We start from the raw sequence: 107,452 nt of genomic DNA on the forward strand, positions 1-107,452 counted from the left end.
TTTTTCTTTTATTTAAAAGATCATGCACAAAAAATATCATTTTTTTCATATATTATGAAGCAATATGTAAAATGTTGGGAACCCATATATCAAACGTGAAGCTACCTATGACACCATCAATAATTTAGGGTGGTTTTCCATGTTCTGTGTTCCATGTTCACAAACTCCAGCACTCCAAAGATCAGGTTCATTATGATATCTGTTGGATGTATGTTCTTCTGGGTTAATAGATAAATGGGATTCACTTACGGGACAACAAAAGGCCACACAGTGTGCTAAAAAGCACACTTTTTAATTGTCGTTTGCCTGCTGAACAGAACCCGAGCGGAGAGTACATGAATAAACAAACCTTGAAACCTTGAGTAGTCAAGAACTGTGTGTGAGCCTTCAAAGGGAACTGGCCCCTGAAAGAATGACACTGGATGTGCTCCTTGATGTCTTTACATGCAAGTTGTGCCATATCTTGCTGTATATTTAACCACCTGATCATGGCTGCAGAGTCCCGAGTGCCTTTCAAATCAAATCTCTCCACTATATCCAAAATCCCCAAACATATAAAATGTGTATTTATAATATAAATGTGTTTACTATATACTTATGTAAATAATATATAAACGAAACATATGTGTAGGCACAGATTTATCTGAGACCATTACAAGCAGTTTGGACAAAGTTAGTTGATGAGAGCTGATGGTACAATATTGTTCTAATGAACCAGTGGTGTTTCTGGTCTTCAGAAACTCAAGACAGCAACGTTTGCACGTACCTTCAGAAAATCTATTTCAAGCTCCTTTTTTTAGATGGAACAACTGCCATAAACAGAAAGCAAATTGTTCAAAGCAGAAAGCTGGTACGAGGCAGGTGTTAAACTACAGATCAGCTGGAGGGTTTGTTTTTAAAACCAAAGTCAGTGATGTGTGGACAAGTGGAAGAGAAGACAAAAGGAAATCCATGGAATGTTAGGAATGGAAGCTGCTGTGCCTACTTTCCACAAAGTCCGGCCTTGCTAAGGTTCCTCCTGCCCAGATTTTTCCTCCCGAGGCCTGGCTCCACCAAATATGGCTGAATTTGGATTGGCGACTTGGTTGAGGGGAGCAGCTACTGTGCGCGGCTTCAGTTGTAGCCTGGGTCTTTGTGCCCTCTCCTCTGTAAAACATAAGATGAAAAGGAAACCAAATTTCTTTCATGCCAAGCACAAAATATGGGAAATAAATTGAGTGGTTGCTAATAAACCTGGTGGCAGGAAAAAACTCTGCCATATTTGCAAAATTTATCTCACCAATTTACCCACATCAGAGAAGTTTTCCTGTAAATGGAAACAATACAATCAACTGGACAAATGACATTTCTGATCAGGACCCTTCCTCAGACTGATTGGAGTACTGGGGAGGGAAATGGTAAAGAGAGAGAAATGATGTCAGGACAAAGCCTGGTACACGAATGCAAATATACGTGAGAGGAGTGGGGAAGGTGGATGGATTGGCTGATGCTGAGGTAAATGACAAAGACTCGAGGTGAAAGGGAGACAAAAGGATTCCAGATCAGAAGAGAATACGAGGAGTTAAACGTAAAGCCAAAGGGAGGGTTATGGGTAGAAAGGGACGGGGCAGGAGGAGGGTGGAGGTGGCGAAAGAGGGATAGATGGAGTTAAATGTAAAGCCATAGGGAGGGTTATGGGTAGAAGGGGATGGGGTGGGGGGTGTGAAAGAGGGGGTATTAAGGGGATTGAGGGGGTTTCTGGGATGGGAGATGAACATATGAAGGAGGGGAAAGAAGCAGGGTGTCTGGGATGGTGAGAAAAATGTGTGCACAGCAGGGTGGAGGTGTGGCAGGGGAAAGAGAGTGGGTATGGAGGGGACTATGTCTTGCTCCAATTATATAGAGCCCTAGGGTGACTGCATCTAGAATGGTGTTCAGAGATCTAGCCCAGATAAAGAATGACACATTTGCAGTTGAGGGAATGTTCACTTGGTTGATTCCTATGAGGGCAGCTTTGGGTAGAGATTAAACAGATTGGGCCTTTACTCCACTGAGTTCAGAAAACTTAGAAGCAACTTCATTGGCACGCACAACTTAAGTGGCTTGGCAGGAGCTATGGAGCTGATGTTTCCTGTGCTCGGATGTCTAGAAATGTTGTTATCTAGAAATCTATTAATTCCAAGACAGGTGTGTTAAAACAGTGCGGTGCGGTCATTTCAGAAACCTCTTGCTGTAGAATTGAGTTTTAAATCGTTGCCTTTTATGGCAACAGGCAGAGCGCTCCAAAAAATGCAAATTTGTGCATCTATACTTAAAATGATCTGTGCAACACATATACTCACTACTGCTGTAAATTGTAAATTATTATAAGAGCTATAGCTGTGCAAAGACGGCTGACAATTAGATCAGTAGCATTGGAGTTGGATGATTAATCTCCAACTTTTTTCTTTGGTGCTCCATATTACTTCAATCATTGGTGCGTTTCCCCTCTGATCCCCACTGACCATTTTCACCAGGGTGTTCTGATGCCACACTTCGTCATGTACTACCTTGATGTTAAGGGCAGTAATTCTCAACTCTTCTCTGGAATCCAACTTTTAGAAATAGGTCGTGATGATGACTGGATCTGAATACACACATTGGGTATTGGGAAACAAGCTTCTGGAAATTGGCACTCGTGGTGCTGTCCGCAATACCTTCCATCACTTCGCTGACGTTTAAGAATTGACTTATTGGGTAGCAATTAGGCAGATGAGATTTATCCTGGTGTTTGTGACCTGGACAAAGCTGGGCAATGTTCCAGAATGCTGCGAAGATGCCTTTGTTGTAACGGTACAGATTGACCAGAGGTGTAGCTGACTCTTGAGTGCAGATCTTCAACGCATTCTGCACGTTGTCTGGACCCAAAGACTGCCCTTTCTAATGGTCTCAGCTGTTTCTTAAAACAAGAATGGTTTCTGTGACATCAGGAATCTCAGAGGAAGCTCAGCGTCATTGACAATTCATTGCCTTGTCTTTCGCACTTACACATTAAGTTATCAAGAGGAATGAAGATGTTCCTTAGAGCCCCTGTCTCCTTCTGTTTAACTGCCCACCACCATTCATGAGTAGATTTGGTGGTCTGCAGAGCTGTGATCTGATCTGTTGGTTATGATATAGCTTAGCTCTTACATACAATTGAAACTGGGGATACTTTCAATAGAACAGAGATTAAAAGATGTGTGAAATGATTTTTTTTTTAATATGATTTTTAAAAATACTGACTTCTGATGACAGGGCAAATAAAGTTCATTAGGCTTTGACCTTTCTGCACCCAAGTAGGGAAGGGGCAGCCACCGGCAAAACTAAAAAGGGTGAGGCAAAGGAAATCTTGGTTGGGATTTGGAGATGATGGCTTTGTGGGTGGAAATTGGATGATAATTTGTGAACATATACATTTATTTGTATAGGTTGGTTAAAAATCATTCTTCACAGGCATATTTAGATTATTTCTGAATACCGGGCGAATAGGAAACAAAATGTAAATATAGATCATTTATCAAATACACGAAAACAAATAATAATTTGTACCTTCTGTTGCCTCTCTGAACTCCATACCAGAACCACGAGGAGGCCCATCTCTGAAGCGACCTCCACCTCCTTGCCTATCCGCAGGGCGACCACCTCTGACTTTGGTTCCTCCAAATCCACCCATCGAGCGATCACTGTAGTCCTCATCTTTGAAACCTAGTTACAAAACAACACACCAAATCAATCAAGGGTTTTCAAACAAGACCTTTAACAACAACATCTCAGCGCAGTCACATATTCCGATAGGCAGAATTGACTTTACTGTCCATGAACCTTTGATTCAAAACCCTGGGACAGTGTTTATGAGGAATTTGTTGGAGGTAATACTGTTTTAAGGGTCAATTCAATTATTATAAATACTTATCAATGTGATATTTTTCTCAAAAATCCCAGGCTTGCGCATACCAATCAGCCAGGTGCTTTTTTACAGAACAAAAATTTCTCATTGCAAAGAGATTTTATAGCCATGATGTTTTTTGACTTCCTACATTGTTTCAATGAAGCAAAACATAAAGTCATGGAGCAGAACCTTGTATTCCACCTCAGCCTCAACAAATTCAATAATTCCAGATAGTCCATAATTATAAATTTGATATGGCACATTTCCAGTATTCCCATTTTCATGTAATTTTAGATTATTCATTTTGTATTTATACTTCTTTCAGGCTCACATTTTGAAATTTACTAATGTCTTTATCACTCATTTAATACCATTCTCGTTGCCAATCTTGCTATTTAATCTTACCTATTTTATACCCAAACACACATTATGCATCCTCCCTGCCCCTTCCATCTTTCTCTGCACCTTAAAACTTGTTTCAATTTCAATTTTCCCCAGCTCTGATACCAGCATGTGTAGGCTAGTGGGCCACTTGAGCCTGGTTAGGTCTGTCATTCAATAAAATGGTGACTGTTGTAATTGTTGCCGCAACACAACTTTCCCACTCTCTTCCCTTCCCTTTGATTCCCTTGTTATTCAAATACGTATCTGTCAATCTCTTCCTTCAATATATTCAATGACTCTGCCTCCACATCTTTCTGAGATAATGAATTACAATGTCATAATCCTCTTAAAGATGAAATTCTTCAGCACCTCTGTCTTAAATGACTGCTCCTACATACTGAAAATGTGTCTCCTCATTCTAGATAACCCCAAATAGGAGGAAAATCCATCAGGTCAACCCCCCATGGAAACGTATCTGTTTCAAAAAGTCAAGTTTCATTCTCTTAGCTCCAGTGAACATAAGCCCTGCTTGCTCAATCTTCATCCATCCACTCCATCATCCCAAGAATCAAACCAGTGAATCTTCTTTGCATTTTCTTCAATGCAAGTACTTTCATTCTTAAAAATGGAGACCAGAACTGGACACCATCTAGTGCACCACTAGATGCAATGTACGGTTGCATTAAAACTCTGCTGTTATACTCTAAATCTCTTGAAATAAGGAACAATGTTCCATTATTGCTATTGATTGCTTGGGGGAGTCCAGAACAAGGGGCCACAGTTTAAGAATAAGGGGTAGGCCATTTAGAACGGAGATGAGGAAGAACTTTTTCAGTCAGAGAGTGGTGAAGGTGTGGAATTCTCTGCCTCAGAAGGCAGTGGAGGCCAGTTCGTTGGATGCTTTCAAGAGAGAGCTGGATAGAGCTCTTAAGGATAGCGGAGTGAGGGGGTATGGGGAGAAGGCAGGAACGGGGTACTGATTGAGAGTGATCAGCCATGATCGCATTGAATGGCGGTGCTGGCTCGAAGGGCTGAATGGCCTACTCCTGCACCTATTGTCTATTGTCTATTGTCTATTGTCTATTGATATTGGGTCTAATAGTCGAGAGTTATTGATCAGTTTCTATCTCCACAAATACTCTGTCTCTGGTTTCTTGCTCTTGAACTGTTGATCAGTGCACATTCAGGAAAATCTTAAAGGATTCAATCTTGGAGAGCTTGAACAGCACTGCATTGCAGTACATTGCACTTCCGCAGCTATTGAAACTCTCCTTGACTCACGATTTGTGTGTGGGTTTATCTGGTATACAATGCGCCATTGAAGAGATTTAAGTCGAGACACATAAACATGGTTATGGGTTTTCTTGAGGCATGGAAATTGGATATTTAAACTACAAACGATCATGATCGAACAATAAAAGAAATCCTTAAATGCTGGAAATACTGTGAAGTATGGTGGAGTACATGCACAAATCAGCATGTTGCTGTATCATAAGTTAGTGGGGAGTCTGGATCTTTCAACTTACCTCATGGCTGACACTTGACTTTTTCTCTATTATTGTATTCCTACAAATCTGTAAAACCATATTCTGTATTTTTCTCTTTACACTACCTGTTGCACCTGTATATGGCTTGTTTGTACTCATAGAGAGTATGTTCTGATTTAATTGGATATCACACAATACCACATCTATCCGGGAACCTTCCAGGTGAAACAGAGGATCTTTACCAACCTTGTCTATTGCATTTGGTGCTCCCAATATGGCCTCCTCTATATTAGTGAGACCAAGTGTAGATTGGATGAACAACTGAGCTTTGTCCACCAGAGCCTGTTTGAGTTCTCGGATGATCACCATATTAACTCCCCTTCCCATTCTCATATGGAACTTTGTGTCCTTAGCCTCCAGCACTGCCAGAGTGAGGCCACACGCAAACTACAAAAACAGCACATCATATTCCGCTTAGGTAGCTGATAACCAAATGGTATGAACATTGAATTTTCCAATTTCAAGGAATAATCCCCCACACTCCCACAGTACGCACACATTTCACTCACCATTCTCACTACCCTGTTCCTTTCCCTTCCTCATATCCCATCCTCAACCAGGGTAAATTCTCCATTACCCTTTTATCCCCCTCTTTCCCCTCCTGCTGACTCTTCTATCCATATTCTTCCCTCCAGCTTTATATTTCACTCCTCTTTTTTCCATATCCCTTCAGTGTTCATCTCGTCGACACTTCGTCTCACCAATGTAGACTAGGCCACATTGGAAGCACTGAACGCAATAGAAAAGGTTGGAAGAGATGCACGTGAACCTCTATCTCCTTTTCACCTCCAACCTTTGTCATTATCTCCACCTATCTGCCAATCACCCTTCCTCCCTTGTACCTTGCTATTGCTTGCCAGACTTTGCCCCACCCCTACCTTTCCTTTCCAGCTTTCTCCCCACCCCCCCATCTTCCCTATCAGTCTGAAGAAAGGCCGCGACCCAAAATGTCATTTATTCATTTCCGCCAGAGATGTTGCCTGATCCGCTGAATTCCGCCAGCACCTTTAATTTCTGCACAGTACTTGTCCCATTTGTTTGGTCCATAACATGGGGAATAACTTGAATATTTTAAAATCGAGTAATCCCATTGGCGAGATGGCATATTTTGGTATCAATCATCAATGCTGCTCCTGTTAAAGCTGAGCACTGATTGTTCACATTTTGTGAATATGACACAAATATTGACACTGTTAATATGGCAACATAATTATGTTAATAATGTAATATAGTTTCATTACAAGTATAAGGAACCTTAGAATTTATTAATATGCGGGAGGGAACAAATTCTCACCTCCTTTCTCTTCTGATCTCCTGAAGCCAAATCCACTCTTCTCCTGTTTTCTGCCTTCTGCGATATCAACCCGAAGAGATCGATCGCCAAGAAGCTGTGGGAACAGAGTCCATAGGTTTTATCTGTGGCATCTATCTTTTCCTTTTGAACAATTTATTTAGTTTAATAGTAGGTCACAGTACTAGATGTGCCTTAAAGCTTACGTGATCTCACCGACAACATGTTCTTCCTGACATGTTATACTCATTTGTCCAACAGCTCAAACTTTTATCCATCATGATAGATAGTAACATTTTGTTACAATATAATTTCTTTTAGATGTGCTACTTAGTCCAGCAAACCAACATCTTTGAAAAATGCTTGGATTTTTCAGTGGAATTCTATTTATCTACCTCATGCCCTGGGGCTGTGAATCTAGATGCACTGATGGAATTCTTAGAGGATGACAACATATAGTCTGTTGACAATAGCGCACAAAATGATTCACAAAAACACCTTGAATGAGATGTTAGAAAAAGAGATGACTACATAGAAAACATCCCTCTTTATATAGATCAGCTCACAGGAGTTTCTTAAATGAATAGGCGGTTTCTTATGCAAAGAATGATGACCATTTCACATATTGTCAATATAGAATAACTGTAGTAGATGATAACCCAGAAGCATTAAGCAATCATTCAAAATTCTCTGTATTCTGAAAGGATCCCAGTGGATGAGGAGATTGCAAGTGATGCATCACAGTGAACAATAGGCCAGTCTGTCTAACATCTGTCATCTGGAGAAATGGCTGGAGTATGTTATGAAGGAAGTCATAAGAAGATATTTAGAAAATCACAACATGAGAGGCAGAATCAATATAGTTTTGGAAAAAGGAAATTGCATTTGACAACTTTGCTTTATGCTCTTTGAGGATGCACTTAGCAGGTTGAATAACGGAACTCAATAGATGAAAGTATCACAAAAAGCTGGACTAACTCAGCGGGTCAGGCAGTATCTCGGGAGAGAAGGAATGGATGACGTTTCGGGTCGAGACCCTTCTTCAGACTTATATAGATCAATAGATGAAATGTGCCAAAAAGCAATTGATATTGGTATTCATTTATTATTGTTGCATGTGCCAAGATTTAGTGGAAAGCTTTGTTTGACTGCTATCCAGTCAAATCATGCCATACATCAGTACAATTTAGCCATTACACAGGAATAGCAGGAAGTGCAAAAGTGTAAGCTCCACAATAAAGTCAGTTTTGAAGATTGGGACTACACCCGCAGGTTATGAGAGAGCTTTTTAGTAGTCTGATAACAGCGGGGAAGCAGTTCCCTGAATCATTATCCATGACCACAATTTTCATACCAATTTACACCATACTCATCAATAAATTATCAATCTCCTCATTTGTGATTTATTGCCTATTCAAGCACATAATTATTAGGTTACTTAAAAATATCTCTTCGACAATAATGTTATGCAGCATGTAGTACATTATGCCCAGTTTTTGTGAACATGTACATAAGTGTGACATATTTGAGCACACCGCATGTGTGCAAATAATGTTAGTGCTACTAAAACATTTACCAAATCTTTGCTGGGAGATTTTGCATTGCAATGTCATGAGAGTTATTTGAGCAGGTGAACCATTTCTTTAAGTAATCTTCATGCTAGGATATGTTCAAAGCCTCATTTCTTCATTATATAACCTATCTTTAACCTCTCCTTACTCCATTCTGAGGTTCCCAACTGCTTTAAGACCGCTATTATCCAAAGAAAAGCAAGGTAGTGTGCCTGAATGACTATCGGCCAGTGGCTCTGACATCCACATTCATGATGTGCTTCGAGAGACTCATCGTGGTGCACATTAATTCCAGCCTCCCAGAAAGCCTTGGTCCACTGCAGTTTGTCTACTGTCACAACTGGTCCATGGCAGATGTCATCTCCCTGCTGCACCATTCATCACTGGAACATCTGGATAACAAGGACATCTATGTCAGACTCCTACTTATTGACTACAACTCCACATTCATCACCATAATCCCAACAAAACTCATCTCCAAATTCTTGGAACTAGGAGTCAGCAACCCTTCTGCAAACTGGATCTGTGACTTTCTTACATGCTACTAGTGATACTTGCTTCTTCCCCACTGTTATCAGATGACTGAATGGGCCTTTCATGAACAAAGACTGCAGTCTGATCTCCCAATCTACCTTATTGCAGCCCGTGCTCTTTTTTGTTAATCTGCACTTTCCCTGTAGTTGAAATGCTATAATGCTGTAACACTATATTCTGCACTCTAGTATTTTTCTCAAACCTGCTGCACCTATGTAATTACTTGATTGTACTCAGGTACTGTATATTATAGTTTGACTGCATAGCATGCATTTTCACTGTATCCCACTACATGTTACAATGATAAATTAATACCAATAAATCAAAGGTAATTTCACCACATTCAGAATGTTTGTACTTTATTTAACTCAAGGTTTCAGTTGGTGGATGCCTACTTTCCATAAAAAAAGACATTCAACTTCTACATCCTTATGTCAGTAACAGTTTTAATCAATTCAAGACGTTAAACAAATAGTGAATCACAAATTCAAGACGTTAAACAATAGTGAATCACAAAATGACCTATCTTGACATATCTCAGAAGAAATGTATGATTTAAACTTGTATGCTGACAATATTTTGACTGCTGTTGACAGTAATCTTGATTTTTCTCCTGGATTCCAGGAGTTAATCCTGGCAAAGTACAATTTATGATGCTCAGTGATGCATATTTTCATGAGGGTTTCTTCTCCATGAGGTTCAGGATTCTGTTAATAATGATGGCCACTGTGCTCAGGATCAAAGTGCATCTATTTCACATCTTCAACATATTTTGTTGCTTGACATCTGTCTCTCCAAAATGTTCACCAACGTAATAGTTCTTGGTGCCTATGCTATTGTATGGGTTGGGCGGCACTTTACAAAGTTCCAGCTTTTCCCACGTCAGATTTCTTTCTTTCTGCTGCTTTATTTCCAGTTAATATCACTTGTACAATTTGAGCAGGATTGCAAGCATATGCAAACCTGTACTTTGACATATAATTAGTCATGATTAGAGGAAATAAAAGCATTTTGCTGGGTCTTTCCATGAATGTGGCGTTAAGCCTGTTTAGACTCAGGTGGAATTCAAGGAAAATGTGCAAAGAAGTTGGAATTCTTTGTTCATGCTACAAGTAGACATCAATGCATATTCACAACAAGGAAAATCTTTCATTCATGTAACTCCTCCATGGGTATGTCCCGGACCTTCATTCTGCCGATTGCAAACCAGTTCAATTTCCGTTGAAGTAGAAAACGAAGGATTAATGAATTGTCAACCTTTAGTACCTTCTGATGGATTTGATGCAATCAATGTTCAATTGATATTGTGGGGAGAGGCTGTGAAGAACCTCACTCGTGAGGGATATTTTATTTAGTTTTAAGATTTGAAGGGTTGGTGCAGTAACAAAGTGGAAAAATATCAGGAGACACCCCTAATTCTCTCATTTAGGGAGTCTCTGTTTTTTATTAGTTAAGGCAAGACAGAAAAATTAGTTTTGCAGCATGTTTGCTCACTGAAGCCGCCAGCAATTTGTTGGTCAGCCCTAACTGAATGAGAAGGTGGGAAAGTAGAGTAAGAATGCTCAGGAAGCAGAAAAATGTTCTTGCCTGACATTTTCTGCATATCAGATCTTTCCTAAAACAAAATAAGCAGTGTTAAAAGTTCTGCCCGAGGGTGAGGAAATTGTTAAGAAGTGGAAATACTTGATCTGAGGCATCACTTTTATACTGGCCCTCACCACCATTCCTCCCATACTTCTGCACTTTCATGCTAGCAATGAACTGTTGGGTAATTTGCAGCAGAGCAGTGAAGCTGAGCTCCCAAGCTTTTTTGATTATTACGTCTAAGTGTTATTTATTGTAAACGGGTCCTTGAAGGCCTGCATTTACTCGTGTGATTAGCATTTTTGACACCAGTGGTATTTTTTCAATCTCAAATGTTTGCAACATTTGTGCTCAAGTATTCACCCTGCAGAACTCCTAATATCTCAGTAAATGAAAATCAAAATCCATCCCAACACTGAACTTTCATTAACATAACTAATATAAAATTAAGATCATGTGTATGTTGGTAGAATTCCAATTATGACAACATTTGAAGTGGGTGAGATGTTGTGTTTAATAACATTACTAGCTTAGCCCCAATCAAATGTTCTTTCTGCTTCCACAAGAGCAGTAGATCCCCTTGCAATTGTCACCTTCTTGGATGTACTGAACAGAACATCTTTATTTCATCCGAAAGTACCCTTAGAAAGCCCCTTTCTTAACATCTCTCAGTGCCAAGCAATTAATACTAAAATGCACTCACATTTTCCCTTTAGACTTTGGATTTTAGAGATACAGCGTGGAAACAGGCACTTCAACCCACCGAGCCCATGTCGACTAGCGACCCCCCTGTACATTAGCACTATCCACTAGGGACAGTTTACAAAAGTCAATTAACCTACAAACCTGAATGTCTTTGGAGTGTGGAAGGAAACCGGAGCACCCGGAGAAAACCCACGCGGTCACAGGGAGAACGTACAAACTCTGTACGGAAAGCACCTCTAGTCAGGACTAACCCTGGGTCTCAGGCATTGTAAGGACAGCAACGCTACTGCTGCACCACTGTGCCACCCCTTTTATTCCAGCCAGAAAAAAAAGTTTCCTTTTCTCATTCTAATCATATTTATTTCCCTGCTTCATACTTCATACCAGCTGTAGGTCTCTGGATCCTGAGTCAAGTTAAACGACTTGTCGTCATTACAACTTCTTACATGGTGTCAGAAGTGGGATGACGACAAGTCGTTTAACTTCATATAAAGTTCTTTATTAGCCATAAGCATTGGAGACTGCAGAGAAAGAGTATCTTCCACTGCAAATCAGATTGTGACCACTTCTATGTACTATCATTTGAAATTTCTCAAAATCATCTTTGTCCTTCCTCAAAGTAAATCTCTTACTCCTGGTTACTACCTTTTAAATCCCCAAAGCAACAAAGTTGCTGTAATTATGAATATGTTCGTAGTTCAGAGATTCCTGTATTTGTGCATAATTAGTGTTGTGATGTTAATTTCACCCACGACTCTCCCTTCCTCCCCACCGGTTCTACCTCTTACTTCTGATTCTTTTACCAGAATTGACAGGGTTATGGCAAAATTATATGAAGCAAACTCAAATCTCCTGTTCATTCTCAATTGTTTGAATATGTTGTGTGAGTTTCAGACCAGATTGTGCACTAAAATTTCATGTAATCTGTATGTGAATTAGGACATAAATTCAAATCTGCGTAATTGGCTGGGTACACTGTGCATATTTTCCCTAATAGAAAATCCAGGCCAAAAGTTTAAAGCATCTAAACACCGAAGGAAAGAACAGCTGACTAATGATTTCATCATCATCATATAAATTGATAAGCTTTAATTTAGATGTTTAACAAACATGCAAAAGAAATGTTATTGTGTTGCAGAAATATTAGTCCAATTGTGCTAGTAAGTGCAACAGCTCCCGCCTTACCTGATCAATGCCTGTCTTAGCATGTAGGCTGAGCTCTGCCAGTGATTTCCTCACTATATCCCACCCCTGGTCACCACGTGGAATCCAATTATGCTGAGATTCTTGACATTTATGCAAGGAAATCTGTTCTCAGACCCTATGCCAGAATAAATATGGGGCTGCAAAGGGGAAAGCTAAGAATTGATTGGTTTTGAAATTATCTCGGCTTATTTTCATGTTTTTAAAATTATTTAAAACAGTGTACTAAACAATTAATTTTTTCTTGTTTGTAAAAATCTTTGGATTGTTTCATTATTGGAAAGATTTGAATGGCCATAAAGCAGGGAAAGTGATTTTGCTCCCTGCAAGGATACCTGTGTGAGGGTTCTTCGTCCATTATGAGAGGCCTCACTACTCAGCTCTGGGATCATCTCAGCCTGTAGGTCCAGGGCAAGTTAAGTTCAAGTCATGGAGAATGGTAATTGTAGGCAGCAGGCTCCAACTAAGTAAATTTGAGCGGTTAAGAAATACATTCATAAACCTAAACCTAACCAGATTGCACTTTAATGGAACTTCCTTGTCATTCTAGGAGCCAATACTGAGCTCTAATTATATATTTAAAGTCTGGTACTTTTTATCAATTTAAATTATATCTACTGCATAGACAGTATGCAGTGTAGTGATTTAAAAAAATTGTTACAAGAAAAAATAATTGCAATAGTATTTTTCATTGGACATCCAAATGACAAAACATAAAATAGATACTCACAGCACCGTCATACGTCAAGGCTTCTTTAAGACATTCCAGGTCATGAAATTCTACATAGCAAAAGCCTAAAAAATATTTGAATTAAATTTTACACATTTAACTGATCACATTTAACTGATCACATTTGCTTGTAAACACAGCAAATTAACAGGTTTTAATTCAAATGCAATGGAACCACTGGAAAAAGTCATTAAAAATTATTTTTAAAATGACTTTTTGGCTGACTCAATAGACCATTCAACCACTGGAGGCTTAGTGCCCAATGTTTACAGGTGCACTTCGCAGACGAAGTCACGTAATAGAAACTAGAATTGGGAGTTGTTAGAGCTAGCCAATCCAATCTACTTCTCCTGTTCTTTCCCTGTGCCCCTGCTTATTTCCAAGACAGATTCCCAGAGACAATCGGATATCACCCTCCGCACTACCTCCAAGAAGACTAACACGTTGGTAACATTTAAAAGCCATTTGGGCATGTAGTTAGATGGGAAAGGTTTAGAGGGGTTTGGGCCAAATGTGGGCAGGTGGGACTAGCATAGATGGGGCATCATGGTCAGCATGGGTACGTTGGACCGAACGACCTGTTTCCGTGCTTTATGTCTCTATGACTCTATGATTGACCACATTTTCTTCAAGATAAACATGCTGGAGGATATTCACTTCCAAAGGAGCCCATTTCCTGCTTATACAGCAGCCTTCCTCGAGGATTCATTTCAGCTCTCCAGGGGTATCTGCATTTGCTAACTCCCCTGCCAGATGACATTGTAGAGGTTTGTTTACTCTTCAAATATTTAAACCAACCATGACTACTTTTGAATGTATTGGTACTTACAGAGGATCCATTATCCCTCTCACTTTTACTCAAGCCTTGCCATAATGATCTAGATTGCTCCCGGATTGTCAAACTCAGAAGCACATGCCATTGATTCTGATCCTCCAACATGCTTTTCCTTTTTCCATTCCCTTCATAATAAAATCTCTGCCATCCTTAACATTCAATCTTTAATCTCAAAATGTTGTTTTCTACCTTTCAAGTGCCTCTTTACCTTTTTAATACAATATGATGATCAGAACTGCATGTAGTACGCCAAATGCTGTCTAACCAAAGTTTCTTACAAATCACCACACAGATCCATTGACCTGGATTTCATCTTCACTTCACTTTGTGTTTTCATGAAGTTTGCAGGTTCTTCCCATGATGTGAGATTTTCCTCCAGGTGCTGGTTTCCTCCAACATCCCAAAGATGTGCTACTGGGTTAACTGCCAACTATAAACTACCTTTAGTGCAGGAGGGTGGCAGGAGAATTGGGGTAAGTTGACAACAAGGTATGGGACTGATGGGATTTCTCTGAGTGCTGGCATAAAATTGAGGGTCTACTTGGCTCCTATTTTATAACTATGAGAAATATGATATAAGTTGCTGACAACAGCTGCTGACGACATTCTACCGCTGCACCATAGAGAGCATCCTAACACATGGCATCCCTGTGTGGTATCTCAGCTGCACGGAGGCAGAGAGGAAAGCTCTTCAGCGGGTAGTCCATAGAGCTCAGAGGACCATCGGAACACAGCTACCAGCCTTGGAGGGCATCTACAACACACGATACCTCAGAAAAGCCACCAGCATCCACAAAGACTCTTCACACCCCTGCAACAGTCTGTTCGAACTTCTACCATCGGGCAGACGATACAAGGCCTTCTACGCCCGCACCTCTAGACTCAGGAACAGCTTCATCCCCAGGGCCATAGCTGCTATGAACCGGTCCTGCTGAGCCGGATGGTCACATTGCACAGTGAACCGCCACAGATCTACTGCACTTTATTCTGTTTAAAACTGTTCTAATTTGTTTCATTGGGTTGTATAAATTAATACTGACTAGCTAATTAATTTATTGCATCGTATGGGAGGCGCATTCCCAATCTCGTTGTAGAAACATAGAAAATAGGTGCAGGGGTAGGCCATTTGGCCCTTCGAGCCTGCACCGCCATTCAATATGATCATGGCTGATCATCCAGCTCAGTAGCCTGTACCTGCCTTCTCTCCATACCCCCTGATCCCTTTAGCAAAAAGGGCCACATCTAACTCCCTCTTAAATATAGCCAATGAACTGGCCTCAACTACCTTCTGTGGCAGAGAATTCCACAGACTCACCACTCTCTGTGTGAAGAAATGTTTTCTCATCTCGGTCCTAAAAGACTTCCCCCTTATCCTTAAGCTGTGACCCCTGGTTCTGGACTCCCCCAACATCGGGAACAATCTTCCCGCATCTAGCCTCTCCAACCCCTTAAGAATTTTTATATGTTTCTATAAGATCCCCCCTCAGTCTTCTAAATTCCAGCGAGTACAAGCCCAGTCTATCCAGTCTTTCCTCATATGAAAGTCCCGCCATCCCAGGGATCAATCTGGTGAACCTTCTCTGTACTCCCTCTAAGACAAGAACGTCTTTCCTCAGGTTAGGAGACCAAAACTGCACACAATACTCCAGGTGCGGTCTCACCAAGGCCCTGTACAACTGCAGCAGAACCTCTCACCTCCTAAACTCAAATCCTCTTGCTATGAATGTCAACATACCATTCGCTTTCTTCATTGCCTGCTGCACCTGCATGCTTGCTTTCAATGACTGGTGCACCATGACACCCAGGTCACGTTGCATCTCCCCTTCTCCCAATCGGTCACCATTCAGGTAATACTCTGCTTTCCTGTTCTTGCCGCCAAAGTGGATAACCTCACATTTATCCACATTATATTGCATCTGCCATGCATTTGCCCACTCGCCTAATCTATCCAAGTCACTCTGCAGCCTCCTAGCATCCTCCTCGCAGCTAACACTGCCACCCAGCTTCGTGTCATCCGCAAACTTAGAGATGTTGCATTCAATTCCCTCTTCCAAATCATTAATATACACTGTAAATAACTGGGGTCCCAGCACTGAGCCTTGCGGTACCCCACTAGTCACTGCCTGCCATTCCGAAAAGGACCCGTTTATTCCTACTCTTTGTTTCCTGTCCGCCAACCAATTTTCTATCCACCTCAACGCTGAACCCTCAATACCGTGTGCTTTAATTTTGTACACCAATCTCCTATGTGGGACCTTGTCGAAGGCCTTCTGAAAGTCCAGATATAACACATCGACTGGTTCTCCCTTATCCACTCTACTAGTTACATCCTCGAAAAATTCTATAAGATTCGTCAGACGTGATTTGCCTTTGGTAAATCCATGCTGACTTTGTCCGATGATTTCACCACTTTCCAAATGTGATGCTATCACATCTTTAATAACTGACTCCAGCATTTTCCCCACTACCGATGTTAGGCTAACTGGTCTATAATTCCCCGTTTTCTCTCTCCCTCCCTTTTTAAAAAGTGGGGTTACATTAGCTACCCTCCAGTCCTCAGGAACTACTCCAGAATCTAAAGAGTTTTGAAAAATTATCACTAATGCATCCACTATTTCTCAGGCTACTTCCTTAAGCACTCTGGGATGCAGCCTATCTGGCCCTGGGGATTTATCTGCCTTTAATCCATTTAATTTACCTAACACCACTTCCCGACTAACCTGGATTTCCCTCAGTTCCTCCATCTCATTAGACCCCCGGTCCCCCGCTATTTCCGGCAGACGGTTTATGTCTTCCTTAGTGAAGACACAACCAAAGTATTTGTTCAATTGGTCTGCCATCTCCTTGTTCCCTATGATCAATTCACCTGTTTCCGACTGCAAGGGACCTACATTTGTCTTAACTAATCTTTTTCTCTTGACATATCTATAAAAGCTTTTGCAGTCAGTTTTTATGTTCCTTGCCAGTTTTCCCTCATAATCTATTTTCCCTTTCCTAATTAAGCTCTTTGTCCTCCTCTGCTGGACTCTGAATTTCTCCCAGTCCTCTGGTATGCTACTTTTTCTGGCTAATCTGTATGCTTCATCTTTTGTTTTAATACTATCCTTGATTTCCCTTGTTAGCCACGGATGCACTACCTTTCCTGGTTTGTTCTTTTGCCAAAGTGGGATGAACACTTGTTGTAGTTCATCCATGCGACCTTTAAATGCCTTCCATTGCATGTCCACCATCAACCCTTTCAGCATCAATCGCCAGTCTATCTTGGACAATTCACGCCTCATACCCTCAAAGCTACCTTTCTTTAAGTTCAGAACACTTGTTTCTGTATCGACTTTGTCACTCTCCATCCTAATGAAGAACTCTACCATATTATGATCACTCTTGCCCAAGGGGCCTCGCACAACAAGACTGCTAACTAACCCTTCCTCATTACTCAATACCCAGTCTAGAATGGCCTGTTCTCTCGTTGGTTCCTCGACATGTTGGTTTAGAAAACCGTCTCTCAAACATTCCAAGAAATCCTTTTCCTCAGCACCCCTGCCAGTTTGGTTCACCCAATCTATATGTAGATTGAAGTCACCCATTATAACTGCTGCACCTTTAGTGCACGCATTTCTAATTTCCTGCTTGATGCCATCCCCAACCTCACTACTGCTGTTAGGTGGCCTGTACACAGCTCCCACTAGCGTTTTCTGCCCCTTAGTTGTACCCCTGTACAATGACAATAAAGATATATTGTATTGTATTGTTTAGTAAAACCATTTAAAAATTCTGTGCTCTGGAGATAAATTCTAGTACTAATCTTGCTTTTATTTTTACATGGCCAGATTGGCCTACATCATTATGTTTGAAGTCTTAGAGTTGTACAGCACAGAAATGGACCCTTCAGACCTCATCAACTAACCTGATTTGCCCATTTACACTCACTGGATTTGTCCGCATTAGGACTGTAAACCTTTGGGAAAACCTGGACTTATTAGGGGCAGTTAGCATGACTTTGTGCAGGGCGGGGCCAGTCTCACAAACTTGATTAAGTTTGTTGAAGAGGTGACAAGACAATCAATGAAGTTAGGGCAGTGGAAGTTGACTCTTTACCCTTCTCCCTTGCTCTACACTTTATATGTACATACTTTCTTAACCCCAAGATTTTTTTTGTGTCCTAATGGTGAGTAATGTGTCAAACCTTGCTGGGACAGGCCCACCATCTGGAATCACAGCCATATACCCAAACCTATGTGGTCCTGATGCAGAGAGCCTGTATCTGACAAAACGCATTGATGACAATGGAGCTGGGGAGCCCGAGCATTAACGTAACACAGGATCCCGGACCCCAATGCCTCAGCAAGATTGAGCTCCACTTCTGAATTCAATGGGCAGTTCAGCAGTGGACACCAATGATATATTGTTATGTTCAGAACTTGGGCAATGACCCAGGTCTTCTGGTATTTTGAATAGGTTATTGCCACTGATCAATTTGGCATTCACCAGCAAAATCCAAGCTATTATGACCTCTAAAACTATTTTGACATTCAATTTAAATTATCCGAAATCAAGGTTTAAAAAGTTAATGTGAAAACTTCAAAATTATTGTTAAATGCACAGAAATCTATTGAAAATCACTTGGATACTTTGAGATAGGAAGCAAGTGTAAGCATTGAAAATGGTATTATTTCTGAAGTTTAAATGAATTTGGTTTTAAACAGAGGGCAGCTAAATCACGTATTTAAAACTTACAATGTTTCATTTAAAATTAAAACCAAAGTTTTTTGTACTATACCTTTAAATTTGTCTGTCTCTTTGTCTCTGACTAGTCGAACACTCCTCACATTCAATTCTTTAAAAATGGCATCAATATCTCCTTGCACAGTATTGAAAGGTAGATTTCCTATATAAGCTGTATATGGGGGTTCTGTTGGTAATTCCTTCTGTTTTCTGGGACCACTAATTCGAGATCTAATGAAATAAAAAATCAGATCAAGCTTCAGGCTGGCCAGGTGATATTTATTCTGTACTCAAGTTCATCTTTCTATTTTTTAAGCAATTTAAAAAATGTGGAAAAGCCACCTTCAGTTTTATCAAATCTCCCAGAATCTTACAAAACAATTTACTTCTAATCACTCACATTTAGTTGACTATCTACCCAAAATTATACTCCATTATTAAAATTTGCTTTTAAGTCAACTATGAAATGTCTCTTATAGATATCTAAATATATATATTAAAGCAAAGAATTTGTGGGAAATCTAATTGTGGTCTTAGCTTCTTAGGGCAGTTATGCAGTGTCAGTGCTAAACCCTATGGGTTGCTTTGGGCAACATGACAATTTAAAGGTCTCACCAGTTGGTACTACACTGCCAAGCTATAAATACTTAACACAAATCTCTAGTTTACAATTTGCACTAACTTGAATTCAAAGGGAGGGTGCAATTCCAATATAAAGAAGGCAAAGAGAAGAGTGTTGTAGTAATTTTGGCTATTGTATTTATTTTAGTGGAAGCAAAGTATTATGGAGGATTTTTTCACCATTGCATCATGATTATTTATACATTTGGTTTCTGGAATATGGGCACAGTTGGCAAGTGCAGCAATTATTACTCATCCCAAATGAGTCATAGAGTCATACAACACAGTAACAGGCGCTGCGGCCCAGACTTTTGGTATTTGATGGTTCACGTCGACTTCTAAGTACCCAAATAAGTACACCATTTATCAGTATTTATTTTGTTGCCTTCTGTGTTTCGGATACAAGAGCTTGCCCAGATACATCAATGTAGTGAGAGGCATTTAGCTTTGTTTAGAGATATAACATGGAAACAGGTCCTTCAGCCACCAAGTCCAAGCCGACCGATCACCTGATCATGCTAGTTCTGTTATCCCACTTTTGCATTAACTCCTTACAAACTTGGGGCAATTTACAAGAGGCCAATTAACCTACAAACCCGCAAGTTTTTGGGATGTGGGAAGAAACCGAACACCTGGTGGAAACTCATACGGTCACAATGTGCAAACTACCCCCAGACAGCACCCAAGGTCAGGATTGAACCTGGATTTCTGGTGGTGTGAGGCAACAGCAGTACCAGCAACATCACTGTGCCGCTCTAGTACTTGTCTCCATCACCTACTCAGGCTGTGATTCTAACCATCCTCTCTGGTGAAAAAAATACTTCCGTAAATCCCTTCCAAATCTCTTATTGAAAACCTATTTAAGACGTGTCTGTTAAGTGCAAATGTTTCTTTCTGTCTATTCTATCTATGTCCCCCACAATTTTGTATGCATCTAAGCTTCCTCTGCACCATGATAAACAAGCTCCAGTCACTCCTCTTACCTTTACAACTCCATCCAGGCAATATCATGGTGAATCTCCCCTGCACCCACTCCAGTGCAGTAATGTCCTTCCTGTAGTGTGACAACCAAAACAATGCACATCTGTGGCCTAACCAATATTTGATACATTTGTGGCATAACCTCCCTACTCTTTAATGCAAGGCACCCATATGCCTTCTACATTTTATTTACATATACTGCCACCTTCAGATATTTTTGAACAATAACACTGAGGTTCCTCTGGTCCTCAATAGTCCCTTAGGTTTATATACCATCCTCTGTGTATAGACTATCCTTATTAGTCCTCCTAAAGTGTATCACCGTACACATATCAGGATTAAATTCTACCATTGCTTCATGCTCTACTTTTGTGGAAGAACTAGCAGGATAATATTACGATGTCACTGAGTAGGTGATGGAGACAAGTGGGCAAAATTAGAGCACGTGGTATTGGGGGTAGAGTATTGGCATGGATAGAGAATTGGTTGGCAAACAGGAAACAAAGAGTAGGAATAAACGGGTCCCTGTCAGAATAGCAGGCAGTGGCAAGTGGAGTGCCGCAAGGCTTGGTGCTGGGGCCGCAACTATTTACAATATATATTAATGATTTAGATGATGGAATTAAAAGTAACACTAATAAATTTGCAGATGACACAAAGCTGGGTGGCAGCGTGAACTGCGAAGAGGTTGCAAGAAGGTTGCAGGGAAGCCAATTCACTGGATGAATTTAAAAGAGAGTTAGATAGAGCTCTTGGGGATAGCGGAATCAAGGGGTATGGGGAGAAGGCAGGCACGGGTTACTGATTGTGGATGATCAGCCATGATCACAATGAATGGTGGTGCTGGCTCGAAGGGCCGAATGGCCTCCTCCTGCACCTATTTTCCATGTTTCTATGTTAATTATTTTACCCACTTAGAAAGATTTTTTTTAAAAACTAGAGCTTCTTCTTATGACTGATTCCGTTGAATAAAATTTATTCTTACAGGATTCATAGAAGCAGGATTGTAAAAATACAACTGTAATTTTTAATCCATGCACTTGGCTCAAGGGAATTTAGTTCTCCCAAAACCTTTTGACCAATTCTAAAATGAAAGATGCAGCAGCAAACATCGTAGCTGCACAATGTTCTATGCATCCCAGGTGGTTATTAGTCCAACTGCAGAACCTGAGTCTAGCAACAAATCTTGCTGCCAAAACCTGAACAAAACATAATTTAATTGTGATAGTTATATGTACAGCTTTTTCTATCCCAGAGTTCTGCAATGGAGAAGATACTAAGCACTATCGTATAGATTCAGTGACACTATGCAAAGTAATTATGTGAAACACTTCAAAGTCCATATGGTATTCATATTAATTCTGTTCTGTACTGGCGTTTATAGTTGCAACATCCAATGTGTAGATTAGGATGATAATTTCCTGACTTTTTATGAGCACCAATTTCCTGATGATATGAAGTTCCAAATAGCAGTACACCACAGAATAGATGAAACAATAAATATCATTACATGGATTGAGCGAAGAATTTATTTTGAAAGATCTCCATTTGGAGATTAATTTGTTGCATCTTTTATGAATTTGTTGTTGGTAGAAGCTCGGTCAGTAGTAAATCAGGTGCTGAAAGCCAAACAGAAAACATGTTCCTTTGGCGTAATAATTAGTCCTTCTTGGCATTTTGCGGACTGTTGTGGGAGTAGTCTGGATGATAAATTGCCATGTGTTTTGTAGATGGTACACACTATTATGCCTTACCGGGCTGGTGCAAAGGAGGGTTCAGAGTGGCAAATGTGATGTCAATCAAGTAAGCTACTTTCTCCTTATACAATGAGTTTCTTGAGCATTTATGAAGCTGTACACATCCAGGAAGATGCAGAGAATTTTATTGTACTCACGATGAGCACCTTGTGATGGATGATCAGGTGAATCACTTGCTGCAGGGTACCCAGTCTTTAACCTACTCTCATAACCTCCATATATATTTTGGTTGACCAGTTAATTGATAACGAATGGTGGCTTCTAAAATGTTGACAGTGGTTATTGGTAATGCCATTGAATGTCAAGAGTAAATGCTTAGTTTTTCTCTTGTTGGAGATCCGGCGATTTTTGGCATGAATGCTGCTGTCATTTATCAGTGTGTAACGCATGATGACTTGGTCTTGTTTACTGGTGCAGACAGCTTCATTTGTTGAGGAGATTTGAATGGAATAAAACATTGTGCAGTCATTATGCAGAAACAAGAAACTGCAGATGCTGGTTTACCAAAAAGGGCACAAAGTGCAAGAGTAACTTAGCGAGTCAGGAAGCATTGGGACCCTTCTACAGACTGAATATAGGGGGGGGGGGTGGGGGGTGGGGGGAAGAAAGCTGGAAGCAAGGAGATGCAGGACAAAGCATGACCAAGGCAAGGGGAGGGTCTAAGATGCAGATGGTTGGAACGAAGGCCAGAGATAAAAGCAGAAGATGTGAGACAGGATTGAAGAGTTGTGAATTGTGAAGCCAGAAGGGTGAAAGTAGGGGGAGTGAGAGGAGAGAAATAGGTGGTAGTCCAGGTAGAGCACAGGGGAGGAGATGGAGGGTGGGAGGGGGGTTGTTAGAGATTACCTAAAATTGGAGAATTCAATGCTCATACTGTTGGGTTATAAGCTGCCCAAGAAAATGATTTCATCCAATTTGCTGTGGCCTCACTCTGGCAATGAAGGAGGCTCAGGACAGAAATGTCTATGGGAATGGGAAGGGGAGTTAAAATGATTAGCTACTGGGAGATCCAGTAGGCCTTGGTGGACCGAGGGTAAATGTTCAGCGAAACGGTCAATCATATTGTCACGCTCGAAAGGATTCAGAAAAGATTTACAAGGATGTTGCCAGGACTAGAGGGTGTGAGCTATACGGAGAGGTTAAGTAGGCTGGGTCTCTATTCCATGGAGCGTAGGAGGATGAGGGGAGATCTTATAGAAGTATCCAAAATCATGAGAGGAATAGATCGGGTAGATGCACAGAGTCTTTTCCCAGAGTAGGGGAATCGAGGACCAGTGGACATAGGTTCAAAGTGAAAGGGAAAAGATTTAATAGGAATCCGAGGGGTAACTTTTTTACACTGAGGGTGGTGGATGCATGGAACAAGCTGCCAGAGGAGGTAGTTGAGGCTGCGACTATCCCATTGTTTAAGAAACAGTTGGACAGGTACATGGATAGGACAGGTTTGGAGGGTTATGGACCAAGCGCAGGCAAGTAGGACTAGGGTAGCTGCGACATTGTTGGTCGGTGTGGGTGAGCTAGGCCGACGGATATGTTTCCACACTGTATCATCTATGACTCTATTATTAACATTCCAATTTCTGACCCAATGATGGAAGGTCATTGAAGTAGCTGAAAATGGTTGGGCCTAAGATTTTGCCATGAGAAAATCCTACTGTGGTGTCCTAAAATGGAATAATTAATTTCCAACAACCACAACCATCTTCTTCCTGCATACCATAGGAGTGCTTTCCCCTTAATGCTCAATGACTTTAGTTTTACTAGCGGTTCTCTAGAACACATTCAATCAAATGCTGCTTTGATGCAGTCGCTTTTACCTCACCTGCAGAATAAAACTTCATTTCCATGTTCAGCCCAAAGTTGTCACAAGATCCCAGAGCCAAGTTGTTCCAGTCAAATGTCTACTTGGTATTCATAAGCCGGTTATTATTGATTAAATACTGTTGGATGGAACTATTGATGATGTCTTCCATTATTTTGCCGATTATTGAGAGTAGATTGCAGGGGAGAGGACAAACTACCAACGGAGGACAGTGTAAAGTCTCAGGTGCAACCCCACCAGGTTCAGGAACAGCACCATTCCTACAATCACCAGGTTCTTGAATCGACCTACACAATCCGTTGTGTCTAATTGTGTTTTTTCCGTAAGTTCATATTTTGCAGTCTCATAGAATTTATGTTTTTTTGTGATACCTGAGTCGACGTGGTCATGAGGCTGCTGCAAACCAGTTTTTAATTGTACCTGTGCCTCACAGTACATGTGCAGGTGAAAATAAACTCAATTTGTATGCCAGTACAATGACTGGTATAATTCACATTGTATAATTATCAGTCACAAAGCAATCACAACACAGAATGCAGTATTTATCTTTATTTTCTGACCATTATAGAAGACACCATCCTTAGATTATATTCCATTATTTAATTGACAGTAAGTTCATTAGTTAAATATGTAAATTGAGACATGTTAATAAAGCAAACCAAAGTAAAAAAGTATTTAGCAGATTAACTTATTCTGTCAGTAATTGATTGCTTATTGAAATAAACAGGAAAGCTGATTTTCCAAGATATACATAATTATTGCTGTACACGGGCTACAGTCTCGCAATAATGAAGAGTGGAACTTCTTATTTCACAATATTTGTGAACTATATTTCTTCGATTCATATACGTTTATACCACCTGACTGTCAAAAAAATTATTCAATGATAACTAACCATGATTTGCTATAGAAAGTCAATACCAAGCAAATTTTATGTGGAAAAATTAATTAAAAATGCAATATGTAGTTGAATCTGCATTTTTTAAATTTTCTCCTTAGATATATTTGATGGATAAATACAATTTTCAATTTATTTAATTGCTAATTAATATTTACAGGGCAAGGTAAGATTAAAATACAAATCAACTTTGATTTAATATTAAAACAGATTAACAGTTTAAAAGACATTCAAATCAACAATTTCACAAACGTGGGAGAATTACTTAAAAACGTTTTAATATTATAAATTTGAAGAAATGTACTTTCAAAATTCGTTCACCATATTTCATGAGGTGCTTTCTTACAAAGTTTCTTTTTGAGAGCACCAATGTAAAAACAAAGAGCAACTTGTAATGTTTAGAAAGTACAGTAAAACTCTGACAATTCGGCATTCGATTGTTCAGATATCCTGATGGTCTAGTGTCTGGCTCACTCCTTAGTTCAGATTATGAATGGGATACCGGAGAGTAAGGCCAGAGCTGGGCATCTAGGGGGTGACCCCAGCGAGAGCTGGACTGTACGCTGAGTCACATTGGGGTCCACAGCATCACGGGACGGGACCGTGGGTCGGTTTGCAGTTGGGATCGAGAGTGCTTGTACATTCTCTGCTCCTTTTATTTATTGCTCCCTAAAATTTGTTACACTAGCATGTAAAATCTTTACAAAATAAAAAGAAAGTATGTTTGGATATTATTTGGAATAATATCCAATAATGTAACACTTTGCTGGTCTGGGACCCCAAAATCAAACAATGCCAGATTGTCAGAGTTTTACTGTACTTGCATGTACACCATAATCATACACAGGTGAACGAAATCTTAAGGATCACGACATTAGTAACCATTAATGTTTATTATAACAATTGTCCATATCTTTAAACACAAAAATACTCAAAAGGATAGAAATAGTGGTAGGATACCTTACTTGTCCCATGTTTCTATCCAAATTTGCTCTGCGTTGCTAGTTTATTTATTGGCTGCCTGCACAAACACTGTAAATGTCAATAATTTGTGTCACAGTATAACACTTCGTTTTTGCACCATGTTCATCAAGATCAATAATTTTGATTTAATCCACATGTGGTCGTTGAATCTAATTTTTTATTGCAGATGAGTAGTCCTTCAGTTTTCTCCAATGGAGTTCCCCACCTTAAGGTGTGCCAACTGAATTCAAATGTTGCAGGAATTCAAAATTCTGATTATAGGCAATATGGTTCAAACATAAAATTGGATTTTGCAGGTAAATCATTTAACGAACAATATGCAGAGGAAAATAAAAATCAATTGGTTTAAGATCCACCTGCAATTTAAGAAAGACTAAGTCCCATCTCAACAGAGATGCTGCCTGTCCTGCTGAGTTACTCCAGCATTTTGTGCCTACATTCTATTTAAACCAGTACCTGCAGTTTTTTTCCTACTCAACAGAGATGCTTATTGTTTAACTGTTTACAATTATTGCATTTTTTTCTACTTTAGAATAGCTCCTCACCTGTTTCTAACAAATATTGAAAATGTGCCCAGGTCATGCAACTGCTAAATTATTTCTTTCCAAATGATTTTCCTTAGATTTTTTAAAATTCACAATATAAAGTTATAATTGGAATATATTACTCGAATATACCTCACATCACTTGAATCTGATTGAGGGGTTCAAACTACATAATGTTAGTGTAAAGCAAACTAAATAATTTAATCTTTTAAACACTCAGCAGGTTTTGGCATTTCTTTGGATTCGAGAACATGGTTTTGCAGAAAGATTTGTTTTTCAATTATCTGCTAGACAATCTCTCCTTCTCATCACTCCAAAAAACATTGATCAAGTCCAGATGATTCATGATAAAAAAAAGGGGATAACAAAATGCATCTCACTGCTTATAATGAGATAAAATCCTTTTGATGTAATAATGCTGGCAATTCTGCAGAAAATGACATGAGAAAGCACTCTTCCTAGAAGATAATATATCCCAGCTGGTCCTGAGGAACTAATATGTCAGCAGATGCATACCGAAGCATTTAATCCTGCATAGTAATCTATTTAATTTAATTCTGATCTGTTCTTTATTAATTTGCAAAATGTTTAACATAACTAATTAATAAAGAACAGACTTTGCTCTTAAAATCTCAATTCCAATCTATCACTGCTGATTCTCATTCACGTTTAGTATTAGATGTTGGTCACTCAAGACTTCCTGAACAATTTATATGAACAAAGATCATACAATAGGCAGATAGCCCAGACAGCAACTAAAGCTTTTCCAAAAAATGAAACCATCAATACATAGAATTGATTTCATAAATTCACAACTTTCTGGGTGAAAATGTTCCTTCTCACCTCAGTTTTAATACACTTAACTATCTGTTTCTAGTCCTTACATTTGAAAGGGTACTCCTTGATAGTGGTGTGAGAAAAGCAGGAGAGAGTTATTAGAATATCCTCAAAAGCTGAAACAATAATATCTTCCAGAAACGAGCACACACAGGAACCACAAAAAATGAATGATGCTTATTCATATATCTAGTCTTAATCATTTTTACAATAAAGATTAAAAAATACAGAATATGCCACAACAAAATAGGGAAGGAAGAAGAAAATCTGGATTAGATTCTACTTCTGAAACATTCTGTTGTCCATACATTTCTTTTCATATTTATTTCATGTGGTGAGTATCGTGGCTCAAAAATACTTCCCCTATTCAATGTTTAGCAAAAACATTTGTGAGCAGAATCCTACTGATACTAATACACTCACAGCGGCAGATTTGACTAAAATTAACAAAAATAAAAATACTCCATGCATGATTCCCTTTCGAAGTGAGAAAAGAAACTGTCAGCAAGCTTGTTTTCAGTTGTTGTAAATCCTTGTTAGAAATAGTACCAATTAATGTGATTCCTAAAATAAGGTGTTCTAGGACAGAATTGATAAACTCTCGAGTGCTTCGTGTTCGAATCAGATCCACAAAAATAATTTCTGGCAAAGATATGAGACATTGCTGAGAGTAAAGTATATTTTGGAAGAAACATGGCAGCCCAATTATCAAGCCTAACGTTTTAAAATGTGACAATTTTAGTATAATTGGATGTTTCAATAAGAATAATAGGCATTTTTATCTTAAATTTCAACACCATTTTTAAACTGCTGTATAACAACTATGAAGAACTCCCAATGCTATCTATAATTCACTGTATCCATTCAAAGTAATTCTCTCAATATAATAAATATTATTCACTTTGGTGACCAGCAAAGAATAGTAACTGGAGATCTATTAAAAAGATGTCATAATTTAGAGCCTCTATACACACCAGGTGCACCAAGCACCAACACCCTAAATCCCATACCCAATTACTCTTTATAACGGCATTCTCAGTCATTCGCTCTGAAGGATAGTGAAGTAAGGGTAAATGGGTAAGTGAAAAATGTGATGTGCTTTAATACCCTTTAAATCAGCAACCACAGAAACATTGTAGAACTTGCAAAAGTTAACTCTTTTGAGGTCATGTTGATACTGCAATGGAGAAAATAAGCATGCTCCACTGAGTGTAAAGCACAATTTTATTCGGAAATAAATATTTTCCTCACTTAAGGAGGGATGTATATCACAATCTGAGGAACACTCAGCCAGAAATTGTAGATTTCCTTAAATTTAAAATTGTAATCCTTAATGTTTCAACTTGAAAAATGAGCTCTCAAATGAATGTCATTAAACTGGGCTTCAGCAAGAACAGAAGTGAAAATCGCCATCCATTTACAAAGCTATGTATTCTGTTTGTTTGGGCAGGCAAGGAACATTATAGAGATTGACAAAGTGACAGAAAGTGCTGGAGTAACTCAGCAGGTCAGGCAGCATCTCTGGAGAACATGGATAGGCGGCGTTTCGGGTCGACTCCAGTCTGAAGACGGGTCCCGATCCGAAACGTTGCCTATCCATGTTCTCCAGAGATGCTGCCTGTCCTGCTGAGTTACTCCAACACTTTGTGTCCTTTTGTGTATTAACCATCATCTGCAGATCTTTATTTCTATATTACAGAGCCGAGAGTCAAACCTAAAATAATGCTGCAAAGCAGCATACAAGAGCAAACAAAGTCTAATCCTGCGATGGACACAAAATGCTGGAGTAACTCAGCAGGACAGGCAGCATCTCTGGAGAGAAGGAATGGGGGACGTTTCGGGTCGAGACCCTTCTTCAGATATTGGTGGGGGGTGAAGGATGTATTTAGTGTCTGGGGTTGTTGAGTGAGATGTGGACAGACCTGACAGATGATGAAAGAATGGGTCGACTGGGACTGGAATTTAGAAGGATGAGAGGGGATCTGATAGAAACATATAAAACTCTTAAAGGATTGGACAGGCAAGATGCAGGAAAAATGTTCCTGATGTTGGGGTGAGTCCAGAACCAGGGGTCACAGTTTAAGAATAAGGGGTAGACCATTTAGGACTGAGATTAGGAAAAACTTCTTCACCCAGAGAGTTGTGAATCTGTGGAATTCTCTGCCTCAGAAGGCAATTCTCTGCCTCAGAAGGCAGTGGAGGCCAATTCACTGGATGTTTTCAAGAGGGAGTTAGATTTTGCTCTTTGGGCTAAAGGAATCAAGGGATAGGCGGGGGACCAGCATTCTGGCAGGCAGGTTTGCCACTGCTACACGGGTGGGTTTAAACTAAATAGTGGGGTGGGGGGGGAGACAAATTGGAAAACAAGGATGAAGTTAAAGGGAAAGAGAGTATAGGAAAAGTTAAGAAAGACGCCAGAATTAACGGAACAGAAAGCTCACGAAGGGATTGGAGAGTATGGCCAAGTGAAATAGGAATCGACGTGAAAGATGAGGTGAGTAATGGATGTAAAGTATTATATATAAATGCATGAAGTATAAGAAGTAAAGTTGGTGAGCTTGAGGCTCAGTTGGAGATTGGTAGATATGACTGTGGGGATTACAGAGACATGGCTGCAGGAGGATCGGGACTGGGAACTGAATATTCAGGGTTATATGTCCTATAGAAAGGACAGGCAGGTGGGCAGAGGAGGTGGAGTAGCTCTGTTGGTGAGGGATGAAATTCAGTCCCTTGCGAAGGGTGACAGAAGGACTGACAATGTAGAGTCCCTGTGGATAGAATTGAGAAATTGTAAAGGTAAGAAGACACTAATGGGAGTTATCTACAGGCCCCCAAACAGTAGCCTGAATATAGGGTGCAAGTTGCAGCAGGAGTTAAAATTGGCATGCAACAGTAATGCCACTGTGGTTATGGGAGATTTCAATATGCAGGTAGACTGGGAAAATCAGGTTGGTTCTGGACCCCAAGAAAGAGAGTGCCTCCATGATGGATTCTTAGAGCAGCTTGATTTCTGGATTTAGTGTTGTCTAATGAACCAGATTTAATAAGGGAACCCAAGGTAAAGGAACCGCTAGGAGGTAGTGACCATAAGATGATGTTTTAATCTACAATTTGAGAGGGAGAAGGTTAAATCAGGTGTCAGTGTTGCAGTTGATCAAAGGGGACTATGAAGGCATAAGAGACGAGCTACCAAGGTCAACTGGAAAAGGATCTTAGCGGGAATGACGGTGGAACATCAATGGCAGGAATTTCTGGGCATAATCCAGAAGATGCAGGATCATTTCATTCCAAAGAGGAAGAAAGATTCCAAGGGGAATAAGAGGCAAATGTGGCTGACAAGGGAAGTTAGGGATGGAATAAAACTAAAAAAGGTGTATAACATAGCAAAGAGTAGCGGGAAGCCAGAGGATTGGGAAACTTTCAAAGGACAACAGAAGGTAACAAAAGGGCAATACGGGGTGAAAAGATAAAGTACGAGGGTAAGCTGGCCAAGAATATAAAGATAGTAAAAGCTTCTTTAGGTATGTTAAGAGAAAAAGATTAGTACAGACAAATGCGGATCCCTTGAAGGTAGAAACAAGTAAAATTATTACGGGGAACAAGAAAATGACAGAAGAGTTGAACAGGTACTTTGTTTGTGTCTGCCTGAGTGAAGACAGAACCAATCTCCCAGATGTACTAGAGGACAGAGGATCTAGGGAGACAGAGGAACTGAAAGAAATTTGCATTAGGCGAGAAATAGTATTGGGTAGACTGATGGGACTGAAGGCTGAAAAAATCCCCAAGGCCTGATGGTCTGCATCCCAGGGTGCTCAAGGAGGTGGCTCTAGAAATCGTGGACGCATTGCTGATCATTTTCCAATGTTCTATAGATTCAGGATCAGTTCCTGTGGATTGGAGGGTAGCTAAATTGTTATCCCACTTTCCAAGAAAGGAGCGAGAGAGAAAACGGGCAGTTATAGACCAGTTGGCCTGACATCGGTGGTGGGGAAGATGCTGGAGTCAATTATTAAAGAATAACGGTGCATTTGGATAGCAGTAAAATAATTTCACCCAGAGAGTTGTGAATTTGTGGAATTCTCTGCCACAGAAGGCAGTAGAGGCCACTTCACTGGATGAATTTAAAAGAGAGTTGGATAGAGTTGGGGATAGCGGAATCAATGGATATGGGGAGGGAGAAGGCAGGCACGGGTTACTGATAGTGGGTGATCAGCCATGATCACAATGAATGGCGGTGCTGGCTCGAAGGGCCGAATGACCTCCTCCTGCACCTTTTTCCCACTATGTTATGTGAGTTGCACGTTTAAGCCCATCCAGCTTCAGCGCGAGTCCTGTGCGACCCTCGGCTCTGGGGCCGCGACCCCACTGCTGAGCCTTCGCCCCTCGCCCCGGCCATGAACCCAGCGAACCGACCGACGGCCGCCTCAGATGGGACCCGCCGCCCTCCGTGAACCTTTTCCCACCGGAGCTGGCCCCCGTACCTACCCCCGGCCTCCCCCGAAGCTGCTGTATTGTTGCTGCCGCTCATCGTAACTGTCGAAATCCGCCATGTCCTGCTGCTCAGACAGACAAGACCCCGGCGCCATGGCAACCGGGCTGCCCCGCACCGCCTCCGTCAGGCCGGCATCCCCCCAGGTTCATCCACGCAGGTGACCTCCTTCCCACGGAATAGTCTCTGCTCAGTGCCCCCCACCCCCTCCAGGACTACAACGTGTTTTAGATTTAAAACCTATTTTAGTGCTTTCAATCCATTTCATTCTTCATGACATTTCACTGTACAGTTAGCATGTAGCTTGAAATCGATATTGCAATAATTTTGCACAGTAATATAGACTTAGAGAGAAAAAAAAAGATTCCTGCTAGTGGCAATTGTGCTGAAAATCAAAACGTGGCAGAGGTTGGTTGGAAATTTTAAAATAAAACGGGGAACGCTCAGGTTTAGTGGAAAAGGAAACCACTCAGCTGGACAGGCAGCTTTAGTGGAAAGTAAATAGAGTTAAAGTTTGAGGGTCGGGACCCTTCATCAGAAGATGCTGATCTACCACCAGAAGACCGGTGTTCCGTCCTCTCATGTTCCCTGGACCAGGGTAGAAGCAGATTGACTGGTCGGGTTTGCCACAAATTGCTGCATGATGTGTTGTGTAAATTGGCAGGCAGGCAGGCAGGCGGGATTTTTACACACAGTGTGACTACGGCAAATAGACATTTATCAGAATCAAAATCCCGTGCAAATCTATACAAACATTATTAGAGTTTGTTTTGTAAACTTTGGTGAAGCAGAGATCAGGCGGTTTTCCGGGCAGCGCTCGGGTGGTGACCTCTCTCGAGGACCCGGTGGCAGCATGTTGGTGGAGCAGAGGCCGAGCATGGCTCCGGCACCGACACCGGCTCCGGCTCCGGCTCGCACAAAGCTCACCCACTCCGGGGGAGTTCTGCAGAAAAACCGAGAGTTCCTCGACTTCTTCTGGGACATCGCCAAGCCCGAGCAGGAAATACGTCTAATGGCGATCAGCGGGCTGCTCGAGTACCTGAGGAGCAGCGAGGTGAGTGCGGCTTTGCCTTGGGACTAGGGGGAGGACTGGGTGGGCACGGGGAATGTCTGAAAGGTGATCACCCGGCTGCTCGAGTACCTGAAGTCAAAGAGCAGCGACTTTGGGCAGGTGGAGGGACTGGACATGGGGCTGGCTTCCTGCCCGGGAGAAGTGTGCGAGTCTGGCTTGGATCGACCGTGTGATGGAAGTGATCAGGGCCCAGAGAGTATGCAGCAGCGAGTGCTATACTTCATCGTCATGGCGTAGCTGATATAACTAACCCAAGTGTAACTGATAATTTATTGTATTTGTTGTGTTGCGTTAATCTGCTTGTAAAGTTGTACCAAGCAAAAATTCAATTGTTCCATTCCAATGTCAATGACAATTGAATGATCTTGACTTTTGACCTCGGGTCAACCCTCCAGAACTGGTCACCAGTTCTCTGCCCCCCCCCCCCCCCCCCCCCTCCCCTGATCTAGATACTGGCCATCTTCTATGTGTCCCCAAACTCTAACTTCGCTGATTCAGACTTGAGGCTTTGCCTCATTGCATCCACCTACAGAGTTGGATCTTCCTGTCTGGCTACAGACTCCGCAAACCTGATTCAGCCTCTCCATCCCATATCAGATATTATACATTTGAGTCAAGTTTCTGCTTCAGGGCTGAGATTTGAGGGGAGATGGCTGGTTTAAAGAGATGAGAGGGAGTGGATGGAGAATAGGTTGAACCATGTGGGGGGGAGGGTGAAGATGAAGAGAGAGAGAGGGTGGAAGGTGATGCGGAGATAACAAAAGACTGTAGATCATGGAATCTGATAAGATTTGATCCTCCCACCCAGACCTGGCTCCATCTACCCATTACTCCCCCCTCATCTGGAGCCACTTCTCACTTGCCTGTTCCTGCCTCACCCTTCCCTGGCACCTCTTCATACTGGCTCTCCCTTCTACATTCTTAGTCCTGATGTAGGGTCTCAACCTGATATGCTGACCAGTCATGTCTCCCCTTAGCTTACTTCTCTCCCTGTTGTATCTCTCAATCCTCAGTATCTGGACCATCTCTTCTTTCTCCTCCTGCTTCCAGACTCGAATCTTGTGGGATCCTGACACGTATATGGAATGCTTATTCTGCTATTTCTCAGAATCCAGCCGTTTCATCCTTGGATTGAGTCTATCGCCTACCAAGATATGGACAATTGCCCACAACCTCACTTGACCGTTTGATTTGTTTTTCTGCATCAATCATTTATACATCTACATTTTATTTTTCCTTCGTGAATCAGTCTTTACATTCATCCAATTCTTGTGTAATTGTCAGGTGCATTTAATAATGATCTTTGGACACCTTAAGCTATGGACTATTTGTTGACCCAAGGACAACACGGTGGCGTAAAGGTAGAGCCATTGTCTAGCAGCGCCAGAGACCCGGGTTCGATCCTGACTGGGTGCTTGTCTGTACGGAGTTTGCACGTTCCCCCTGTGACCTGCGTGGGTTTTTCCTGAGATCTTCTGTTTCCTCCCACACTTCAAAGACGTACAGCTTTGTAGGTTAATTGGCTTGGTATAAATGTAAAATTGTCACGTGTATGTGTAGGGTAGTGTTGATGTGTGGGGATTGCTGGTAGGTACGGACTCGGGTGGGCTGAAGGGCCTATTTCCGTGCTGTGTCTATAAACTAAACCAAACTAAACTACTAATTTGGAATAATACTTGGCTCTTTTTGCAGGGTGACGACCTTGAATATACTATCCAACGACTTATTGAGGGCCTGGCAGCAACTCGTGAAACAGCTCGTCCTGGCTTCAGTTTGGCCCTGGCACAGGTTAGACACTGCTTGATGCAGGGAATGGGCAGAGGATAACACTAAGCCGAACTGGATTTTGATCAGTCTTATCCTATGTGCATGCGATGCTGCTGAGAACACAATTTTCAGTGTACATGTACCTCGCCATACTTGTGCATATAATAATCAACTGCACTTGACTTGATTCTGCTCTTAGAGGTTGGAGACTAAATTACAGTACAATAAATTCTCATTAAGGTCCTTCCTGTATTTTATTTCTCACTTATTTTCAAAGTTAACAGCATTGAGATGGGAAAATTTGTAATGAGGAATAAGGATATGACAGATTCATTACACTATTATTAGGCATATTTCTTCAGAGAAGAACATACACAAAACCAGCTAGATATACAAGAATCAGATGTTTAATGGGAATGAAGGAATTAGTCAAAAAATAGTATTGGAGAAGTTGGTGAGCTTGAAACCTAATCAATCCAGAACCTGGTGATCTACATCCCAGAGTTTGAAACTCTGGAGGTTTGGAGATAGTGGGTGCACCGGTTATCATCTTTGAAAAGATTGAGCAGAATCAACGTGCCTGAAAGGAAAATCTGCTGTAGTTATTTGAGAATGTAACAAGTGGAAAAGATGAAGAGGGACCAATGGGTATAGTGTATTTGGATGTGGTGTGTTTGGATTTTGGGAAAGCCTTTGATAAGGTCAACAAGCAAAGAGTGGGAATACAGTGATCCTTTTGTTAAATCGTGAGTCCACTGCGCCGTATAAATGTTCAAAAGGACATAGGTGTGCTTGTTCACAGGTTATTGAAGGCCAACATCAGGTGCAGCAAATAATTAGGAATGGAAATTAGTAAGTGTTTATTACAGAGAATTTGAATATTTTCTCAGATTTCATATACTATAAGAGGCATTCAGCCCATCACACCTGCAGAGGCTCCCTGAGCAATTCTATCAGTTTTTCCCCCTACCAATTTTACTATCCTCTCGTGTGTGCCATCCTATGCCACTGTGTATATGGATTGACACAGTAAAGCCACTGCCTCACAGTACCAATTGCATGGGTTCAATACCTCCCTCAGGTGTTGTCTGCATGAAGTTTGCAGTTCTCTCTGACTTCATGGGTTTCCCCACAGGTGCTCCAGTTTTCTCCTACATCACAAAAGTGTGCTCGTTGGTACGTTGATTGTCGACTATAAGTTGCCTCTGGTGTTTCGGTGTGTCGGTGAGTGGTGGAATCAAGAGGGAGTTGATGAGAATGTGGGGAAATAAAATAAATAGGGATTAATGTAGGAGTAGTTTAAAATGGGTAATTGATGGTCAGTGCAGACTCTGAACAAAAGGACTGGTTTCCATTCTGTATGATTCTCCTACCACCACCTACATTAGACAAGTTTCACTGGCCACTTATCAATCAGCATTTCATTGCCCGACATTAGACGGGTTTCACAGGCCACTTATCAATCAACATTTCATTGGGATGCAGGGGAAAACAGAAACAACTGAGGAAACCCAGGGAGAATATGCCAATTCCACATGGATAATGTCCGAGATTAAGAACAAACCCAGTTTGAAGGAGTTGCGAGCGGTAGCACTCCCTGCAGCACCACTGTACTGTTCTGGGGATAGGGAAGTCTTATTGCAATTGTCTGCACCTGGAGTTTGGTCTCCTTACCACGTGCAGGCAGAGCAGATTAGTTTAACTTGGCATGGACATTGGGGGTCGAATGGCCTGTTCCTCTGCTTTGCTGTTCTAAGTTTTGTGTAAGGGTGTACTTGCCATGAAGTGCAGTGCTGACTGACTGGATTTAGGGATGAAGAGTTTGTATAATGAAGAGAAATTGAGATGATTAGGTTTATTTTTCCCAACGTTTAGAAGAATGAGAACTCCTTGAAATTAACAACACTCTTTCAGGACATGGCAAGCCAGAAATGGGCAAGTTGCTTCCCTTGACTAATGTGTCAAGGAGCAGGGTGCAGTCTCAGAAAGAAAGGGTGCCCTATTTAGGGCTGAATTGAGGGAAAATTCTTCACTCAGAGGGTGGAGCATCTTTGGGATTTTCAATCCTCAAGGATTGCTGAGCTTCTGGGGATGGATGATTTACTGTGCAATAACAGAATCAATGGATGGTGCGGAATGACACCGAGGTAGAAGATCAGCCATGATCTTAACAAATGGTGGAGCAGGCCTGAAGGGCTGCATGGTCAACTCCTGCTCCTATCTCTTCTGTTATGGCTGAGTAGTTAGATCTGCTGCTACTCAACTGATTCATCAGCAGAGCACAGCTTGAACTGTCCCTTTTTTTGATGCCTCAACCTCTATTTTGTTCTTGTTAAGCTCTCCTTAAACCTGCATCTTTGGCTTGAGCTTTTATTTGCCTGATTTAATTTCCACCTTTCTAGCTTCTTGTCAATGATGTGTTTATATAGAACACTTAAGGCATTTAATCCTATGGAAAGCTAAATCAGTAATGATTGCAGGAAGAAGCTGTAATGACTTTGGGGACATTCTTAGCATTCGGTTAATAGCCCATCCTGGGATTGGGTTAGGATTTAAGATAGACACAAAATGCTGAAGCAACCCAGCGGGACAGACAGCATCTCTGAAGCGAAAGAATGGGTGATGTTTTGGGTCAAGACCCTTCTTCAGACTCCTGGTTGAAATAGTTAATTACCAGTAGTATACCTGGTAGAACAAGGTATGCTGCAGCTCAGTAGAAATAACTCTGTTGAAATGGTGGTTGTTGCCCACTATTTGCATTCTTCTGCCATTGATGCCCTATATGAAACCTGATTGGTTTTTTTAACATTCTGATTTATCTTTAACAGGTCCTGCAATGCATTGAGACGATCCCTCTACGGACTATTCTGGAGCAGATCAAAAAGAAACATAATCTAACGATAACCAAGAAGGTGTGTGGTTGAAGAGAATAGAGCACAATTTTAAGTATTGTGACAGTTAATTGAGTATAGAAGTCTTCATGTAATGTGTAATTTCTGCTACATTTAAAACAGTGTAAAACTTGGGTGTTATCATTTTCTCTGCAATCAAGTATAAGAAAGCAGAGATCATTGTCACATTATTAGGCAGACAGATATTAGATATGTAAAGTAGGATATCTTTTAGGAGAAGTAAAAGAAGGGTAATTTTAAAGCGGTGATTGGTAGGTTCTTGTTTAGTAAGGGTGTTACTAAGGTTATGGTAAGAAAGCAGGGGAATGGGCTTGATAGGGAAAAATAGATCAGCCATGATCGAGTGGTTGAGCAGGCACGAAATGCCGAATGGCTTAATTCTATTCTTTATGGTCTAAGAACTTGTGGATTGATCCCAAATAAATATCATTGAATAATGAATCATGAGGATTCAGACTGCAGTAAAACATTGAAAATCTTTTTCCAACATTTGTCATCTGGCTGACTCACTAAGTTCTCATCACCTGGAAACCATCTATCTGCTAACATGTAAGGTCAATCTACTACAGGGACAGTGAGTCGGGTGTGTTACCAGAGTTGGAAAAACTGAGCTTTTGGAATATGGGTAGGTTTCAGGCAGAACTGGGATCTAGAGTGCTTGTATTTTTCAGTTTGTTGAATGAAACTCACCGGGTTCTGTTTCCTGGGATCCCTTTAGGCTTGGAGGTGCTCAGTTTCCTACTCCCTTTAAACTCGCCTGGTTCATTTAAAAAAATATTATACTACTGCAATAATATGTTTTAAATACAGATGAAATATGTGTATCAAGGATACTATCAAAAATATCCTTGGTCCAAAAAATCCACTAGTCCACACCAAAGCCTTGAGGGTACCTGATTTTCAGAATTTTACTGTAACACATCTTTCAATGAGGGAGGACAGTGGTAAAGCTGCGGAATGGCTGGGAGGTAGGGAGAGCCATCTTGAGTACTGTGTGCAGTTTTGGTCTCCAAATTTGAGGAAGGACATTCTTGCTATTGAGGGTGTGCAGCGTAGGTTCACTGGGTTAATTCCCGGAATTGCGGGACTGTCATTGTTGAAAGACTGGAGTGGCTAGGCTTGTATACACTGGAATTTAGAAGGATGAGAGGGGATCTTATCAAAACATATAAGATTATTAAGGGGTTGGACACGTTAGAGGCAGGATACATGTTCCCAATGTTGGGGGAGTCCAGAACCAGGGGCCACAGTTTAAGAATAAGGGGTAGACCATTTAGAACGGAGATGAGGAAAAACTTTTTCAGTCAGAGAGTTGTAAATCTGTGGAATTCATTGCCTCAGAAAGCAGTGGAGGCCAATTCTCTGAATGCATTCAAGAGAGAGCTAGATAGAGCTCTTAAGGATGGTGGAGTCAGGGGGTATGGGGAGAAGGCAGGAACGGGGTACTGATTGAGAATGATCAGCCATGATCATATTGAATGGTGATGCTGGCTTGAAGGGCCTACTCCTGCACCTATTGTCTATTGTCTGTTGATCTATTCAATGATTCAATGGACTGTTAGTGGAATGCAATGTCCAATGCAATGTCCAATTTGACTTGCCTTGCTTGGGGAAGGTATAAACATTCAGAGCGACAATGAGAGGCTATAATAGAAAGCATATTTGAGAGAAATTGGACCTTTCATTGTGGCTGAACAGTGAGCTTATCTAGTAAAAGTTATCAGAAATTGTAGGACTTTGGTATGTTGAATCCTGAAAATATTTCTGGCCAGTGAGCTGATGATTAGAGGAGAATATTTATTTAGGTTTGGGTTTAAAGTTTATTATTGTCAATTAATACAATGGAGTATTTATAAATAAGCGTTTCCATCATCAACAACTTTCATTAATATTAGTGAAATGTTTTAGCCATGACGAGGAAGGGTAGACAGTGAGAAACATTTTATCTTCGGAGGGGTGTATAGAACAGGAGGGCATAGTTTTAAGCCTATAGGTTGGAGATTTTGAGAAAGCTAAAAACATTAAGGAGTGAAATAAGTATTTGAAAAGTCATACAAAGGTGGCTATGGACCGATTGATCCAAAATGGGTCTTCTATAGCTAGACACCCGATGGCCAGCAAATATACTATTTCTTGTTATCGTGTCTGCTGATAAAACAATTGAATACCAGCAGTGAATGCAGAATGTAAAGTGAAGCAGATAAATAAAACTCCATGCATGCTAAAGGAAGGGAATTGAGCAGGTAACTCCTCCAGGGAACTGGTACAGATCAGATGGCTGCTGTGCCCTCTTCCAGTGTCGCAACATAATGTGGTTGTAAGTTTGGGTTGCAGTTGTTACATTTGTAAAACCTTCTTTGCTCCATCAACAGAACATTGTAACAGATCCTTTGAGAAGTGCCCAATGCAATTCCAGCAATTTTGCAGAGAACTACTGCAGTGTTAAGCTTCCAACCGTTATCTGTCCTTGGTAGACAGCAAGTGAAGGGAGCAGAAAGGGAAATATACAAAACACAATTTACCCTGAACTAAACAACATGCCATTACACCACTGGGTTAACTCAAATGTGTTTTCTTATTCTAGAAATTCATCAGAAACGCTGTGTTTGGAAACTTCTTTGGTGTCTTGGCACTTTCACAATCTGGAAGACTAATAAAGGTAACTACAACCTCTAAATGCATCTGGAAAAAAAAAGAATATCAGTTGGTTTATGTATGAATGATACAGCTTGAGGGAGGTAGCACAACGATCTTTGGGAAAATATAAGGTGGAAAAAAACTAGAGCATTAATAGTGGAAGATATCACTTACCCAAATAATAATCCGATTCAATCAGTGTAATATGTTGTCGAGGGCACAGAAATCGTAAAGTGCATTCAGGAGATCTTTGGGCAATATCTAGCAAGCTCAAACTGATTAAATGGGTTGTGAAGGGAGTAGTGCAATTCTGTATTTAGATTTGGGAAACAGCTGAGCAGGTAGTAGGAATGTTATTGCAACGTGTACCTAGATAAAATATAAAGCTTTGTTTGCGTGCTATTCAATTAAAGTATACTATGCATGAGTACAAGTAAAAGAATGGAATGGTTGTAAGTTTACCCTCTTCTGGAACAGCAAGCAGACCATCGCCACAGTTCAGCCTATCCTCGACTTAAATGCATATTTCTCTTTCGTAGACTTCTGACTTACTCAAGTTTTGCATACTTTCACCAAACAACTTCCCAAACAAGTGTTTATAAAAATTTATGGTGAAGTGGTGTCCAATTATGGCAGTCTGGTTAAATGAGTGATGTTGCTTTTATTTGGGGATTATTAAGATATATGTTAGTTTTTTGTATTTAATTCGTTTGTGGAAAACAATATTTTTTATAAATTGTTGCCAGGAGCCAGACATTCTTTTGGAGTCAATCCAACTGCTGCAAAGCCTTAATAAATACAGGCAATACCTCCGGGATCTGCCAGCAAAATCTATTGTGGACATCCTATCAGAGGTAAGGTTTTGGATTAGACTAGTTAAATGTGTTTCTAAATTCCATATCTGTTAAATATTTTTGGTACACATGGCCTCATAAGTTAGTCAGAGAGCCATACAGAGCACTGGTTTCATCATAATTAAGTTGAATGAATATTTGGAGAAATTTACTGGCTTAATAGATTGGCAAAAGGGCTTGGAATTTGTCTGTATGAAATTGTAGAAGCAATGTACTGAGGATATTTAAGAGATCATTGGCGAGAATAAAACAATGCAGAATTGAAGTTTTACTTTTATGATATGTGTTGGGAGATGTGAGACTGAGAGACCGCTATCATTTGGGAGTGTGACAAGTGGTATTCTCCAAACATGCTATTGTGACTGCAAGGTTCGTTAATATTGTCCATAATCTTTTAAAAATTCACACTATGTCACTTGTAATGTCCTTGAAAGTGATAATGAGCCTCCTCAAACCACGGCAATCCTACTGGTGAAGGTACACCAATGGTACTGTTGAGTCGAGAATTCTAGGTTGTCAAACCAGTGACATAGAATGGACAATTCCATGCCGTTATTTTGTGGGACTTGGAATAGACCTCGTAGGTAGCAGTGTTTACTGTTGACCTCCAGATGTTGCAGGTGCTCTTGAGAGACCCTTTGGGGAGTTGGGGAGTTACTGTGTTATGGTACATACTGTAACCTTGATGTTGAAGAGATTAAATATTTACCAGCATCTGCAGTTATTTTCTTATACTATATAAATATTTAAAGTGTTGGATGGGTGCCAATCATGTATACTATTTTGTCGGGGATGGTTTGAAAGATCTTGAATGTTGTTGGATCTCACTCATCCAGGCAAGTACATTTCTGATAGTTTTGTTGAGAGTCAGACAATAGACAATAGATGCAGGAGTAGGCCATTCAGCCCTCCGAGCCAGCGCAGCCATTCAATGTGATCACGGCTGATCATCCACAATCAGTACCCTGCTCCTGCCCTCTCCCCATTCCCCCTGACTCCGCTATCATTAAGAGCTCTATCTAACTCTCTCTTGAAAGCATCCAGAGAATTGGCCTCCACTGCCTTCTGAGGCAGAGAATTCCACAGATTTACAACTCTCTGAGTGAAAAAGTTTTTCCTTATCTAAATGGCGTACCCCTTATTCTTAAATTGTGGCCCCTGGTTCTGGACTCCCCCAACATTGGGAACATGTTTCCTGCCTCTAGCGTGTCCAATTCCTTAATAATCTTATATGTTTCAATAAGGTCCCCTCTCATCCTTCTAAATTCCAGTGTAAACAAGCCCAGTCGCTCCAGTCTTGCAACATACGATAGTCCCGCCATTCCGGGAATTAACCTAGTGAACCTATGCTGCACTCCCTCAATAGCAAGAATGTCCTTCCTCAAATTTGAAGACCAAAACTGCACACAGTACTCCAGGTGTGGTCTCACTGAGGCCCTGTACAACAGCAGAAGGACCTCTTTGCTTCTATACTCAACTCCTCTTGTCATGAAGGCCAACATGCCATTAACTTTCTTCACTGCCTGCTGTACCTGCATGTTTACTTTCAGTGACTGATGAGTTCGGAGGTGAGTCACCGTAAAGTCATCTTCTGACCTGCTCTACCATAAGCATTGATTTTTATGGTCTAATTAGCTTGTTGATCAATGCTGTTCTGTCTCCTCCATGTTTACGATGGGCTGATCAGTGAGGGGAAGAGAAGGCTGAACATCGAGGGTAGTTGGTTAGATTCCCATGTTGAGAACGTCATTGCCAAGCATTTATGTAGTGCTGATCTTACTCATCATTGAACAGCCTGCGCCTCATTGTTGTTGCTTCATTATCTGGAAAGGTGAGAACAGAATGCAACGCATTGCAATCATCAGCATATGTTTGCATAATGATGGAGTGAAGGACATTGTTCATGGACTAGAACACTCCCCTGGGTAGTGACATTTCAAATGGATGATATGCTTCTCCATAGGCAGGCGCAAAAAACTGGAGTAACTCAGAAGCATCTCTGGAGAAAAGGAATAGAGTTACTCCAGCCTTTTGTGTCTGTCTTCAGTTTAAGCCAGCATCTGCAGTTCTTCCCTACACATGTGTTTCTCCATGTTCACAATACACTGACTGAAGCATAGTTTAGACATTTGAACTATAAGAGAGACTGGAGTAACTCAGCGGGTCAGGCAGCATCCCCGGAGAACATGGATAGATGACGTTTCAAGTCGGGATCCTTTCTCAGACTATAAGAGAACAACTATAAGAGAGTTGATTGATGTGGGGAGAGAGCAAGAAAGTGGTGTTAAGAATCAGAATGGTTCACCAGTGATCTGATTGAATGACGAAGCAGGCTGAAGGGGCCAATTGCTTACTGTTCTGGTTCTGTTCTTTATGAACAGGAGGCAAAGTAATTTATGGCAGTGAGATCTAGAAATGTAAAATAAAAATGGGCACAGCTTAAGTCATTGAGATTAACAGCAGCAAATGAGGTTTAATGCGAGATCGGCAACTTTTGATTTGAGGAAAACAATAACATTTTCTTAAAGGTCCAGGATTTGGAGTTAAGAATGAATAATGATATTTGGGAATACAACATGCAGAGAAGCATTGAGAATTGTATGGGGCTTCATGAAGGCTATTGCAATGATGGCCTTTATTTTTCGTGGTGTGCATGTATTCATTTTGGGAACCTAGAAAAAGATTTATTGGCCTCAGCAACTAGACTGTGCACATTTACAGGGCTCAAAAGATTAAATTTGTTTTGTTACTGCTTGGAATTCAGAATGATGAGTGATATAATTGTAATATTCAAAATGATAAAGACTGTAGGAAGTCTGCCTCTATCCCTTGTGGATAATAAGGGTTTGGTGTAAATTTACTGCAATTAAGGTAATGGAGAGCAACTATCAAGCAATTGATATCTTGAGGAACTGCAGTGCTGACAAGAACATACTGTGCAGGGTAGTTTGTAATCTGTCTTCTTTAATTTCTGCTTTACGTTGCCACAGACCCCAGAGAATGTCTTTAAGAAGATCTTGTTTGAAGCTTTACAGGAGGACATGTCCTCTGCTTTCAGCACCCCAGCACAGCTACATTTGCTCTTGGTGGCTCTCCAACGCTTTCCAAAAATTCTGAAGCCTAAGAATCTGAAAAAGTTGCTTGGATCCTCTGCTATTTTGTCATCGGAAAATGTTCCCAAGTGAGTCCTTCATATATTTTAATAATAATGAAAGATAAAGGGAATGAAAATTTGGGGCAGATATGGGAAAGGGCGGGAGGGAGCTGAAGTAATCAGTTATCATCTTTCACATTCTTGCCAATTCAATTCCCAAGGCATTTGCTGATGGATTACGGTCAGGCCACAATACATTACATGACATTTATGGGCCACTCAATTCAGCTGGGTAGCACTGTAATTAATATTCCTTGCAGGGAATCCTTACTCATAATTAGTATAATTTTATAATTTGCTTTTGTAGTGTGGTCCCCTTGCAGTGTAGGAAATCTTACCGACCATTTATGTATAGCTAACACCCATAAGCAGCAATGTTGTAATCACCAGATTATCTGTTTTTATTTTTTATTGAAAAATAAATAATGCCCTACCTAACCTTGGTAAGAGTGTCATGATAGGAATCAAGAGTGGATGCAAGCCAATGTGTCCCTCTAGCCTGCTTCACCATTCAATATCATGGCTCTCCAATTTCGGGATGTTTCACCCTACCTTCAGTTTCCTTATTCCTTTAGTCCCTCAGAAATCTGTCGATTAGAATTGGATGTACTTGTATTGAAATCATCCACAACTTTCTGAATAGAAAAATTACATCTCCAGTCAAAAGTCATAAATCATTTAACCAGAGACTGTTATTCCTGTCCAATGGACTCTCAGTATCTACCCTGTTAAGCCCTCCCAAAATTAATATTTCATTGAAATGTGGTTAGTTTATGTATTTTTCATTTATTCCAACTCTGTTTTCCACACGAGAGCCAGTTTTCAATCGCGTCAACACGTTTCTTCCAATGCCTTCAGCTCTAAATATATGCACCAGCCTCTTACATGGCAGCCCTCAAATGCCTTTTGAAAATGTTAATACATATACAAGTTACTGTTTAGATTCGTTTAGTTTATCGTCGTATACATGAGGATGCAGTGAAATTCTTTGTCCACATGAAGCTCGCAGAGTAAACCGTTAACATACAGTCATGATAAATGCGACAATAAATATAATGACAAGTGCAAAACAGCAGAACGGTGCAATATTGTAGTGGAAAAGAATATTTAAATATAAGAATGGAATAACCAAATGAGTAAAGTTTTGAATAAATATATGAGAATGCATTCTACTATGTCCTCTTGCCATATACGCGAAGGGTTCACACAAATCTACAACACGTTTACCGTTTACAAAGCATTTTGATGAGGTTTGATGATATTTAGCTTCCTAAATGATTAGCTGTTTCCTCTGATTCTTGTCTCCAGCATCTTGCCAATAACAGTTATCAAACCAACTGGTCTGTAGTTCCTTGCCTTATTCCTCCCTCTCGAACAAGGGAGTCACATTGGCTGTTTTCCAATTTACTGATACTCTTCCACAATTCAGCACGTTCTGTGAAATTTTAACCGATGGTTCCATTCTCACTGTGGACATTTCCTTTAAAACCTTTGGGTGTGGACTATTTGTCTTGCCATTAGCTCAGCTATTTGTCCATCTTTATCCCTGTGAGTTTTTCCCTCTAGTTTATCCCTTGCGATCTAAAAACTTTTTACAAGTTCCTCCCTGATATTTTATATTAGAATGTCTTATTTTGTGGAAATATTGCAGTGTCCTCCACCGTGCAGACTGATGGAAAAAATTGAGTTAATGGAGAACAAAGAGATGGCAGATAAGTTCTAATTCACTGGCCATACTCTCTTATAGTCTCGCAACTACCTTAGCCATTGCCTTCCTTTTTATTTATCTTTTTTTTGTTGTTTTTATTTCAATCAATTTTCTCCCTCCTGGGTTTTTATAAATTTTTGCTTTTTTTTGCTGTATTTTAAACCTTCCCTTCATCCTCACTGTTCCATGGAAAGCAAAGACATTACAGCTTGTCTCTACACCAAGCCCCCAGTCCTATTTTCTGTGAGTCTCTTAAGATCTTTGCACCTGTCCATCCGAAGGTGTGCTTCTCAAAACTATTGGCAATAATGCTCAAATCAGTCTGCGTAGGTTCCATATTTTACACCAACCTTTTCTTTTGGTGCAGGTTAATTGAGTTGCTGAAAGTTGCTGCTAGGTCTGTGAAGAAAGATCAAACTCTGCCACCACTTGCCCTGGATCTGGTGCGGGTTACCTTGCAGGAGGGGACGTTTGAAATGTTCTGGAAGGACGTGGTGGAAAATGGCTTGCTCAAAGAGCCCTCTGGGCCCACCAGGTATGTTATATTAATGTCATAGCATTGATGTGCAGCCAAAATGGCTGTAGCTGCCAAAGGAGATGTTTGCATTTACCTTGCACCTGTTGTGAGCTCCACTTCTCGACGGTTTTAGGCATTTAAATACTTTTGAAGTCCAATCAATGTTGTAATGTGGGAAAGGCAAGATAATTTCCACACTGTTGGCTCCATTATCACCATCTTTTGTCTGACACCATAAATCTCTCCTGCCTTTCACCCTACCTGAGACATTTCCTTTTTTTTTTCCTTCTACGTAGAGGTAGTCATAGAGTCATACAGCATGGAAACATGCCCTGCGGCCCAACTTATCTAGGCTAAACAAGGTACCTTCCTGAGCTTGTCTCATTTGCCTGCATTTGGTCCATATTACTCTAAATCTTTTCTATCCATGAACTTGTCCAAATGTCTCTTAAACTTTGCACTTGCCTCCACTTACTTCACCGAGCAGCTTGTTGCATATTACCCACAGTCTTCTGTGCAAAAAGCTTGCCGTTCAGGTCTCTATTAAATCTTTCCCCTTTCACTTTAACTTTGTGTTCACTAGTTTTAGACTCCCCTTTAGCGACTGTTTAAAAATGAAGTTTTCTAACATCATTTTTCCAATTTAGTTTAATGTACTTTTGTGTAAAAGTTCCCATATGCCAGACTGTATACAGTTGATGCAAAACGCACAGGTTTGTAGATCACAGAAGCTGCAGAGGGCCTCTCAGTTCTCCATTTAACCACTCACTTTTCGGGGACCTAAACAGAACCAATTCTTATGGGTCAACGGTCAGTGTATTGCCTCAAATGGCACAGAGGCATTTGTGCTAGGTTCAATTCCTAGCAGGCTCTGTAAATTGCAATATTGTATTTTCAATGAATGGCACAAGATATTCATCACAAAAGCAAAGATTTGCACCTCGTAACACTGCTTTACAGCACATCCATGAGGTTTCCACTTTCAAACTCGACTATTCCAGCTCTCACCTAACTAGTACATTTCCTCCCAATAGCAATATACTTGAACTTTTTAGCCTACATGCCAAAGTGCATGAAGTCCTGTCATCTATTGCCCTGTACTCATTGAGCAAAGCTCGCTGACAATCTGGCAACAGCTCAATATGTAAATTCTTACCCTTTCTGTTTAGTTCCCTTGGTCTCACATCACCCATGTCTGTAACCCATTCCATTCTCATAATCTTGTAGCCATCTGGAGACATGAAGAACTGCAGATGTTGGAATCTTGCGCAATGCGCAAACTGCTGGAGTAACTCAGCGGGTCAGGCAGCATCTGGAGGGAATGGATCTTTTGCCATCTGTTTGCTTCTTGAATAATGGCCTGTTGCACACCCGGTTTTAACTACTCCTGCATCAGTTGGTCTTTCTCCAGCTATCGAGGCTCTCTGTATTGATTATCTGCTTTAACAGTGTAATTTACAGCTGCTGTTAAATGTCAGTTCTTTGTCGATTTCCATTGAACATAAACTATTTTGTTTTGTGGTTCAGTCCTGCTGTTGAATGGATTTGTTAGATCTCAATGTAACTAAGCTATGTTCTTTTTGTAATCTCTTATATTCTCTTTTATTCAGCTACTTTTGTTTCCGTTTACTTGGTGGCTCGTTGCCGTTGCTAAGTCTGTCGCAGCTCAACCTTATTCTCACAGGAGAAGTGATGAGGCACTATGGAGACCATGTGGTGATAGCTCAGGTATAGTCTTCTCTGTTATGATGTTTGGCATCAGAATTTTTGATTTTCTGCAGCATTTCCATTTCTAGACTAATATTGTGGATGCAATTGAATATTGTAATAAATAAGAAGAGTGTCTCCTCTTGAACAGCATTATGTAATGGCAGGGAGGTGATCCTGCTATTTCAGGCACTTTGGATATTTTCGGTCCACTCAGGTTTAAAAACAGAGACATGTAGAGATATTTGATACTTTCAGAGTAGCTGTAGACAGTCGGGAGTTCAGGTAGGTCCTGGCAGACTGAGCGAAGGTTTATTCACAAAATGCTGGAGTAACTCAGCAGGTCAGGCAGCATCTCGGGAGAGAAGGAATGGGTGACGTTTCGGGTCGAGACCCATTCTTCAGTCTGAAGAAGGGTCTCGACCCGAAACGTCACCCATTCCTTCTCTCCCGAGATGCTGCCTGACCTGCTGAGTTACTCCAGCATTTTTGTGAATAAATCGATTTGTACCAGCATCTGCAGTTATTTTCTTAGACTGAGCGAAGGTGTTCAGCAAATCGATCGGCGAGACCAACCGTAGACTGGGCGATCGTTTCGCATCCCTCTCCCCACCCAAGTCGCACCAGCTTCTCGTTCTCACTTAACAAACAGTTAACAATGGCCTATTTCCTTTATCATCGTTACTTTTTTGCAGATCTTTCATTCATTCTATATCTGTCTACATTACCTTTTCTACACTTCTCATTTTCTTTTTCCCTGACTCTAGTCTGAAGGTCTAGATCCGAAATGTCACCCATCCCTTCTCTCCAGAGGTGCTGCCTGTCCCCCCGCTGAGTTACTCCAGCATTTTGTATTTGTCACCTATTCATGTTCTCCAGAGATGTTGCCACATTTGTTGAGTTACTCCAGCACTTTGTGTCTTTTATTAATACAAACCAGCATCTGCAGTTCCTTGTTTCCAAATTAAGTTTGGGAGTGGGGATACTTTTAATATTGTATTTAATATAATTTAATATAATGTAATATTGTTACAGACTGGACAAATGAGTTGGGTAGTGTAGGAGGTAAGTGGACAAAAGGCTTATTGCATTATAAAATAGGATTTATTTGTAATTTCATTGTAAAGAGTAGGCTCTGGGAAAGGGTGATTATAATATATAATTTAAAGTGTTATTGAGTTTAAGAGTGACATACTGAGTTTGAAACCTGGTTTTTAAACTTAAAACCCGTTAATGAGATCTGAATAATAACTAAATGTATTTGGGAAGCTAGACTCAAAAGATGACAATAATTGAGTGATAAAGTCTATTTAAGAAATATTTGAAAATTATCAACAAAGTTGCATTAGGTTGAGAAATAAAAGTTTTGTCAGGTGTGTTCCATCCAAAATAATTTAAGGGTTAAAAGAGTTGTGGGGAAGTATGGTTATCCTCAGGATGTGGTAGTTGGGAAATAAAAACAGGAATGGATAACCCAGAAATTGGTAAAAGGAAATATAGTATGGTGAATAATGAGTAAACTAGCAAAAAAATGAACAAACGGAGCTTCATAATTCATGAAAAATATGGGGGGTTTTTGTAGCTGATATAGGAAATTATGTGATGGGGAACAAGTAAATGGCCAAAGATAGACACAAAAAGCTGGAGTAACTCAATGGATCAGGAGCATCTCTGGAGAAAAGGAATAAGTGACATTTCGGGTCTAGACCCTTCTTCAGACGGAGAGTCTGGGGAAATGGAAACGAGAGATATCAACGGTAATGTATGGAGATTTAGTACAAATGAATGAAAGATATGCAAAAAAGACTGACTCAGTGTGAAGAAGGGTCTCGACCCGAAACGTCACCTATTCCTTTTCTCCATAGAGGCTGTCTGGCCCGCTGAGTTACTCCAGCTTTGTGTGTCCATCTTCAGTTAAAAACAGCCTCTGCAATTCCTTCCTGTACAAGTAAATGGCCAAGATGTTTCCTTTTAATGGGCACAGAAAATTCCAGATAACAGAACTAAGAACCCAATGATGTTTTATTGTGCAATAAAAAAGCCAATAAAATACATACGTTTGAAGCTAAAATATAAACTTTTGAAATATAGAGCACATAAAATGGTTTATTTTTAAGTATTAATGTTATTACAGTTCATATGCATAAAATTACATTTTTAGGGTTAGTGTTTTATGATGGTACATCCAAATAATCCTTGAATCTTTCTGACTTGGTGGCACAAAGAATGGTCAGTACATCATCTCTTCGACCTGTACTATAACTGGGCACATCTCAAACCACCTTCAACCTGGACAGGGTCACTCTCCTTAAATCATTGGGGCCTTTGCAGGGCAGCACATGCTAAATAGGCAGTGCAAATTAAAATTTCTCTCCAACCTCCTGTGCCAAAGTGCGTAATCTTCAAGGTATTTTCCAAAGAGAACACTTAGTAACCACCTGAAATTGTTGGCAGGTTTCCTTATTTCCAACTGCTAGGCTGGTGAAGTTTGGAAAGCAGAGCACCATGTGAAGGGTTTTGGACAGTGTGGGGATTTTTCAGAATAGTTGTCAGTTTTATTCTGTTGCGATGGCAAATCCTGACTGTTAGATCCTTGCTTACAGCCTTAAAATCAAAGGCAATTAATAAAGTGAAGCATTATACTAGTGAAAGTCCAATGGTTCCACAGAGGCACAAAAAATGCTTTTAATGTTCATTCAGGTTTTGCTTTGTGGTAGTTATGGCTCATCTTTGGCTGCACACCCATGATGTAAGTTGGATTTTGTTCCAAGCAGAATGAGGATCGTTTGATCACTTAGTGGCTGCACATTGTGGCACAACTGTTGGCTTGGTTAATCTGTGTGTTGTACTTAACTGCCCACGTGGGCTGTTGTTGATCTGATTAGCGTGATCAGAACCAACTGATCTTTACTCAGACACAACCCCAGGAGGCTATCATGCTTCAGCATGGCAGCAGCTTGTATTAACAGCTTATGACTCTTGTACTGATTGTGTGAGCTGCGTTGAATCTTCAACCACTGCTCCTTAAAATCTACTTCTTTCGCCAAGCTTTTAAGCACCAGTCCGGTGTTGCTGATATGAAATACCCTGGGGCATTGCCTGAAAGGGAATTGATTTAAAGATTTTAAAAATGCTTGTGATTTTTAGATTTTGTAGCTTTTGATTTGATGATGTAGACCAGTTCTAGTTCAGTGATGGTGGATTCACTTTGGCTGCTGTGGGAGAAGGGTGTTTATTATAATAATAATAATAATATATTTATTTTATATAGCGCCTTAACACATGCACAAAGCGCTTTACAAATACAATTAACATAGAAACAAACAGACAAACTATCCTGACGGAAAAGCGGCGAATAATCAACGCCAGCGTCCTCTCACGTCAGGGTCCGGCAGTAGACATTAAAGAACACAAGACACACAGATACAATTTTTTACACAAAACAGCCATCACAGTGATTGCTCTAGGCATACCCTCACTGTGATGGAAGGCAAAGTCTTATCTCCTCCTCGTTCTTCTCCCGTGGCGCCACGAGGCGATCGAGGCTCCCAACCCCTTGAAGCCCCCACCGGGCGATGGAAAGTCCCAGGGTCGAGCCGAGCAGGCCGATGAAAGTCCTGAGCCCCCACCGGGCGATGGAAAATGCCGCGGCTGAGCCACACAGGGCGATGAGAGTCCTGAGCCCCCACCGGGCGATGTAAAGTGCTGCGGCCGAGCCACGCAGGGCGATGAAGGGCCTGCGGGCGGGTTGATCGTGCCTCGTGCTTCGGGGCGGTTGAAGCTGCTACGGCTGGAGCTCCCAAAAGCCGGTCGCCAGCCAGGGACCTGCGAGCTCCCGATGTTGCGGTCTGCAGGGCCCACGGCCGAAGCCTCCGAGATGGTAAGTCCAGGCCCTGCGACCGGAGTCTTCGAGGTCGATCCCAGCTGGAGGCCGCCGACTCCACGGTGTTAGGCCGTTGCGCGAACGGAGATACGACACGGTAAAGGTCGCATCTCCGTTGAGGAGGAGATTTAAAAAAAGGTTTCCCCCAACCCCCCCACCACCCCCCTACATACACAGAATTAAAAATAAAACAAAACGTACATTTAACATCAACAATGACAAAAAAACACAACAAAAAAAACGGAGAGACTGCCGGTGAGCCGCAGCTGCAGAACACAGCTGATTATGGGGACTTGTTCACCAACTCAAGATGATTTAACATATTTTTCAGCTCCCAAAGAGGTTCAGATTTGGACCTGAAATGACGAAGTTGGTTGATTCATTCCTTGAAAACACCCAGGATGAGGCAAAACAATTCATGGTGATAAAGGGTTTCTCAAGCCTCACTAACTATGGTCACCCCGTTATCCCCAGCTACTGGAAAGTAGTCTGTCGTTTGCAGTCCTCAGTTTTGTTGAAATACGTCGATTGGTTGAAAAACATGTTCATCAGCCCAGATTTCACCATTTGCACAGAATTCTGCACCAAGCGGCAGAAAGAGAATAAGCAGGCAATTGACAGGTGAGTTGCTTAAAAAAAATTCAGCGAACTGCATTGTCATGCCACTATGACGCTGAAGATGGCATGAGATGGGCAGGGAACACCATCTGAATGCACGTGATCCATGAATAAGAAAACACTTTTCAGATTTTATTTTGCAGTTTGTACATTGTCTAATAGGGAGTAAGATCCAATGACAGATATCTGAAGACGTTATGAATTTTTACAGTGTACTATGTTTACATATTCTGTTGTGCTGCAGCAAGTAAGAATTTCATTGATTCTATCTGGGACACTCTTGACTCTCTGGGACACTTTGAGCCTCTTTAGAAACTTAAAATCCTTAAAACATTAAGGACATTGGTTTGAGGTTTTTAAAAAATAATCCATGTTAGGACTAAGACTAGGAACATAAAGATCCCATTTGAAGGCTCCAAGCTGTATTTTACCTCGCCTCTATCACATTCTAATTGAAACATCTGAAAGTTTTTGTGCATTTGTAACTGACCAAGGGATTTTTTTTTGCTTTTCAGAAACAAACAATTTCAATGTGTCGATTTAACGTGAAAGTTTAGTTACTCTATCAGAATGCCCCATATCCAATGGCTAGTTTTGATAGCCTTAAGATGTCACTGGACGTTGAAGATAGTTTACGTATAGATAGACGATATTGCCATGTCAGTTTCCAAAGCAAATCTCACTCTGAAGCAGTAGTTGTGTTCCTAACAGACAGCAGTGTCCGTTTGACTACAGTGGGGAGGTTACATGTAAACGGTTTTTGTTTTGATGTCTGACTTGTCTTTTGAATTAACTGGCAGCTACCCTTATTCAATAACTCCAGAAGATGTTTGTATTTCTGCAACTAGCTTTTCTATCTTGAAAAAATATTTTAAACATTTCTGGGAGAATTTCGGAAAAGTTGGATTTCGACAAGTTGGGTCTTCCATAACCTGGGGAGCTCCTGTAATGGGATTACATGTTCTATTTGGATGCATGTTGACTTGCACGTTTCCAGCAACTCCTGTTTGACAAGATAGGCATAGTGATTGTGTTGTGAAGGCTATAAAGGAAGACAGACCACTGGGTGAGTTTTGGAAGTGCAGAGCATGATAATCTTTGAGCAAATGGGTGAAATTTGACTTGAATGAAAGAGCAGAAAGACAGTGAGCATCCTGTTTACTGCAGTTTTCTTTTTTCCACTGGTTTCAACCTGAAAGAGAGATTTACTAAATGTGGTTATTTGCACCACCAAGATCTAATTTTGTAATTCTGGTGGCTAGATTAGAATTTATCAGAGAAAAAGTAAATGAAAGTGTTAATCTGGGATGGGTAGAGTTTGGGATGGGTAGAAAGGGATGGCAGAGTTGGGAGATGCCTTGACTGTCCACTATCATGTTGTTTGGTGTTCTATGAGGTTACTCCCAGAATGCCAACAAGTACAGAATCGGTCTATCTTTAGGCAATTGGGGAAGAGTTTTGTAATGAAGAACCATGTTCACCCTGTTCACACTGGCTTTGTACATGGCGTTTTGCAGAGCTCAACACTCAGTGACACGACTGAGGTCATGGATTGTCGCCCGTCTGATCTCGATTGTAGACGATTGTCTAGTGAAGAAAGAGGAGGATCTGGTGATGGATATTGCCAGGTGAGTAAGGCTATATTGAGGAGAGATTGTGCCGTAAAGAAAACTATGACCTGCGCTGAAAATTTGAAATAAGGCAGAGAATGCTGGAGACGATCAGCAGATTGGGCAACATCTGTAAAGAGAGAGAAACAGAGTTAAAGTTTCAGATCTTTCATCTTTCATCAGAGCTAAAAAATAAAAAGGTAAAACAAATGTTAAGATGATCTTTCTCTGCAAGTCAACTTAACTAGTTAAACCCACACTTCTGGAGAAGCAAGGAGATATCTCTGGAGAAGTGTAGGACCTGCTGGGCTAATGCAAGACTTTTTTCTTATACGATCATAGGTAATCATGAAACCATCCAATTGTCGTTAAAGATCTGATACGTGACTATCCTTCTAGGAAGAAAGTCTGTTCACTATTCATCTTTGCCTAACAGCACCCCCCAATTTTTGACCCCACATCCCTCCCAACCCCTGCCCTGCTCTATTTCCTGCCTCGTCCCAGTTGTTTTTCCCACTACCTTCCCAAAACCAGCTCTCTTCCCTCGCTCGCTTCTCCCATCGAGCTCATACCTCCACCTCTGCCTAACTTCACACTGGCATTCCAGCTCTGTTTGCCTACCTGCCACTGAATGGTTCTCCTTCTCTCACATCCCCTCTCACCCCTACAACACACTCCTCACTCTCCTATCTCCCACTCTTCTTTCTTTCTCTCATTCCCATGTGTTTTCTCCCCCTCCTTCCCAAACTGGATAACTGTTCACATTCATACTCCTAACTGAGCAATTTTGTTTTGGATCTAGGTTTATTTTCTTCCATGCTTTCTTTGGAGCTAAACGTTATACATCTGACATTCCCGAGACTGAAGTCAAGCTGACCATTCCTCTGGATGAAAAGACACGGGATATGATGGAAAGCTCCTTCTTTTGGTAAATGTTGGGATATTAATGTTGTATATTGAGTTTGGTTTGCCACAGTGTTGCATGTTTTAAAAAGTACAGTTTTTATCACCAATATTTTGATTTCTGTTTAAATTTTTCCTAAAATAGGATTAAATTGCCTTTATTCACAAAATGCTGGAGTAACTCAGCAGGTGAGGCAGCATCTCAGGAGAGAAGGAATGGGTGACGTTTCGGGTCGATACCCTTCTTCAGTCTGAAGAAGGGTCTCGACCCGAAACGTCGTCAGTCTGCAGATAATAACTGCAGAAAATAACTGCAGATGCTGGTACAAATCAAAGGTATTTATTCACAAAATGCTGGAGTAACTCAGCAGGTCAGGCAGCATCTCAGGAGAGAAGGAATGGGTGACGTTTCGGGTCGAGACCCTTCTTCAGACTGATGACGTTTCGGGTCGAGACCCTTCTTCAGACTGAAGAAGGGTCTCGACCTGAAACGTCACCCATTCCTTCTCTCCTGAGATGCTGCCTGACCTGCTGAGTTACTCCAGCATTTTGTGAATAAATACCTTCGATTTGTACCAGCATCTGAAGTTATTTTCTTACATTAACTTGCCTTTCATCATCTGCTGAAATCACTGATGATAGATGAAAGTGTTTTGCTAACCCTGTGGCATATTGTTTAATCAGTGTGTTTTTCTTCTTAATGTTCCTAGTCTATTGAACCACCTGAATTCTCTGCCTCCATTGGGCAACTCTGCAGAATTGGGGGACAGGAATGAGAAGCGCGTGTTTGGTGTTACAGCGGATGGGAATCTGTGGATCTACTGTTTGGTTCAATATGCAAGTGTCCTGCTGTCACAGGAAAGGTCTGTCCAAGCTGTTAAACCCTTCACGCAAATCCAGAGAAAAGCCTGGGCCCGGTATGTAACACAAATTTAATTAAACTGGTCAGCAGGAAGCCATTTATCTGAGCTTTGCCATGCCTTTATACAATTATTTCTGGATACTGTCCTTGACTATCACTACTGGATGAATATGTTTTTATTCAGTATTACTTTGTCAATAATATTTGCTCTGCTGCCTGCATTATTCACTCATTCATGTTGCCTTATTCATTGCTTAGATCAGGTTATTTATTTCGGTGTTTGTGAAAACCTGCAGTCTACAACTTTGTACCCACAATTACTGCAAATAATATTTCAAAATATTTAACTGTGAAGTAAATTATTGTACCCTGCCTTGACAAAAGGTGCAATATAAATGTAATGCTTTAGTTTTTGGAGCTACACTAAAACAGGCTCACCGAGTCCACATCGACCAGTGACACTAGCACTATCTTACACACTAGAGACAATTTTCCAATTTTACCAAAGCCAATAAACCGACAAACCTGTACCCGTAGAGAAAACACACAGTCACAGGGAGAACAAACAAATTCTGTATAGACAGCACCTGTAGTCAGGATCGAGATAAGAGAATAAGACAATAGAGATAAGCCAGAAAACTACACACCAGTCAGCCTTGCATCATGATGGGGATATTAATGGCAAAAATTCTAAGGATTTATTTTCATTTGGAAAGACAGGAACTGATTAGGAGGGGTCAACGTGGTTTTGTTCAGGGAAAATCCTGTCTCAAGCCTGAATATTTTATAGATGTAATTAAGAAAGTTGATGAAGGCAGGGCCATAGACATAATATATATGGACTTGAGCAAGGCATTTGATAAGATTCTAAATGCTAGGCAAAATCAGAAGGTTAAAGTACATGGGATCTTTACATCTTTTGTTTTCCTAATACTCAGGATTACCTTCCTTTCATAGCTGTTTATAATAGCGGCATTCCCACTAAAATGAAATAAGTGTCCTATTAATGGTATAATCACTTACATTGGTCGTCCAATTTCATCGGACCAGACTTTCTGGAATCAAGTGGCCCAGACTTTCTGGGCCAAGTCATGAGGCTCCATTGTTGGCAAACTAGTTTGAAAATTGGCTTGGTGATAGGAGGCGGAAGGTAATGGTAAAGGGTTGTTTTTCAGACTGGAAGTTTATAGCCAGTGGTACACTGCAGAGACAGGTGCTGGGACATTTATTGATCATGTACATAAATGACCATTGAGAATTTGGGTGGTCTGATCAATAAGTTTGCAATGACAGGAAGTTGTAAAAAGTGATCTAAGTATACAACGGAACATGAATTGGCTGGAATATTGGGGGGGGAGTGGTGGCAGATGGAATTTAATACCGTATGTGTGAGGTAATGCACTTTGATATCAAATACTGGCTGGACATAAATGGCAGAGACCTTATGAGTGTAGATGTAAAGAGACCTTGTAAAGAGACATTGGTGGATAGGGTAGTGAAGAAGGCATTTGGCAGGTTTGTCTTTAAAGGCAATGAGAAAATATGGTGCCCACATTGACAAATTTCACACCTGTTGGAGCTGTTAAATCTATGTACTGCTAACTGATTCATTCTCTGCAAACATTCTGTAAACAGCCAGTGCAACTGAGCTATGATTGTTCATATCAGCAAGCATTTCTTTCCTATCTAGGACATTTTCTCTGTGCTTTTCAGGTTTGAAGTGTGTGAAAATTGTCCATATTTTGGATACCTGTACTAAGTAGATGTCCACTTTACCCATGTTTGGTTATAATTTACCATTATTGCTCACAAGTCACTTTTTCAATCCTAGAATGCTTCAGTCTGTGGAAGATCTACAAAAAAAATCAAAAACTGCTCAGAAACAAGAGGCCTCGGCTTTCCAGCTGCTCTTCCTGCTTGTTGGCATACAGCTCTTCAAGGTGTGTGGAGTACATGCATGGATGTGACTGAGCTCTGTAATTCCCTGATCTTATTGTGATCCAAAAGAGAGTTTGCCACTGGTTTGGTTTTTTTTGTAATGCAAAGCTGCACCATCTATGCGTGTATCAAGAAATGATGGTTTAAAAAAAAATTGTGACTATATACTTTTTTTAATCATAAATGTTGTTAGCGTAAATCTTATTCTGGATCTCAGATTTTTGATTTGAGAATTCTGTAAGGATGATTTTCCATTGCCTGAACTACTATAACGTAGACATTGCTGGGTTTACCAGTTTTTGAAAAATATAGCAGGCAATTACTTGATTCTGTTCAGACTCAATTCGTTTCTGAAACCTGATTCCGGTTTTGTTCAGGCCTGAGATCATCTGAAAGCCACCTGAAATTGAGACCAGGCAACTTTGCATTTGCTATTTCTTCCTTTGCTGAAGCATGAAATTAATTTCAATCACTGCTCTTGGGCACCAATCTTCATGGATGACCCCAACCAGTTCGTCATTTGTTGGCTTTGATGATTGATTGAAAGATACACCATGGAAAGAGGCCCTGCAGACCACAGAGTCCACGGCGACCACCTGTCCACATTAGTTCCATGTTCTATAAAAATGAGAAATTCATTTCATCATGACAGTGAGCATTTTCCTATTGCTGCATTCTAATTCCATTGATTTTGCTGATTAATTCCATTCATTAAATGCTTGTCTTTCATGTGATGAATTTAATAATGTGTCTGAGCTACTTTGGCAATCTCTAAGGGCAAGCAATAAAAATAACTATTATAAACCATAAGAATTCAGTTAAATGGAAACCCTGGCAGTAGTGCTCTTGAGTCCTCCTGACCCTGCTGCCTTCATCTTTCTGTTTTTCTCTCTCTAGGTTGGAGAGGATTCTCTGGCACTATTAAGCGACCTGCACAAGTGTGTGGAGGAATGGGAGCAGAAGAAAATCAAAAAGCATTCAAAGCACGTAACAAGTCAGTACAGCTCATTGCAACAGCAATTGACATCTTTTATTATTGTGGTCTTTAATATTCTAGTGATAGTGCTGAATCCTCAACTACAACAGTGAAATGAAAACTAGCAAAACTGTCCTTTTGAAAACTCTTTATGTGGGAATGGTCAGATTTGCTTCCATGTGGAGTGTTAGAAGCATATAGCATTGATGCTTTCAGCAAGAACCATGACCTGCACAAAAGAAACAGGCATGTGGATTTTCCACGTTTTTAAAATCCATTTACCGCGCTTTTTGCTTGATTTCCACGTTTTTCACTTTGCCAAAATCGGGTTTACCAACGGAGAAATCGGATCGAAAAAAAAGAAAGGAAAAAAAGAAGAAAATAAACGATGTATAGCAGCGTTTCTCAATCGAGGTTCCCCGGAACACTAGGGTTCTGCTAGAGGTCGCTGGGGTTCCTCGAGAAATAGCCGCTAATCATTGAAATCCGTACAAAATTACGAGAGCCCATTTGAAATCCCCCGCCCTGGAAGTCTCCCCCGAAAATGTGGCAACTAGGCTGGGCAAGGCAGCCAATCTCGACCTCATCAGGACTCCATGGCCGATCAGTGGGTTGAATTTGCAACCTGCCGCCGGGGCTCTGGAACTCCAGCCCAGCTGGAGCCAGCACATCTATCCCCATAGCCGACTTCCTTGGCCGGCTGGATAAACCAACAAGGCTCTGGAACCAAGAGTGCCAGGAAGTCAGTGGTGGAACTGTAATGAGTAAATATTAAATTTAAGTGCAAGATTATATAATTAAATTAATTAAAATAATTTAAATGTTATTAGTAAACTGTGACATATTCATATTATTTTGTAATGTTCGTTTTTACTTTGAAATGCACTAAAAGAGGCTTGAAACTGGTAATTTTGTGTAAATCTTCAAAATGTTTCCAATTTCCAATGTTCGCCTCGCGCAAGTGCCCTGCTCTTTTCCTTTTTTTTTTACCTCACTCACATGCCTGAAGAAAGGAATTGAGTGGGAGTTAGGAAATTTGGAGGAAATGCAGAGAATGTTCACTAGGTTGAATTGAAGATAGTGCAGCGTGGGTTCACCAAGTTCATTCCAAGGATGAAGGGATTTTTTGTGTAAAGAAAAATTGAGCGACTCCTGACCTGCACCCATTGGAGAATGAAAGAATGAGAAATTATCTCATTGATATTTTTAAGGTTCTTCCCATCCCCCCTGTTAATCCTCCTGAGGATTTTCCCCTCAGAGGAGCAATCCAGAACTAGGGGACATTTCAGAAATGAAAAGGAATTTCTTCTCTGAGGGTGCACCTTTGGAATTTTAGGCTCTAGAAAGCTGTGGGGATGGTGGCATTGAATATACTCAAGCTGGACATTGACAGCCTTTTGAAATACAAGGGAATTGAAGGGTATGGGGCGAGAGCAGGAAAGTGGTAATGAGACCAAGCTTAAGTCATTCATAAACCTGTTGAATGATAAGTAAACGGAAAGAGAGGCAGCAACAACATCTGACATCTGGAATTACCTGCCCTGAATGCCGAAGAACTTTCAAAGCCAGGATTGGACTCATAAGCCACATGAGAGTTCATAAAAACAACTGAACATAGACCATCATCCTCGACCTCGAGGGATAGCCACGACGACGAACAATAGAACAGGCTGGAGGGGCTGATGACTATCTTTGCGAATGTTCTTAGCTCGTCCAAGTGCTGAACTATTGGGTTGAATAGGCCTTGCCTTTACTGTAGGACTTTGGGCTGTGTAGTGCCTATTTACCACCACTGGATGCCACCAGAGCACTTGTATTAAATGTAATGACATCTTTCGCACTATTTGAGACGCAAATGTCTGGACACTTCTGTGTTGTAAATGTTTGTGGTAAATGGAGTTTTTGAAATCTAAAGCCAATTCCCTATCAACAGTGATTTTTTTACTTCTGATTAGAGACTTCTGGGCATGATATTACCGCTGCGACAAAGAAATCTTGAAACACAGGTCCCTTGTTCTATCGACCTTCTTGATGCAATGATTCAGTACTTTGGTGTAATACATGGCATGAGACCCTGACCCCCAAAATGTTTTAATCATAGAAGTAAATTCTGTTGATGTCCTTACATTAATTTAGTTCAGATCTGCATTAATTCCATCTGATTTGCTTCCATGTCCCTCATAGGTTTTTCTTAGGTAAGACTATCACTTTTCAAATTATCTCTTGGCCTCAATGGATCTTTACAGGTTAAATTTCCAGATTTCTATTCTCTGTCTAAAGAAGTGCTTCCTCATATTAGTTCAATGTTCAGACAAGCCCAATGTGCAATTTTCAAGTCATGCCTACCCCCAGCCTGTGTTCAGAGCTTCCACTGCAAACAAAATAATAAGCATACTATTTTATTCACCTGGATTAGATCACAGTGTAATCTGCTATGCTTGAGAATGCAAGACTCTGCAACCTGTCCTCATTATTTAACTTTTTTAAGCTTGGAGAATCAGCAGTGCACTTCCTCCAATACCAGCGTATGCTTCCCGAAATGTGGAACTGAAGAAAGTACTCCAGACAGGGTCAATGCAGAACACTGTACAACTGTAACCCCACATGCAACTCTTTGTATTCTATCCTTTGTGGCACCAGGCAAAAGCCCAGAATAGAGCACTATGCTGAAATAATATTGGATATCTTATCTGATAGGCTTGCAATTTCAGGGCTTCCTTTTGCAATCAGAATCAAGATTTGTTTTGCAGTGGTGGGCATCGGGTGAAGTGCTATCCAAAGGGGAATGACCATGTTCTGGAACCAGGACTAGATCTGCTAGTAGGGCTCTGGGTGGTAGAGCTGCTGGGCAAAGCTGGGATAGCCAGATCGCTGTCCGGGCACAGTAGAAGGGAACTGCAGGTGCTGAGATATTCCGAAGATAGACACAAATTGTTGGTTAAACTCAGCAGGTCAGGCAGCATCGCTAGAGAAAAAGGATGGGTGACGTTTCAGTTCGGGTTCCTTATTCAGTGACTGCATGGCTTCCTAAATGCAATCCTACCAAGTGACAATGGAGATGAGAAATTACTTCCTTATATAAAGAGAGCACTTGATAATAATGTGTTTGTTTTCGCATATGGTAGGATTGTGTTGTTGTACATTTTTTTAACTGTATTTTATGTTTAGGAAAGGAAGAACCAGATTGGGTTGAAGTGATGGTCGAAATCTTGCTCTCCTTTCTCTCTCAACCAAATCGTTTGATGCGGCAAGTCTCAAAAATGGTGTTTACGCGAATCTGTCCCCACGTGACTAAGGAAGCACTGCAACTCATCCTAGATGTGAGTAATGTCCAATAATTCTCATTATCCATGTCTTTTTTCTTCCTTTCCTTTTTCAGCTTGGTGGTATCACTCTCCTCCAAGTCGGAAAGTTGTGGGTTCAAGTTCCATTGCAGAGATTTGAGCATCTTATCCAATTTGGTGCAACGTTAAAACAATGAACCCTCTGGCAGTTCAGGCCAATAATATGTGCCCTAGAGTAGGGGACGTTTGGAAAAAATTCAATTGATGCATTCGACCAAATTTAAATTGACCACTTTATTTATCGGCTATGAAATGGTTTAAGAAGTAGGAAATTGTCCCAGTCACTGGGTATTGGGATTTGAAGAGTCAGGATGTTTCTTTTAAACAGTCCTTTAACTTTTTTTTTAAAGCAAAGTAAAATGAGTGTGAATGTAGTATCAATGGTCTGAAATATTACACAAAACCATTGGCCTAAACATCCTGCATTGCACTAAGCTGGTATGGCTTTTGGTGTTTATTGATACATCACTGAGGATGCGTCCCGGTGCATCCAGAAGATGTATCTTGCACATTGAAGTCTGGCTCAGCCACTGACACCTAGGAATAGACTGGGTGACAACCAAGACTGGGTGACAACCAAGAATAGTTTGGTGACTACTGGAGAGACAGTTGACGGCACATTTAGACGGCTCCGGGACAGGATGGGTTAGAGAAAGAAACCCAATTAAGCTTCGGAAAGGCCTTATGAAACGTACCCCCAGGAGAGCCCGAGAGGGGGGAGGAAGAGATCTCCAATAGAACGGACCAAAGGTTATTGACCCACGCAAACGACCTGACTACGAGTATAAGATGCATTTGCAGAAAGCTGTGCAAGAACCACTGTGGCCTTTAAATCCATCAGGCCAGAATGAAATGCTCGGAGAAGGAGAAAGAGGTGCAGCGCACAGGCCTTGAACCTGGTGAGACGTTGGAGGAGCCCGGCCAGGACTCACCCCACAGAGCCCAGTCCCTCCACGCACCAGAGTCTCCCAACCCCTGCAGAGTAGTTCCACAGCAACGGATTAAGTGGCCCCCAGCCAGCAACCGGAATGAGTGGCTGCAGTTTGACAAAGATGTGACCAACATCATTCAAGCCACAGCCAAAGGAGATGCAGATCGCCGACTCCAAACAATGACTGCCATCATTGTCAGTTATGCCCCTGAAAGATTTGGCCATGGTGAGAAAGGTAACACCAAGCCTACCACCTACACCATGAACCGCAGGGCCACCAAAATACATCAACTGCGGTAGGAGCTTCGAACCCTCAAAAACCAGTACAAGACATCTACCGAAGAGGAGAAGCAAGCCTTGGCCGACCTACGAAACGTCCTTAGGAAAAGGCTTATGACCCTCCGCAGAGCAGAGTTGCACAGGAGAAGAGGAAGAGAGAGAGCCAGGAAGCGAGCTGCATTCATTGCCAATCCCTTTGGCTTTACCAGACAATTACTTGGGGACAAGCGCAGTGGCCGCCTCATGTGCTCAACAGATGAAGTCAATCGCTTCCTCCATGACACCCCGAGCGATCCGATGAGGGAACAGGAGCTTGAACCCAACAAAGCTGTCATCAGCCCAGCCCACCCAATAACAGAGTTCAATCTGAGGGAGCCGAGTCTGAAGGAGGTTGAGGAGCCTCTGCTCCAGGCCCTAGTGGTGTACCATACATTGTGTACAAGCGCTGCCCAGAGCTCTTTCGACACCTATGGAAGATCTTGAAGGTGGTATGGCGAAGGGGGAGAGTTGCTGACCAGTGGAAGTACGCTGAGGGAGTTTCGAGGGAACATCAATCAGTTTCGGTCAATCTCGCTGCTGAGCGCCATAGGGAAGGTGTTTTTCAGCATTGTCTCCCGAAGATTAACTGAGTTTCTCCTCAAAAACAGCTACATCGACCCCTCAGTGCAGAAGGGTGGGATTCCTGAAGTTCCCGGCTGCTTGGAGCACACTGGAGTAGTCACGCAGCTCATCAGAGAAGTCCATGAAAACAGAGGCGACCTAGTTGTTCTGTGGTTGGACCTGGCCAATGCCTATGGGTCCATGCCGCACAGACTGGTTGAGCTTGCACTACACCGCCACCATGTTCCCAGTAAAATCAAGGTCCTGATCCTGGATTATTACCATAATTTCAGAGCGGGCTTGGGATACTTCCCTAAGACACAGGTTGGCAAGGCCCAGGGCAAGGAGAGACACCATCTCATCCAGGAAGAGGTCTGAGCAGATGTGGAGGAAGAGCGTGTGAGCAGGACGGTGGGGCTCAGGCAGCAGGGAGCGTGGACAAGGTGGGAGAGCATACCGCAGCGCAGGATTACCTGGTCAAACATCATGCAGGCAGACTTCCAGCGTGTCCGGTTCCTTGTCCAAGCTGTCTTCGATGCCCTACCACGCCCAGCAAACCTCCACGTCTGGGGCAAGAGCATGACACCTTCCTGCCCACTTTGCTCTGGAAGAGGATCATTAGAACATCTCCTCAGCAGCTGCCCAAAGTCCCTTGGGGAAGGTCGCTATCGGTGGCGCCATGACCAGGTGCTCAAGGTGGTTGCTGGGAGCATAGCCACTGCCATCAGTAGCAGCAAACACCACCATGCCCCAAAGAAATCAATCACTTTTGTCAAAGCTGGAGAGAAGCCTCGTCCACAACCAAAAACAAGGGCGGGCCTCCTCTACACGGCCACTGACTGGCAGCCGCACGTCGATCTGGGCAAACAGCTGAAATTTCCGCAGCACATCCCAGCAACATCACTCCGGCCAGTCATGATCATCACCTCCGAAGTGACAAAACAGCTGATCATTCTGGAGCTGACAGTGCCCTGGGTGGAGCGTATGGAAGAAGCAAATGAGAGGAAACGCGCAAAGTACCAGGAACAGGTGGAGATGTGCCGGGACAGAGGCTGGAAGACATGCTATGAACCCATAGAGGTGGGCTGTAGAGGCTTTGCAGGACGCTCACTCTGCAAAGTCCTCAACCAGTTGGGCATTAAGGGGCTGGCAAAGAAGAGGGCCATTCAATCCGCAAGCGAAGCCGCAGAGAAAGCCACTAGATGGCTTTGGATTAAGAGGGCTGATCCGTGGGCGGTTGCTGCTGGGACGCATGTCGTGGCCTGATCAACCCCGGCTGAGTCGCCTGGGCGAGGGTGTCTGATGTTGTGAGACCCGAAACGCCCGATGACCCCAGGTCACATCACTGAGGATGTGTCCCAGTGCATCCAGAAGATGTATCCTGCACATAGATCTGTTGAAAACTTATAGTGAGAGGCTCATTGCAAGTATTTTTGGTATTAGTTTATTGTCACGTGTACTGAGATTCAGTGAAAAGCTTTGATTGTGTGCTGTCCAGTCAAATCATACTCTACATCAGTAAAATCAAGCCTTACATATATGTACAACAGGTAGTGCGAAGAGAAAATGACCAGAGTACAGAATATAATGTTACAGCATTATAGTATTACTGCTGTAGAGAAATTGTTGCTAAAAAGAAAGTGCAAGGGGTACATTTAGGTAGGTCGGGAGATCGGGGCTATACCCTTAACGTATTTGAGGACTATTCAGTAGTCATGGGGGAAGAAGCTATCTCCAAGTATGTGTTGGTATAGTCTTGCTGGTCGAGATGCCTCAAGGTGAAACGAAAGGAGCACTGGTCATTCATCTGAATTGGTACTAAAATCACTTTCCCTTGGACAGGTTTTCAACCCAGAATCTGAAGAAGGTGAAGAGAGTGCCTTGATAGTAACTGAAGACTTTGAGAAATCGCAAACAAAAGTCGACTGGTCGCATGACGATGAGGTTAGATCCTCGATAGAATTACTATGTACTATTTTTAAAGCAGTAATCTGTGCTGCAGTTTTTTTGGGCAAATGGTCATGACTTGTGCCAAGTACATTTTAACTTCCATTAGATCTTGCATCTTTTAAGAATTGCTTTTGATATCGACATTAGTTTTGACCCTGTTCATCAGTATTTTAACTTCTACTGTTACCCATTCGTTACAGCTGTAGGCTGTATATGGGTCAATAGTGACTCTCTCCAACGCTTCCTGGTAAAATATAGATGTTCCCAAGCCACTCGTCATAACAGAGTAAGGCGCTGAGATCTAGCTTCAATACCTTTCAAATAAAATTGTACAAGTATTTCCAAAGTTTTAAGTATTGCTTATTGTACATGTTAGTTTAAAAATATGACATTAGATTTTTTAATAGAATTTATGATTTTTTAACGTTTTTTTTAATCCTGAATCTGTCCGGTTTATTTTAATCCGCGTCTCTCTGAAGTTCAGAGAGTGCTCAGTTTTTGCATGTTCGTTGGCTTATCCTAGATGGAGGACGAGAGCGAAAATGATGAGTCAGAGGAGGAGGAGGATAATGACAATGATGATGGTGCTGATGACAGTGATGAGGACAAAAGTGAGGAGGATGCTGAGGAGGAGGAAGAGGAGGAGGCTGTAGATGAGAAATTCCGCATGGAATTGATGAAAGTCCTGCAGACACCCAACATTATCGTAAGTTTTGATGTTGGGAAGTTGACAAGTGACAATTTGACTTTGTAGATTGGACTCTCAAACGGAAATCGGATATTAAATACACAATTGTTTTAGCAATGTTAATTTTGGGATGAATGCTTGCCAAAGGCGTTGAAATTCACCCACTTTGTTAATGTGCCAGTATAGGCTTTTGCTGTTCGAGGAAAAAGATGTTTGTAGATCATGTTCTCAAACCCAGTGCTGAGCTCATGGTCTACCAGGCAACAGTGATTCCTGCCCTCCTGTGGGACATGGACTACCGATGGTAGGCATATCAAAATATTGGAATGGTGCCACTTGCACTGAGTCTGTAAAATCCTCCAAATGAACTGGAAGGATAAGCAAAGCAACATCAATGTTCCCACCCCAGCTATCATTCCCAGCTTCAAGGGACAAATTATATCAGCCACCTCGGATGGCCAACCACATTATTCACGTGCCTATCACTACATTCCTCAAATGGTCATTCTTTTCTGAACTTTATCATGACAAGAGATTGCCAGATGAACCGAGGAAATGCTTTAAGGATGTTTCTTGGGAAAGGTTTAATCTCTTTCCAGACCTATGGGGAAAATCTGGCTGGAAATAGAGGAGCACTTAGGGCGGCAGGCAGAAACCCAGCACAACAACTGAAGGAGCACAACAATTCCAAAACTACCCACCTATCTAGTGCATCAAGCATCTCCTGCCCCATCTGTGCCAGATCCACACATTGGCTGCCCTGGAAACCATGGAATGGGAGGTGAACCAAACAATGACTGAAGCAGAAACACTTGCTATTCATTGGGGAAGAATGTCTGACTCTGGTTCAAGTTATTCAACCACTTTAAAGGTAGGCAGGTACTTGGTTAACCATTCCTCCTGACGATGTCATCTCAGAGAATGCAGCATTCCCTCAATATAGGTTGAATATATCACCTGGATTATGGGCTCAAATTGTGGAGCATGATTTGGACTCCCAATCTTGATGACTTTATATAAAGGGAGAATACCACCAATGCCTTACCCAGACTGCATATCTGATGCTGCCTGCTGTATTTTTACTTTGCAGAAATTGAGTAATCTCACAACTTGTCCGATTACAAAAGTGGAGCTGCTTTTGGTGGGAGTTGGTCTTGGAATAGTTGGCGCCCTAGCTCCTCAGTTCCATCTCAAAGTAACCTTTTGAAATAAAACCGCGGCTTTGTTCATTGCAACTGCCTTTTATGTTCTTTCGCAGTCGAAGGAGGGTGAGAGCAGCAGTGACGAAGATGCAGATGATGAAACAATGATGGCTTTGGACAAGAATATCGCTGCCCTGTTCTCTGAACGCAAGAAACGAATTCAGGCCGCAAAAGACGAGAAGGAAAAAATGATGAAAGAGAAGGCACTAAGGAAAAATTTTAAAATAAAGGTATATGGGCAAAAAGATTTAAAAGGGGTTGAGCAGGAGTATAGGGGGCAAAGTCGTTGTGAGGCAGATGAGATGATTGAGGGTAATGTAGTAGTTAGGGACAGTAATTTCAGTACATTGGTTAAGCAGGAGCGTGGCAGGGAGCAGAGGAAGCCTGGTGAATTAAATTTCATTTATTTCAATGCAAGAGGCTGATGGGAAAGGCAGACGAGAGAGCACAGATGGGAACATGGAACTGGGATATTGTAGCTAACACAGAAATGTGGCTGAAGAAGAGGCAGGACTGGTAGGTACCTCACTGCCCTAGGAGTGAAAGAGACGGAGGTAGGAGAGGAAGGGTAGTTGCAGTCTTGATTAGGGAGAACATCAAAGTGGTACTCGGATATTCCTGGGCGAATCGTCCAGTGATGTTATAAGGGTAGAACTAAGAAATAAGGAGCCAGCAAGTTCCTGTTAGAGTAAAGGCAAGGCTGGTAAAAGAAGGGAACTATGAATATCAAGAGATGTTGAGACTCCAGTCAAGAAAAAAAAGACATATGTCAGGACTATGGGGGGAGGGGAGGGGGGGGTGTAGGAGTGTATTTCAGAGGAAAATCAGGATTTTTAGATATTCATTAGCTTTACTAGCCACCACCATCTTGGGAACAGTTATGAATGACAAACTCCATTTAGTAGTTGGCTGCTCAGTTGAGAGGTTAACTGATAGTGAAGTATGCATTCTGTCGACTAGGATGATGCCTATTTTGCCTCGCCGTTCAACAACACTCAGACAGAGTTACAGGCTTCCATTGGAACTTCCTGGGCCAGAATGACCATTCCAAATCATCTTGGTGATGCACTACCTTTGAACCTGTGCTGTTTTCAACTGTAACTGCACAGGCCAAGCGATAGTGCGAAAGAAATTGCTTGTTATAACTGGGGATTTTCAGCTCTCCCAACTGAAGAGCTCTTTTAAGAACAAGTCACATACCATGCTCTTAAGAAAATGGGCTTTCCTACCAGTGTGGCATTTATATGACTCTTGGACCACAAGGTTTGGTTTACCTTAACTTTCCTCTGAAATTACCATACAGTGCATGATATTCAAGAGATGGGTAATAAATGGTTATCTTGTTGGTGATGCCCACATGCTGTAAATGAACTTCAATTAGTTATGACTCGGTGCTCTTCATGCTGAGGCTCGGTATTCCCAATCTCCTTTGGTTTCTTTGGCATTTTCTAATAGATTTTCTTCTGGTTTCCTTCAGGTCTTGGACCTCATTGAAGTCTTCCTTGCGAAGCAACCCGAGAATCCACTAATCTTTGATATCATTGAGCCTTTGATTGCAATCATTGAAGAAAACCTGAGCTCCCATTCAAATCAGCAGGAGCAAGACTATCTTCGCAAGGCCGCAGACATCTTCAAGTTCGTGATTACATCTCCTTAACCAATTTAGAGATCAGTTTGTTTTTATATTTTATTCGATTCTATTTCCAGCAATTGTTCTGCCGTGAAATAGCCTCCGAACCTGTGGTCTTGGCCCAGATAAGTGTGTAAAAGAAGGGAATTGAGATTTATGCTGCTCCTATGCTGTTGATATGCTATTTAACGCACAGACTCTAGCACCTCAGCAAGCTTTCTGAAATATAGACCAAAACTTGAGGCACCAGCGACTGAAGATGTTGGAATCTTGAGCAAAAAACAGTGCTAGGCAAACTCAGCGGGTCAGGCAGCATCTGCGGAAGGACCACCACGTTTTGGGTCAGGACCGTACTTCTGTCTAGTCCTAAACTCATTTAACTCTGTTCCTTTATGGTGAATTGATGAGCGGTTGAAGAAGTGGTCAACTCTCCCACTGCCGAAACATGTTACTTTGATGAACATGTCCTGGTCTTTGGAAGCAATTTAAGCATAGAAAACATAGAATATAGAAAATAGGTGCAGGAGTAGGCCATTCGGCCCTTCGAGCTAGCACCACCATTCAATCTGATCATGACTGATCATCCAAAATCAGTACCCCGTTCCTGCTTTCTCCCCCCAATCCCATGATTCTGTTAATCCTCAGAGCTACATCTAACTCTCTCTTGAATATATCCATTGAATTGGCCTCCACTGCCTTTTGTGGCAGAGAATTCCACAGATTCACAATTCTCAGGGAGAAAAAGTTTTTCCTCATCTCAGTCCTAAATGGCCCACCCCTTATTCTTAAACTGTGACCCCTGGTTCTGGACTCCCCCAACATCAGGAAGCAGAAACCTGGTGTGCCAAGTGTTGTTGGTCACAATGGTCTGATGTTGCAGAGTAATTGTTTTCTCTTGCAATTGATACGATGAATTTATTGGTGTTGCAACAAACTTCCCCCTTGTATAAAACACTGAAATTTGGTGTTGTTATACTCGTGCATAATCTTTTTTATAACACAGATTATAGAAAATCATTGGAAAGCTGAATCTTTTATTTAAAATATTCATTTTTTGAGATATATTGTAGGCATTAGTGGCGAAGCCAGCATTAGCTGCTCATTCCTAACTCTTCCTGAGGTGACGGTGGCTAATAAAGCTTGAGGCAATCTCAAATGTTATTGGAACCAATGAGAAAAAAGCTGGAGAGTGAGGCGAATTGGACTGTTCTTAAAATGCAAAAGACACTTGTTGTCCAAAACAGCTGCTTTATATGTACCCATGTTATTAGTGGTTGCCCTCCACAGCCCCTGATGCCATAGAGTCAAAGTTACAAAGCTGTACAGCATGGAAACAGGTCTTTTGGCCCAATCCATCCATGCTGACCAAGCTAGGCCCATTTTCCTGTGTTTAGCCATATCCCATTCAACCAATTAAATGGGAAAGAATATGGAGTAGTTACCTGAAATTGTTAAATTTAAAACATTTTTCCCAAGGGCTGCAATGTGTCCTTGGAGAAGATGAGGTGCTGTTTCGCGAGCTGATTTTGGGCATCGTTGGAGCAATTTCAGAAGCTAAAGACAGAGGTCAGAATGGAAGTGTGGCAGTAAATTAGCGACAGCTAACTGAAAGCTCTTTCGGTTGATGGTGGCATAAGTTCATAAGTGATAGGAGCAGAATTAGGCCATTTGGCCCATCAATCCCTCTTAACCCCATTCTCATGCCTTTTTCCCAGAAGCCCTGGCACCCACAGTTACTGCTGCTGCCTCAGACTCCAGGAACCCAGAGTTGATCCTGACCTTGGGTAATCCATTGCTGGAGGTTATATATTTTCCTATGACCATGTAGGTTTCCCTTTGGTGCAGTGGTTTCTTATCATATCTCAAGTATATTACTTGATAAAGGGAAGTAGAAAAGAAATCGAGGGTAATTAATGGGCATATAACGAAGAATAAGTTAAGAGTATAGAAATATGACAAAGGGGTATGGGACCGATCATTTGCTTTGCTCTAAGTCAACATGAACCCAGTAGGATGAATGACCTCCTGTGTCAGGATAATTAATTGAAAGGATCGTGTGGGTCCGGAGCTGATTAAATTGCCCATCTCTGCTATATTTAACTTGATCGTGTACATTTTGTCATGTCTCCCTGTCATCTGTAAATTTCCTACAATTTAGTTAAACATCTTCACGTAGACATCTGTTGATCTGCAGGAATCAGCTCTGCAAAGCCAAGACCTACTGCCAAAACATCTCAGAGATGAAGGAAGATTTGCACAAGTTGATGGAGCATTTGGTGACTCGAGCCTCCAAGCAATCAGACTCTTCAGTATCACTTTACTGTTTCAGGTACCGTGTGTTACACAACAGGGATCACAGGCTGGGTGGTGGAGGCTGCAGGGTGGCGTGGACAGGTGGTTTCAAAGGCTGAAAGATGGGACTGAACTGCTTGTTTAGGATTTGGTTTGTATGCAAACATCTTTTCAAAAGGAAAAGTAACAAATGTTATTTTGAAACTAGAATGACTTGTATTTACATAACACCTGCCAGTATTTCATGACATTCCAAAGTACTTCAGATTGAGCAATGTGTTCTTTTAAGTGTAGTTCCTGCTACGATGTAGAAAGCTTGCAGCTTATTTGCCGTCAGTAATATCACAGAAATTAGTAAATGTCCAAAAATCCATTTTGTGACTTTACTTGAGGGATATAGATTGGCTCAAGAAGGATTTCAATTTCCCTGCTCTTTAAAATCTTTTGTACCCATCCAGTTGAAGAAATCCTCAGTGCAGAAATAGAGCCCAGAAATGCTGCTTTGGGGTGGAATTACACAAGTATCTGGGTAGTTCTTGAACCCACAATCTTCTGACTAGTTGCTGCTTCGTGATTTACGGTTTATGATTAGAATAAAATCGACATCTGTCTTTACCAGAGTCAAAATTTTCTAAAAGCCCTTGAATGATTTTGTGTTGGAGCTTAGCTTTATTTTTTAGCAGATTTAACTTGAGAAAGGAACCATTTTTAATCCAATTTCCTGTCCATTGTTTGAGAACTGAGCATTGTCTACGTGCAGAAACATTTCAGACCCCAATGGGTCTTCCTCTCATGAAGCTCTCCTTTGGATGCCCAACCTGTTGATCCACTCAAAGTCCTCAAAAGATGGCAAATGGATACCTGAGGTAGGTGCCTCTTACAACAGATCTTAACCAGCAGGTCGATGTGATATGTTCCATGGTTTGGGACTTTGAGCCAGCAAGCCTCTTATATTCATGGAGCAGGGTGTCTTGTTTTCCTTGGTATCTGTGGATTCCGTAGAAGGTTATCCGTTGGTTCGGGAGATGACAGACCCAGTCGGATCAGTGATGATGCATTGGGTATGTCCTGCTGTACTTGCCATCTAGGTAGTGGGTTAGTACTCGCAGCATGGGTGGTAGCTACTAGTTCCCCAGTAGGCAGTGCAACTTTTGCATTGGTGCGATGTGGGCTTGCCGGGTCTTTGTGAACTTGGAGACTGGCATTGTGCCTAATCTTTTTCCCCTTGCACAGGATCCTGCTGAATGGCAGGTGAATAACGTGGGCCTACGCATGGTGGCAATAGTCACAGTCCATGTGAGAGCATTTAGCTGCACATCTATGATCTGCATAGTTGCACATCTATGTTCTGTGTAGCTGCAAGGCTCTGAGGCCATGCACTGCACAAGAAACATCTGTTCCTGTGTTCCTGTGCAGTGTTCTGGTTATGCTTTCTGATGCCAAATTTCCAGACCAGTCCCACACTTTTTTCTGCTTTTTGGTTGATTTGAATTAAACGAAAGATTATGCGATACCTCTCCAAGATGGCAGTTTCTGGGAGCTATTACCTGCGGCCAGCTTGTGTTTGCCAATTTACTAGCTTGTGTTCTCAAAAATGTGATCAGTGATCTCTCAGCTGATCACTGCCTGAAAAGTGAATCTCTACCATAGATTACTGTGGGCCACATTCACATCCTGCCCCTGAAATACTTTCATTCTTTGTGAAATGTGTGAACCCATCACCTGGTTTCACCCTTTTAACCTCCATGTCAGCTGTGGCTCGGTGACATCATGCTCTCGGGAATGAAGGTTTTATGGGTTGAAGTCCCACTTGAAAGTGCAAATCTCCAGGCTGGCAATCCAGTGTAGTTCTGAAGAAATGTTGTTGTACCTGAGGGTGCTTTCTTTTGAATGAAACGGTAAATACAGCCACTGTCCGCTCTTTCAGATGAAAGTAAAGGGCCACACATCGGGAAAAACATAGCAAGAAGTCTCTCTGCTCAACATTTATCCTACAACAAACATCATTCCAAAAAAAACTTTCTCGGGCTATTTTCAAATTGCTGTTCACAGGAGCTTGAGTTGCAACGGTGCATACACTTCAAAGATACTCCATTGGGTTGAAGGTTTTTGGAGCCATTCGGCGGTTGTGAAAGGCAGTGCATTAATGCAAGTGTTTACTGTACATTTTCTATCGACAATTATGTAAGTTGAATTTCCAATAGCCAAAAGTTGGTTTGTTATGTTGTGATTAGAGAGTAGCGTTGAGGTGATTTTGCGTGGGCTGATTATTCCTAACAATCTTATTATTTGTGCTTGGCAGTGGAGCCCTTTATCTCTTCAGAGTTCTGAAAGGAAAAGCGATCAACCCAGCAATAACTGACAAGACTGAAAAGGGGGGAAAAGCTGAAACTGGGCAGGTACGTGAATAAAATTTGTATTGCCAATCAGCTACTAGTGATACTTGTAATGTTTGGTTGAAGTGTTCATCAGATTGGCACCATTCATGCTACCAACTGCCAGTAACAATCCACTAAGAGCTGTAATGATTTATGCAAAACATGCAAGCATACTTGCTCATATTTAGAAATTGATACCTCTTTAGGTAAGAAATGAGAAGTGTGGGGGAAAGAATTTTCCTATCTCTAGCACCCAAAAATACATTAGAAAACCATAAGTCAGCCATTGCACAATTGAAAGAAGGCTTTCTGACCTAACGGCGCATTAATTCAAAAGCCAGGAACAATTTCTACTTCCCGTGAACAATTTCTTTTTTCCAACTGCTGCCATTTGGCTGCCTTGTCGCTCTAAGTAAACTCATGGACTCAATTGCATTGAGTATGTAACGGACGATAAAGCACCTTGGAACATTGTGAAAGGAGCCTCAAAGGCAAGACTCATCAAGGAGTTGATGAGACCATTGCATTCTCTTCCTTTATGCAGTTGATTCACATGAAGGGGGGAGGGGGGGTTGAGGAGAGAGGGGGGGGGTTGAGGAGAGGGGGTGGGGGAGGACAGGGTGCTGCACCAATGCAGGAGAGGTTTGGGCCCAACAGGTCCACTTTGTCTAGTAGAACATAAAAATAGGTGCAGGAGTAGGTCACTGCCAATCCTACCATTCAATATGATCTGGAGTGCTCCTTTCCTGCACTATTCCCTTTCGCCCTTAATTCCTTTACTATCATTGTCTTGAATGTACTCTGCAGCTGAGCCTCCACAGTCTCTTGAGTGGAGATTTCCAAAATTCATTACACTCTGAAGAATATTCTTCTCTTCCCTGGATGGAGCTAATAATTATTCCCTCTCACTTTCCCCACCCCCACCACAACCTCTTTCAGGCACCCTAGCCACAGGAAAGATCAGCTTCATATCTGCCTTGTCAAGCCCTGCCCGCAGTGCTTCTCAGTAACGAAGTAATGGGCATTGTCCTGAAGTTTAATCGTGCATTCCACATCTAGTTCTCAATTTCATCTCTGAAATTATATATACATGCCTTACCTCGTAATTTCCAACATAACACCAGTGCAGAAATTTGATGGAGCCTGTAATTTTCCTTTCACAGCTGCTTGCCTGTGCAGATGTGTTTTGTGTGTCTCAAACACAAAAATCTTCCCCCTTTTCTTGTCTTGAACATGCACAAGAGAGATTTTTCTCATACCTCAGTGAGCATGGGTGATGTCCGACAGCCTGAATCTGCGATGCTCTCTGTTTTTTTGTTTTTTGCAAAATGATTCTTGTGGATTTGGGATTTGATGGTGCAGTGTTTCATTGCACATTTCCAAGAGGACAATTATTTACTGATTGTCCTTCAATCCTGGTGTTTATTCACAGCGTCTACTTCCTTCCAATTCAGGAAATTTCCATTTGGGATGGTAAGGTATTAGATAATCTTGCACAGAGCGATTGATTCAAAACCTCGCCATGCAGATCCCAATAACTGTGATTAGTTCCTCAGTGTAAATGAACAGTAACTGGCCATTGTAGATAAACACCATGCTGTACCCTTAAATCTAAAGGGAAATTATTTTTCTTTTGAGCAAACACACCGATTGAAGTGTTAATTGTTCCCATCAGCACCTTACTGAATATTGAATGGAAAAAAATACTTTCGCTTATATAGTGTCTTTCGTATCCATTCCAGAATGTTCCCAGCTACTGAATTGCCCTTTTGACATGCACTCCGTTATAATGGAGGAAAAATGGCTGTCAATTCACACTCAGCAAAATTCCACAATGGATAATGCCTGGCCTGCTGAGCTACTCCAGCATTTTGTGATACCTTCTTTTTAGTAATGTTAGATGAGAGAGAAAGTTTAGCCAAGGAAACAAGCCTTTTTGTGGACAAAAAAGCTTTTGGCACTTTGGCCTTCAGAGTATTGAGTATAGAAGCTGGGAGGTCATGTTGCAGTTGTATAAGACATTGGTGAGACCGCATTTAGAATATTGTGTTCAGTTCTGGGCACCATGTTTTTCGGAAAGATATTGTCAAGCTTGAAAGGCTCCAGAAAAAATTTACGAGGATGTTGCCAGGACCAGAGGGTGTGAGCAAAAGGGAGAGGTTGAATAGGTTGGGTCTCTATTCCATGGAGCGCAGGAGGATGAGGGGGGGGTCTTATAGAGGTGTACAAAATCATGAGAGGAATAGATCGGGTAGATGCACAGAGTCTATTGCCCAGAGTAAGGGAATCATGGACCAGAGGACATAGGTTCAAGGTGAAGGGAAAAAGATTTAATAGGAATCCGAGGGGCAACTTTTTCACACAAAGGGTGGTGGGTGTATGGAACAAGCTGCCAGAGGAGGTAGTTGAGGCTGGGATTATCCCATTGTTTAAGAAACAGACAGGTACATGGATAGGACAGGTTTGGGGATATGGATCAAGTGCAGGCAAGTGGGACTAGTGTAGCTGGGCCATTGTTGGTCGTTGTGGGCAAGTTGGGCCGAAGCTCCTGTTTCCACACTGACTCTAATGCAGCAGATGGGGTTTAACATCTCGTTCAAAAAAGAGCTTCTGGCAGTCTGACAGTATGGTACAGAAGAATATCTCGTACTATACTGGAGTGTTGAAGTCTGGGTTGGGACTTGAACCTGAACCTTTTGACTCGGAGGCCACTATCACACTGTTTTGGTGAAAGCAAGCTCGGTTTTCAAAATGTGTCTGTTATACTTGGTGCTGCCGGCTTGCCTTTAATAAAGAGTCTGCTCCAAGAAAGGCTCTGCGAACTCTACTGATTTGGTCTTTCTTGCACAAGTGAAGGTTGTCACATACACGAGTCGCCATAATCTGGTGCCATTTACAAAAAGTCCAAGGTTCGGTCCATGCGCTCGATGTATTGGATCGGCTGCCGATCCTGGTTAGCCCCAGACTGCTGCCGAGCCTCCTCTGTCGCCCTCTACCGGCTCGGCCAGCGAACCGACATCCCTCTCCTCGCCGGCTTTATCTCCTTGTTCTCCCGGTAATGCCTGAAGAAGAGTCCTGATCCAAAATGTCTCTTATCCATGTTCTCCAGAGATGCTGCCTGAGCCGCTGAGTAACTCCAGCACTTTGTGTCTTGCACGTTACGGTTAGGACAAATTAAGATACACTTGTGACTGAATCTGTAAAAAGGAATTTGCCAACCATTCCCAGATCTTGCTTGCGTTAGCAAGCTGGTCTCCAAAGATCTGTAGCTCACGTTTGCTGTTTCAAACAGCTTGCACGCTGCAGAGTGTGGAATACCCAAGTGTGTTACACACATGAGTGGCCAGGTTTCCTTACTGGCTGCGCTTCACAGTCTTTTCTCCAAATAAATGTGTAATGGATGATGAGCAATTAACTGCATGTAATTGTCATTGTCATGTAATTGTTAGTTAAAGCCCAGTTGTAAATCTTCATTGGATAATGTGGTACAACGTGCTCACCTGTAACCCTAGCCTCACCATCTGTCTCAGTACAAGTGGAGGTGAGGGTAGACATGCTGAGCAGGGTCTCATTTACTGTAGGAAGATGGAAAGCCAGCTCACTCTGTGGGGGAGGGGTCACTGCAGTACTGAGAGGGCAAGGATATTGACAGTGTCAGTCAACTAAATGCAAAGGGCGGCACAGTGGCACACCAGTAAGGTTGCTGCCTTACCGCACCAGCGACCCGGGTTCGATCCTGACTGGGAGATGTCTAGGTAGTTTGTACGATCTCCGTGTGACCACGTGGGTTTCCTCCGGGTGCTCCGGTTTCCTCCCACATTCCAAAGTCATGCAAATTTGTAGGTTAATTGGCTTCTGTAAAGTGTGTAGGATAGAACTAGTGATCGGTGATCGGTGCAGACTCGGTGAGCCGAGGGGCCTGTTTCCCTACTGTATCTCTAAACTAAAGAAGCCAATTGGCTTGGGAAGGGGAGCGGATGGGAAGGGGATGAGGCAGGAGAACTACCTCATCCATTAATACATCAATTGATGTTGGGAAAAATGTAACTTGTTTTGTCAAAAATCAATGTAAAAAGGATTCATTTTGATTTGCATTTTTCCTGGTTCTATTAGTGGCCAATCTAGTGCGATCAGATTTAACCTGATGAAAGTTTATTGCAGGTTGATTCATTCGGAAACATGGACATGAACAAAGTGACTGAACTTTATCAGGGGGCCCTGACGCTGTTTATGACCAGGCGGAAGTGTTCCCTAACTGGATCCATGTTCGTTAATCTCTTCAGTCGTTTCCCGGTAAGTGAAAAGGAGCTTGAATTTTAAGTAAAGGTGAACTACAAACTATATTGTGCTTAGAAAAATGGGCCTTTTGTGTCCTCTGCTCCCTGCCAATTCCTCCCTCTAAAATTATCGATGTTTATGTTGGGTAAATGTTCGCATGTCTTGCTGCCTATTCATTCAATTAGCTTTGTGTGTGTGTGTGTCCTCGTTACTACCCATCTCAATCTTGGCAGAGCTCAATCAGAATGTTTACAAAGGTTGATCATGGTCAGGACCAGGGACACTAACTAATGTTCTTTTCTTTCTCTCCTTATTCCCTGGGCACTGATGCCAGTTTTACTGACCAAAACTGTGACCAGCCAATTGAACACAGATTCAGTTTTCAGGCTTTGTTTTGGTCAGCCTGACCAGGTGATTTGTTGTGCCTGAAAAGCACACTGTTTAATATGGAAGTAGACTGATAATTATAATATATCCATGGGAAAGCCCGCATTGTCTAATCCCATCCTAGTCTGGACCGACATGCTTTGTACCTCTGCAAGTCCCAATTAATGGAGATTGGGGCAAAAATTAGCCTGTCATCTGATTCAGGATGGGTTTCACTGAACCGAACTTGGATCTTTCTGCTTGATTACTTTGTAATTGGTGCCTTTATTGACTGTTGCACCAAACTGAGCCTGCTCATGATCAAGCAGGGGAAGATATTCATAATGCATGCGCTCCATTTTATGATGCAAAAATCCATTTGATCCCAACAGTTCAAGAATGTGTCCCTTCCCCATATCAATACATAGATTTTTCAATGGTTCAATTGTCCTTTATTGTCATGTGTACAGAGGTACAGTGAAATTTGATTTACCATACAGTCATACCCAAAAAAGCAACAAGATACAAAACGACATAAAGATTAAGCATAAACAGCCACCACAGCGGCGTGTGAGAATCCCTAGGGCACACAGCATAAGCAGAGATCCACAGTCCAATGTCCGGGCCACACACATGCTCCTTCACCGAGATGTGACCAGAGTCGTACCGACCGCTGTCACTCTCTCTGCAGTCCCTGTCCGCCCGAACAGTCAGAAAGCCGTCCACACTTGCACCAGACTCTCTGATGTCCCCATGGCGCGATGTCCCTGCAAACACCAAGATCACTGCACTCACGGCAATCCCTCCGAGTCCCCACCAGCGCAGGCAGCAAGTCCATCTTGCTTTTCGGCGACCGCGCATTCCCCACTGTGATGGAAGACAAATAACTTTTACCTTCTTCCTCCTTTTCTCCCGCGGTCGGGACGATCGAAACATCCGCAGTCGGGGCAATCGAAGCTTCCGCAGTCGGCGATCAAAGCCGCCGCAACGGGGCGATCGGAGCTCCCCCGATCGGGGCGGTTGAAGCTCCTGCGGTTGGAGCTCCCGCAGTCGATCCCGAACAAAGGGACCGCCAGCACCACGATGTCAAGGCCGCAGTGCAGACGGAGATACGATATGGAAAAAGTCGCATCTCCGTCAAGGGAAGAGATGAAAAAAGTTTCCCCCAACCACACCCCCCCCCCCCCCCCCCTCCCCTTAAATACCAGTCTTCTTGGCTGTGTAAATATTCCATGTGATATCTGAAGTGCAAGGGCATCCCGTTGTGAATCTGACTCTCACCATGCTGTCCATCTGTGCCCAGACTGACTGTGAACATACTGTGGAGCAGATAATTTGCAGTAAATTTAGATGAACATCTTGTCAGTGGAAATTCAGTTTGTGAAGATAAGCTTGATCAGTTTGTGTAAGATGCATGGAGGACATAGTGGAAGTGTGATTGTTGCTTTCTACAAAAATATTCTGACTCCCAATATGCAACATTTTAATCCAATAAGACTAAGTTTTCCATTCTCCTGTTTTTTGGAGATCCTGATGGTTTAGGGTCTGGCTTCCTTGATTTTGTTTCCTGGGTACCCTTTGAAATCACGAGTGTCCTAGTTCTGCACTCCTAAGCTCACAAAGGACCCCATTCCATACTTTTAAGTTTGCTAATGTGTGGTATCCTGAGCCCTTTTAATTGTCCGGCACCTTTTCCCGTCCTTTTCAACTCCACTGGAGCAATGATTCCCATGCTCTCTCTAACCTTATCTTGGTTCACTGAAATTGTTATTATATAGTCAATGACTAGTAAGGAGCAGATTCCGTTTTTATGCAGTCATTGATTTTGTCTGTGATGGAAAATACACAAAAATCACATGATGTGGTAATCACACCTTCACAGTATTGTAGTGAATGGCATCAAAAACGAGTAAAACTGATAAGAATGAACAATTACTAAAAGTGGAGAGAGAGAGAGAGAGAGAGAGAGGAAACTAGTTCTGCTTTTTGTAGGAATGAATGTATGTATATATGTTGGACTTTTGAATTTAACATTATGGGAACTGGTTCGTACATAGGTGTGTCACTGGTATTCAGTAGACCAGGAGCCAGTGATCTCCCTTTACCCAAGATGCAGTACATTAATGTTAAAATGCACAATATGTCTTTAATGTTTAAATTTTGAGAATTAATAGAGATGTATAAGATCATGACTGGTTTAGTGGGGTCACATCAGCAGATACATGAAGAACCAAATAGAACACATTGTATAATGTTGGCCCAAAGATATGATGGAGTTAGACTAGTGTGAGAATTTTTTTCTTTCTCGGGATAATCGTGACTCGCTGCATGCACGGGTGGTGTTAGTACAAACAGTCAGGACTTTCAAAACGGAATTGGTTTAAAACTTTGCAGACTTTTGGGGGAAGAGCAAGGAAATGGGATGTAGTGGATTGTACTACTAAAAGTCTGTGTAGGTGGGAAGGGCCACCTTCAGTGTTGCAACAATCCCATGACTGAAGCATTTTACTGAGAGCGAGCAATATTTCCCATGAGCCCATCCAGAACTGCAATTTCCTTCATGGTACATTGTCAGGCAGGTTCATTGCATGTTGTACGTTTCCAGTACAAGATCTACTTGCAACATCCTGTCTTTAGTGTATTTATTAACATGGATTGTTCTGCCCATCTATTTCAGGTCATGTGTGAACGGCTGTTGCCACTTGCCATTGTGTCCATCACTGATGGAATCCGAGAACACCAGCGGGTAAGAAACGATACACTTGGGCCTCTCACTGTGTTGAACCTTAGCAGATTTTATTCTAATGAAGCCTTAAGCAGATTTGCTCCCTGGTCAAATGATAGGAGGACAACTATTTCTCACAGATTGGGAACAGTTATAGTTTCAGAATCTTTCAATGTGGAAGGTGCTAATTTACCATTGTGCCCATTCCATCTCTCTAATTTTGTCTACTTGTCTTCACTTTCCTGGTACGCTTTCAATTTTTTCTCGTGTTTCCATCATACTATCAATTTACTAAGTAAAATAGTAAAATATCTGCGTTGGCAGCTTGCCACTCTTCCCATACTGTCAAAGTCCCTTTAACACTTTTATTAATTTTCTCCTTGATGACTGATCTAAAGTGAGCGATCCCAGTTTTTCTAGACGCAACTAATTTTCCCCATCATCCTTTCTCCCTTGGTCTAGTCTCTTCTCATTTACATTGGTGACCCTTCGGATGATGTGACCTCTGCCACGTGGACAGTTCTCACATCTATCCTCGCCATTCATTTGCACCATGGATTTATAATTCTTCTACATCAAACTCATTTCCTCATCTTTTTCCTCTGCTTTTAATGTATGTTGCCCACGGTACTTGATTTGAGACCGAGACTAATCAAGTGACTTATAATGGTTTATGTTTCTTTTTTTTTTGTGTTTTGGCATTACTGGCAGGGCCAGTATTATCTATCCCTAAGCACCCTTAAGATGAGGGTGAACTGACACCTTAAACCACTTCAGTCCTTCTAGTAAAAGTATGCACATTGTGCCATTGGAGAAGAGGTTCCAAGCTCTTGACCCAATGACATATTTCCAAGTAAGGATAGTGTGCAACTTGGCAAAGCTACAGATGGTATTGCCAAGCACCCGTTCCCCTTGTCCTAAAGTGTGCTTTGTATTTGGTCACTGCGGCTACAGTGTGCAACTGATGGAGGGAATTAGGATGGTGAATTTGGAGTTGGCCTTGGAAAACGTAGAATATTATTGAAGCTTCACTCATCGAGGTAGATGAAGGGTTTTATATTTGCACTCCAGATGTGGTTTGGATGATGGAGAGACTTTGAGGGTGAGAGAAAGCTCACTTGCCAGACTGTACCCAGTCTGACACACTCTTGTGAGCACAGGATTTATGTGGCTGCTGTAGTTGTCTCCATTCAAGGATGGTGAGGAGTTGACGATGGTTAAAGTAATTCTTTACGGAGGATAGGCATTTGGTGTCACTCTTGTTGGAGATGGTTATTGCTTGGGTACCTTGTGACATGAATATTATTACGTATTAGCCCATGCCCAAATATTGGCTCAGTCTAGCTGCTTACTTTGTTGAGCCACAGCAAATTCTTTTGAACGTTGTGCGATTATTAACAATTTTATGATGGGAATAAGGTTATTGATTTAGCAACTGATGATGGTTGAGCCCAGGACATTGCCCTGAGGAGCTCCTGCATTGATGATCTGTGGCTGGGATGATTGAACTGTACCAACCACAGCCAATTTGTGTTGTGCAAGGTTTGATTCCATTAAAAATGTTTTCATCCAATGCCATTGTTTTACCAGGGCTTCTTAATATCATATTGCGTCAAATGATATCTTGATGTCAAAGGCAGAGTCAAGTTCACCTCGCCTCTAGAATTCAGTTCCTTGGTCTTCTAATAAAGCATAGGATCCTATATAGAATTAACATAAATGCTAGATGAGCAAGTGAGGAATATTTGGTTGAATTTGCCACCTTGCACATTCTTGTGGTGGTAACAACTGCGGCCTGGCAATCTTCAGCTGCTGATGCTTCATTTCTTGGCTGGTCCTCCTGAATGTTTGTCAATTGCCATCTGGGTTCCTGGAAGCCTGTGCTTATTGGAATAAGGCATTGAGCTGCTTAATACCTGGGATACCAGGCCTGATCAGCATGAAACCTATTTCCCCAAGGGATATCTCAGTCTGAGGAAAGGTCTCAAGCCGAAACGTCACCTGTTCCTTTTCTCCAGAGATGCTGCCTGACCTGTTGAGTTACTCCCAACATTTTGTGTCTATCCCAGGGGATATGATCCAGGATGCTTGGACTCTGGGTGTCAGAGCAGGGTGACCTGCTTCATCACTCCAACCTGTGCTTCTTGTAAATCGTACTGGTTCAACAAGCCGAGCAGTTTCAAGTTATTGAGCTCTCTTGGACTTCCATGGTGTACGTAATTATTGCTACAGTCAAAAGAGAGAGGCTTCATTGGTACATGTTCCTGAATGTCAACTGCATTACCATAAATAGCAATCATTATTGGGAGTGTTTCATTTCTTCAAAGAGGGAACCTACCTATCAAAGCATTGTAAACATAAGAAATAGTTCATCTCATGACTAAACAAATACATCTCTTAGTAAACATTGTATTTTACAATTTCAGGCAACCAGTCTTTCCAGTTACTTTTCATGGCTCTGCATCTTTCATTTCTAATTTTAGTCCTAGTTCTAATGAAAGGCCAAAGACGTAAAACTTTCATTACTTTTATCACCACAGCAGCTTCGTAACCAGCTAAGCATTTGGAGCAATTTTTATTTGGAGTCACATTAGTAGTATTGTGTTCAGTTTTGGTCACCCTACTGTAACTGTACGAAAGATGATGTTGAGCTTGAAAGATTGCAAAGATTTACAAGGACATTGCTGCGACTTTAGGTTCTGAGCTATAGGGGGAGGTTGGGCAAGATAGGACTTTATTCCTTGGAGCACAGGAGGAATGAAGAGTGATCTTATAAAGGTGTATTGGATCATAAGGGGAATAGATAGGGTATATGCAGTCTTTTATCCAGAGCATGGGAATCTAGAACCAGAGGACATCAATTTAAGATAAAAAGGGGAAAGATTTTATAGGAACCAAAAGTGGCAATCGAGCTGCCAGAGGGGGTAGTTGAGGCAGACACCATAATAACATTTAAAAGACATTTGGATAGGTGTATGGATGGGAATTGGTTAGAAAGGTACGGGCCAAACAACTGCCACTAGTGGAGATGGGTATCTTTGTCGGCTTGGGCAAGTTGGGCCGAAGGGCCTGATTCCATGCTGTACGACTCCATGAATGAATGAGCATTGATTGAGTGCAAAAAGACTGGTACTTCCTTGGTACAACTGAAGAGCCTTTTTTATTTTTGATGCAATGAATGATCTCAAATGTATTTAAAGCATTGACTGTATTTGCTTGTAGTATGATGTAAAATTAAACCCTGCCCTTTGAAATGTGTAACTCTCGCCTTTACGCATTTACCTTTTTGTCTTCTCAATTGGCAGCCATGTCATTGCCTGTCTACACCCTAAGCTTCCTAAACCCCTTCCTTTCCTTTAACCTTCTGCTTCATATCAATTTCTCTTCCTTATTTTTCTCACTTGACCTACTATCTCCATATTGGTCCAGTCACAGTTTACATCAAATTTCTGTCAAGCACCTTATGAAACTATTGACAATGCTCAAAGAGCTAAATATAAGTCTATTGTAAGTGATTACACGTCTGCAATTAACCCAACTTCTTCCACTCTCCACCTTCTTGAATACATATATGTGTATGTAGCCACACCCCACTCCCAAACTCCCTGACTAAATCTAAAGATGGACCCCAAAAGAAAATGGAACAAAACAATGTTTACAATTATTAGCAGTTGAACTCTTAGATATGCTCGGAGAACTATCTTCAATAACATTTGTGAAATATTCTGCTGTTCTTCCTTCAGTGGGTCGCTATCTACTTGTAGACCTAAATTGTGTTTCTCACCCGTAACCACTCTATGATGCTGTTGTTTGCCAGGTTTGTGGCTTCATTTGACAGTGTAATCGTTTCTGTGCTTAATTAATTCATGCTGAGGTTGCATAACCCAAGAGCATGCTGAGCACAGAGAACAAGAATACGGCTTTTTGCATGTTTGTTGTCACAATGTCTGACTAAATAGCCACATTTTCCTAGGTCACCACTGTTTCCAACTCTGGTGTCTCGTGGGTTTTTAAATGATAATCCTGGATGACAATGTGATGGTTCTGCATTAATAGTGTTCAGTTAGTGTTCAGATGTCCTTCATCCTGCTGCTGTGACATACAGCAACGGTACACCACAGGAGGCGTGTATTGGTGGTGTTTGTTTTTAACAGCTTTTTGATAATGGCGCATCTTGTCGGTTCCTTCTGCCACAGTAAAGCTGAGAAGGTTGTCTCTGGGTCTGTGCAATTTTTTAATATTGCATTCACCTGGTACTAATCCATCACTGCATGTCTGCTGGTGATGTGGGATGTTTACCAGCACCCGATTGTTCCCTACTGCTGAGAATTCCACTTTACATATGGGGCTGTAGTTCCCAGGGTAAGATTGAAGTCTCAAACCCACTGACTAATCATTTGTAATCTGATAGACATTCCTCCCTATCATTCCTGCCCAGTTTTAAGATGACTCTACTACCTACTTTCTTCCACTAATGGACTTTGATGCGATTAATAAGAGGGATTATGCTTAAATTCCTGTCGCGGCAACTAATCAGACTATGTTATAATTAGTTAACCTTGTAAACTATCAAGAGACATCAGTGCTTTAATATGTAATCATGTTGTGCCACTGTTGTACTGCAAATATATTTGCAATTGTACATCACTTGTCCACTAGGAGGAAGCCAGGTATTCTGTATCCTACAGCATGCTTTCGCTTAAATTATATTGTCGAACCAGCCATTCAATTGAACCTGGTGATGTACAACTTGATGCTTCTGTACCGCCTGCTCGATCATAGCAACGAGAAGAGGGCCAGGATGGTGAGGTTCCTTGTTGATAGATGCAACAGCCTTGATGCAGAGACTTGTGTAGATGTTTTCAATGGTGGGGAGGCTGTGTCTGCCTTGGACAGGGCTGTCCAATGCTCTTTGCAGCCTCTTGCATTCTTGTGTGTTGGAATTGCCTTACCAGACCATGATGTAGCCAGCCAGGATACTCTACAGGATATCTACAGGAGTATTTGGAGATATACTGAATCTCTTTAAACTTCTAAAAGTGGAGTCACTAGCACGCCTCCTTCATGATTATACTTTTGTACTCTACCCAGGACAGGCCATATGCAACATTAGTGCCCAGGAATTTGAAGCTGCAAACTCACTCCACTGCCAACCCACCAGTGAAAAATGGCTTATGGTCTGTTGCTTTCCTCCTTCTAAAATCGATGATTAGATTTTTGGGCGGAATTGTTGTTGCGACTGCACTCAACCAGATGTTCAATCTCTCATCTGTACGCTGACTCATCATCACCTGTGATTTGACCAACAGCAATGGTGTCATTGGCAAATTTATAGATGGAATTGGAGTGTTACTTAGCCACGTGGTTGTAGGTGTAAAGAGAGTAGAGCTGGCGGGTTAAGCACGCAGCCTTTAGGAGCACCTGTGTTGATGGTCAGTGAGGAGGAGATGTTACTGATCCACACTGATTGAGCTCCTCCGATGAGGCCATCCCTCTTTCTACTGTCTCTCCCAACATTGTGACCCTGCAGACTTAGTCACTCACTTCCAATTAGTCTGTCAAATCAATATTTGGCAGATACTTAGATCAGGTAAATTATCATTTGTATTCACCTTATACATATGTGCATGACTGTACCTTTTGTAGCCAAACTCTGATGACATAAAGCTAGACACAAAATGCTGGAGTAGCTCAGCGGGGCAGGCAGCATCTCTGGAGAGAAGGAAAGGGTGACGTTTCGGGTCGAGACTCTTCTTCAGAGTCAGAGTCCATCATCACAGTTACCTAATAATTATTAACGTAAGGGAAAAAGCTCAGTCAGATTTGCTAATTACGTGCTTGGCATCCTTCCACTCCAACACGGGCGTGTGAATCTGTGCTGTCATGCTACATAATTCCTGGCTTCGTACCTATGCGTGGCAGTAAGGTATGCAAAAAGAACATGTGCAGTTATTTGGGTGCATGAGTAACCAGGTGTTAACCTGGCTAAATTGGAAACATTCCTAAAATGTATGTAAGATGAGCTCATGAGTAATTTAGTACTTACTACCTTGTCTGTAATTTGAACATAGATCAAAGGCACAGGTTTCTTTTAACTTAACCCTTCAGTTCCTTCTGGTACCTTGCTATATTGGAGACTGTAGTCCAGGCAAACACTTTAATGCAGTACCCAAGGCAATTTATATTGCTTTGCCTGCCATCAGATGAATATCCCGGTGGCGCAGCAGTAGAGTTGCTGCCTTACAGCACAGCACATGTAGCACCAGAGACCCGGGTTCGATCCCGACTACGGGATCCCAAACTCTGTACAGAGTTTGTATGTTCTCCCCGTGACCACTTGGGTTTTCTCAGAGATCCTCGGTTTCCTCCCACACTCCAAAGACGTACATGTTTGTAGGTTAATTGACTTGGTATAAGTGTAAATTGTTCCTAGTGTGTGTGGGGTAGTGTTAATGTGCGGTAATCGCTGGTCAGCGTGGACTGGGTGGGCTGAGGGGCCTGTTTCTGCACTGTATTTCTAAACTAAACAAAAAAAGTCCCATATCATCAACTGCATTTATCTTGGATCCAAAACCAGAAGAGAAAGTTCTCAGCTTATATCATATGAGGATTGACGCGTTTGAGCTATTTTTCAGGGAAAGTGTTCTTTTTAAATTACTGTAAAATTTAAGAGCTGCTTTTAAACTTTGAGCAGATTGACTTATTTCAGTGCTGTCACAGACTTATTTTTGCCATTTGTTGTATATGCAAAGATAGGAGTCGTGCACTAGTTCTCATATTTGACAGGATTTATCTTTAATTCATTCACTTAGTTTTATAGTCATGGAGAGATACAGCATGGAAACAGGTAGTCCGGGCCAAAAATCAGTCATCATTTACAACAATCCCCCTTTTAATTCTCCCCGTGTTCCCATCACCATCCCCAAGATTCTACCACTTATTTACAACAGACAATTAACCTATCGATCCAAGCATCTTTGGGATGTGGGAGGTAGCCAGAGCACTTGGAAAAAAACTTGCACAGTCACGGGAAGAGCGTGCAAACTCCACATGACAGCACCCGAACGCAGGATTGAACTCTGGGTCACTGACATTGTGCACCATTTGCTCTACCAGCTGCGTCTATTTTGTATTTTCAATTGAAGATCGATAATGTTTATCGATGATATTATTGAGAATGATAATGTTCATCCTTCCCTGATATCTTGTATGGTCATCCTGAGGGTGTGGTTTGACTGTCAGATGTCTCTTTTATTGCTTGGTCCCAGCAATAGTCTGGTTATAAAATGTGCTGCAGAGGGAGCTAGCTGTACACTGGAAGAAACGAAGAAGTCAATAATTCACCTCTGACTGCACTGTCAATTTTAGTGCGTTGTTATTCAGATTTAACTCCAAAATAACACAAAGAAATGTGATACCTTTCTCGGGGGAGTGGAATTGTCTAATGCAGTATCTTCTCAGCCATTCAGAAATGTGACTGCCAGTTGCATGAATATGCTGTTTGCGTGAGAATTGCTCAAAGAACATCACCTTTCATTGTACGCTGGTATTCCACGCATAAACATTCAAGTAGATTGCTGCACTAAATGTCTTTAGCCTTTTAAATGTTTTACACTGCAATTGTATTGTGTAAGGCTAAACAATACAACCAAAATAAATCAAATGAATGGCTCGACCCACTGTTATATGAAGTGCCAAACCTCAGAGGATGTTGCTACCAATCAGCCAACAACGGGCTGTTTGTAAAAAAAACTTAAACTAAAAATACATTTTCACAATTATTTTGTGAACACTTAAAATCAACCTCACCTTTTCAATTTATTTTCAAAAAAAACTATTTATGCAGGTTGCCTGTGATCTCTGGGTGCATGAAAAGCAGACAAGCAATTTTACTGTGTTTTGGATTTAGTTGTGGGGTGGCTGGAGTTTGTTAGTAACTTTTAATGGGAATTCCACTTTAATTCAGTTGCATTTGTGGATTCTCGTGATCTCAGATTAGGAAGTTCATCAGTGAATTACTTGTATAAAATTCTCCCGGTCGTTATTACGATTTTCCCTCGAGGAGAACCAGTAAGGAATTGAACTGTGCAGTTTGCTTAAAGTCCAGCAAATGCGTTTTGAAATGCAAGTATTCCAACAATTAGCTGAATGGAAATTTGGGACTCCAGAGCACAGTCTGAAGTACAGTAGAGCTGTAGCCCTGTAATACCTACAGTCAGTTACTGGGCAGCCACTGAAGTCCAACAGGACTCTGGATACCCCAACTTTCAGCCATCTAGTGCCACTGACAGATGCAGTGTTACCTGTTTAGGAAGATAACTGCAGATGCTGGTTCAAATCAAAGGTAGACACAAAATGCTGGAGTAACTCAGCGGGTCAGGCAGCATCTCAGGAGAGAAGGAATGGGTGACGTTTTGGTTCAAGAAGTCTGAAGAAGGGTCTCGACCCGAAACGACACCCATTCCTTCTCTCCTGAGATGCTGCCTGACCCGTTGAGTTACTCCAGCATTTTGTGTCTACCTTCAGTGTTGCCTGTTGTTCAGTGACTTGGTGATTTCCACGTTTCACAACGCATGTGAAGGTACAGACTTGCAGTCTTTTAAATTGCTAAATGCCAGAACTTCTCTTTGGAACCATCTGCATTTGTAATGAGATCCACCCCAATTTATCTTCAATGTTCTTCACTTTTTTCATGAAGACTTAATTCATTGACTGTTACTGATGCTTTAGGAAGCCAGTTATCACTTTCAATCTATGTAGCTAAAATACCCAAAAAGCTGAGAATCAATTATTTTCCGATAACTGAACGACGCAGCTGTTATGATGTAGTGAAAGCAAGTTGAAGTTGAATAAGATTCCACGTATTGCTGGACATTTTCATCAGGGTGCAAAGAAAATTTGTTGTATCACTTTGAAGGGGTGAATTGAGTCCTGAATGGGAAGATGACATTAACCGAGACTTACTTTTTCTTTCTTTAATTGTGCCGTGCGATTTCAAGAAAAATAAAATTACAATAAAGACATAAAATCAGAACATTTGCATCATAGATGGCTCCAGTCTTCATCTCCATACCTCTGCACTTTTTGATCTCCACGATCAGTTTGGGGATAGCTATTAGTTTTGGTGGCATGGGGAAGTGCAAAAACAGAACAGGAATGAACGGGTTAATTTTGGGTTAGAAGGCTGTGGGCACTGCTGGGCTGCAGGGATCATCACTGGATCCCCAGCTATTCCATTTTGCAGGTATTGCTGGATTTACTCTTGATGTGTCAGAAACCCACACACGTATATAATTGCAAATGGGACATGAACTATGTCTTTAATTAAAGTCCATCATATCACAGTTGGGCATCAGTGCAAGGTTTGTTGTTTCTAACAGACTTTGGCAGCAAATTTGGAAATCCTGTATAATGCTGAACCCACCCACATCTTTTAACCATTAAAAGAGGTGGGGTTTAATTGTTAAAATAGTTCTCAGGAGTGCCTGGAGGTGTACAAGCAATTACAGGTTGTCACCAGACTATTGAGAGACATGTCAAAAGATGGTGTTTACATTTTTTTTTGTTTCTGTAGGACATTGACTTAAAAATAAATTGGAATTCCATCCATTCCAGTGAGATCCTTGTTGCTGAATCTGGAAGAGCACTCATTATTAGACATGTCTGTTGACTTGCTAATGGCGATGGCCAGTTAATGCAATCAAGAAGTTATTAAACAAAATTATTGTGCACAGTTTTGGGGATAGTGTACGTTATACAAAGTGGCATGTCAAATTTTATTTGTATCCTGATGAAAGTCCCCACAATGTAGGGTATATTATTTCAACTTCCAGTTACTTTCACTTCATCATGTACAAATAATAAGCATTTATTTTATATAGCGCTTTATCAGGTGCTCAAAGCGCTTTACAAAAACAGTCATAACATAAAAACAAACACAAACTATCCTGATGGAGAAGCGGCGAACAAACAGTGCCAGCGTCCTCTCACGTCAGGGTCCGGCAGTAGACAACAAAAAGCACAGGACACACAGATACAATTTTAACACAAACAGCCATCACAGTGATTGCTCCAAGCACACCCTCACTGTGATGGAAGGCAAAGAAAAGTCATTATCTCCTCCTCATTCTTCTCCCGTGGCGCCACGAGGCACGCATGCATTATAATTGCCAGAAAAAAAAATGTTTTGCAGCTGGTTGGGTATTGTAGTTAGTTATGCTGCCTAACCTGCTTAGTGTTTCCATCCCTTTATTTGATAGCATTTGGGAGTGACCTTTCTTCAAGCCATTGTTTCTGTATAGTTTAAGTCCATCTGAGAAGGCAGGTGCAGCCTCACTTAAGTGTCTTGATAGCACTTCAGACATTGCAAAACTTTCTCAGTATAGTTATCAAATGGTACCTGTATCCTGTGCCTACCTTAGAATGGGGCTTGTCTTCAGCCTTCTGAGGTCAGTAGAGCACCACTGATCTGGAAATACTTGCCATTTTCTATTTACATTTTGAATTGGTAGCCACTGCACTAGTTGGCTTTTACTGTGCCAAGACCAAATTGTAAATAGCAACAAAGCTGGACACAAATCGCTGGAGAAACTCAGCGGGGCGGACAGGCAGCATTCTGGAGAAAAAAATGGGTGATGTTTCAGGTCAGTGCTCTTCTAGAAGGGTCCTGACCCGAAACGTCACCTGTCCTTTTTCTCCAGAGATGCTGCCTAACCCGCTGAATTACTTTAGCACTTTGTGTCTTTGGTATAAACCAGTATTTGCAGTTCTTTGTTTCTACTTGTTTGGTAAATAGCAACATATGTTGATACTGTGGCGCGTCGGCAGAGGCCCGTAATAAAGGCAAGGAGCCAGGTATTTTGGGGGCGTTATGGTTTTAATACACGGTTATCAGATGGGTCGAGTGCCGGAATGGTTTTGCGCCCAAGTGTCAATGTCAATTGACCGCCTGAAGCTGGCCCACTTAGACATTGACCAACCGGTGCGGGTTGCCCAGCCTCGGCCACGAGGTCGCCCACCTTTGCGGGTCCCACCACCTGTCCCTCCAACTGTGCCTCCGCCGGCCCCTCTGTCGACCGATTACCGTACGCGGTCCGGTCGGGTTGTGCGACCACCGGTGCGCTTCGTGCCTCCGGTTCTGGGGGGGGGGGTGGTCCTGTGGCGGCTCCCAAGGGTCGGGCCATACCACTACCGACCCCTCGGCACGGAAATGGACCAGTCCAGGAGGGCGGTCCGGACTACATATATAAGGACAAGGTTTTGGGCGCGAAACCATTCCGGCAGACTCGACCCGTCTGATAACCGTGTATTAAAACCATAACGCCCCCAAAATACCTGGCTCCTTGCCTTTATTTCGGGCCTCTACCGACGCGCCACAATACAATGTTACCTCTCACTCAAAGCTGTGTTACCACTATCATTTGATAACACTCATTTCAGAGAAATTTCCCTCTTGCAGTGGGATATTGGTTTCCATCAAATAATCTGTGGCTTTCTTGAACTGTGGTTCGACTGCTATGTGTGGCATGAGTGAGAAGGCCGATACATTCTAAAGGGCACCATAGACTCGGTGGTTCATTCACAAAGTTAGTAAATAATTGCCTAGCTTTGTCCTGCCCCCACCTCTTTTTTCATCCCCTGGCTGAGTCTGAAGAAAGGTCTCCTATCCAAGTCTTCCAGAAATGCTGCCTGACCTGCTGAGTTATTTTAGCGCTTTGTGTTTTGCACAAGATACCAACCAGGATCTGCCGTTCTTTGTGTCTCTAGTATATATCTCATTGTCCAATTATTCTGCCCAGGGTGAAGAGCAAGAATGTATTTACTAGGAGGCTAATTATATAGCAACAGAAACCTACAGCTGCAAACCTGATGGAATAATCATGTGATGAGCAAAGATCAAATTGTTTCATGTTTAAATAGCTGCTTCAGATTGCATTCCTTATACTGCACAGTAGCTGCCAGTCTGTAGCTGCAGTTTGCATTTTCCCAGAATAAGCGAGTTCGGTATCTCGACCGCGCAAGCGCAGGTCGTAGGTCACTTGTGCTAAACATTCTCGCTGGCTGAGCTGCTGCGTGTATACAGACCTGCTGCGTGTATACAGACCTGCTTTTCATCCGTATTTTCCAGTTTTGTTTCTTCGAGATAACAAAATACTGCTTTCAGAGATACAGTACGGAAAAGTCGCATCTCTGTCCAGGATAGAGATAAAAAGTTCCCCCCACACCCACATAATACAAAACTAAAGATACACTAAAACGTACATTTAACAACAGACTAAAAACAACATAAGTAGAAAAGGACGAGACAGACCGTTGGCGAGGCCGCCATTGTACGGTGCCGCCTGCTGATCCTGTACTCAAGTACCCTTGAGGAAGGGATGTGTGGAATTGTTTCTTTTGATGAGAGCTTTTGTGGTGGTCGCTGCATTTGATCAATCTTTACCAATTTTGCAGGGTCAGGCCTGCTGTCTCGTCCTGCAGGCTCTCCAATCCCAGGATGTGAGGCGATCTTTCCCAGGCGACAAGTGGAACGAGCTCATCACTGAAGTTATTAGTCAAGTCAAACAGGTAATTGAATTCCTCAAACTTTTGATTAAGCAAATAACCGAAACCAAGATGTACTCGGGTACGGTACTCCAGAATTTACTGTTGTAGCAAGAGTGAATCTCATGATTTATTTGTAAATTGGCTTGCAATCTGCAGTTAAATGAAAATCAAGAGTTAATATCAGGACATGCTGTTCTCCCTGAGGCGAAGAACATTGTCATTTGACATCAGCATTACGCCCGAAGATGATGTTGAAAATTAAATACTACACCACAAAATGAGGGGGTCATTAACCTGCCTGCCTCTCCATAGATCTCCATAGATCTGCTGAATGTATCCAGGATTTTCTGGGGGTTTTTTTTTTTGCTTTTCAATCGCTGCACTATGAAGTCATTCCTTCAAATGTAATTATCATGGATTTTAAAAAAATTATAAGATATTTTACTCTTCTTTTCAGTTCAGTCTTTGCCTCTCTTGGACATTTGTAAATGAGTTTGAATTCATTACCCTTTACTTCCTCATCAGACTGTTAACTTCTCATTAGCGATTTGATATGTTTGGTTAATAGGAAAAGCTTTACCAAAAGATATGCCCTGAGTGCACCATTTCAAGATGCCTTGATGAAGCTGCCAGGCTATTTAGGTCTTGCTTCCAGCAACATGTAATTTTTATTACAAATAACAGAGAAAATTAAATGGGATATTGTATAAGATTAAGATTATTAAGGGGTTGGACACGTTAGAGGCAGGAAACATGTTCCCAATGTTGGGGGAGTCCAGAACCAGGGACCACAGTTTAAGAATAAGGGGTAGGCCATTTAGAACGGAGATGAGGAAAAACTTTTTCAGTCAGAGAGTTGTGAATCCGTGGAATTCTCTGCCTCAGAAGGCAGTGGGGGCCAATTCTCTGAATGCATTCAAGAGAACGCTAGATAGAGCTCTTAAGGATAGTGGAGTCAAGAGGTATGGGGAGAAGGCAGGAACGGGGTACTGATTGAGAATGATCAGCCATGATCACATTGAATGGCGGTGCTGGCTCAAAGGGCCGAACGGCCTACTCCTGCACCTATTGTCTATTGTATGTTTCCTGTAAAGCAGTTTTGTTCATTCACTGAAATGCAGCAATTCTGACCCTTTGTTTCAACTCAAGATCTTGCTATCGTTTATCTGTGGTTGAAGCTATGCTATCTCTGATTGGAAACGAGAAAACCGAGAACAGAAGTCAGGGTGCAACCTTGTATTCTATACACAGCAGAAGAAATCAAATAGACTGTCAAATCCATTATCCAAAAAAGAATTTACATTTTGCCTTCTCACGATTCAACCCAAATTCTTCCATCTCCGGAGGAAACGCTGGACAATACAGGATTTCTTGCTTCCCCGCAAAATAAGTTGGGAAGACCGCAAAATATTTATCTAAGTCTGCTTTGTTCCCAAATATTTATCCAAACTGTTTTTGCTATTGTCAAGCAGCCTTTCATTACTGGTAAGGTGCATTGTTCAAGGTTGTTTATAGCAGCAGAATGAGGCATACAGACGGCTACTGATTTAACGTACTTGGCACACTGCCAGTTTTGGCATTGGCCAGTTAATGTGCACTGTCCAGACGGTCTTCTCATCTACAACACATGGTCACTGAAGTCTGAGAATGTGCTGTTTTATCCTGCCACATCACCTAATCTGTCTTGAAACAGCAGGGTCAAATTGCAGTGTTTTATCATACAGTTGCAACACTGGTGGAAGAAAGTCTGGGGCAAAAACAAAGGTCGAAATGTTTTCAATGCCCTGCTTCCTGATTACCTCTTTAGCACTTGTTAGGAACGCTAACCAGAGGCCTCTGTTGGACACTGTACTTGTGTGACTCTTATCTTGTCTGCCACAGTTAAATAGTTTACGCGTGGACTTTGAATATCGTAGTCCAGTTGGTCAAGGCAACAGATGGTAGACAACATCATTGAGAGCACACTTGACACTGGTAGAGTCAGGAATGCCAGTACCTTGGCTTCGCTATCCACTATCAGTGATTGTGTTTAGATAATGTTGCAGAATGTCTGACAAAACCTGAAACAGAACCCAAAAAATAGTTGAGGGTAAGCGACAGAAACTTGGTCAGATTTATAGAGCTCAATATCCAGAAAATGAGCAGATTAGGAGATTTGCAAGAGAACTAATTGGGTTCTAGAATGTGATAGAGATGCAAGGCCATGCAAAGTTTGAACTAGGATAAGAATGTGCAAATCCAGACAATGCCCTCAAGGAGCAGAATAAGAGGTAGCATAGGGGTGATGAGATGCCTCGGCAGTGTACGAGGGCCAAGCATTTGTGTATAATACACAATATTATGTTGTGTTTCTTGATGAATGCCTTACTTTGTTTTCATTCCTCTGCTACAGTGTTTGAAGACTGTGACTGCTGTCAAACTAAAGGTGGAGCAGGAGGAGGTTAGAAAATGCTTGGAGCTGATTCAGTTCCTTATCAAGACTGTGACTCAACAGGTAAAGGGGAAGAATAAGAAATCATGATAATATTTCTGATCTTTGATTCCTGATCTTTGTTGAAATCTCTTTCCTATTGGCGAAATTGTTAGAAAACAGATACATTAGAAATTATTGCATGGACACCTGAAACTGCCCTACCCACATGTCCTAATTAGTCTGCATGTGGCTCATCTGGTTTACTGTAGGAACAGAAGAATAACGGCGACACATTAGCCATTTATTGGAGAGTCCCTTGAGTTAATCAGAGGACCGAGTCCATAAATCACTTGAGCTTGTTCCAATTTGTAGTTTGCGTTGTTGTCAGTAAATAAGTTGGCCTATTTTAAGTTTTGATGAGTGGAGATTGTTTATAGATTTTCAGACTTGGAGGACAGTCTCCTTCAGTTAGATACTGTGTGTTCAAGGCCATCTGCAGAGATTTGGGCATATCATTTTGTTGTAATGCTGGGAGTGCTACTGACTGGGGTGGTATCTTCAGGAGTTTAGGGTCCTGACACTACTGGACACTGAAAGGCTGGGTCTTGTATGACAGCCTCTCAAATACCATGCATATATGGTTTAAGACAAAAACATTAGTGGCATTGGGCATTATAAGAGAACACATTGGATTGATTATACTATGGGTATAGAGAAGGAAGGGTCCTGTAATATATTGCCAATGCTTTGGGGGGGGGGGGGGGAAGAATCTGTAAAAGCTCCAATATCTTGAGTAGAAGGATTGGTGTCCTGGTCAATAGTTAGTTATCCCTTGCTTGGATTATTATAGCAATGACCATATTATTGCATTATTGGTTGTAAAGTTCTGGGAAATCATGTAATTAAGGACAGTCTTTAAATTCAGCTCTTCAATTTGTCACCGTGCTACAATTTCACAATGAGGACAGGTAGATTGCAGCTTTTCCTTTTACCTTAAATTGGGCAACACTAAGCCAGTGTTACAATGATGATTTTATTTTTAGAAGTTTCATAAGCTTGCAAGTTTTGCCACGTAATAAATGCAAATTAAATGCCTAGTCAGCCTGCTTTGTGTCTCATGGGCTCCCAATAGATCAGTAATGAACACCTAAACCACTAGAATGGGTGGATAAGGCTTGGGGTTGCTGCTCCAGATCTATCACATGGGCTGTTCTGGTAACACATTAGAGTGAGAGCTCAGAATATGTGTGCTTCTTGGAATTAAATTCTATCATGCATTGACTGGATCCAAGAACACCACACTATAACAGTTAATGTTTTGGAAGTATTTCAGAAATCGTAAAGTGGCCTGAGGTACTTTGAACTTTTGGTATATAAGTGATCGATCTGATGGTTTTTATTTCACAAAATGCTGGAGTAACTCAGCAGGTCAGGCAACATCTCAGGAGAGAAGAAACGGGCGACGTTTCGGGTCGAGATTCGGGTCGGATCTGATGGTTTTTACTATTAAGTGGACTCATTTATTATACCAGGGTTTTTTGGTCCCCCCTGTATTCCCTTTTCATATTCAGTTAGCATTTCAGTTAAGTATTGATGTGTTTTGTACTGCAGAGTCTTGATATCTCGTTAGCCGAGCTGACTTCTGTCCTGCAATCGCTGGAGGAGCTGAAAGATCTCGGCAAGATCTCTGATATATATTGGCACGTAATGAAGCTACTTGGATTCAAGTAAGAATCTCATCTGATTGCCATTCTGGTTGGTTTCTAAAGCTCCACAGCAGAGGGACTGTGTGCGATATTGCTTGGAATCAGATATAATGGGGACGACTGGAAATGAGGCTTCAGAAAAATTGGGTCTTGAAATAAAGATTATTAAATATTTAGAAGAGATGGTGACGTATAACGGGGAGGTAGAATAGGTGTACTTATTAGTGATGTGGCAGTGGTAATATTAAACATGACACAGGCCACAGTGAGACTGAAATGAGATTCAATGTGCATAGAGGCACATGAAAAAATGTTTAAGACAGCAACATTCAGAACAAGAAATAGTGGAAGAGTATTGAGGAAAGAACGATGCAAACAAATTAAAGTAAGGGCTTTTTGTTTAGCAATCTTATAGGATTTCACCTACCCTAACATTAACTAGACAGTTGTGGTAAGAAGGAATGAAGTTCTTATGGTATCTCTGGGAATAACATTGTGCATAAGAAGCACAACATGGTGGCTTTGCCACTGTGCCTAACAATGGAAACTTAAATTGGGGCATGCAAGAAAAATAAAATAAGGGAGACGATCATTAGTGATCAGTGTAATAGTGTGAAAACAAAATGTTTTCAAGGGGCTGAAAATTAAATTTGGATAAAAATGAATTCACGTCTATATCAGAAAATGAGAAAAGCACTGGAAACATTTAGCATAGTGTTGAACGGGGAAAAAATAGGTACCAAATATTCCAAGGACACACGACAAGGTTGGAATAGAAATCAGATCACAAGGGAAGGACAGGACAATATCAAGGGCAGTAACTACTCTGATTCAGTACTCTCCAGGGAGACAGGTTTGGTGGAAATTATGTTGGAAATTATGTAATCAGATTTGAAATAAAAAGAGGAGAAATAACAACTAGACTGATTAAACGAGAGCTTTAAAGCCCTTAGTCCACACAGATGACATCCATTTTAAGGAAATCTTGGGAAGAGATCCCAAATGCAGTGTTAGAGCACGGTGTATATTTAGGAAAGGAAATGGAAGGTATCTAGAAACAAGTCAGAGGAAATAGAAAATCGCTCTGTAAACAATGTGAACAGGAAAATGGTGCTAAGGTACATCATCAGGCATGCTCTTGTTGAATGATGGAGTAGATACAGGCTGGGTTCAGTATGTATCTCAAAATCAAGGTTTTGTTTGGCCAATCTGGTTGATTTCTGGAATATTGTGTGCATAGCTGCTCCATAATATAAAAAGAAGCATTGAGGAAAAATGAACTTCTGTGCATCCAAGATTATAGCTGCTGGGAGACACTGAATTGGGCAGGGACTCCTGACAAAAGAGAAAGCTGGGAAGTAGTCTGTTGACGTCATTGAGCGCGGGAAGGTTTTGTTGGATTGTATTTCTGCTTGCTTAAACTAACCTACGGTCAAGATTCAACTCTTTACAACTGTGGCCTGAAGCACTGCTGGAAACTACCAGCATTTTGCCATTTCGAAGAGCTCTGGACTTGCACTGTGAGTTCGGGACCCACTCGCAGTTCTGAAATATCTAACCCTTATTAGATTCAGCAAGATTCGGCCCAGAAAACCAGAGAGTGGTAGCTGGCAGCTTTAATGTTCAGTCTTTAGAGGAGTGATGGAAATTAGGAGAGGAAGAAGAATAAAATTATTAATAAAGCTCAGCTTCATCAATGAAAATAAGATTTCATTAAAGGTGAGGAAGCAGAAATGCAATCTGTAGAATTAAAGATTAGCAAAAGGTGTAAAATTGTAATAGCTATCTACAGATTAATAGTTTAAATGAATGGGCATGGAATTAGAAGTAACCTTGTAATATACGTCGGTAATTAAAGTCACAAAGTTATACAGCAGGGAAGCGAGCCCTTCAGCCCAACTTGTCCGTGTAGACCAAGGTACCTAGCTATATATAACTGCAGATGCTGGTACAAATCGAAGGTATTTATTCACAAATTGCTGGAGTAACTCAGCAGGTCAGGCAGCATCTCGGGAGAGAAGGAATGGGTGACGTTTCAGGTCGAGACCCTTCTTCAGACTGAAGAAGGGTATCGACCCGAAACGTCACCCATTCTTTCTCTCCCGAGATGCTGCCTGACCTGCTGAGTTACTCCAGCATTTTGTGAATAAATACCTTCGAAAGGTACCTAGCTACCTCGGTTGGGAATTGGGTGATAAAGAATAAGAGTAAAGAGAATGTTTTAAATGGGATGTGCACAACAGTGCTGAACAGGATTCATTTTTGGTTGCATGAACTTCATCTGAATCAGATGAAGTTGCAGAGAATTAAAGATTCAAATAGTGATAGAAAGGGGAATTTAAGAAATGGAGTGACAGAACTACAGGAAAAAGAAATTGGTGCAGCAAAGTGTGGGATTGCCTACTTCAAGGGCGAAAGTGATCAATTGGGTACTTATAGGGTGAGATGATAGATTTTTTTTTTTAGATTTTAGATTTAGAGATACAGCGCGGAAACAGGGCCTTCGGCCCACCGAGTCCGCGCCTCCCAGCGATCCCCGCACATTAACACTATCCTACACACACTGGGGACAATTTTTTTTACATTTACCCAGTCAATTAACCTACATACCTGTACATCTTTGGAGTGTGGGAGGAAACCGAAGATCTCGGAGAAAACCCACGCAGGTCACGGGGAGAAGGTACAAACTCCGTACAGTCGGCGCCCATAATCAGGATCGAACCTGAGTCTCCGGCGCTGCATTTGCTGTAAGGCAGCAACTCTACCGCTGTGCCACCGTGCCGCCCTGATAAGAGTTGAAGAGCAAACCATTCCAGTGCCCAAGCAGGCAGGTCAGTAATTTTTAGAACTGAAGCTGAGGTTTTGTATGGCAAGGGTGCAGAGGAACATGAAAGTGAAAAAAGATGAAGTGAGTTGATATACAGCTGAGACACAATCTGTTGGAATTGGAGTTAGGCTTTGGACATAGACCAGACTACTACCATTCCAGTGCGGTACATTTGTCTGCGTGAACTATGTTGCATGTTATTTTTCTGAAATGACTTGGTTGCTTGGTAGTTTCTGGGCTTTTCATCTTTTAAAACTTACCCATGCCCGTCACACTCCTGACACCCCAGAGCGTGGCACCATCAATAAAGCTTTTGTACCATTCTCTGCAGCTCGTTCGACCGCTGGACTAACCTGTTCTTCATTCCCACCAGAAAACCGCAGAAGGTGAAGGTCAAAGCGCAGTTGCCGAGTCCCGCAGCAGCGCCGGGAACTCTTAAGAAAAAGAAGGGGTTTCTCCCAGAAACCAAGAGGCGGAAGAACTGGAAGAAAAAGCAAATCCCAACCCTGGAGAATGAGCAGACTAAGAAAGAAAATCCTGATGGAAAATCTGATGAAGCTCCAAAAGCCGCAAGTGACAAAATGGGCAAAAAGAAAAAGAAGAGGCGGAGGAAAGGGAAGAAGTTTCCAAAGAAAAATGCAGCCGGTAACACGGAGAAGACCCAGGAACCCCCAGCTAAAAAGTCCAAAACAATCTTGACGGGGGCAAGTCCAACCGACTAGGTTGTGGAACAATTGAAGGTGGAGTGTACACATGAAAGAATACCCGGAGGCAGAGCAGCAGCGTAATTGTTGAAAACTAGATAAATGAAGAGTGAGGAAAGTTTGATTCCAGACTTTCTAGGACTCCATGGATCTTGAGACCTGGACTACAGGAACTGAGGCATGAGAACCCGGTGACTGAAGATAGCTTTCTAATTGATCCTCAATTTGAATATTGCTTACTAAGGACTTGTAACAGTCGACATGCAAATTAAATATTTTTATTAAACATTGAACCCCATGGTCCAAAAATGTGATCTAATATTTACAGTGCTCTTAAAACTGCAGGTTTCTGCATCATTTGTCCGATGATGTTTCAAATCAAAATTTAAAGTATATTCCTTTTTATAATTCTATGCTGTGCCTTAGCTGGTCGTGTTCTACCTTTAATTATCATTTCAAACACAGTGTGTGTCTCAACCAGGTAGGCAGGAGAGCTGGCTGTGTTTATCATACCCCCCCCCCCTCCAAAAAATTGCTTAAAATAAAAGCAGCGGTCATTATCTTAGTCTGCTCCCTGTTGCATGTGAGGACACTGAGGGATGAGGAGCAAAGCAGCTCGGTGGAGGTAAGATACCAATCAGTCAAGCGATGGTGGAATCATGCCTTGAGGGACTGGACAGCCTCTCCTGTTGCGGTGAGGCGGACTCCAGGGACTGAACTACTCGTTCCTGCCCCAGTGTCAAGGGGCGTAATGGTCCTTTTCTGTTTCACATTCCCGAGGCCTGGAAGTTTACAAGCTGATTTCCATTCAATGTACGTGACTGCAGATGGGTATGCTTTTGCCAGTATTACACCAAGCAGAGTTGGCTGGTTCTGCATTAAAACTGTTTGCCTGCGGTGCTGAACAAAGTAGGAGCCATCTTCAGCAATTTATGAGATAAAAGATCTGTATGTACAGATATTGCAGTTATGTTCATTCAGAAATTATCCAAATCAGAAGCATCTGCACTGCATGCTTGAGCCTCTCCATATTCTTTCTGCTCTACGATATTACTGAATTTAGCCTTGCTGGCCAACCCTGCACCAATCACCTATTTCAGTTTTGTCTACACTGTCCTGCAATCCTAGTGCAACTAGTGGCTTAGTATCTGGCCCCTAGAGGTTTTAATTAACCCTGTCGTTATTGGCTCAAAATGACTGTCCTCTGCTTTGTGTGCAGCTGCAATTGATTTTTATTTACAATAGTAAAGCAGAAGAATGTCAAATTTAATTGTATGCTTAAATCTGATAAAGGACTCAAGTTCTGAAACCCAGGCTGTGGTGCCCGTGTGCAGGGATGCGGGTCAGCAATGTCAGTTGTATTTCTCTCTCGTTTGGAACAGCTGCAGGTCTACCTGAATTCTGAGGAGACGGTCGGCTTTCAGTACGTCCAGAAAGGAGAATGTTTTTGGGGAGATGTCTGACGTTTGTGTCTCGATCCAATGCATCACTGCACCCTGAAAATACTGGGATAATAATGCATGCAGCTCCCATCAGAAAGGACAGATCGGTCAGTCAGAAACTGGGTAGACAATAGACAATAGACAATAGGTGCAGGAGTAGGCCATTCAGCCCTTCGAGCCAGCACCGCCATTCAATGCGATCATGGCTGATCACTCTCAATCAGTACCCCGTTCCTGCCTTCTCCCCATACCCCCTCACTCCGCTATCCTTAAGAGCTCTATCCAGCTCTCTCTTGAAAGCATCCAACGAACTGGCCTCCACTGCCTTCTGAGGCAGAGAATTCCACACCTTCACCACTGTGGTTCTTGGTCACCTTCAGTCGTAACTGACTCCTTAATGCTAAGGATTTCTTAAATGTTATGGTACAGGCATAGATAGGCCTATATGCCCAGTGAAGTACTCCTGCCCTATGTAAGCCTCCTCTCACTTCAACCCTAGTTTTTATCAAGCAATAATAGTTTATCTGTCTGCAAAAAAAAAAAAACCAAGGGGTCAGGTAGCATCTGTGGAGGGACATGGACAGACAGATGTTTTGGGTCTGGACACTCAGTCATTGGCCCGTTTCCCTCCACAGATGCTTCCTGATCTGCTGAATTGCTCCAGCAATTATTTTGCTCAAGATTCTAGCATCTACAGTACCTTGTTTATTTGGTATGTCTGCCTGGTCTATTTCTTAAATGTCCCCTTGGATTTAATGCCTAATTGATTTTGAATACGGTGCTGTAATGGACTGCTAATGGTATGTGACAAGGTCATTGTCAGCTAGAAGTGGGGTGAAATAACTCTGGCTTCTGTTGTTTAGTGTTTATATGGGTGAGGGTAGGTAATGTTATGAAGCTCTGAATAACTTGATAAAGCTCAGTGTTTAAGCCCAACTATTATTTGGCTGGGTTATGTGATCCCAGCCAACATACACGAATCCTTTGAATTATCCATTAAGTAGCAAAGGAACAAAGCTGCTCGCTAGTGCTGGATGTGAGCATGGAAAGAAGTTAAACTATGTATTTATCATATAGCTATCGATTGAGATTGTTCTGATCTGAGATATGCTATTCCCTTGCTGCATATTGATTTCATCACCTCCCATCCCTGCGTCGTCCTCCACCACTACACCTGTCCCATTCCTGCTGTTATGCCGGTGGAATATCTGTCCTGGTGACAGAGCCTCTCCTAATTGCAGCAAAAAACAAACTAGGGAAATTCAATAGGCCAAACAGCATCTATGGAGGCTGAAAGACAGTCAACGTTTCAGGTCAAGACTTTGCCAATCTCTACCTGCTGAATAGCTTTGATGCCGTTAATATTTCAAGTGTGTGGCAGTCATAAACCAGAGTCCGCTTCTCTCTACGCTCTTTAAAAACTTCTCATATGCAAGTCTCAGTGTTGGTGGTATTTGTCATAGTCTCACACATCCCTTTGACAAAAGGTCATGATCACTGCTTATACATTTGTTGTGTCTAGTCGGAGAGTGGGGTACAGATCACACCAGTTTACAGCGGTTATGTTTTGAGTGGCTGAATTCTCCATGCTTAAATCTTATGTCTTTCAGTCCTACAAAAGAATTGAGGAGGGAGCTAATGATGTAAAGGTCATGATGAAAATTTGTCCTTTTTATAAAAAAACATTGCATTTGGCATCGAGAAGCAAAGCAAATCTAAGCATTGTAAGTTCGGTGTAGAGAGAAACAGATGTGTGTTTTAGATTGATAAACTGGAGAAAACAAATCGGAAACAAACATGTTTAAAGTAAAGAGAACAATGGGAATGTCTAATAGGGGAGACAAAGAGGGATCAAAGGAGGGATGGCAGTGATGGCCAGGACTCATTGAAGATGGGGGTGTGCATCATTGGGGATGCAAATACTCAGCAGTTTTAACTGCATTAATGGATCTGATGAAAGTTCATTGATCATAATGTTATCTTTCCCCACAGATGCTGACTCGCTGGTGAGTATTTTGTGCAATTTCTCTTTCTTTCCAGTTTCCAGCATCTAGTATTTTGCTTTAGCACAACTGGTGAAATGTTAGTACTTTGGAGCTAAGGCCGTCTGCAGAAGGTACAGCTGAGAACACTCATTGTACCCTGGAAGAGGGGTGGTTTGTGCATGATGATAGAAGTCTTCCAACTGGTCTCTCTGTTGCTTGGGATCTTGTGGGCACTGAGAATGGAACATGTTCATTCCTAACCATAGTGTGTATATAATTGATCTTTGATTGCAGACGTGCGTTCTGGCTGTGCTCCACTTCTATTTATAGAAACACATCCTGCCTGTGCAGACGCTTCCTGGTGCTTCTCATATGGTGCTACGTTGCCCAAGTTTGCAAATAAATAATGAGTTGGGGATTTAAAATTTTAAAAAACTATCAGCTTTTGACCAAAATCACCTGTAACATTTTGAAACATGCTTATAATATTTTCTGAAGTTGGACAAATGGTAAGTGTGTTGGTGTTCACAATAAATTCCACAATACATTCTTAGAAGATTCTCAATATCATTTGTATGTGTGTTTGGGGATTACAGCATGATAGCTTGCTGTTTTGTAATTTAACGTGCAATTCAGTTGCCTACAGAGCCATCAACTTCATGGCCTAAACATCTTCTGCTTGTATTTTTTTAAGTATCCCGGGCAAGCTCCAACAGTGCCACATTCATATTTCTAAAATACCATGGCATAGAGAGAGACTTGGTACCTGTGCCAGATCTTTGATAGAGCAATACAATTTTCCACATTTCCTACTTTTTATTTATAGTTACGTGAACTTCTCTTCTAGTATTTATCCAATCCCTTTTGAAAGTCAGTGTTGAATCATCTTTTTAACCACCCTGTCAGTTAGTACACGCCAGGACATAACGTTCGAAGAGAATAGACAAGTCTTCACCTCTATTTTGGCCTTATTGCTGCCCATTATTTTGAATCTTTGTCCTCTGATTACTGACTTGCTTGCAGGGCAAATAATTCCAGTTTGTACTATCAAAATTCTTATTGATTTTCAGCAGCTCCATCAGATCTTTCTTCCTTACACTCAGAAGAATGAACCCTGCCTTTTTAGTAATCAGCTGAAGCAACTGGGGCAGGCAGCATCTCTGAGGATAAAGGTGATGTTTCAGGTCGGGACCTTTCAGACTGAAAGTTGGGCAGAACTGGAGGCGAGGAAAGACCAGGGCAATTATGACCTGGCAACAGATGACCTCAGGCAGCGTGGTTCACTGCCTTTTTAGTTACAGCATGTAATGCATCAGTTTAGAAACATCTCCATAGAATTAGTCGAGGCAGCATTGGACAATGTTCTCCCCACATTTAGGCACTTGTTTGCCAGGTATTGTACATTTCTAATCTTCCTGTTACAGCATGCCCTCAAAATACAAACATTAAGAGGAGTAAAGTTGCAGCGCGTTTTAAGCCAGATTTAGGTTGATTGCTTTGGAATGGGATTGAAATTCCTTATAAAATAAAATATATTAGAGGGGCCTGCATGTGTGCATTAATCCTGATGATTATCTTGTGAACACACCGTTAGTTTATTCCCTGCCATTTTGGGAGACGTACTGGTCAGGCTTTGAGTTCCTGAATGTGGAATCATAATGTGCCTGTGACTCAGTAAATTGTGCTCTACACTTTCCATATATGCATTGATTTTGTACAGCTCGAACAGCGTTAAAGTTGGTGAGGATCTAATAACATGACTGACGATCAGAACTGTACCTGGTGGCATGTGTACGGATTTCAGTCCATGCATGGATTTCTGTAAGCAACAGCGTTACCATCTCCTGCACTGCAGAGTTCTTGATGATTTCCTTGAGTGCAATGTAGCAACCACTGATCTCATTACTAAGGACAAATATTTTTAGATGAGATAAGTTAGCTTCCTAGAATAACTGTACAGTATGAACTGAATGGTTGACGTGGTTGGTGGTTCATTTGCTGGCTATGGCTGGTCTGTAATTCAACCAGAAGCATTTAAGGAATTATTTTCAGAGTATCGTGAACCTTTCATTACATACAGTGAAAGATAATTGCAATTGGCTTCAAGTAAAATTGGTGG

At 41.7% G+C, this 107,452-nt stretch overlaps 2 protein-coding genes and 1 non-coding gene across 3 annotated transcripts; 2 read left to right on the forward strand and 1 right to left on the reverse strand.

The window, feature by feature from the left end:
• Nucleotides 1-694: 694 nt before the first annotated feature.
• eif4h (eukaryotic translation initiation factor 4h) lies at nucleotides 695-31,990 on the reverse strand. Its single transcript, XM_078422174.1, has 7 exons — nucleotides 31,926-31,990; nucleotides 29,010-29,032; nucleotides 19,051-19,215; nucleotides 13,439-13,503; nucleotides 7,115-7,208; nucleotides 3,550-3,705; nucleotides 695-1,146 (listed from the first exon to the last, which is right to left on the reverse strand). Exons 1-7 carry the CDS (start codon nucleotides 31,988-31,990, stop codon nucleotides 1,007-1,009), a joined length of 708 nt encoding a protein of 235 aa, XP_078278300.1. The 3' UTR covers nucleotides 695-1,006.
• A 750-nt stretch (nucleotides 31,991-32,740) lies between these two features.
• mybbp1a (MYB binding protein (P160) 1a) lies at nucleotides 32,741-102,198 on the forward strand. Its single transcript, XM_078422172.1, is given in 28 exon segments — nucleotides 32,741-32,983; nucleotides 34,694-34,789; nucleotides 37,597-37,680; nucleotides 40,265-40,339; nucleotides 41,064-41,171; nucleotides 44,162-44,352; nucleotides 46,401-46,568; nucleotides 48,161-48,278; nucleotides 52,472-52,761; nucleotides 54,276-54,386; nucleotides 55,171-55,296; nucleotides 55,982-56,188; nucleotides 57,965-58,073; nucleotides 58,969-59,065; nucleotides 62,216-62,367; nucleotides 66,044-66,145; nucleotides 66,675-66,857; nucleotides 68,098-68,271; nucleotides 69,519-69,676; nucleotides 71,866-72,000; nucleotides 74,266-74,362; nucleotides 78,503-78,634; nucleotides 81,663-81,731; nucleotides 94,164-94,277; nucleotides 96,649-96,750; nucleotides 98,281-98,396; nucleotides 101,576-101,886; nucleotides 101,889-102,198. Coding segments are annotated over 28 exon segments (3,897 nt in total). The 5' UTR covers nucleotides 32,741-32,782; the 3' UTR covers nucleotides 101,960-102,198.
• Nucleotides 69,105-69,241, forward strand: LOC144606572 (small nucleolar RNA SNORA50). Its single transcript, XR_013548964.1, has one exon. It is a non-coding gene; the product is annotated as a small nucleolar RNA SNORA50 (small nucleolar RNA).
• Nucleotides 102,199-107,452: the final 5,254 nt, after the last annotated feature.

This window comes from Rhinoraja longicauda, chromosome 26 (assembly GCF_053455715.1).
Source record: "Rhinoraja longicauda isolate Sanriku21f chromosome 26, sRhiLon1.1, whole genome shotgun sequence".
Classification (NCBI taxonomy): Eukaryota; Metazoa; Chordata; class Chondrichthyes; order Rajiformes; family Arhynchobatidae; genus Rhinoraja; species Rhinoraja longicauda.

What these genes read in the sequence shown, in the direction of transcription:
- eif4h (XM_078422174.1), bottom strand. Translation starts at nt 31,990, where the DNA reads ATGGCGGATTTCGACAGTTACGATGAGCGGCAGCAACAATACAGCAGC. An exon ending in AGCTTCGGGGGAGGCCGGGG is followed by an intron (nt 29,033 to 31,925) that starts GTAGGTACGGGG and finishes GAACATGGATAG; the next exon opens with GCAACGTTTCGGATCGGGAC. An exon ending in GAGATCAGAAGAGAAAGGAG is followed by an intron (nt 3,706 to 7,114) that starts GTGAGAATTTGT and finishes TTTTGTAACTAG; the next exon opens with GTTTCAAAGATGAGGACTAC.